At 41.4% G+C, this 143,282-nt stretch overlaps 1 protein-coding gene across 1 annotated transcript; it reads left to right on the top strand.

Moving 5' to 3' along the window:
- Window positions 1–35,289: 35,289 nt before the first annotated feature.
- Window positions 35,290–123,000, top strand: LIN28B (lin-28 homolog B). The gene is made up of 4 exons (XM_074820758.1): window positions 35,290–35,323; window positions 42,131–42,318; window positions 83,676–83,860; window positions 122,631–123,000. Exons 1-4 carry the CDS (start codon window positions 35,290–35,292, stop codon window positions 122,998–123,000), a joined length of 777 nt encoding a protein of 258 aa, XP_074676859.1.
- Window positions 123,001–143,282: the final 20,282 nt, after the last annotated feature.

The raw sequence follows: 143,282 nt of genomic DNA, 5'->3' as shown, positions 1-143,282 counted from the left end.
TTTGCCATTTAAATAGCTTGTTCATGTCACAAAATTGATTAGTATAGCTCCCCAGCTCTTACACCAGAAGCTCCTAGAGCTCTTGGTTTCATGGGTAACTTTACATTAGTCAGTACAACCCAAGCTCAAGTTTCATTGAAGACAGCTAATAGAGTTACTGTATTCCATTAAAAGAGCTTTCTTTCCTTGCCTGATGCTTAATCAGCTTCTTAAATGTTATTCACTTGTTCACTTGTTCTCAGTATGCAATTTTCTAGTTTTAACATTTTAAGACAAAGTTATAGATCGATGTTTCTTTCAACATCAGTTTTAACCATTGACAGTGATGGTGATAGATGATGTATACTTTCCCCCCATGGCAAGATACTAATTCACAATCCATTTCCTGCCCTGCATTCCTAAACTTACCCATCGCATTCCTTATCTTCCTATTCTGCCACTTTATTTTGGTTTTAAAAACTTGCCCACCCATGACCACTACCCTCATCCTTCTCTGCATCAGCTTCCTGTACCACTTTGGGCCTTCAAAACACACACTTATGGGCAGAAAACAAACCAGCCCAAGCCTAGTGAGACATGCAGGGTTACCAATCTTCTGTTGCAGTCTCGTTTTCCTTCTTACACTAGAGTGTTTCCCAGAGGGCAGGATGTGACTTAGTAGTGTGTCTAAAGAGCTAACCAGGCAAATGGGGATGTTGTATACGTTAAGGTAAGGTTTCTTTTTAATAGCTCATGGCAAGGGCAGGGAAGGATAGGATTCTTGGCATTGTCCTGGTTTCAGCTTCAAAAAAATCATAAAAAGCTGTTTTTCCTAAATTCTTTTTTGTGTTTTCCTGTACTGCATGAAACCCATATTTGGATTTTGAAATTTTTGGACCTCTCAACATCTTCATCACCCACTTTTTTCTCCCTGGATTTGGACACATGGCAAAGTTCCTGTGGCTCACTTCCTCCTTGAAGCACTGGATCATGCAACAAGGGACCTGCTGAGAGGCAAAACTGTAGCTGGTGAATCTGTTTTCCAGCACATACTGCTGGTTGCTCCTCAACCTTGTGATCTCCCTTGTTCTCCTTGCCATATGCAGCTGTTCGGTGGGCCTTTCAGCTGCACCTGGCCTATGGGATTCTGGACCCAGGAAACAGATGCAGGTTAGCGTGGGGATACATCCTGGAGGTAGCTGATTGTTTGGTACTATGGCTTGGAAACATGGGACAGGGGAAGGTTGAGTGAGTGTCTATTTTAAAGGATGATTTGACATATGTAGATTTGAGAGGAAAGTTCATTCCTTCTCTGTTACTCTCTAAACACCTGGCAAACCTTGAGCACTAGAGCACAAGTATAATGATAATTATTATTTTTTCTTATTATAGCATTTTTTCTTTCTTATAATATCTATTATTATTCAGAGAGATTTGTTGTTGGGTTGTGTCTGCTGCCAAAGAATGCAATCTTAAGAGTGAAAGCAACTTTGTAATTTAAGAGTTAATCATCTAAAACATATATATGGTTGGGAAAAATAACTGTATACAATATCCAGTCTTGTCACCCTTACTTATGTCATCATCTCAGTAACTTTGTCAGAGTAAGGAGGGGGTGTGGATCCTAGGAAGAGAGGAAGGGGTGTGCAGGACAAGAAGCAGAATGTTTTACATCACTCCAAGATATTATTTTATGCTGTTACTCATTTTCCTCTTTGTGCTCTTTGAGGCCACCTAAGAGAAATCAGTGAGATGAATGGCCTACTTCATACACTTTGGAAAAACCCTCCCTATTTATAGGTCAGTTCTTCTGAAGACAATGTATGTATAAAAAGATTAACCCAAGGAAAATGAAGCTATGATAAAAGCAACTATGGTGAAGTGCTGGAAGATTTAGTCATAGCCAAAAAGTGGCACACAGCCACAGATCATTTGGCAAAGTTTTCTCATACATTGGTTATTTGTAACCTGAGTTACAGAAGCAAGGAAAAGTGACACTGTCCAGCAAGCTACTGCCTGTAATATGCGTGAGATGCCAGAGAGAGCACCTGACAGCAAAGAGCAAGAGCATGGTACGCCCATGATATTAGTGGCCATGTAGGACAAGAAGACAGGAATGCACAGGAAACAGCAGCAGAAGAAGCCTACAGGGAGATAAGTACTACAGAGGAGCTTAATTTATTGCCTACCGCTATCTTCCAGGGACTGGAATGAGTTTCCCAGGAACAAAACGCTACCAGCAGAGCCCCGTGCTCAGGCCACGTGTCCTGGGTACATTGCAGGGTTGCATGGAGCACCAGGACCGTGCTCTGCAGAGCTCGCCCAGAGGGATGGAGCAGAAACCTCGAGTTTTGAAACATTCATGTGCATATGCAAGGAGGTTTAGGGCATGAGGTCAAGAGCCTTCTGAGCTGTCACATAAAAATTGCTAAGGCAGCCTAGCACCCGCAGATTGTGCTTGGCTCCTGCTTCTCTTGGCAAGTTTCACAGCTGACACAACTTAAATTAGGCTATGCTAGAATAAGACATGCCAGATCTCACATTAACAATATACAGTATTACCTACACATAAAAATATAGAATATGACAGACCTATGACAGACCACTGGGATGTTTTCAGTTCTTGCAATGACCTAGTTTCTGACTGTTCAAAAAAGCAGACAATAGCTATTTTAGTCTGAAACTTTGGGTTTTGTACCATACCTAAATAATTATTCAAGAAACAAAAATTATCACCTAAACATATTCATCTACAAAGGTACACGCAGCCATATATATACAAGAGAAATATGGTCTTTTTGTCTCTGTCCTTAAAAAAATCCCCTCAATAAAACTGGAACTGAATAATATTTTTTGTCAGCTTTCTATTTATAGCAAGGGCATTGGATAACGAGCAGAATATTCTTCCTTGAGTAAGGGAATCAGAATCCATCCATAAAGGAATTAATATCTATTTACATACAAATTATGCCCTTACGTAAATATTTAAATAGAGTGTTGAGAAGATAACCATATCCATGCAAGGCCAGATTTGTATATGAGCATGTATGTTAAAACTTCTTTAATGTGTTGTTCAGCAAAATCTGATTTCTGGATATGCTTTCTCTGCAGAACTGGTGTGCTCCAACGGTTTAATGTCTGTATACTAATCCTGATTATTTCTAATCTTAAATCAGAGAAAATCCTCCCCTCCCCTCTGCAATCACCTGATCTTGATTCCTGGATTACCTTATAAATACTTAATTGCTTATTAACATGAATCATCTCCTTCTTTAAATATATATTTTACATATATAGGGCCTGTCTTTCATTTTCTCAGTCCTAAACATTGCTCTCTTATTCTATTATGTCTCCTAGGTATTGTCAGTATACCGTAGAAGAAAACAGCTGGACTCATCTAATTGCTGAACATTTTTCTCCTGCTCCAAATACAGAGCAAATACACACGGAAGCAATGTCACAGATTTGAGAGGACCTGCACCCACTCAGCGTGCACACCGCAGTGGCAATCTTACCTGCCCCCAAGCTTCTCTCTGTACAAGTAAACCAGTGCCGAGGACTGTTGCTGGGCACTGGAACTGACGTGCCTGTATTGCTAAATCATTGAAGGAGTCCTTGGAAGAATTTTGCCCAGGCACACCTCTCCCAAGCAATTCCCCACTGTAACTCGGGAACTGGCCAAGACCAGGGACCAACAGGGCATGCATATGGTCACCCTCATTTAGAAACACAGGCCAACACCAGATGTTTTGTCAGCCCCAGAGAACTACTAGTTGGTTGACTAATTGACTAGTGAGCCCATTCCTTCATGGATGAAATGGAGTTCATTTTATTTTGAAGAGATGATGATGGCTCCTGACAAAAGTCCCATGCTAAGTCTGGTAGAAGGAATCCCAAGCTTCCTACAAGATGATCTCCACGCACCATCTCTTCCAAAGGCAGGCAGCAATGATGCCCCATAGTATTTCCGTGGGAGAACCATCTGTTTTCCTGGGTAAATCAACAGAGAAGAAAGAACAAATAGAAAATGTCATTGTACCACTGAATACTGTGGGCAGTTCTTGCCCCCTTACCCAGCTCAGAAAGAATATAAAAGCATGTCAGGGATGGTCAAAGTTATGAAACTGCGCCCATCTGAGGAGTTTCTAAATACTCAAAGACAAAGCTGGAGGTGAGGAGGAAGGTATAAGAGAGCTCTGTAAATTCAGAGATAGCACAGAAGAGGTGCGCACCAAGTGATTATGGAACATAAGTGAAATTTCCATGCAGCATTCTGAATAGAGAAAGAAGGATTTTTTCAGACAGCACATAGGAAACTGGAACTCATTAGCACAGGACATTGTGGTAGCCCAAGGTATAGATGGGTTCAAAAAGCATCTAGAGAAGTTCCTAGAAAACGTTCATCAAAGGCTGTTAAACACAAAGTCCTGGATACAATGCTGGCTCTAAAATGCCAGCGGACAAAACCAGGAGTATATATTAAGTATCACTTTATGCTTTACATGCTTTAGTGAATCGTGCTGACCATTGCTTGAGATTAGGATATTGGGCTTTACATTTAAATCAATAAAATAATTCTTATTTTCTTTTCTCCAACAGAGTTAATTACTTAGTTAATTACAGAGTTAATTGTTAATTACTGCCAGGCCATAATTTGCATTGCCCATTCTATAATGACTTTCCACTGGCTGTTTCATAAACTGTCAGTCTGTTTTAATGTTAATTAATGCAATTACAAATTATGGTGCAAACATTATTTACATATTTGTCCCATGACTCAAACTTTTGCTCCTTAAACATGATTAATCAAAAATTTATGTGTCCAGTCTATAGTATAATCATCTTAATTAATTTTCATTAACTAGAGCTTAAGCAGTAATGAAAATTCAAGTTGGCCTTATCCAAAAAAATCTTTGGTTTGGATCTTTGCCTTATTTAAAGGCAAATAACTTTGAGGAAGAATGGTAGCACCTCATCAGATAGTGGCCTGACAGATATCCAAGATGTGCAACTGAATATGAGCTATGGACAATTTTAAAAGAACAGAGTAAAGATTCTATGCCTGTTGCTAAAGGCATATATCATCATTACTGTAGCTCAGAGCTGGATTAACTTTGGATATACAAAAATAACTCCAGCAACTGTGTAAGGTGAGTTTTGACTTTGGAGATTAGTGTTTCACAGGAAGAAAAGATACTCTAACGAAGTCTCTACTAGCAAACACATCTCAGGAATTAATGAAGTCAGGACGACTAAGCTGATGATTCATTTCAATAACAACACTGAGAAAGCTTGACTTTATGTAGCTCTGGTCCCTATTTCTGCTAAATTAGATGCTTAGTAAGTGAGTTACAGAAGAATGGGCATCAATGTAGCAAGTTCTGGGCACACAAAGTCACATGAAGTTTACTTATTTAATATCCTGATAGATCTTTAAGCTGAGTAGTGAGAACAAGTTTGCCCTATTTCTTTCCATCTGTTCATAATACTTTTTTATATATATATTTTTCCTTCCTTCCTTCAAACCCTGGCAGAGCATATATGTTTCTGAGTCTGACAAGAAAAACAGTACACTATGTAAAACTACAAGGCGAAGGAGGTTTTTTTTCTCCTTAACCACCTGAAAGCTTGGCCAATGAGCTTGTGCAAATCTGTACTTTTTAAGTATTTTCCCTTTTGTAGGATATACTTTTAAAGTAATATTGCTGTCAGCACAACCTTAGACTTAGTTAAAGGTCTACAGCAGCTCTCAGTCAGCTAGGCTTTATTGCCTCAACTTTCTTTTGATCAAACCTCTGCAATCCTCAGCCCACAATGGCATAGCCTGGGATGTATGCATAGAGTTGTTACAATGTGTATTAGTGGAAGACACCTTGATGGAAAAAGTAATCTCCTGGTTAAAGGGAAAAAGAGCATCTTAAATGTAGTCCTATGAAATTTTGATTTCCAAATATGGCACTAAAACAGTCCCTAGAAATGCTAGAAATGCATCCTGCAGTTTATTCCATTCTTGAGCTCATTTATATACTAATATCTTAAATAATCATTTTAGAAAAATATGAATGTGCCAAATTATGTGCCCAGAGGTGCTGAGAGCAATGCAATTTACCATCAGTGAGGTGGAAATGCTGGCTGATTCAGAGATGGGGGGGAAAACAGGGCAACTGGTAAAATTGCCCGAGAGGACAACTAGCATGCAGTTATAAGAGGGCAGCAAGACAAGAGCTGTGTCTTGTAAACGTGTAGAACTCCAATCACACTGTCTTGACATCCTAAAGGCACTAAGCTTTCAACTGCCTTGCATCTCTCTCGAGCACGTGCTTTTTTCTCCTCCCTTCAGGTTCCATGATGCATAAATCAGCAGCTGTCCATAAGTGCTTGTGTGTACCAGTGGAGGTGGTGAGCTCAACAGCATAACTGAATCTTCTCAAACATGCAGTCAGGAAAGAGCTGTCTGTGAATAATATTTCATATCCTTTTTGTATGTCAAAGACAAAAGTGCCTTCCAGGTGGCATCTTGTAGACATATGAGTTTCTTCAAGGGGACTGAGATGAGACACAGTTCAGCTGAGGAAGAAAACTCATCCTATACTTGGTATTTAAGTTATATGTTTTTCAACACTTTCCCACATAAGCCCAGATAATTGACAAGCTTAAGTGCAGACATAATACAGGTTAAAATATTTTTTGCTTTTCTAGCTGACTTTACAGGTTTACCTTTCAGCCAGGTCCATTAATGAATGTTTCACTGGGTAACTGAACAAACATAGACACAGGTGTAATGCAGAAGATGTAAGTAGGAAACTTAAGAGTTTTGCTAATGTGAATTTGAAAGTGACTTTCCACATAAAATTTAAAAAAAAAAAAAAAAAAGAATAATTATCAGTAAGTTTCTCCAGACTTCCAACCTCCTCTTGTAAGTTCAAAAAAATTTTGAGGAGGGGTTTTCTGTTTGCTTTTTATGAAGGAGAGCTGGTGACCAGCTTCAAGACTACAAAAATCTGACACTATAGAAAAGGCAAGAAAGCAGTTTCACAGTTATGAAACATATTAGTACTCACCAGTTCCTTTCCTGTTGAAATTAACAATTTGGTAGTTGGAAAACCTAATTCCTGTAGTATTTTATTGATATGTGAAACAGATATCAGACAACAGCAGAACAAAAAATTCTTTAACATTCTCTTTGAAGACAAAAATAATTGAAGTTAGCATTGATCAGTGTCACAAATGATGGAAAGATGTCTTTAAAAGAGACGGGTTCGCAATATTTCCTACTCCAGATCATCCTCTTCTCCAGAAGTTTACTCTATCTCTGTGTCTCTTTGACAGGGAAAGTTTTGTCTCCAGCCCTTCCTTACTTCAACCAGAGCTTTGAATTGTCCAAGAGGAGCACAGCTGTGGTGATACTTCAAAGGTCAGGACATAATCTGTAATGTAGGTCACATTTGATAGATGAATGGGTTCAGAAGTCGGCAGAACAATGGTACTTCACTCCATGAAAGTTTGCCTCTAACTACTTTGATGTCTTTCATACACATAGCAAATGGTTGTCTCAAGTTTCATGCTCTGTTGTGGTTTTGTTTGAGGTTCCAAGAGGACAGGAGAGTTAGTCTGATGCTAGACCCCTCTGGTTAGGTAGAGTTTTTTGGACAAAAGTGGATTAGCAACCTTTATGTAGTCTGCACATCAATTGCACGATGGCCTGGTGGTTTTTTGAAGAACAGACTTATTTGGTGAGTACCAGTGAAAGTCAGTAGAAAGAGTGTCCTACTTCATTTAACACAAAATGTAAGTGGGAAAGGCATAATAGATTTCCCCCACCCCACCCCCCCCCCCAAAGTGTATTGAAAAAAGGCTCTTCACTTGCCTTGCCCAAGTCCTGGGGCAGATATTGGAAGGCTGAGACAATAGCAGCATTGTCTGATGGAGTCTCTGGAGATAACGGACAATTAGCTTTACACAAAATTTTGAGGATGTCAGGAGTGCCTTGGGGTGGGGGAAGGAAGGGGGAATGAGAGAGCAGCTTCATTTCAAAGAGTTTGATTTGTTCCCAGTCTACTTTCTTCTGTGTCAACAGGGATTCAGTGGGGAGCATTCATGCAGGAGAGAGCAGGTGACATGACTGCTGGCTCTGGGAGGGGGCAGTGCTGTCACATCTCTGACTGCCATTCCACTTACCTCTCCCAACTGAACTCCGTTTGTGGTGATGAAGTCATTTGTTAGTAAGAAAGATGTCAGTTCCTGTCTCAGGTCAGGCTCTACATTACCTATTTGTTAAAATTAACTCTTTTTTTAAAAAAAAGCAAAACTTTGTGATTCTTCCCATGCTATTCCTCGCACTTAGTAGGAGCTCTCTACTGCAAGGTCATTTCATTATCCTTTTTCAGACAGTCCCTTACACTTCTTCCATAATACCTGCAGAAAATATGACAACAGCTATATTACTGTTGTGCTGTGATCACTGTTATCTCATTGTCTCCTGATACCTTCTTATCGAACTTCATTCTCATTTTGAATTGTAAACTCTTTAATGAAGATACTGTCTTTTTTTTTTCTTTATTTGCATGAACCCTTACACAAATAGACTTGACACTTAAATGTCAGGTAGGTAAAAAACAAGCAAGAAAAATAATTCACCCCACATAATCTAATTCACCTATTTTCTGCCTCCTCCACTTAATTTTTAAGCTCTAGGTCCCCTTGAATAAATGAAAGTTGTAGAAGGCTTGCATGGCTACAGTTCAGTTTTCATAAGCAGAGCCTGAAGGATGAATCAGTGCAAGAGGATGCAGTTGAAAATCTCTTCTGTTTTAAACAGACTTTTTTTTCTGACCATAGAGATAATGAAGGTATAAAGCCTGCGTCTCCTCCTTTCCTTATTTTTGCTATTTCCCCCCTCATAGTTGCTGACTGGTTAGTTAAGCAAAAAAGAAAAAAAGGAATCCTTTTTTCTTCAGACTTCCAGCTGTGTTAGCATATCTGTTATTTAGATGTTCCCAGGTCTGGCGCAGCACAATAGGATAGCTCTGCAGAGCTGTATGAGACTTGTCTCCCCTTATTAAGTGTCAGTTTATGGTTGAATGGCAGAGGAATTTATAAGCACAGTTAGATATCCAGACCTGGGAAGGGCTATAATTAAGGGTAGGAAGTGTTCTCTATCTCTATCTATCAAGGAGTTACAGAAGACTCCTCATTGTGGTTTGGTTTCCATTTAATTTTCCTCTGAGGGTTCCACTATTAGCTGTTAAATAGCATACACAGCATGTCATCAAGCTGAAGTCTGTGAATCCCAGTAGTTGTCACCTATACTAAGAAAATGGCATGCTGAGGGAGACAGTTCTCTAGGTTTTCTTGACTCTTCCTCAGATTGGCAATTATTTTTTTAGAGAGGCGGTGAGAGTTGTCATTAACAAACTTTGTGAAAAATTCTTTTCTCTAAAGTCTTTCATTAAGGGATGTTTTTATTCTTGTGCTATAAATAGGAGACAGTGAGGGAATCTGATTCCCATGAGAGAGAGAATTTTTAACAGGCAGAATGGATTCCCCAAATTCCATTTGGTTCTACATTTAATATTGTCACCGATTCACTGAGTGATCTGTACAATTTATTCTTTTATGTGTCAGTTTCTGTATCACTAGAGTGAGGCTAATATTTTTATAAGTATCAAAAGTTACTCACTAGAAGGATGCTAATTGACAAGTAGCCCTGCTACATAGTGTAGCACGTACAATTAGGAGAACACTGATCTTATCTGATTATCATCTTAGAGCAGTAGCCAATAAATAAAAAAGAACTTAAGCCATCAAAAAATTATTCAGTCATTCAAGGGCTCTTGAATTACTCTCATGAAGCACTCCAAATGAACACTTAATTGTGATGAACTTAGGGTAGTGAATTTACTTATTTTTAGCAGCAAAAGTGTATCTATTATGTTGCACCTAATCTATAACTTTGGAATAATTTCCTTTTTAAAAATTGACATTTTTCTTCAAAACTGGTCAAATATTCACCCCAATTTTCTTGATGTAGGGTATTCATTTCATGTAATTACAGTGGTGTTCACTCCTATTCACTTAAGACATCTTGTGTTTGATATGTTTGTCTTTAGTGTGCTGAAAATTTTACAATTATTTTAAATTTACATCACACTGCTGGGGGTTTTAGCTCAAATCAGATCATAATCTGATGTTACAATATCCCTATAGAGAACCCAAAGAACTAGCATATGATGATTTGGTAAATCAGTGGTGTAGAGGTTATAACAAATGTGTAAACATATGTAAACATATCTTTTTTTCTAATTGAAAGGTGATGAAAACTGCAGAAACTTGTGCTTATTTTATCAGGTCAGATCTGCAATTCCCTTTGGCTTAATGCAAAGCTGAACACTTTCTTAAATGCAAAATTCTACACATGATGTGCTCAGATGTTCGCTCGGAGCAGCATTCAAAGCTGATGTTTTATTTATTCAGATCGCTGTGACCAATGGTAAATCTTTAAATGTTCAGTTGTTTCAGCTTTGCTAATGACCTAGTTAACCTCTAAACTGATATAATCAAATTTAATTTGCTTAACTTTTTAAGGTTTTACTTTATAAGAAAAAATAGTCTAATGAATAGGCTACTAGGCTAAAGTGATAGTAGTTCACTTTCCAACTCAGGCATATAGCCATCAGCAACAACAAGAAAATACATTTTTTTAGTCTGTATCTCCTATCTGTAAAATTAAAAGAAAACTTCTTTATCTTTCATGGCTGTCATAAGAAATAAAATTCATTAATGGCTATGAGGCATTCAGATACTGGGATGAGAAACATATGGATACACATACAGTAGTAAACTAAACAGTTCCAGAAGATGGGTCTGAACACAGGAACTTACTCATCTACACAAACACTGAACCAATTATCTCTTTTCTCAGCAATTTCAGGGCACAGCTCAGAAGTTAGCAAAGGAGAGGACACCATTTCCAATTATGAGGTTGTATCTGGCCACTATTTGAAATCTAGAGAGTTTAATAATACAGACCTTGGCTTTGCTGCCCCAAGCCAACTGGCCAAGAGGTAGAGAAAGTCATGGAGCCTGTTAGTACTGAGATGCACTGTTTTCTCTGTTCCAGTAGGGCTTATCTGATGAATATCCTTCCTGATGACAAAATTAGATCTACATACCACAATATATGGTATATCACTATTTTATGTGAGCAGATTTGAGGAAGGAAACAGTTTCCCATTTCATGACCATCAATTTTTGGAAAGCTCTCTGCTCCGCACTGTGCAGAAAACAAAGGACTTTCCAATTTTCCTTTATTTTTTTAATTGAAAGGCAGAGAACAAGGCTGGTTGCCTCTGCTCCCAAAAATATGTTTGAGACACCAGTTTAAAACCATGGTCTGAATTCAGCAGACAACTTCTTACTTACTTGATCAGCTTCAATTTGCACAATGCGCTTTAATTGCAGTAACTCTATGTCATATTCCACCATTACAAATTTTACTTGGACAGCATGGAGTTACCCAAATGACTTGGCCAGATGAGTTCTTAATCTAAATTCAGAAGCAGTTGAGTTTTTCTCACTTTTCTTAATTTTGACATAGCCTTACCTGAGCACTGATCTTGCAAGCTGTTCCACCCAGATGAGCCCATGCAGCTAAGTACAGCTCCAGCTGAGCTGCAGATATCTGCCCTCAGGGCAGACTTTGGGTTTACATTTCATTTTTAATGCTGAATGCTTTATACCATTTATGCTGGTTTGTGCTTAGCTCCATTTTTTATGTTGTGTTTCACTTTTTGCTTATGTATTATCTCCAGGGGTAAAACCAGTCTGTAATAGAGCTTCCTTTAGCATCAAGCCTCTTCCCTCCCAGCTGTGTGTTTATACTTGAGTTTTGTTTCTGTGAAAGTGCTTGGAGACCTGTGGAAGACAGGCACCATCTGAGTTAAGTACTTCCGTTACTATTTCATTATTATTAAACTCTTACCTTGTGTTGATGATCATGTATTTCTGGTTTTGTAACATACATTCTTCTGCTGTCCATCCTCTGCAGGACCCCTTTATTTAGTGTTTATTACACCCCAGGTTTATTACAGAACAGTCTCGTTCCTACTATGTTGTCTTGCTAGATGTTTCCACCTTGATACATTTTCCTCTTTGCCTTTATTTGCTAACATTTCCCTTTCCTTTCTCTTTAATGTTAAATTAATCCATGAATCTTTTCAGAGTCAAACATTTCTTTCAATATCCTGTCTTTCACTCAGATTAGCATTTTTTTACCCTAACTACTGTGATATCTTGTACACAGCTTATCCCATTTCATAGATCACAGAATCACAGAGTCACTGAGGTGGTAAGGGACCTCTGGAGATCATCTAGTCCAAGTCCTCTGCTCAAAACAAGGTCACTTACAGCAGGGTGTTCAGGGCTGGGTCCAGGCAGAGTTTGATGATCTCTAAGGATGGAGACTCCACAACCTCTCTGGGTAACCTGTGCTGGCATCTGATCATCTTCAAAGTGTATTTAAATGGAATTTCTAGGATTTCTGCTTGTGCCCAATGCCTCCTGTCCTTTCATCAAACACCACTGAGAAGAGCCTGGCTCTGTCTCCTCTCCTTCTCCCCATCAGGTATTTATACCCATTGATCAGATCTCCTTGAGCCTTCTCTTCTCCAGGCTGAACAGTCCCAGCTCTCTCAGCCTCTCCTCATATGGCAGATGCTCCAATCCCTTAATCGTCTATGTGGCCTGTTGCTGGATCCACCAGGTCCCCCATCTCATTTACCGCCAACCTGCTTTCTGGCTAGTTGGGCCCCAGGATGTGCTAGTGCATGGGGTTGTTCCCTCACAGGTGCAGGACTTGTCACTTCTCTTTGTGGAACTTAGAGGATGCCTCTCAGCCCATTTCTCCAGCCCATCCACATCCCCCTGAATGGCAGTGTAACTATTTGCTCTATCAACCACTCCTCCCCGTTTTGTACTAAGAGCAAAGAAAAAGCTCCTATAATGCTATCATATTTGAAATTAATTTTTATGAAGCCTCTCATTTCTCTAAGACAGCTTTTAGCCTTTGTGCAGGCTCTTTCTGGAGTTTGTCTCATAGAATAGACCAACTATTTTCTTCCCATGCTATTCCTCGCAGACAGAATAGACCAACTATTTTTCCTGTCTATTTTCTCTCCCTGTGAAAACCCATATCAAAGCTAGCACAACTTTCAAGGAGAAAAGGGATAGATATTTTTGTTGCTTTTCCTTTATGCCTATCCCCTTTTACAGAAGGCATCTCAAGTTTACAACTCCCATGAATCCTGAGATACAATCCTAGAATAACCTGTTCTTCAAACAAGATTGTTGCAAGCGATAAATCCGCCTTATATGCTCTTTCGTTGCACAGGGGAGCTAACTGATGCCAGGAAATAAAGTCTTTTCTCTTAGTAACTCCCGTTTCAAAAGTAAAACTGAATCTTTGATGAAATTCTGCAAGTTCAAAGGAACTTGGTAGAGACCAAGATCTTTGAAGAAATATTTGCAGTGTTTTTTAGGTTTTCCTAGAAACAATCAGTGTTTGAAGAAAAGCTGGAAAAGGTAATACCGTAGTTAACTTCTATATATGTCAGGTTCTGAAGCCATGAAAGTTATCAGTGCAATTGAAAGGGTAAGAAGGGCACTGCAAGCTGCTAAACAATGTCTTTAAAGTCTGCAGTTAGACCAGGTGATTCTCACCTGGGAAGGGCATATGTTTCTAAAAAGTACTTGTCAGCTGTGACTATTCACTCTGATGTTATAGTCCTGTATATCTATATCATAAGTTGAGCAGGCCCAGCAAAAGGTCACTAAGATGATTAAGGGATTGCAGCACCTTTCATACAGGGAGAGGCTGAGAGCTGGGGTTGTTTATCTTGGAGAAGGCTCTTCCAGTTGTATCCAGTGACAGGACAAGAAACAATGAGAACAGACTGAAATATAGCAAATCACATTTAAACATAAAAAACTTTTTTACTGTGAGGGTGGTTGAATGCTGGCTCATGTTGCCTGGTGAGGTTGCAGAGTTTCCGTTCTTGGAGATATCAAAACCTGATCGACATGGCCTTGAGCACCCTGCTGTAGTTGACCCTGCTTTAGGAGGAGCTGAATTAGGTGATCTCCAGAGGTCCCTTCCAAACTCAACCATTCTGTGATCCCGTTTGGGGACTGTTTTGTTCAATGAGCACTGAAGAACAGTTTTAAGGTATCCTGAAGACCTCTTTTCTTTACGCTACTGAGCTACACTGCCTTATTTGAAAGGGAAACTGAGTAGCAGCTGCATCATGACAGAATGAAGTAAGAGATCTGTGTCGCTCTCTCACCCGAGTCTTTGTCTCCTCATGCTGTTGTCACAGCTCAGAGCCTGCTGTGCCCACAGCAGCCTTCGATAGCTCTGTTCCTGTCTTATGAACACAAGTCAGGGACTAAATCAGGAACGACAGGTGGGGTTGCTTTCCCCCTCTTCCCACCCAACTCACTCTTGTTCACTTGCACAGTGAACCACAACCATGGAACTTATTTAGCTGAAATAAATCACCTCTCTGTAAAAAGTATCTAGCTGAAAAAAAATGTACTTCAGCCATGCCCATTCCCCAGACCAGTTCCCAGTGAGGGAAGGCACCATTTGTGCCAGAATCAGCTTGAGGTAGAATACTTTTTTTCAATGGCCTTTCCACCTTAGCAAATGGCTAGAATTTTGATGTATGAGAAACTGTCCCTATGAAAAGAGACCAGACCTGGGAAAAGAACAAAGACCTACCTCTGAGACAGGTATCGTGCCATCTAGACCACACCGTCTTCCAAATTGTACTCTTATTTGTGAAAACTGATCCTCTAGGTCAGGACCAAATTGCAAGAACTCAGCTACTTCTGATGTTGCGATTACTGTATATCTGATTATCTTTCAGAGGATTGTCAGTTTGTAATCTTTCATTGGTGTTACACTTGATTATGCAAGGAAAAAACCAAAGCAAGTACAAATCCTGTGTATATCAGCAAGTATCTTCTGCTTTTTCCAAGAATGTCTTACTCACTACCTGCTTTGTATCTCTTCATTGTTCCAGGCTGAAAAGAGTTCAGTTTTCATCTCTCTCATGAACGCTTTATCTCTTTAATTCTTTCCAGGCTTGTTTGTTAGCTTTTCCCTTTTCTTCAGAAGAAAGCAAGCTTGATAGGATTTCAATAATGAACAAATCATCTCCTCTACACTAACTGTAATGCACATATAATTAACAATGGAAGCTAAAGGTTGAGTAAACCAAAGGTCATGGCAATTGAGGCTGATTTCATTAGACAGTGTTGGTATGTTATTGTTCCCAATGCAGAAGTCTAGGTTTAAAGGAAGATAATGCATTCATGAAACTGGGACACAGGAAATGATCATTCTTCCGTTACTTTTGGGTCACTTGCAACTATTACTTTAATTAGGGTCACAAGCAGCCACTGCTAATAAATAATCTGAAAATGATATATGAATGTGCTTTCATCAAAATAATTCACAAACAATTAGATTCTTCCACAGTTGCTTATTGGGTAAAATTTCCCAGTATGAATCAATCATATGTGTAAGGGTGGAAAAGTCTTCTGATTTGTGTCACTTTTGTTTTCATCTCTTGGTAATAAGAGAGGAATGGGAAACTCAGGTCCATGTGTTCTGATAAATTAAAATAGAGCTAGGATTAGGAAGGGATACTTTATCATATGAAAACTGAAGCAGGGTACTTAAACACACCAAAAGAGCAGCTTTCAGCTCCTTAGATGAAGGATGTGTCGCTGAAGTACAGATAAGCTTCTTGGGAAAAAAGACAGGTTTTACAGCTAGAAGTTACACACTTGGCTACTTAAACCCACATCAGTCTATATCAATTGCAGTACTGGTGCTCCAGAATAATTTCTTTGATACTTCCATTGCCTGCAGTGGAGTTTTTCTAGCAATGGATTTAGCTCTGCACTTTAGTAGCCTATATTACTAAGCCTAATAACATCAGAGTATCAATCAGATTATGTCAATTCCTGAGAGAGAATAATGCAAGACACCTGGATGTTTTTTTATATATTCACAGATCATCACCCAGCTTTTCAGCTGCTGAGTGTCAGCCCTGCCTCCCTTCTTCCCCCATGTCCACCTCGCTCTGGCATGAAGTCTTCTCTTCAGTGGCTTCATTAACCAGACAAATATTGCCAGTACTCACACTGTTCGGTCCTTCAGTGATTGTCAGATTTTTGATGCTCCAATTTCTCTGCCCTCCTTTTCATCATCAGTAATTCTTCCCTGATTGAACAGAGAATTTTTGCCTCCATTGGCATTCTGTAGCTAACTGATTTGTTCGCTTTATTTTGAGCCTCAGACATGCCTTTGTTATTTATACTCCAGAATCTGTTGGATAAAGTCCCAAGATCTTTCTGTTCCCACACCAAGCTGATCCTCCGCTTCCTAGCTCAGCTTTCACTTTGGCCAAGGAGCACTTCTTTTTCTCTTTTCATTCTGTGTTTTTTATCTCTGGCTGTTATCTGTCACTTTTTTTGCATATCTAAAAGTAGGATTGTAATAATATCTAATAAATAGGATTGGCTAAGATCTCCCTTCCATGCTTCCTTCCCCACTCACATTTTAACTTGGCCTCTATCTACCTAATTGTTTTCCAAAATAGTTCTGATAACAAGTACAATGGGACTTAAACTATACTGATGTTTCAAGAAAGTCAGAAAATAACTCAAAATTTATTAAAACATGATGCTTCTATTTCCATTGTCTTTTAAAAATTTATTTATTTAAAAGGGTATAGAAAATGTGAAGGGATACTCTCCTGTATGAAAGCAGTCTCCATTTGAATCAGCATGGCTTTCAATCAGTTCACCCTTTAGCAGTATGGTTTACTTCTGCAATTAATCTACGAGTAAATTCTGATTGACTCAACCTGAAGTGGCAGAGGTAAGTCGGGAGTAAAACAAAATCTTTTGACACAATATTTTTGAGCACTTTAAGCCTTTCGTATTAATTAAGCTTTCACTCTGAAAATTCATGATTAACAATAAAAGTGACACTGAAAATGAAGGCTTAGAAATTATTGTTCTAGTTTCATATTGTTCTAGTCCAGTGGAGATGCAGCGAAGCTCCTTCTAAATCATGTTAACTTCTCTACCTGTTTTTTCAATATTCAATAGAATAGAGAAATAGTGACCTAAATGACTGTAATTAGTTCTTGTGATTGGAGTAATGGTAGATGAAGAAACAAAGTAAATGTATAAACCAACTGTGGCTTACCACCCACAGATGCATGAGGCAGGCACTTTCTCACTCTACGCCCCCAACTCCAAGTAATCATTTCCTTTCTTCACCACTGTATACTTTGAAAAATGTTCTGTAATTTTTTCCTACCAGCTAACAATTCAATTTTTTGAGCCTGCAGTTCCCTGAGGAAACTAGTTCAAACTCCTTAAATCAAGCTGCTATAAGGAGCCAGACAGTTTGAGCTGATGAAAACTGCATACAGTGTAATGCAATAAAACCCACAGACCAGTCTCAGTCATAACAAGATAAAATTTATTCCTAATGTTAAGCTAACATTTTCTTATGGTTGTTATTCTTAAAGACTATACATATTTATTTAAAAAGCATTAAAATGTTAATGGTTAACCAAGTATATGTCACTGAATTCCTAAAAAAGTATTTGAACATGACTGCAGTCCTTTTGAAATGATTGTTTAAGTTTTAAGATCTTGTGCACTAATTCAGCTTTACCATAAATCCCTCATCCTGCACCAGACGCTTTGCTGTTGCTTTTGATGAGCATTAGATGAAAAGCTACATGTTATTTTTCCTTTTTAGAAAGTGCCATAACCACCACTCTGATAATTATTCTGTAGAGAAGCATGCTCAAACCTTTCTGTTTGAACTGGATTGAACAGGAGTCAGAATCCTGGGATTAGAAGTAGAATAAACATTTAAAAACTTGGCCACAAACTGCCACTTTGGGTAGTTAGCTGGACACAAGGAGACCTACTATCTTTTTTTTCTTCAGTGACAGTGTAATGTGAAATATAGAAGCAATTCAGACCAGCAACCACTCAATTATTGCTCTCTTTTTAGAGCTGGCTCTTACAAAAGGGGTCATCATAGTAGAGAACCCCCTTCCCCTCCTCCCACCAACCTCATTGTGGGGTCAAGACCCAAACACCATGTCTATACCAGTAAATAAAACAGTACAGGGCTCATTTTCTGACCCTGTAGCTAACTAGCTTGGCACATCTCACAACCATATAAGGGTTTAAACCAGTTATCCCTGCAAACAGGCCGAAAGCAATCTGCATATTAGGGGGTGGCTTTGGCCCATGCTAGTTCCCCAACCACAGCCTGGCACCGATTGTTTCAGCGAGGCCTGGTTGGCACAGAACCACTTCACGGACTGTGCACTACCAGCGCTCTGGCATTTGCCCTGGCGCTGTTCATTTTGCTAATTCAGATGTGGCCAAAGAGTCTTCGTATCCCTGAACAGGCAAATCAGCAGTGAAGACCCAGGCACTGGATTTTCCATCCATGAAACAAAACATGATGGGGAGAAGAGGCAGATTGAGAGCAGTAGTCCAGTATACTCTGTTTTGTCAGGAGAAAAATATTTGTCTTTTTTCTTTATATAAGACCAATACCTGTGTGACACACATGTGGCATGCTCATTCACGTTAATAGGAAAGCCCAAGACAACACCACTTTTTCTGGAGTTGCACATGCGGCCTTGGTCTAGAAAGCAGAAAGCAGGATTGGGCTGATTGAGGGGGATTTGGAGTTAAATGTAGTCTTGTAAAGGTGGTAAATATTAGTTTAGAAAAGGCATGGAGAAGTCAACAGTTGAGGCTTGGCAGAGTGCTCTTAGTGCGTCTGTAATAAAGGCTTGACTGAAATGCAGTTGACTTGGCTGCAATTAAATAAATGTCTAAAAAGGCATTTGTGATAAAATACTTTTCTCTGATTACCATACTGAATGTTCATGTGTTTAGATATCTGTCTAGGTTTGCAAATGGAACGTTCTTGAGAGTCTTACATTAAAATTTAAAGCTTCATAAAATGCTGCATGATTTTCACAAGGCCACAAAATAAAGCAGAACAGCATATTTTGGCACAGTTTTTCCACACTAACTTAAAAAAAAAATCACTTCCTTTCTTTGGCCCCACTGGCAAAAGCAAATAAAATATGAGGAAGACAGAAGAAAATAGGAAATTTCTCTGTTACTAACATTTTCACTGGGTCATTAAAAAATTAGAACAATCCCAAAGGGCAAAGAAGGAGACTAATGGCTAGAAGGAGAAAGTTCTGCAACTGCACAGCGCCATTGCAGGCTAAGAAACAGAGCACAGTTTGGACCTTCATGAGGCATGAGCAGTTCTGGGGGAAAGAAAACAGGGAACAGAAAACAAGACCCTCACCAGGGTACTTCTATAGCACATTTTTATATCAGTTTTGCTGCCAGCATGCAGCGAACACTTAGCTTTGCAACTGCAATAATTTTCCTTTGATTGAGTGTTACAGTAGACTCAATGTGTTTTTAAAAAATAAATGTAAAGGGGGTTAAATGGAGTGTATGGTAGTCATATGATTTATCACCAGGCTTGAGACCGTTAGGGTATATATACATGGTATACACATTCCAAACCTGAAGGAGCAATCTTACTGCAATCTTACTACATTTCTGCTCGTGAGACCAGTGGTGGAACGTGAAACTGTGGAAAAGGTCCACGGTGAGTCTGCAGTGCCAGGGGCAGCAAAGGGAGGCTGCGCCGCTGGGGAAGGGGAGCTGGGAGCCACAGGTGACGAGGGCTCAGAGCAGGTCTGTTGGTGGCAACCAAGGCCAGCCAAGAGTCCAGATGGCCAGACAAGCCCATGGGGATGAGGCAGGTCCAAGTTCAGGTCTGTCACCTGTCAGGGTCCATATCAACGGGCATGGCCATGGCTGTAGCGCAGCTGCAATGGAGCTTAAACCGGGAACAAGGTGAGCACCTCAGCTTAAAAACAGCTCCTGGGAGAAGGAGCAGCAGGCCCTCACTGAGGTTTCTTCTAGCATTTTCTTTCAAGGCTACCAGCTGTACTGTCTCTTAAACTGGCCCTGAGCCCGGGCAGCCACACACAACCAAAAGGGGGGATGCACACAGGACCCCCCCACACCAGCTGTGTATAGTTTCCACTCTCAAGTTTTTTCCATGTTTCTGTCCCACCTTCGTCTACCACAGTTCCTTATCAAATCTGTTTCAATAGTCTTGTAATCCCCATTTTGCAGACAAGCCTCTAATCATTTTTTTCCTTCTCCACTGCATTCACAGACCTTTTTTTCTTCCTTCTTTTAGTGTATCCTATTCGCCTACTAACTTTCCACGCTTCCCTCATGGTTTTGTAGTCAGTCTCCCCCACGCATACTCCTGGTCCCTGCCCTCACAACTAATAGGAGAGATGCTGCTACTTCCCACAGACACATATGACAGCTCTTCCAGCCAACAGTAACCCTGGTCTTCATTAACTCATACTTCACATATTGTGGATTATGCTATGCTGGCAAATAAACACGCTTATACAAGATCAAATGCTCTTGGGCAGTGAGTCTCTGCCTCCACTCTCCAGTTCCTAGACTTAGCTTTTTGCCCCTTGAACAGTCCTGATCTCAGGAGACTCTTCCTCTTAATCTATTTTTTTATCTCATCCTGGTCTGGCATTTGTCTTTTTTTCCATTTGACTCAGACAGCTTCTTCCTTCATGCTTCCAGGGTGTTAGCAGCAGGGTCGCTGAAAGGATAAGAGAGAGAAATTCCTTGTTCTTAGTTCCCAAACAAGAGCCAGTTTGGGAAAGGGAGCAGCTAAAAGCATCCACAGAAAGTTTTCCCTGAGATTCCATAGCCCGGACAAGAAGGGGGAGTATGTATGTGAACCACCCATTCACTGCAGAAAAGCCAGTGCACACAGGCTGCTTGGCGTTCAGTGTTCGAAGTGACTTGGGTATTCATTGGACCCAAGGCTCTGTAGCTTTCAGCTGTTAAGAAAGTCTCTCAGTGTGTGCAAACTGCAGTTTGGCAAGGGGTTACAGCTCAGCCAGATCTGGACAGCGTACCTGTACAAACAACAACTGGCATTTTCCTGCCATTACACCAGATTTGAAGTACCTGCTCTAAATGTTGGGACCTCTAGGTCATTTTGAAGAAAATAGTATCTTAACATGGACCAAATATGTATTTTTTAACCTTCTTCCTGGAAATGACTGGGAAAAAATGTAAACAGCCTATAACAGGAGGCATGAAAAAATTCATACCAAAGATACAAGCAACTGAAAAACTGTCTTATAATTGGAAATTTTTAGACAATTTTAGTAATAGCTGACACAAACACACCCACTTAAAACAAGTAACAGTTCGTAGAAATATTGCAGATAAACCTATACACAATCTCCAGAAGTGCCTACTCAGACCCTGATTAAGCTGGCATAAAGCAAGACTAATGAAGGGGCTGGCAACTGGGAGATGATACCATCAGGAAAGGAAACAGCATGATCGAAACAGAACGCCAAGAGGATAAATGTGGAAGGATGGGAAACCTGAGGCAGCACAAAGCTGTGGGAGCAGAAGACTCTCTCTGCAGGATAAAATGAGTAAACGTACTCTCTGGTCTGAGTAGCAGTGGGGGTGGAATAGGAGCAACCACTTTCAGTCTAAAACCTGTGGCTTTGGACTGGTTTCCGAAACCCAGGAATGTGCTGGAGAAGGTGTTACCTGGAACCTCAGAAATACCCTCCCCACGATCAATGTCTCAGCTCCTTCTTTTCAAACATTCAGTGAGTATTTCCCACAGCTGGGGACACCATTATGGAATGGAAAACAGAAAACAGTGCTATTTACTGGAAGTTTTTCTTTTTTTATTTTTTTACTAAAGTGAAAAAGCTTTAGTAGACCTCACTAGAAAAATATTATATATAATGATTTTATTACATATTTTCATGAACTATTCCAGAAATTATTTTTGATAGCTACACAACACAAATAAACTAAATGTTTTGTTTTGCTTTGGGTGGAACATATAGCATGAAAAATTAAAAGTGCTTTTCCAGGCACTCATTTTTTTTTGCAAAATACCTTCAGTGCTTTTTCTTTTTCACCGGGGATGGCAGGTCACTTTAACGGGTCACCTTAGGAAAAAAATCTCATACCTCACGAAAGTGCCTAAAACTGTTAAATCTGCATAGGAAGAAACAAATTTTTCACCAAGTTCTCAGGGGAAATTCTGTGAACAAGCCCAGTGAAAGAAAGAATGAGAAATGGAAAAGAATGGGCAGTGTTTTCACAGCCTTTCGAACTGTTTGCAGTTCACTTATTTATTGAAAGAGTTCAATTCTGCTTATGTTGCATATATAACTTGGTTTATACAAACTTGCTATAAAATTAGATCATGTCATATGCTGAGGGTACAAAAAACAAAGCAGGTGGGCAGGTTTCTGTTTTCTGCGAAAATATCTCAGCACAAACATCAGGGACCAGGAAGGAACTCTTCCTCATCTATTAGAAATAAAAAATTGAGAAATCAAGTCTGACTGCGGTTTGGGGTTTTTTTGTTTGTTTGTTTGTTTTTCAGAAATGATCATGCATTCTCAAACCATTAGCAAAATATAGCTAGAGCTGTGCTAGGGTAATATAGCTACATATTGGGCTAGATTTATATATGTACAGACACACACACAGAGTTCACACTAAATTTTAGGTAATGAAGTCAAATATTAGGAGTACTAGCAAAATGCAGCTACTTAAATCTCATCTGGAAAACATGAATGAAGTAACTTTCTAGGGCTGCACCTAGATAAGTCTAAAGCGGAACGGTGTCATTTGGTACTTCCTACACAAGACTCTCCCCTGAGCCTTGAAAATATTTGTCCAATGCAAAACCTTTCTCAGCTAAGCAGGACACAGTATTTGAAGGCTCAAGAGGCTCCATAGCTTCTTTAATCACAGGCTAAGATCACATAGCAAAACTCTGTCTAAAGCTTTTTTCTGTGAAAAATAAGTTGAAAAGCTATGCACAGTAAGTATTTTAGCACCGACTGGGGCCTTAACTGCACTCAAAAAGTGCCGATAAATTCCTGAAAGTCTTACTGGAGCCTCAAAAATTAAATCCACAAAGGAAAGCCCAAGAATGGGAAGCTGTGATCAAGACAGGCATACTAATGCCTAATGATAGAAACCTATGTGAACTGGGCTCACTACCGAGTAGGAAAGGAGTGCTTCAAAAAGCCATCCTTTCCACATGCCACATGTTTATCTTGGTCTCTTAAGAAAATGCAATTGCATTCACTATCCACCTCTTTGCTCCCAAATAACTTTTGGATCCTTTTTTACAATTTCAGCCAAATTCAACATTAAGGACCCAAAAATTCTAAGTGCCATGAAAACCAGTGGTTTCAGATAAAAGAGTCTGCTAATCAGCATCCCCACCTGAGGAAGGACGGTGTCACTTCACCAGTTACCTACTGCTTGACTTACCAGTTGGCTAATCCTCAGCACAGGCGCCCAGTGAGCCTGCTAGCGTACACACCGCTGGGAACCATCTCCATTCTGCTGGTGTGTGTGAGAAGTGGGGACTGCTGGAGCCTGTGTATAGAGGGGATGGGTAGAAAAAGGATGCAGAACGTTAATCCATAGGGAACCAAGCTTTGTTAACCCTGCTGTTCCTAGAACAACATACTTGGTGAAGTGTGTTCGTGGTGGTACGTAAACTACCATTGGGGTATTCTGTTAAATCAGAAGGAGCTAGAAAAATGAAAGTTTGGCATTAATAAAGTCTCATGTGCTGGGAAAGGAACCCAGTCACGGTGCGAGACCACTGGGAACCGACAAGCTCCAGACAAGCCAGCTGTGCAGCTGGGAGCTGGCCTGCTCTGGGGACATGGAGACCCCCCATCGTGTGAGACCCACCCCCGGCAGGTGACGGCTGCGGCTGGGTAAGGAGGGGTGTTAAGGCGGGCGAGGTCCTCGCCAACGCCAGCGCAGCCCCACTGCCCCGCGGCAGACCTGGGGGTGGGCAGCAGCGCGAGCGGACCGGGCGCGCCGCAGGGGGGAGCCCAGTCCTCGGGGCGGCGGAGCCAGATGCAGCCACGGGAGCCGAAGGGCCTCCGCGACACGCCGCCCCGAGACGGGGAGGAGGCGGTCGGTTGGATGCGGCGAGCGGGGCCCCGCAGGCCGGCTCCCGGAGGAAGAGGCCCTCGACCTCTGCGAGCGGGAGACCGCGGGGCTCCGAGGTGCCCCGGGCCCCGGCTGCACCGCACGGCGGGCGGGGAAGCGGCCTGCGGGAGGCAGAGCCCGGACAGCGTCGCCCGGGGGGCGGCACCGGCGGGGCGGCGCGCGAGGGCAGCGCGCGAGCGGCGGGGCGCGGCGGGCGGCTCCCGGGGGGGCGCGGGCGGTGCCGCCCCGCCCCGCCCCGCCCGCCGCCTCGCGCTGCCCTCGAGCGCCCCCGCGCGCAGCCGCCGGGCGTCCGCCCGCCCGCCCGCCCGCCCGCGGGGAGGGCGGCGGGCAGGTGCGCGGCGGCTGCGGCGTGAGCCGGCGTTGGGGCCGCGTCTGCCCGCCACCGCCGTCCCTCCTCGCTGGCTGCTGCTGCCGCTGCCTTCCCGGCGTGAGCACCGGCTCCCTCCTGCCGCTGCGGCTCGCTTTCTCCTCCTCCGCCGGTCCGTCCTCCCAGCGGCTCGGGAAGGCAAAGCCCCCCCCCGCCCCCCTCCCCGGGGGTGTCCGTCGGTGGGTGCGTGCTCCCAGCCCCTGCGCTCGCCTCCCCACCGCGGCAGCCGCAGGCGCAGCCCCGCTTCGCCCGGCCACCATGGCGCGCGGGAGGTAAGCGAGCTCCCTTCACCTCTGCTTCGCGGCGGGGCCGCCGCCGGGTCTCGCCCTCCCGCCGGCGCCGCACCTGCCGTGCCGGGGCGAGCGCGGGGCCGCCTCCCACTGGTCCCGGGCGGCGCCGCGGGCGGCTGCGGGGAGGGGGCGGCGGGCGGGTTTTGTCCGATGCCGGAGGAGAAAGTTGCGCTCGGCGGAGGCGGAGCGGCTCCGCATTGTTGTGCTCGGGCGCGGGTGTTTCCCTGCGGGTCGGCGGCGGGGCGGGTGTACTTCCGGGTTCGCACCTTTTTTTCCTTCGCTGCCGCGCGCCCCCTCCTCTGCCGGCTGCCGCTGTCCTCGAGCGGGGCCGGCGCCGCCGCCCCCGGCGCGGTTGCCGGCACTTGAGCCGCGGTTCCCCCTCCAGGACGGGGGGGAAGGGGGTGCCGGGCCGCTCCGCACGTCAAACGCGAACGACGACGGCGGTGGTGGAGGAAGGGTGCAGGGACGGAGCCTGCCCCCGCCGCCGAGTGGGGCGCGGGGCGCAACGCCCCGCCGAGAGCCGCCAGCGCCGCGGCGGCGGCCGGGGCCGAGGTAACGGCCGGGCAGCGGCCGCGGGGACGGTGCGGCAGCCCGACGCCAGGGGGCGGCCCGCGCGCCGCCGCCGGATGGCGGGGAGTGCCCGGCGCACCGCCGCGGCCGGGGGGGGGCGGGCGGGGAGCGGCGCGGGGCGCCCGCGGCCCGCCGGCCGGCGCGGAAGGGAAGGCCGGGGAGGAGAGCGGACGGCCGGCAGCGCGGGACCCGCCGGGCGGCGCGTCCGCCGTGAGGCGGCCGGGGAGCGGTGGATGGGGCCGCGGCGGCGCGCCCCGAAGGGCGCGGGGTTTGGCCGCCCTGTGGTAACTACCGCGGGCGCGGGCGAGGGGCCCGGGGCGGGCACCGCCGGCGGGTGTCACGCGCAGCGCCGTGTGCGCGGTGCGGGGGGTTTAAACGTGAGTGGCGGCGGGGCCGCCATTTTGAATGGTTCCCTGCCGCGCCGCCGGGAGCGCGGGGTCGCAGCCGGCCGCTGCCCGCCCTTGGCGGCGGCCGCCCTGCGGGGCGAGGGCCGGGGCGGTGTGGAGGTGCCAGGGTGCGTCCCCGCCGGCGGGCGGGCGGGCTTTGCCGGTAACGGTCACATGTAGCCTCACGGTTGGCTCCGAGGCGGAGTTGGCGGTGCCGATGGAACGCGGTGCGAGGGAGAACAAATAAAGTGCAGAAGTGCCTCCAAAACGCCTCGTTTCTCCTTGTCTGACTCCACGCCCGGGGGGAGAGGCGGCGGAGTCGGTTGAGCCGGCGGGGCGGAGGCTGGGCGGACCGGCTGCCGCCGCGCTGGGCGGTACAACGGCAGCTCCCCCCGCGCCGGGGCTCCGCCCGCGCCGCGCCTCTGGCGGCGGCAGCTCAGTGGCGGTTGTAGCCGGGCGCCGGCAACTTCCTTCGGCCGCAGCGATCGGGCTGTCGTAAATCACCCGGCGAAACAGATAAACGGCTAGGGAATTAATTTAAAAACGAGCGAACAGCAACACTGCACGTGAATATTTTGCCCAGGCTATTAGAAAATGTGAAATTGGCGTATCTAAATAAATCTGAGGACTCTGGGTTAATTTTAAATCTTTTTGCTTTAACACGAGGGAATTACCCATTTTAATCTGATAAACGTATTGCCTAAAGAGATTCGAGTCATTTACTCGTTTCTCTCTTAGCAGTTGTTAGCTGGTTAGTGCTTGTGAGTAAATTATGTATGATGTTCTTACAGGGCTGGGACGAAATAGTAGTACACTCTACCAATTTTTTACAGACTTTATGCTTTTTCCTTATATAACTGATCTTGCTGTTCTCATTAAATAGGCCATACATACGGATGGGGATTTTTTTTCCCCCATCTAATAGCCTGTTTGGGAATTTCACATCTTGCACGGAAACAATAATTGCAAGTACAGAGAAATGTCCTGTCATGAACAAGTCATCAAATAATAAGAAAATAATTCTAGTTAAATTTGGTTGTGGTTCATTTAAATATAGTTGTGTGTAGTTTTAGTGGTATCTGGATATGCAATAGAGCATGTTTACTCTTAAGAGTCATACCTGTATGCTTTGCTTTACAAAACTACCAGTCTTTTTTTTTTTACTAAAAAAACCTTAATGCTTCAGAGGAGACAACACTGACAAGCTTGTTTGGAGAACTATTTGTAAGATATGCAACTAAGCCATAGTTCTTTAAAGAATGATGATGGGTTTTTTTCCCCTTGGTATGGAGTAGTAAGAATCAATATTGAATTAAATTATGACCTTAATTATTAATATACCAGGAAGCCAAGTTTCCTTTGCTGTAGTGAAACGACTCATGTATGTAATGGCAAAACTAGTGATTACAGCTGATGTTTGCCCCATGTAGTAGTTACAAAAGTGCAGCTGTGCTGAAAACTCTGCCCGTGTGTGTATGACAGAAGTAGCTGTCTTCTACTGAGTTTTCAAAATACATTCTGTAAAGGGCATGTTCTGCCATCTCGGTTTTATCAAAACTTTTTTTTTTTAATCTAAAAATGTATTAGCTGGCATGTATTAAATATTTCAGAAGAGGAAAAATGGTGATAAATGAAGAAAGAAACCCCAAGCCCTTGCCCTCCTAGGCCTGGACGGCTGCCGCCTCAGCCATTGCGATGAAGCAGTAGTAGCAGGTCACCAGCAGTGCTTCAGCTTGCATCCCCAAGCACAGAAATGAATTTTAAAGCCCAAGCGGTTAAAATACTTGTCCCTCCTCTTTTTTTTTTTTTTTTTTTTGGTATCTCCGTGGTAGCGCTTTGTGCACGCAGCTCGAGGCGGTGACACGGGGCGCGATCGTGGTGGGAACAGGCCAGGCTGGGAGCGGCGTTCCGAGCAGGGCGGCGGGGGGTCCCCGGAGGAACCGTTTTCCCCTCGGTGAAGAGCCGGCGGACCCTCAGGAGCCGCCGGGCACCGAAGGCGACGAGCCGCCGGGGCTGCCGGGGAGCGGCGGCGGGGCGGTGCGGGCGGCGGCCCCTCCCCCGGGCTCGGCGGCGCTGGCCGGGGTGCTGAACGGCGCCAGCCATGTTGGTCCCGGCCGGGGCCCGCCCGCCGGCCCGGGGGGGCGTGGGGGGGGTCAGGTGTCACGGGCACGGCTGCAGGTCGCGCTGTCCTCTTGTGTTCCTCTCGTGTATTTTTGCGGCGTTCACAAGGGGTCACGGTAGGGAAATGCTCTCGCCAAAAGCCTTTATGCAATGCGCTGTATCGCTTCGGTACCGACTGCTGGTAGTTAAATCAGTGACAGAAATACTATAGCGCTTTCTTCTTTAGAAAAGGAGCCCTTCCAGCAAGAAAGATCTTTTTGTAGACGACTTGCGAAGCACAGTGTTACCTATATAAAATGGAAATGCAGCTGAAACCAGCAACTAGACAGGAACTTGCTATTTGCTATTTTTAACCACAGGTTCAGTTTATGAAAGGACGTTCTGAAAGCTAATATCAAAACAGTGTGTCATCAGTGAGAACGAAATAACCACTGGTAGTATGGGGAAGGTTCAAGAAAAAACAGGTATCCATTAGCAGCAATACAAACACAGACATGAGCTTTTTTCCTTTCTTCCTCTCTTCAAGAAAAGGCAGTTAAATTTCTAAAGGCGTGCAATACCAAAGATTTTTTTTTCTAAATTCACTTTAATGTGCTACAGCATCTCTAGTACACTAGAAAAATAAAAAAGCTTTTTTTCGCCACAGAGACAAGTGTTCATTTTCTGTAATTGCACACTGGCTGTTTCAAATGTGGTTGCATAATAAAGAGCAAATATGCTACTCTGGTTTGATGTGTAGAGGCTAAAAAAAGACAAAACCGACCTGATGTGTTTCATATGGGAGGATAACAATTTTAAAAATATACAGACTTTTTAACATTCTGCTTCTAAAAATAGAATGAATTGATATGCAGGGTCTTCAAACCAAAGGTCAAAGGTGACAAACTGGGACAAAGGTCATGCAGCTCATTTTCAAGCAATCAGTTGCTAGTTTTTTCATGGTTGAACAAAAGTTTAATTATACAGAAAAGCAAGGACTGTAATATTTAACTAGTCAATTTTAACAGAGAAACAGAGATAGTTTTACACAATTCCCTCTTTTGAATGTGGCTGTAATAGGGAATTATTTGTGCTACTGTTACTGATAGAAAAATAGGTCTGTCTAAATTTAAACATTTAAATACATTCCTTAATTTAACATTTATTAATCTACAATCTGTATTTAGTATTTGTACTTGAGAATGAAGAGTGTGTAGCCATTTTCTGCTTTTTCAGTGATCTTAGCAAAAAGAGAGGTCTATCCTGATGATACGTACCATGATTTCAATAAAGTTAAACTGCAGATCCATGCATTTTGGCATTCATGCACATACTTACTATTTCTAGCAAATCACTTTCCTTCCCAAAAATCCTACTTCCAGTCTGCAGTGTTCGCTGTGTCACCATGCAGTAATTACACGGACCTAAAAAATGACTGTTTAGCTAGTATTGTGTATGTGGTTATCATTTTATTATATGCAGTGTAATATTCTTTCACTAATTAAGATTCGGGGTTCTTAACAATTTTAAGGGATCGTTTCAATGTTTATGTTAATAATATCACATTTACACTAAACCATGTTTTCATAAATATCACAAAGGTATTTAATTAACATTCTATAGGTAACATTTGATATATATTTAGACCACATTCAGTATTGTAACACCTAAGGATAAGGCCCACAAATTATACTGTTAAAATTTGTACGTTTTTGTATTGTGTAGTAGGTTTTCGCTTTTGTTTCAGATGCTGTGTCTCCTGTACCTACTTCAAATACTGATGTGTGCACTGATTTTAAAGATTTTCATATTTGATTTTAGAGATTGTGAATTTTTAGTTATATATCACTGATGTTCCTGTGTACTTTTTTCTGGTTTGAATTAATGACCTATCTGCACTGAAGTTTATAAAAAATTACCATTGCATTACTTTATTTGTTCAGTTGTTCTAAACAGTGACTCGGTCAGAAGGTATGACATACAGTGCTGCTGTCCACTCCAGTTTAATGAGAAAAATGTCATACACCCTGTACTATACATACTTCTAGGAAAATAAATACTGGTGTTTAAAATACAGACACTCATCTTATTGTTTTACATCCTTTGGTTTGCTTGTTTTAATCCACAATATCCATAGCAGTATTTGTTGAGCATGTTATGAAATACAAATGATAAAAAAAAGCCATCGTCATTAATGCTCTTAAATAATAATTCAGTGATTTAAAAAAAAAAAAAAAGAAGAATAAAGAGGATTCTGTGTTTTGTCGGTAAATGGCATGTACAAATAAAACAAAAATTCTGTGCAAAGGAAAGGATATGTGAAAGATGTGTAAATTCCATGGAAACAACTATTAATGTAAAACATCTCAGAAAGGAGATGTCTGAACAAACCATACTAAAATCATTATAAAAGCAAATAAAAATCTATAGAATATATTTCTAAAAATAAAACTTGTAGTGCCATCACTTTTGAGGGGATGATGTTAAAGTCTTAATTGGTTAGACTATTTTTATAACCAAAACAAAAGTTGTAAATTAAACCATTTGTTTCCAGAACAGATTTAATCTGGGTTTGAAAATGGTTTTGCATTGAGGAAAAAGTACGTACAACTCTGGATTAAAAATATAAGATCTCTACATTAAATGTGAACAGTACACATTCAATTTAGTGTAATCAGGGAGAATGGAAAAAAACGCATAATTAAAACCTTAAATATTGAATTCACCTTGTTGCGATAATGGCGCTCTCTTAATTTGGCATTTAACAGGTATCTTTTTAGGGCTTCATTTGGCATTGTTTTGTTGGCAAATAGTTTTCAAGTGGGGAAATAAAATCTTACAATACATATTTGTAGTTTCTCATAGAAATAACTAACTACAAAATAAGTCGTGATCAAGCTCTGGAAAATTTGTTGATCTATCTATGATTGGAGAATTGTGACCTCTAAAGGGTTTTTTCCTTACAAAGTAGTGCTACTAATTTAAAAAACACAAAGAAAAATCCATCTGAAAATAAATGTAATAACATCATAAGGTAGTTTTCTCATCGTTTCATTTGCTGAATAGCAAATCAATGTGTGGCAATTTTAATATGTCCATGCTAACAATAAACTGGGAACAAAATCCTTTAAATATGAAGGAAGTGGAAAAACAATAGTAGTAGAGTGTGATGTGTTTTATTTTTAAATTGTGTGTTTAAAAAATGTCAACTTTGAATCTTATAAAATATTGTTTGAAACTTACTTTACATTGCTTTTTATTAAATATCATAGTTGCTTAATATATGTACATGCAAATGTAGACTATATGAAATTGAAGATTATACTAAATTAAATATACTAAACATGAGAATTGTGTATACCTAATTTCAGTCCTTAAAACAAAAATAATCTTGTTTAGCATGTTCCTTTGGTACATATTATTAAAGATTGAACCTAAATAAATACTAGTTTTTAATGTTAAAATAACTGTTAACCTTAATGTAATAATAGTATTACATCTTGAAGAGAAACTTTGATCCTATTTAAATAGTTGGCAGGCTTCCATTGGCTCCAATTCTGATATGGTGGGCTTTATTTCTCCTTTTTATTGCCAAAAAAAATCGGATTCATAACAACGGTGGAAGCACATTTACCTTTCTCTGTTCCTGTTCTCACTGTAGTCAAATGACGTTCTTACAAGTAGTTAAAAGGTGCATAAGTGGGTGTTTGATCTTCAAAATGTGTACTTCATTTCTTAAAACCAAGGTATGCTTAGCCTCTCTTTATATCTGAGAAAAGCATACCTGGACTGTTGCCAAGCTGTTTTATTTACTTCAAACTGTAATTACCGTCCTTCAGATCAGTGACAAAATTGTGTGAAATTAATAAAGACAGACTAACTTTTCATTTGCTAGTTGTTCAATTAATTTTCTTGAATCAGCACTTTTAAAATGCGCTTGCTTTTATCTTTACTTGCTAGAAAAATATTGTAATGGTGTAAGAAGAAAAGTATGGAAGAAAAGCAAAGAAAGTTATGGCTAGGCTAAGAATAAAATTGTGAGAGCTTTCAACTTTTTTTTTCCCCTGTAATTACATAAGGACCTTAACACCTGTGTGTACATTTTCAGGGAATTTTCATTTTTCTTATTTATACATTTCAAACTAGCTATATTTTACTGAATGAAACAAAAAGAGAGTGAAAACAATGAAAACATCTCAGGAGGAAATCCATTATTTTGAATTGTACATTAAGGAATCCATGTACATACTTAAAACAAGTTAATTCAGAGTGTAAGACAGCACTCATTTGTGATGTGTGAAATCAAAATACTTTGTGCATAGTGCTTCTACCAGCAGTCAAGAACTGTAAATGAGAATAAAGTGTTAGTTAATTTTTACTGACTCTACTGCAAAAGACAGACAACAAACTTCTTTAATTACAAAATGCTTTTTCTAAGTTAATATATCTGACATCGTGTGTGTATGTGTATATATATTTAAAATGATGATGTTTTATGCTCTTCTTATGCTTGGGTTCTGTACAGAGTTTTAAAATTTTGTATATACTTTGCAGCATTCATCCATTTAAGTCTTCACTCCTGATGAGTTAACTAAAAGAGCTCCTTTAACATTGAATGTTTTCCCCTGTTCCTTTGCATCACTATCATAGTTGTTTGTTATAAAATAAAGTATTGGTGGGGTTTGTTTTCTAGTTCTTTTGCATTCTGCTCATACTTACAGTATCCAGTATTCTTTCAAAAAAATACTGCTGGCTTTATTCTGTGAAAGAAATTAGTCCCCTGGCTACCACTGACTGTGAAAGAAACAGGTTTAACATCTGAATTTTGCTTTTCAACTTACTTTTGAAGGAAAGCATATAACTTATTTAAATGGAATAACTATATCTGCTTTACTTTCAACCAAACAAATATATTTCTGAATCTTTTGGCAGCAAACTTGCTAAGCTAATGAATTCAAAACAATGCTTATCAAAGAGAATTATTTCTAAATAGATATAAATTTACTGTTATTTTCCACGGACCAACAAATTGTCAAAAATAAACTATATAAGGTGTTAAGTAAGTTGAATTACAGAATGTGCTACCTGTAAGGAAAGGTGGATTACCTTTGTTGGTTTTCTGTCAGTATGTCTTTAACTGCTAATACTCTTTTCATTGTATTTCCTATCCTGCAATAATTCCATATGGTGTTCTGTTGCATTATTTTTGTGCCTACTGTTACAGTATCTTTCCACATGCTGTGAGCGCATAGTTAAAACAAGGATTGTTTTCAAAGCAGGTAACTTTTTCTCTAAAAACATCTTGCTGTCTAGTACCTAATTCCCAAACAGCATTTATTTGGTTATTTGCAGTTACAAAGTTAATTTAAATGCCAAGATAGTTTCAGAACTAAAATGCCAAAATATTTTCCTGTTTTGTACAGCATAAGGAGGCATAGGAGAGTTCACCATGAGCCATTTCAGAGCCCAAACCTGCTTGTCAGGGACTGTTTTCTTCTGGCTTTCAGTAGCATGCGGTAAAATACCTGCCAATTAGTTTCTCATTTAAACTATCTGGTTTGGAATTGGAATGCCCAGGCTTTTCTACACTAAGTTTTGTGTATCCTATTGGGAAGCTTTTAATAATAACTACTTTATTAAGAAAAGACATCTCCTTTATTTCGAGTTAATAATCTGATGTGTTTATGTGACACTAAAATAAGTGTTGCTTACAAATGTGTATGAAATGGTGGTACTGGAAATAAGAATAATTTGAGTTTATGCTGTTTTCTGCTACGGTTTTTAAGAACTGTACTTTTCGCCTTTGAGCCCTGACACCACTCCCCCAAATATTTATTTTTAATCCCTTCATAAACTGAAGCAGACTACGTGCCAAAGCCAGGAACAAACCGGATCCTTTACTCTGTGCTTGCATATTTCATTATGTTGCATAAATAATGCAAGTAAATCCGAAAGCCACAAAAGCCACATAGCCACAGGTTGGCAGAACAAAGAAGCAGCCACAAGAGATTGGGCTTCAGTGCTTGAAGGTGTAAAAGCAGAGCTAGCTTTAATACAAGGCAAAAGTCCACACAATTCCAGTGGAAAACTTAGTTACTACAAAAGAAGAGGAACTCAGTCAGCTTGCCAGTGGTGTTACACTGAAAAGGAAGATTTTGCCATCCCCTTTTCTTGATTCCTGGTGTTGGAAAGCACTCGGGATAACTGACTGTAGGGGAAAAGAAGTTAGAGAAATTTGATTCTCATTTGTCTTTGGTTGTCATTCTGGCTTTGCCCACTCCTAGTGGAATATCCCATTTTTTAGTAAGAAAGCAGGATAACTGTCAGAATGTGCTTTTAAATTGGAAAAAGACAAATCTCAGATTTCTCTAAAAGAGAAGAGAATTTGGCTTGTATCTAAACAAGAGGATAATGCAACTCCTTGTTTGGTTTGGACGGGTTTTAGTTAAAGTAGATTATTCAAAAGACAGTAGAGGGTGACAAGAGGACAGGCTTGTAGCAGGTGAGTTTGTGCATGCTCCTACCTATTCATCTTTCATTTGTTAAACAGGCTGGACAGCCTAAGTTACAAGTTTACTCCAAAATCAAGGTCTTTTCCTTCATGCTTCCTGCCATCTGCAGTATTCATTTTCTGTGTGATGTTTTTATCGGCATTATACAAAACTAGCCAGGCCTTCCTCAAGTAGATAAAAGTACACCTTCCATGTAGTCTTGGTGAAGTCACACATCTGTATTTTTATGACTAATTGGTTTTGTTCAGATTGAGACCTAGAGTTTAGCATTACTACATATTCTGCTCTGCAGTTTTAAAACTGACATAATTTAAAGCATTTTTCTGCTGGTACTCATAAATTGGCATCGAGTTACAATTTTGAGCATGACAGAATCCCAGAGAATCATTTTCATTGTTTTTTTGTAAATCATATACAAGGTATGACTGATTGTTTAATTGGTACAATTTAAGCGTAGTAAAGACAACTCACTAGTTCTTGGGTTACCTATTGCAATTAAATATTGATAAAGGAAACAAACACCTTCCAATATCCTGCAAATCTGTGTCTTTTCCCTCTGTTGTCATCCACTGCATAGCTTTCATAAGAGACCAATGAGAGGGGCAATGCATTTATGGACGCTTGAAAAAAAAAAAAAAAAAAGCGGCTGACTTTTATGCCTTGGTTATCTCATTGTGGTTCTGATGAGCTAGGTAAGTCTCAAACAGTTAATAAGTTTACAGGTCACTTAACAGAGTCAATGCCCTGGCATTTTATGGCCTTCTAATGAGCCGTTAAACTGGAGAAGAGGTAATTAAATATGGTACTCTGGTACAATGTACACAGTACTGACTCCAGCTCTCTGATTTTAGGTTCCTCAGAAGACGATGAGGTCATTCAAGAAGGTCTCCTCAGGCTCAGGTCAGTCTTCTCTATAGCGTCTTACATGGCTGACTGTGTATCTGTGAAACTGAGGTGCTGCACCACTTGCGTCCCAGTGACCCTGATGAACTTAATTCCTGGGGAGGGGAAGATCATTAATCCTGTGCACAAGTTTCGGAGGTCTTGCTTGATGCAGTTTGAGCGTTCCGCCTCTGTAAGACAAATAAACAATTACATCAGGAAAGTTTATTTACAGTAACGCATCGTCAGATGCCTGTTGTAAACAGCAGGAGCCCACGCGTCTGTGAGCGCGCTGTCGGGCTGCCCACCCGCGCACGCACCGGCGGCCACGCACCCCTCGGTCGCTCGCTGACTCCCATTAGGACCCCTCGGGTTATTTCCACGCCGCTTCTCCCAAGCGCAGCCTCACCGGGTCCGGTGCTCGCCCGCCCCGCGGCCTGGCGCGGCCCTTCCCGCGTGGGTGCCCGCCCGCGGCGGCGCATGCGCGGAGGGGGCGCGGAGCTCCCCGGGGAGCGGCGCTGCGTGCGCGAAGGAGGGCGGCTGGATCCGCGCCCGCCCCGGATAACGCGGGTAACCCGGCCGTGCCCCGGCTCACTGCGGCGGTGGGTAGCCCGGGGCTGCCGCTGGCAGGGCCAGGCTTTACCTCCGTGGTGGGGATGGGGGTGCTCCCGGTGTCGCCGCCCGGCCGGCGCAGGCCGCTGTGCGGCGGGCGAGAGCGCCTGGGCAGTTGGTTGCCCGACGGGGAGGATGCCCGGCCCGCCGGGGCGGACGCGCAGGCCGGGTCCCGGTGCGGCTGCCCCGGGGGAAGGGATGGGCTGGAGCGACAGCGCCTGGGGCGCCGGCCCGCCCGCCCCTCCTGCGCCTGCACCGCGGGAGGGAAGCGGCGACACCGGGCCGCCGGCGCGGTTCCTCCGGGCGGGCAGCCGGTCCCTCGGCAAGGGCCGGTCTTGCCGGCGGAGTTTTCGCCGTGTTGGACTGTCTCCCGCGACGACCGGCTGGAGCCTCCTTAAATCCGCCGGGGAAGCCGTCTCTATCAGTTGCGAATCCACAGCTGAGAGACGGTTGATGTGCGTGAGGCCACATCCCGCGGCCGGGCTCTCCCGAGTGGGTGCCTCCCGCGTCCTCCTGCCCTCGGATCACGCGCGGGGTTGGAGCAATTTCCCGTATTTTAAAAGCCCCCTCGCAAGCCGCCGGCACTGCCGGCAGTAATGCACGGGAAGCAGGATGGACCGCGCCGGAGGGCTGTGCGGCGCCGACAGCCGCCGCGTCTCATTTCCACGGAAAATGTCACTAGCGCGCGGTGGAAACCACGCTCCAGCCGTCAACTAAAATAGCGGCGCCGGTAAACCGCGGCGTGAGCCTCTGGCGAGGGCCGCCCCGTCTCCGTAACGAAGGCAGAGGCGGGCTCCGTGCAGCCCTGGGCACCCGCGGGGGTGACGGCGCCTGGCGCCCACCTCAGGTGTAACGGCTGAGGAGCGCCGGAGCAGCCGTCGGGGGCTCCCGAAACCGTGCTCCGGTTGCAGTCGGCGGGCGGGGGTGAGGGGGGAGAGGCGTCCGCTGCGCCTTAAATCGGCATTTTCCGCAAAGAGCCGCCGTTCGGAACGGGCGTGGTGCGAAGGCACCGTTATAAAACCGGTAACTTCACATACCCCGCGGATGCACGTCGAGCAAATCCCGTCCCTCATCGTCCCTAGCCATGGGAAGCGCACAGCTGGGTCGGAGCTGTGTTTTGTTAAAAACCATTTTAAAATAATAATCCTGCGGGAATAATACGGAGGATAATAAAACCGAAGCAAGAAAAAAGGGGGAGCTGGGCGGTGGCTAGGCACAACCGACCCTGCAATCCGAAATGCGCGGTAAGGCATGTCGCCGCATTTCCCGCTGGAAAGAAACCGCGTTTTTCTGGAAGCGTTAAACAAAAGACCAAAGGCAAAAAGCCCCGCGCCGGGGGAGGGATGCGGGGACAGACCTGCCACCCTCGACCCGGGCGCTTGACGGCGGCGGAAAGGAAAGGTGGTTTTGGCGCCCAGACTGTAGGTGAGAGGGTTTTGGCGGGAAGAGCTTAGCACCAGCAGAGACCCCTCCGGCCTGGGGATCTCTGCTCTGCGGAAGCTCCGGAAAGTCCCCCCCCCGTCCTCCCCCCGCCCTCCGCCTTAGGAAGAGCCGGTTTCGATAGGAACCGCATAGGAAACACGACGGGCGTCTTACTCGGTCAAACACCATCGGGAGCGGCGCGCGGGGGCCGGCGCTGTCGTGCGTGGGGCGGCCGCGGCGCAAAGCAAACCAACCCCAACATGTGAAGAAAAGGGGGGGCTGGGGCTCTCCGGCGCCTTTCCTGCTTTTCCTGCCTGCCCGTCGGCGAGAAATGTTGACTGTTCTTTGCAATGGGAAGTCGTGGCAGTACCCCGAGCTCCGCTTTCAAGTGTAAAACACGCGTTTTGTTTCACAGGCACGCGGGTCGATCGTTTGTTTGGCTTTTTTTTTTTTTTTTCTTGTTTTGTTTTCTCTTTTGGAGGTGCGGTCTGGGTTTTTTTGTTTTGGCGAATAAAAGAAACCAGAGTTAGGACTTTAAAAGTTTTAGGAAGGTGACAAATCGGAAACCCAACACCACTGGTTTTGGTTACATAGTTTCAAGCGAGCTCTGTGTATTTAGAAAGATGATTCCAGCTTCCTATAATTGTATTTACCAAAATTAGCATCTATTTACCGAAATGTAAGGATATCTTTTTCTAATATGTGACCTATTACCATTAAACTAATTTTTCCACGAACCGGCTTGTTCTCCAGGGTTTTTTCCCCCTTTATCCTCTTGGCTCCCCCTCCTCCCCCCGATTCTTTGGGAATTAAATTTGGAAGGGTGTTAGTGGGTTGGGTTCTTTTTTTTTTTTTTCTTTTTTTTTTTTCTTTTTTTTCCCGGAGAGTTCCCAGCTGGCAACAACTCTTTACCTTCCACAAAACTTGAAAGGCTGATGTCCCTTGCAGGAAATGAATGAGTCGATAACATCTGACACCAGTGACCAGTCCAGTGACCCCAACCTTAATTCCACTAATACTGGAGGCCTGAAAATCTCAGTAAAGACCCTTTGCAAATCCCCCCCTCCATTTTACAAAGCCTGGGTTTATTTTGCAATGGAAGAAATACTTTGCAACAAATATCTTTACATTGATTTATTTACGTGGTTCTGTAGTCTTTATTCATGGAAGAACATATTATACTGAATTTTCTTTCAACTGAAATTTGCTAACAAGACATTTTGTCCATTTAATGAACTCAATCAACTCGTTTGTGTCTGTTTAACCGATATTCTAGCCTCTAAGGAATTTTTATACCAAATGTCGGTAAATTAAATCAATATGAAAAAAAATAAAGACTTTTAAAACTGTATTAAACAGAGTACTTATTGTCTTTTTGAAGGGAGGAGCAGAGAGAGCTCGTATCTTATAAATGTGCCGTTCTGGTACAAGAAATGTAGTCTTGGGCACTTCAAGTAAGTGGTGTAAGCATTTTTTTCTTCCGGTAACCTTAATTTCTTGTTCATAGCTGGGGTTTCCCGTGTGTTAAAATCTCGTACATTCATTATATATTGGATATCGCGCCGGTCATAAGATGAAAGCATATAAAATTACTGGTGATTTAATATTGTAAAATAACCGCTATTGTAAAGGGGGAAGGGATGGTACGAGCAAAGAGAAGTGGTATGTTGCACGAATGCGTAAGGCAGGTCAGTGTAGGAAGTCGACCTCCACTGTTGAAATAACCTATAGGAAATTTACGGTTGAAGACTGCAAAGGAATTTCAGGATTTAAAGCTTCTGCTCCACTTGCCTGGCTGCTCGTATTTTGTACACTTTTGCCCACCCTCGCTTCTTTCTAGCAAACGATCAAACCGAGCACCTTGGTATTTCACACAGAAACGAGGCGCTAGCAGGGGAATTTACGCTTTCCTGAAAGGCAACAAAAGGAGTAAACAGGCCCATCGGGGCTAAGGCGTCCCCCTTAATTGGGCAGACTGATCGACGCCACTTCCCAAACAACAGCAAGTGCTTTGCAAATGCATAACCCCCTAGTATTCAGGTTCTGCACTGATCGGTTTGTTGCTTTGGCTTTTGTTTGTGTGTGTCCTTGGGATAAGAGAGGATGCCCGGGGGGGGGGGGGGGGGGGGGGGGGGGGCGGGGCGGAGGAAGGGGTTTTAATAAGAAAGTAATTGAGCCCATGTTTTAACAAGGTATAGGAAACGTTTAAAGGTTATACAATACTGGATGATGTAAAGTGAGGTTATATGTGAGTAGGTGGTGGTGACGACAGAAGAGGCAAAATGATGTTTTCATACCTTCATCTGTACCTTTACACTGAAGGAGGCAGGACAGATGGAAAATAAAACGGAATCTCACCTAACTGGCGGGGGTGAGTGGGTGTTACGTTTCTAAAAATATTTTTTAAATAAGCGTTTGGCCGTAAGTGCAGCAATAGCAGGGGCTTGCGAGCACGTTGCTATCTGTGTACCTGTGAGAGCCAGAGGGGAGTGCCTTTGTAGAGGGGTGCTCTTGCCAAGCCCGTTACATACGACACATTTATTTTCCGAGTTGGATCCCCCTCCCTTCCCACTGGCAATGAAGACTTAAAACAGCAGTCCCCGGTCAGCGTTATTCCTTCCCTCTTTGTCTCCTTCCTCCGGCTCTTTTTTTTTTTTTTTTTTCCGCCTTCCTCTTCTCTAGCAAATCCTTTTCTCTGTTAGTCCCCCTCCTCCTCCTCTCCCTCTCCCCCGCGCTCCTGGGGAACAATCGCTGCTGATTGAGGTTCACTCCAATACTAGGCTTGAAAACTGGGCTCTTATTTAGGAAGTCATTAATCACATCCCCTCCCCCGGAAAGAGATGGCGGAGAAACCTGTGAAGTACAATTCCTCGCCCCATCCCCCTCCAGAAATGTTTTGAAACGCTAAACCTCTGCACATTCTGGGCCGTATTAAGGTGATCTCGCGTTTCCGGCGCGCTTTTAGTTTGAATGCGAAATTAGTAACGTGCAGCAAAGGCATGAGCGGCGGCACACGCGTGCACACACGCTCACGCGTGCAGGCACACACACACACGTAGGGAGCGGCAGACACCCCCCCCCCACCCCCACCCCTCCGCGGGACGCCGCTGCGCTGCGGGGGCTTTGGGCGGCTTTTCTGGAGGTGGAGACGGCGACCCGGGTATACGTCCGCCCGTGTTTTGCGCAGACGGTAACACAGATGCCTCCCAACATACCTAGTGCATGTCTATACGCGTGTGTGTATCTCATTTGTAAGCATCTCGCATTCGCGTGCGTACGCGTACCCCACCCAGGGCGCGCACGGACACCCCGATAACCTCATCTGCACGCCCGCATCTGCATAAACGGGGTGTTCTCCGGACCGTGGCTAGAAACACGCGGATCTTCCTACGTATTTGTGCGTGCACGGGAGTGCAGAAACCCCAGAATAATACGTCATCTCGGTTTCCCGTAAAGAAGCGTGCAGATTAGCTGTCGAAAAAGAGACGTGTTGGAAATTTCTTGTTCATTCATAAATTATTTTGGTGTGTCAGCCTAGTTGAAATGGCGATTGGCTGCTCCTGCCTCCTGCCAACCCCTTAAGGATCCGATGTGAAATTAGTAGCAAGAAAGCATGTAATTGACCAAGTCACGTGTGCGCAGGGGGCCAGAAACGGAGCGAGAGAGAAGGGGAAAAATCAAAAGAGGGAAAGCACATTAGACCATGCGAGCTAAATTTGCGATCGTTCAAAATCAGGATGTTAGATTAATGCAGAAGACCACTTCGATCCACAGGGAAAGTTTTCATCTCACGAGTTTGGAGCAGAGGGCCCGTGGGGCAACATGGCCGAAGGTTAATTTTCTTTTTCTATTGTTTTACTATGATTTTCGCTCGCTCGCTCTCTTCCTCTCTCCCCCCCCCCCTTCCCCCACCCCCCCTTTTAACCCAACTATGCATTACCCTTTTTTAGCAGCTCGCGCAAGGGGGCTTTCTCCAAACCCATTGTTACCAAGCTCAGAAACTGTTCCGTACCGCCCACACCGATTCACAACTTGAAAAGCTTTCAGGGGGCTATTGTTTGAATTGTTCCTGTTTGATTAAGCACAGTTGCAGTGGTGGGATGAGAAAACGGCCGTACACCTGTCCCAACTTTAATCGAAAGTTTATTCCAAGGAGGGATGGATACACGTTGGAAAATAGTGGTTTCGGCGCTGCATGTGCAATAACCAGTTGTGCAATCTACCCAATTTTGCTTAGTCTCTCTCCTCCACCCCTCCTCGGCCGGCCTCCCCCCTCGCCTCCCGGTCCTGCGCCTTGCGAGGAGAGACTAATTGGGCTGAGAATTTCTGTTGAGAAATGGGATCGGTCTTAAACCAGCAATATTCAAGTAAAGTATCGCGTTCCGTGCTGTAATGTGGCTGAAAGATGGAGTTAAATGGAAAAATACACGTATGTACAGAAATGTGAGCTGCCCTGGGCAAAGAGAGAGGGAGAGCCTCCGTACGCAGTGTTTCCTCTCTGTAACCTCCGGTGATTTTATTTTTTTACGTATTTTGGGGAGAAGGTTGTTTATTTCAGGATTTAGGAAAAAAATAAGCTCTTTTCGCCGTTTGCTTTCTGATTTTGTTTTGTTTGCTTTTTTTTCCTGTTTCTTCTGCAGTAACTCCTTTATACAGTGGCAAAAGGATGTTACCAGAATTTAACTCTTTGCTTTGGACCTTGTTCCCCCCTCTTCCTTCTTTTTCTCCCCCCCACCCCCCCCCTTCCCCCACCCCCCCCCACCCCCCCCCCCGCCTTTCCCTCTTCCTCAGCAGGGGCGAGTAAAGGTGGAGACGAGCCCGGGAAGTTGCCGGAGCAGGAAGAAGAGGAGGAATCCCAGGTTTTGCACGGAACCGGCCATTGCAAATGGTTCAATGTGAGAATGGGATTCGGGTTCATCTCCATGAGCAACCGAGAGGGAAGCCCCTTGGAGTCTCCAGTTGATGTCTTTGTACACCAAGTAAGACCCATTTTTGTCTTCCATCTCAGCCTGCCACATTTGGTTAAGCTCAGTGGGACTCCGCTTTGATGCGAAGAGAAGTAAACTATTTTTCCTAGGTATTTAGGTACATCTGTAATTAAAAACTTGCCCTAGGTAGTGGTTTTGTTGGCAGCGTACTATTTGAGTAAAGAAAGTCGTTAGATTGTGCTTAGTCTCCGTGTCTGGAGATTTATGCAGAGGGATAATACTGTTTCTTCCTCCCTGGTTAGAAACTCCTCCTGTGCTTTTTATTTATTTTAAAATGCCGCACTTTTCTTTTTAACAAGGTTTATAATTTGTCACCAGACTGATCAGGAGCAGATATGCCTTTCCTTGGAAACTGATTAAAATTAAGCTCGGAAAAGGATAAATAAAATGTTGGGTTTCATTCAGTTAACATTTGAATACGGTTTTAAACGCTTTTCTTGTAGATCTCGAATTGCTTTTTAAAAGCTCATCTGAGATTAGTTAATGAAATTAAGACATAATTATAGTGTTTTTTTGCAGTAATTCAGACCTGAGAGCGTCCCTGTGGTGCTACGCTGAAGCGTGCATGTGGTTTGGTTGGTTGATTTTTAAATATTCCTGCCTAGGAAAAAAAAAAAAAAAAGTAACGATTAAGGAATTAGGCTGTCGGGGAAAGAAGGGCGTGTGGCCATTGCTTTTATTTTTAAGTCCAGCAGCGTGAACGGTGTTCGTAGTTTGAGCGTGGAAGCCGGCATGAATGCCTTCACGCACAGGAATTTCCGATGCAAGATACATACAAAATGATAAGGGAACTTTTCCCAAGGTCTGTAGCGTGGGTTGTGGAGAAGCAGCATGTGCACACCTTCCCTGCTCCTGTTAGTCTCCAGTTGCAGCAACGCTATTTTGAATTTCACCCGTCTGCTCTGTGATCAGAGAACCGAAGAGCGGTGTCAGGTAAAGAGACCATTTTGGGTTTGGCTAGGGCCATGTTAGGAAGGCAAAAAGGCATCTTAACTTTTTACGTGGTTGTCCATTTTCTATGACGTTTGCAATGACGGGGCAGGGGGGGTGTTCCATGATTATATTGTGATTCCCTTTTAATGTTCCATTTGATGTCCCGGCCTTATTGTGTGGTTACTTTCATCAGGCTTTTTTAAAGAATACACCTTTCATTAGGTTAATAAAAAGGTGACTGAAAATTAGAAAGAATGCTGCTGCTGTGTCATGTTGCCTTGCTCCTTGTGGTGGAGAGGATTTCTTACATGTACCCTATACCTAAGGGCCTGCACATCAATATTGGCTGCGCTTGCATTTGGAATTAGGTACAAAGTGTAGAATCCAATTGTGAACTTACTAAATTCTTACACTTCCTGCTTTGTATTGGTATACGAGGTGCCCCCCTCTTTGGTGCTTTTTCTTTTTAGGACTGAATGAATGAAATACCAAAGAAGGAGCAGTCTTCCTCCTGTTTTTCCCCCTTTCTTCCCTTCTTTGTACCTTTTTTACGTCATGAAATTGCTCTTTACAGTTCTATAAATTAATAGATAAACATTTTTCTTAATCTAATTTTGTGTTAATGTCTCATACCTTTTTGCTTCTCAAATAATAGAAAACAAAACATTTGACCCATAGCAGTGTTGTTGTTAAAAAAAAAACGCATTTGAAAACAAACATATTAGATCTGTGAAAATAGAGAAGTGTTGAATTGCATGATAACGTGGTACATGTAAGTAATACTAGACAAGGTGTGCTGTTCCATAACAGAAAGTAGTCATAGAAAAGAATAAAAAAGTATGTGGTAAATTTGGAAGTTGCTATTCGGTTGTGTCCCCTAAAGGAGAGGCCAAGAAGGAAATGTTAGACATGTTTCTTTACACTTTCATAATCTACAGTTTATCGATATCCTTCAGTTTCTAAGACATATCACAGTGTAAAATGCAGTGTAAAATAGCATGTTTCATTGCACATAAACTGTGCACCTCAGCCATTTTGAGTATTACTTAAAGATATGTCTTACTGAGTGAAATTATTAGTGCTCTGCAATGGATTGCTCTTACAACAAAGAAAATACGTTTCTCACCTTTTTCTTTCTGATGAAACCTAGGGTATACATACACTTCATGGTGACATGAGTCTTCTTTCCATCAGTCAAAAGCAGAATTTTTCTGGTTAATGTAATAGGGAGAAGCAGTATCTATTTCATTTCAGAGTACGTTTTAGATAATTTATATTGCTATATAGAATGCTTTGTGTTAGCTGACTAGCTGAACAGTGGTAACAGTAGCAGCCAGAGCATAAAAATGTCTTTAAATCAGCAATTTTATTTAACAGTGCTGCTTGTACAACAGTCTGTTGCCTGAACAGTGATTGGACCCTTTTCCTACTAGTTTCATTAATTCGAAAAATTTAGTTGTGTGAAAAGGCCTTTTCAAGGCAAAGATGATAGCTTATTAATCTGTTGAAACAAAATATTACTGTTCAAAACTGCTTTGAAAACACTTCATCATTTATTTAAGTGTATGCCACATAGCGTTCCATGCATTCACTTGTTCTGCAATGTTTGTAGCTACTATTATCATTTTATAGAATCAGGCAGTTTAAGCAGAGCAAAGAAGCTTCTATTTTATTCACTCCAAGTCCTGTCAAAGCTAGCTTGAATGCTGCAACAATATTTTTACTTCCTTATCTTACCTTTTCTTGATGTGGTTATGCCCAGTGTATGAGATCTTGCTATGAGCAGAAACTTACTGGATGTCAAGTCAAAATTCCTATAATAGTTTAAGTTCGTTATACCTAGACTTTTGAGCCTGCAATAAATAATTTTGCTTTCTTCTTGGAGTTGCCCCTTGGTTGTGTGCAGATTATAGCCGTATTTTTCTAAAGTCAGTGCTTCACTAATTGTATGTATTGGTGTCATTTTAGAGGACGATGCTTTTGTTTGGACTTTTCTTCCCCTTTACCCAATGAAAGTTCTGTTCCTGAAACAGCTGCAGTATTGAGTTTTTAACTCTACCTTTTAAGTCCTTCCTTCAGCACTAATCAGTTTGATCTTCTCTGAACTACCTTCAGGTTGTTATTACCCTTCCGGTAATGAGGTACCTAGAGCTAGATGCATTATTTAAGGTAGAAACATGTCAGCCATTATATATGTGCATCTCTGTGTGGGTGCACAGTGTAAACAAGCATCTACACTCTTGTCCTTTTTTAGCTTTATTCTGATACAGCTTATACCTTCAAGTCATGTGTTTGAGTCATTCAGTGTCTCATAAAAATTACAAGTCCTAAAAACTATTTGATTTTTTTCAAAGACAAGCCATGCCCAAGGCAGTAATGTGCCTAGTCAACTGTGTTTCTTTTACAAAAAAATGAAGAGTAGCAATGTTAGTCCTTTGTAACTGTTAAATCCAAGGAATGTGCACCTTACTGAATTTGGCTCAGTATTGTCATTTGGACTTTTAATAGGTTAGCATGGAATGAATAATATAGCTTCCTTCTTTTTTATTATGTGAATTCTACACATAGTCATGTGTAAGCAGCTCATGTTAAATTTTAGAAAAAGATTTATTTGTCAAAGGGTAAAACAGACTGGAGAGGTGAAGTGACTGGAAGCTTTTGTCATGCACATGAAAAAAGGTCTTCATTGCTAAGAACTAAGAAGAGCTCAAGCCTTCATAAAATCAGAGAAAAGGATGATCTTTGTTAAAACTTTTTTGCATGTTCAAATTGTACACACAGCTTGAATGCGTACAACTTCTTTGGACGCTGGCAGTAAGGCAAAAATGCTGCGGATTCTTTTTTGCACACATTTTGTGTGGACTATGTTAGAAACGTGTCTATTTTCCTTTGCTTAGCATGAAGCCCAGATGTTAAAGATGATAATGAAGGGGGTAGGGTGGAATAGATGCAATTAAATACATGTTTGTGAATATCAGGGGTTACGATTTTGTGTTCTGTTTCTGAGTAATGTGGTCTTTGGGGATGAGATAGATTGTTCATTTTGAAGATGTTTGTTGGGATCTGGCTCTGTAGTCCAAAACTCTTACAGCATTAAGGGATTGACACAGGATTTCTGAACTGGGACCTTAAACATGATCCTTCTTTGGGATCCTCTTTTATGAGATGGGGAGAGGAAGGAAGGGAGGAGTAGCATGCAGGAGTTGGTGTATTTTGTTTCCTCATTAAAAGGAACATGGTTGGTTTGAAATTTTTCACTTTCATCTGAACTTTCTTACTGTTGCTGCAAGTTACTGTTACTACAAGATTTGATAAAAATGGATGAGCTCCTTTTTTCTTTCACTGAGTTTTTCTGCACTGCGCTATTGTATATTACAAATTTTGCTCTTATTGTTGCAAGTACCTATAACAAAAGGAGTGAAAATTACAGAGACTATTCAATTATGATTGTAAACAGAAGAGTAAAGGGAAAATTAGACATGTAAACAGCATCTAAAAAGTCTTTTCCCTTAATTTGACTGACCATCCTTTTTGCTGATGAATCAGATGCCTATTCTTTAAATTCCTAGTATTTTAGCCACAGTTGAACTACTTTTTCTATGATAAAGTTGGGCATGGCATGATACCTGAATGATGACTGTTTTATATTGTGACACATGCGATCCTGTACTTTTGCAAGGATGCTTTCACTCATCTAACACATCTTTTCCATTTCTATATTGTTAGGAGCCAGTAAAAAACTGCTCAGGATAACTGGAAGTTCTGAGTAAGCAAGTAGGATCAATATTACATTGCTCTTTATTGTTAAACATGACATAGCAATGCCTGTTTGAAGTACAGAAGTCTCCATGCAGTTTATGCTATTACAACTTGTCATCTTTGGCTTCTGCTGGGGACCAGGCAAGCCCAGTCGTAATCAAAACAGAAGTGGCTAGCAGGATTTAGAGAGGGAAGCTGGGAAGGAAACGAATGGGGAGTAAGCGTGTGTCTGCGTGAGCACGTGTATCAGAGATCTGGCAGAGATCAGACCTGCACTAAAGATGTGGGTGTCAACGTCTGCTCAGCAGCCTCAACGCACGTAGGATCTGTAATGGGTAACTGTTGGAGATCCGGAGCCAAGCTTTGGCACTCACCAGTTGTGTTGGAGCATACAGCGAAAATTGAGTTTAAATTATAGGGACCATGGATTTGTTGTATGGAGCGGTACAGCCTTGTTTAGGACTTTTTTTTTTTTTTTTGGCTACTAATTAATCCCAGTGCTACATTTCAAGTCCTAGACAGATGGCAAAATACTTCACTGAGAGCTTGATGGTTTAAGATGGTTTTCTGAAGAAACTTGCCATTTGGTATTTAAGTTATGGAGCCACCATCTATGGAAATACCTTCCAGATTTCATCTATTTACATATAAACCCAACATTACAGTGCATTTTTGTTGATAGACATATGTAGTATTTAAGTGAACGGCAATTCCTATTAAACCTAAATGGTGTTGGTCAGATCAGATTTTGCTGAAGAAATTTAAACATGAAATGTTGACAAGCAAAAATCACAAGTGGTGCAAAGATTGAGGCCTGCAATGGGACTATTTTGTCTTTGGCAAAGCAGTAAGTACATCCTTTCCAGAGCATGCTATCCTCCTTTTCTCAGGACTGAGGAAGTTGTGTGCAGGGGTTGGGATACTGAAAGGAAGAGGATATTTTGTCTGGTGCACAAACATAAGATATCAAAGCAGATATATGAACCGAAGCTAAAAGGAAATGAATTGTCAAATTGGGAAAAATGTTGTTATTGTTGCTTGTCCTGGTTTGCAACTACATTACTGAGGTAGTAAGTATATCTAGAGCCGTCCGGAGTTTTGTTTTAGATTCTTTAAAAAGTATACAGAAGAGTAGTATACGGAGAGAAGTATACTACTCTTCCGAAGGAAGAATTCCTATTTCTTCTGTAGCCAATTTCAGTAAAGGCCTTTCATCTTTCTCCACGATTATCAACAGAAGCAAAATTAGGCCTATCAGTTTTTGACAAAGGTGCATAAAAGTGACTGTAAAGGTGTAATTCAAGTAAGATCCTAGAAACTGGAGGGTAAAGACTGTTTATGATGTTTCTTAAACGAACACAAAGAAATAAGGACATAACCATTTATATTTTGTATTCCCTGTATTTAAGGGTGCTTTTTTTTTTTCCCCTTTTGTTAAATCAGCTGAAAGTTATCATGACTGATAGAAAGGTATTTTGTGATACATAGCTCTTTCTAAGGGACAGTTACTTGGGGCAGGTCTGGACTAGCTTTTGCTTGCTCTGGATGTAACTGGTGAAAGCAGTGAATCCTTAAATAGCTTTTACATCAGCAGAGTATTGGTAAACACCTCTGCATGGAAGGTGGGGAAGTGCTTCTGATCGCTTGAGCATATTAGTTGGAGAAACTGGTGTTCAGGCTTTTCCTTAGATGATTCTGGCTGGTCCTGATTTAAAATGGGGGGTTAACTCCCTGAGAGATGGCTAGAGGGAATTCCAGATCCCCACTCCAGAGATGGCTCGGCTGCTTGCAGAGCAGCTGTGGAAACTGCCACAAGTTTTACAGTCCCCTGTATTAAGGAGAACTGGCACTGATTTTGATTTTTTTCCTAACATGCAAAGCTGTAGCATGCAGCAGGTCAGCAGCTGCTCTGCAAGCAGCTGAGTTGGCTTTGCAGTAGCAGCGTGGTGAACAGGTGGAGGTTGAAACTCCTACAGCCACCCTTCTTGGTGGGAGTCCCACAGCCATGATTTTACATTTGGCAGCAGTGCTGCTGCTTAAGTAAGCTTCAAGAGCTTTTATAGCACTCTGCCTGTTGGGCTAGCATAAGTGCTTGTGAAGCTGCATGGCAAACCCAGATGGGGAAATTTTGGTTTTCGCATCTGATTTTTATTATTTTTATATCAGAGAAACCCCACGATCACCACAAATAAAGGTGGGCAATGTTGGCACTGTGGAAGGGTGGCCAAGGATGCAAACAAGCAGCTGCCAGGGTGAGGTGAAGGTGTAGGAGGAAAGAGCTGGAAGCTACTGTCGCAGATGAAACTCCAGTCTTCTCTGGTGCAAAATAGCAGAATACTGGTGCTACCTTCAGCTGGGGGGTAGAGAGACGATGAAAGTATTAGTGACTTTTCAAGAAAAGGGGCATTTGTGGGTATTGGATCCACCTGAGCTCTCCTCAGAAGTGGAACGTTTCAGGAATCTTTTTTGAGTGGCACTTCTGTTCAATCTTACACATTTCTCTTTCTCTTGTTTTATTGATTACAATTAAGCTGTGGCATTGAAATATATTGAATTGCAGTTTTAGAACAGCACTATTTGTAGAGCAAAACAAAAAAAAATCAGAATTTTTGATTCATGACTGTGTGTTTCTTCTACAGAACAGAAGATATTTATGGGACATGTTCATAATAATTTTTAGCAGATAAGTGAGAGCTTAGTGAAATTAGTTGATAATGTGAAAAGTGTAGCTCCTTAATTATTTGAAAATCAAATACACCAGTACATTTGAAAAGTTATTTGTCTGAGAGTATATAGAATATCGTTGTCCTATTATCAGTACAGGAGCCAAGAAAATCACACAGATACTTTCTATTCCAGAATTCTAATCTAGTGCTAGAATTACATTTTTTTTGAAGGAGGGAGGCTGGAAGGTTTGGTTTGGTTAGCATTGTAGGTTAGTATTTTCACCTCTAAAAATTGTTCAACAGGTAAAATCTGAGTGAATACATATATAATCAATATTTGGAGTGTATGAATTTGTCTACAAAATCAAATATTTCATGAGTACTACAGAATTTATGATGCTCTGTTAGAAAACATTAATGTTATTACATTCATAACTGTGTATTTCTCATGAACATAGCTGATAGTGGCTTTTCCATCAAAGATAATCTGTTCCCAGAGAGGCCCTCTTCTAATTAGTCATGTTAATATAGGCATGCAGTGTTGAGGGATTTTCTTTTATCCTAGGTTGCTTTTATTATAGTGACACTTGAGGCTACTTTTAACATTTGTGTTATAACTTTCTTTGTTTATGGTCATATAAATACATGCACCAAAATAATCCCTGGACTGAAACTGAGAGTAAAAGTGATAGCCCTTGTGTACTTTAAGTAGACTAGAATAAGCATGAACTTATATTTTTTCAAAGTACAGGTGTCTTTAAAATCTCTTAATAGTGCACATGTGCTATAATTTTAAAAATGTTTTACTTCATTTTACAACTGTGTTTTGCAAGCTAGTAATCAAAATCTTGGTTGGTTTTATGGGCTATTTGTAATAATACAATTTTAGTGGAAATACAGGGGTTTAAAAGCCTCTGTGGACCATGTGTAGTAATTTCTGAATATTTTTAGACTTGTTATATTGGAAATAATAGAAATATATAAAAGCTTTAATATAGAATGTACCTAATAGACCCAAGCTGACTTCTGTAGACTTTGGATTAGACTCCCAACTACTCCCTGTATTTAACAGATATATATTGCTATCTTACCCTGTTTAATTACCTGACCTAAAACATGTAGATTGCGTATCTTGAGAATTAGCCATTGTCAACACTAAAGCGGAATAAGATCAAAGAATTATTCACAAGCCTCTTTGCTACCCTCTCCCCCAGATATTAAAAACAGTAGTACATCAGGTGAATGGAAATTTGAGAATTGTTTCAACAGTAAACAGAAGCTCCTCCTTAATGGAATGAAACTGTGACATCCCTCCTTTTCTTGTGGATATTACAGACCTCATGGGCCAAATTCTGCTCAAGTGTCTCATGTGAAGTGTCCCAGTGACCTGTGAAACTTGTTCAATAAACTGGACAGCATTAGGAATGGATTTTAAGTCTCTTACATGAATGCTCTTACTGGAAGTATGTAGTTTACATCCTTTTGGTTTTTAAGTGTCGTTTTTGTTCTTAGAAACTTGAGGGCCATATTGTGATCTGATGTGTTCCCTATACAGTGTCTAAAATGTAGAGTAGTAAACTAGGGTTTTGGTCAGTGCTGCTTAATTAAAATTTAACTTCAAACGATACACCTTAACATAATTTTTGGTCAGTGCTGCTTAATTAAAATTTAACTTCAAACGATACACCTTAACATAATGTGTGTGCATGAACTTGACATTTATGTAACTTGTATATACTTTTCACAGTATGCTACTTTTTTGTACTGTGAATGTATAATATATAATGTCTTAGCTAAATTCACCTGACCACTAATCTGCCAGCCTGATTTGATGCAAGGCTCTTGGGCTGATAATGTGGTTTTTTTTAATCTTCCTGTTGAAAAATGCTTAGTCCCAAATCATTCACTCACAGGAGGAAAGAGTGGTAGAAATACTCAGTACTTCTGGGAGTACTACTGAGTGCTCCAAGTGTGAAAAAGACCCCTCACCATGGGTGCAGGCAGGTTCTCTTGAAGGGAAATGAAGTTCACCCTTGCAGTGAAAGTGCCTTGAGATCTTGAACAGCTGTTCGGTAATCTGGAGACAGTTGGGGCCACCTGTACAGGTCCTTTGATTTCTGGCAGGGGTAATGGGATGTGGTAGGTATTGGGAAAACTTCTGAAGAACTTTCTAACTGCAGTGTTGTGTCTCTGTGTTCACAAGGGGAAGGATGGGAATCCTCCAGGCAGAGTCTGTCATGATCTGCCTTTTTCCCTGGCCCCTGTGTTGGGGATGTAGAGATCCCACCCAGGGACAAGGGAGAGCACTGACTTGTAGGGAGGGGGAAGTAGTTCTGTCCAGGCAGGAGCGGGTGGGCCGTTTACAGATTTGGAGGCATAATATGGTCCTTAAACATTTATAAATGCAGTTAGGCAAAATGTTTCCATTTTGCCACAGTGCTTAATAGCTCTCCACTACAGTGATTAAATTCTCATTTGGCTTTGCCAGACCTCCTTTGTTTGTCTGCTTCATTGTTTGGTTTTGGGGGGTTTTGCGCATGTGTGTTAATTAAAGAAAGCATGTTACATTTGTAGTAGCTGCTTTATATGACTCAGAATCACAGTTGTTTAATGTTTTCATGTAACATGTTTTGCAAAAACTGTTTAATGGATGGGAAATGTAGGGTGGAAGTTAACCCTGTGAGGAATGCATGGTTTCTTGTATAGAGGTCTGTGTGGCTGTAGCATGCACGCTGATTTTAACTAACAGGACATTCAGCAGGGCATCCTGTTCATTGTGTGTGATTCTGGTTTAGAAACTATTGCGACCTAGAAACAAAGATAAAAGTAAAATATTTTTTTTGAGTGTTTTTAATTGGCTTCAGGAATTAGTGATGATTGTTGAAGATAGACATTACTTGTAAGGTGATTGATCTGGATGTGAAGCAGATGCATAAATAGACTATCAGAAATGAAGAGTTACTTTATAGAGAACTTTTCATGTCACCATTGACTTTAAAGGACTAGTCACAAAGAGAGGACTGTGGGATTGAACTGTAGATGATAAGAGAACAAAAGATTTTAAAGGTGCATTGTCAAGATGTAAATCATACTCAATATTTTCAGGCAGGAATATAGTACATCTGAAGATAAAATCTTTGCTTAGACTAATTGGAATAGGATTTTGTTAGTATTAATTCATGCTTTTGCAAACATTTAATGCAGCAGTAAATACCACATCTTTCACTAAGGAGTGCTTAGTTCTCTTGGACTACAGTCTGTTACGAAAGGCTTTCTGTTTCTCCTCTTAGCAATGTCTTCTCTTCCTCAGGAATTAAAAATAAAATCTACTAAACATTCCAAAATCTGATCTATCAGATTTGAAAATGTTTACAATTATTTAAATTCAAAACACTCTGGTTGGTAAGGTTCCTTTAAATTTGATCTGTGCCTACATTGTCTTCAGTAGAAATTAGCAAGGACTTCTGTAAAAAATAAAAATGCATTTTCTATTTTATATGATGTCTTTGCATTTAATGACTACATAACATTTTTGCAAGACAGCAGATACTTTTGGAAACTAACCTGCAGTCTGCTTTGAGCAACAAAATGTCTTTGTGTTTAATAATAATATAATTGCTGGATTCAGTTTCCCCAAATAATTTTTACATTAATCTTCGTTATTTTGTTTTCATGAAGCAGTTATGTATTTCTCAAATGGCAGATTCTTTTATTTTTGTAATGTATTTTTTACTGACAATTATTGATAGTTTATTGGAAAGTGATAGCCCATCCCATGCTTAATGTGGGTTTATTGTTAATCTTCTTCACATAGAGAGTACTTCTTCCTTGGATGCTCATTTCTTTAACTGGTGGCAACTGTAGATGGACCAAGATTAGACTGTTAAAATGGCTACAGTTGAAGCACTGTCATTTTGCCAAAGATGAATTGGTTTTAGTGTTCATTAGTTGATAGTATAATCGATGTTTAACATTTTCTGTTATCCCCTACATATATTAATATAGTTTTTCATATGGGAATCTATTTTTTTTAAATTATACATAAAGCAATTCTATGCTTTTATAGTTATAATTCGTTTTCCTTTTATCCATATGTAATTTAGTATTTATTCTTGATTAATAGTATGTCCATTACAAGGGAGCTAAACCAGCACTGACCACAATAGGTGTCATGAAATGCACCTACAGTATATGGTATCTTGAGAAGTATTGAGGTAATCGGCATAAAATGATTTGGTTTGTTGTAGTATTTCTGGTTTCAGGATGATGAATATAATCTATTTGTTAAATTCTTAAAAACTGGTTAAACCTTAGCTTGGTTTCGGTTTTCTCCCTCCATTTGACTTGCTTTTTAAAGGTACTGTATATCTTAGCTACACTTCAAGGACCAAATGTTACTAAGAGATGAAATGTTGAGCCAGGTGAAATCAGTGAAATAGCCATCAAGAAGTTTCAATAGGTATGCACAATTTCTCTCAAGGATTTTTTTTATGATAGTTTCGTTTGGAAGTTTAGATACTTAAAACAGAAGTTGGATTAAATAAATATAAGGGTGTATAAATGTATATATAAATAAATATAAGGTGTGTATAAACTATCATTCAGTGTACTTGTTTTTACTATGTTTGTGCTTCGCAACTTTTAAAATGCCCCCAAAACTAATTGTATAACAGTATTATTTGTATGAATTTATCATATATGAATATTCATCTAAATTTCTTGCAACACATTCATCTGTACCTTGTACATCAAGAGAAATGTGACTCCTCTTTATTTACATCTTACTTGGCAGAAAATACTCTGTTGGCTTCCTTTGTTCATTTTCACCAGGGTCTTCATTCCTTTAAGTGTAGCTTGGCCATTATGTGGACAAGTTTGAAATTCCTGGCATCTCAGGTCTAAAAGAGGACTAACTTGGCAGATAATTATTTACTGATAATATGTAAGAGAATAAAAATAGGTACTAATCTATGGCTTTCTCCATTTAAGTTAGCACATAGAAAGTTTAGTATGGGGGGGGTTTGTTGTTCCTGAATTCCAACTGTTTAACAAAGTTAATCTGAATTTGTATGTCTTGCTAGCACATTGTTCTGGGCACACTCACATCTCATTGCCAAATTTTTAAAGATGATAGACAAAAAAAGCAAATCATTTTATTAAATCTGTGGAAGTAAATTAGCAAACAATAAGTGTACATGCTGTAAATATATATGAAAGACAGCAATTCTTGCTTCCTTTAAAAATTGTTTGTTGAAAAATACTGTTTATGTTATTTTAAAATAGTTTTGATGCGTTTACTAGACAATATTTTCGTGTCAAAAGAAGATGTTCAGATTTTTAAATGTCCGGTTTCCGTGAATTTTACTAACTTTCTGGTAACAATGTTGCTATTAAAATGTTACCATTAAAAAGCTACATTCAAGCAATAAGAAATGAAATCAGCAAAATTATTTTTGATATGCAAAAAAACCCACAGTGAAATATTCATTATTAATTAATACAAGATCTCATAAATATTTGTATACAAGCCTTGTTTCCGCCTTCTACAGTGTTCATGTCTATTTCAGGAAATACGTTTAACAGTGTAGGTCAGTTTGGATTCTGCTGTATGAAGGAACGGCAGAGACCAGTGCTAATTGTAACAGTGTTTTTTGTATTTGTCAGTCCGCTTCTGGATTGGTGCATTGCAAATCTGTATAATTAGTATCTAGACGGGGCAAAAAGTAAAGATTCTGGGTCTTAATTTTTCTGCTTGCTGAGATTTGCCAGTTGGCTGTTGACTTCTCTGCTTTGCTGTTGACCTCTGGTCTTTCAAAGTATGAGCTATGATTTTTTTCTTCTGTAGGTGTTGTATTTATTGTATGTTCAGTTGGTAATATTCGTGTGGGGCAGGTTGCTTTTCATATAAAAGTTCTCTTGGACTGCTCTGGTAATGAAGGGACTGCAGGATAAAGGTTAAGTGCTGGTAGTACCTCTCCATTTAAAACATGCATGAGTGGAATCACTGCAGAACTTTTTGTTGTTGTTGTTCTTATGCCTATTTCTATCGCAGATCATCACTGTGAACATAAACAACAGCAAAACATTACCATTACAGTGAACAAAACATCTGAAATCCTGTTCTCCGTTACAAAATTATAAAATGCAGATTAAGTGGTTGGCAGATGTAAAGACAGATGATTCAGTTCTGCTCTTTTCCATGCCAGTGGCAAAACAGGCACGAAGACGGTGGGGGCTGATATTTTTAATGTCGCGGTATAAACCCATAACCGGTGTTAACGCTTAGCTAAAGAATTGAGGTAGGTGAATCGAGGTATTGGAAAGCGAGGTGTGTTACCGTTTGGGGGGGGAGGCGCGGTTGTTCGACAGGCCGCGTACCTGGGAGCGCGGCGGGCCCGGCCCGGCCCGACCCTGACGGCCGCCCCGAGGAGCCGCCGCGCCGGCGGGAGCCTCCTTAAGGGCGGCCTCCGCCGCGGCCGGGGCCGGGGCAGTCCGCGCCCTCCCGGCTCGGGTTGCAGGCCCTCCGACCAAACCGGGGAGGGCAGGGTCAGGCCTATTCATCGCCTATCGCTTCCTTGGGCCGTTTGTAACCCGGGCCGCCCCTGGCAGTTAACTGTGGCCCAAGGAAGTGACTGATGTGAAAGATTCAAAGATTTTCTTTTTATTACTCTCTTAATATGGTGTGAATTGTTTTTTAAAAAGAAAAGCTAATTTAGCACGCAGGGCAGAACTGGAAATGCTGGTATCTTTGCGAATTGAAATAACGATAGCTATTTTTGATCCATCTGAGGGTCTGACCTGTTCGAGGGGGCAGGACTTCTGAAGTTAACGGAGGTAATGCTGCGCCCCCGTCTTTTCAGCAGTAGAACCGCTGGAGCGCTGGCACGGCGCAGTGGGGATGATCACTGTTTCCCATGCCGGAGGACCAATTTACCATCAGCCACAGACCAAATTAATATACAGCAGATGTGGATGTAAAAAATAGCAAATAAACACTTTTCCCTGGAGGTTTGCTACTCTTTATGCCGGCGCTTAGCGCCATGGTAGCACGTGTCTATGCGGAGGGCTATCGAAGACGTAAGCACCTTCAAAGGGAGCCGGGGCTGACGCGAGCGCCCAGCGCTTTGTTCTGATCTCGGCGTCCCTCGCCGGAGGGAGCCCGGCCGGGCCCGCGGCACCAGCGCTGGCCGCACCAGGCCCGCGGGAGGCGGCGGGGCTGCCCACCAAGATGGCGGCGGGGCGGGCGGCCCGGCCTGACCGACCGACCCAGCGCGGCCCGGCCCGCCTCAGGCGCAGCCACGGGCTCCCGTGACGATCAGCCGCGGCTCAGGGCCGCTTCTCGGCCCGCAGATCGGCCCCACCCGGGGAGGGCGGCGGGCGGCCAGTGCCACCCTTTGTTCTGCGGCCGCGGGGTCCTGCCCCTCCCTCCGCCCCACAGGAGGGAAGCGCGGCCGCGGGCGGGCCGCTGGTGCGGTGTCTGCCACAGGTGGGCGGCGCGGGCGGCGTCCTGGCAGCAGCGGCCGCGCCGCTCGAAGCGCGGTGCCTCGCCGACGCCTCTCGATCTAACGGGGGTGAAGACACCCCAGAGGCGGGCTCCCTCCCCACCGCTGCGGCGCGGGGCGGAGGGGAACCGCCGCCTCTCCCACCGCGCCGTCGGTCGCCTCCGGGGCTCCCGAGGAGGCCCGGGCGGGGTGAGCCCCTTCCCCCGCCGGCAACAACCGTACGCGCCTTACAGCGGAGGGGTTGCAGAGCTTGCGGATGGGGGTGTCGTGTCCTCCCCCGCTTCACATTAAAAACGGCTTTAAAAACAAATGCAGCCTCCTTTTAAGGAGCATATGAAACCTGAGCTAAGTGTTGCATGTGTTGTTTGCTTCGTTGGTGCTTAGAGGAGAAAGAATACTGGATGGAGAATTAAACGTGGGTGTGATAGAAGGTTAGACATTTAGTAATTTCGATAGACCTGTCCGCAAATAGCTAGACTTCCCCTCTTAATGATCAAGCAAAACATGCTACTAAATAACAAGCTGTATTGAAGCAGTCGTATTTACGGAAATATTTGAGATTTTAAAGTGAATACGTTTCTACCAACAACCAATAATTTTTTCTTAAACTTGTTAGAACTTTTCAGCGCCATTTTACCTTGCAGCTTGCAATTTCTCTTTTAATGCAATGTGACAACACAAAGGCTTTGCAAAATATTCAGCAGAATTACCTGCTTTTGTTAGTTTGGAAGGTGAACATAGCCCTTCAATGCTAAAAAGTCATTCAAAAAGATTAATGACTGTAGGATTCCAATCTTGCAAACACTTGTTCTTTTAAAGTAAGAACTATTCATGTAAATAAAGGTTTCAAGATTAGGACCTTAGATATGCGACTTTTGTAACTATTCACCCCTTAAAAATGGTCTTCTGCTGTAGCCTGACTCGATGGGATTTTATTTTTTTTCTTGTGTCAGAACTATAGTTTCACTACTTAAAAGACTTCTTTGAGGAAACGATCAATAGTCTATTAGGTTTTTTTTCTTTTTAAAAACAAAAAAACCTGTGTGTGTATATATGTATATATACTTTATATAGTATATATGAAATATATTTCTTCCACAACGGTTCTGCTGCAAAGGAAATAAAATCAAGCAATCTTTAATAGCGTGGGTCTCAATATGTTGTTTTTTCCATCTATGTGGGTGAGTTGTGTAAAACTATTTTACAATCTCTTTGACTGTGGTTTATAATAGTATAATTAAACCCCAGTATTTTTTACATTTGAAAATACACATGCACTTCTAAGAGGCTGTGAATGGTGTGTAATGATTCACCCCCCGGGACAGTCTCTCCTATGGGATGAGTTTGGTGTGGTGCCATAGACTGCGATACATTTGCGTCAGTTGCTCCTTCCTCCCCTATCAGCATCCAGCTCACTGGAATCTCATGGGTTTTTCTGATAACATTTTTACTTGCAAACGATTGTTTTAGATGTATATGTTGTGAAGGGAATTTGTACTGACAGAACCCTACAGTAGCTTTGGTTGTTTCAAAATAGTGCAGGGATTAAAGGCTGCTTTACTTGTATTGTTAGCTTCAAATAGGTGACACATGCTTTTTGAAAGTGTCAGGTGGAAGTATTTCACATTTCAAGTACAGATAACTTTGTCTCAGGTTTTCTATAGTTTTAATTAATTCATGTGTGCTGTCTGGCTGCAGATTTGCAATTAAACATAGGGTTGTTTTACAAAATGCACAGGTTTTTTACTGTACGTGTCAGATAATTGGAATATTTAGATAATGTTTCCTTCGGGGTTGGCAACTTACTTTAACCTTTCTATGTAAAATCCTTTATCTCTTTTTAAGGTTAATTTTAAAAGTTGCTTTTACAATCCCAAGTGGTAGAAATGCTTTTCAAAAACCTTGGAGAGCCCAATAATTGTCACTCCATACACCAGTGCTTTAATGACATTTTGGTTGATACACATCAAACTTTTCATTGCTGTTTTTGTGAGCCCCTGAATTATGCTGCATGGTTATTTTTAAATTAAGTAAGTATCTCTAGTAATCTTGAAAAAAAAAATTGTTTGCTGAAGATGTGATACCATGTTAGGCTTTTGTTTTGTTTTTTTTCTTGGACAAAATCCTTGCTTGTTACAACCTTGCGGTTTCATTATTGCCCTAAGCCACCTAACTGTAGACTTTTGCTAGAAGAGGCAATCCCACCCACCCCTTCCTCCACCCTGGCCTCATGTTCCCACCTGGAGTCCGCTGCCTTGTAAGCTGCAGAAGAAATTACAATCCTTTGCTATTTGAGCTGAAAATAGTAATTTATTTTGCATGTTTGAATTTCATTGGTATCAGCAAACTCATAGGACTTTGGTTTTCCTACATGAAAACTGGCAGTAACTTGAGGAAAGCAGTGGAAGCATGCAGCCTGAGAAAATGCAGAATACGACCACTCCGTTTGGTGTCAGGACAGCAGTACAGTTTAATTTTCGAGGAACTGAGCCAAAATAAAATGGAAGGTCTTGTTCCCTGAACTTTTCTTTGGTCTCATTGGTTTAACTTCCTAGCTAGGAAAAAATGGCAGAGCGAGATTTTGCACGACTGCATCTCGCAGAACCTCCATCTTTGCTGGCATACGCTCGTTGTGACTGCACCTTGTATCAGTGCTGTGCTTGGTCTGGCACTCGTTTCCTTAGAAAGAGATGTTAACAGTCCAGTCCTGCAAATAGTGGATGTGTCTATTTCTGTAACTTTTTCAAAAATATAAGTATTTGAGAGTGAGTTTCCTATTGCCATTTTTGACATGTAATTTGTGACTGCCCTGCTGGTGTGTAACTAGCAGGTATAATTGAGCTGTCTCCTTTACCAGGCACACCTTTTACTCGATATTCTAGGAGGATCAAGTTAAGCTCCGTTGAAGTGTCTCCGTGATTTAAACTTCCTTAGCAGACCCTATGTAATGTATATTAGCTGAGCTCAGTGGCTATACTTTGACAAAGGCTCAGGGCCAACCAGTGCTATATCAAACAAGCCATAAACAGCTTCTTTTCTGGTGCTCAAGCTCTGCATTGAAGCAGGCTGTAGCAGTAGTTTTTCAAGGACACTCCCAAAATATTTTTACAAAAATAAACCACTGCAATGTCCTGAATGAACTGAGAAGTGTTTTTAAAGAAACACTTTTCATGCACATGCATGTGTTTGTCATTCATGGTATTAGTTCAGTGCTGCAAAGCACTGGTTAACTGTGCCATACCTACAGAATTAAGAAGTCACTTGGACTTCATTGGACATGGCTGATGATGATGGAGGTCCTGAATTGAACTCAGTGCAGGACTCCCTTGCACAGCAAGTTGCAGGATGGGCTCTCAATTTGTCTGAGAGCAGGTGGGACTGAATTCTGTCTGTGCAGGGTCAATGAAATTATGCTGAGTTCTGCATACGCATAACCTGGACAGATTTAGTAGATACACTGAAAATGTTGAGGTCTGGTTGCTGCTAATTTAACACAAAGTCAGAAGAATGTTGTAGTTAATAAAAAGCAAGAGTGATTATCTTCAGATTGTTTATTGACACAATTTGTGCTGTGGCTGTCTAAGGTGCACCATACAGTATGTTGCTACTGTACATTAGAGTCCACCCCTCTCCCTGAGGGCTGTTTGTTGAGGAGGTAATACAGATGTACATAAATTGTAGTAGCCTTTATTTATATACAAATATTCTATATATATTATATATAGAATTTCTGTCAGGGGTGAGTGGCCTCAGGCAGCTAGGATGGGTAGGGTAGGAGTGTAAGAGATCTGGCAGCTCTTCAGGGCACTATGCTGGGCAGGGTCAGTGTGGTTTGGGAGAAACTGCTGCATGTGGCTGATTTTAATTGAGAAAAAATATGTCCTGAAATTTTGGGAAATATTTCTCTTATACAGATAGATTGCCACTGATGAATGGAGCCTATCCAGTAGCAAAGCTCTGTGTTTAATAGCATTTGATCAGGATCCTCATAATTTTATATATGAAAGACAACTTTATTGTATGTGGTTTGAATTTGTAGCTGCATTTCTTGTAAATGCATCTAGATACTTTAGAAAGAAAAATTGCCAAATGCTGCCAAAAAAAATTATGTTCAACTGCAGCATGTGACTGTGAAAAAATTATTACACTTTTTAATAACCTCCATTTATTGCATAGATTAATGGTTGATTAAAGTAATTTGTCACTTTCTCTTGCAAACAATAATTTGTGTGCCTTGTGCACTGATATTAGTACGCGGTCTAAGTGAATCACAACCGTACACAGTTGCCTTCATGTAAGACTGACCAAAGCAGGTATGGCTGTCTCTGGCACACAGATAAGAACAAGGACGATATCAATATTGGGTATATTGTAACAAATTGAATTATTTAGCACATTATTCTAGCAAAGACTGAGTTAAGTGAACAAAATACCATTTATCTTTATTTGTAGGTTTTTCTTTGTGTCATTATTGATTTCCAAATTTCAGGTAGTTATTATAAGTTACCACGGTGACATTAACAGTAAGCAATTTATCTTTTTTTGCAGTGACTGGGGGAGGGTATTTTGAAAACAAATGGAAATTCAATGTAAGAAAGAATAAGCTGCCTATGAGAAAATATTTTTAAAGGGAGTATTAGCTGTGAAAATAATGTTTTAAAAACTTACAACTGTAAAATGTAAATTCAGTTTCCATTGAAAGGTATTTGCATAGCACACAATTTTGTTTTACAAACTGAAACAATACCTACCTTTTCTGAGAAAAAATATATAAATCTCTAATTTCATGAAGAGGAAACTTGATAAACTTATTTTCTCTCCCATCCGCTTAGCATTTGTGGGATCATTCTTTTACTCATAAACTCTTGATTTCTTTATGAATAGGATATAACCTATAGTAAATAAATAATACCAGAATTGCCCCTGAAAATTTGGGGAGGTTGACCAAGAAAGAGTTTTTCTTTAGCACCTTTTTTTTTTTAAATTCTGAAGTAGTGATAAGGAAATGCTACTTCTGGAGAGCTGAGCGAAATGCAGTGTACACTGTAGGCATTTCTGCTGGCTTTCCTTCATCTTCTGTGGGTGCCCCTCCTCCATTTTGTTTTCCTTTTTCACAAGTTTTCTGGTTGTGCTCTCTCTTGACCCCACTGTGTGAGCTTGTGGCCACACAGGACACTGGTAAGATCAGAGAGTACTACTGTAGGATTAAAACAGGAATGCACAAGTCAGGAAAAAGACTGCAAAGGCAGCAAAAGGAAAGTCTGAAGGTCTACTGTTTTGTCTGTAAAATAACGCAGTAGTCTTAAGCAGAGCTTCAGGTTTTGTACAGATTGTTCGACATTTAATATTGAAAGATAGAACAGGTATTTGTAAAAAATCCCTAAATAGATTTCATTAAGATCTGTTTTTCTACTGTGATTTGTTATCACAATTAATAAAAAATAAGAATAGTTAAAAGCACTCTCAGTCTAAAAAGGTAAGCAAGCGCCAAATAGAATGATTATTCCCTTTCCAGTTTTCTGCGTTTCAAACAAGTTTCCCTAAGATAAATTCTTGAAAACCATGTGGCACAATTTAAATATTAATACAAATAAATGCCTTTTATTTATTCCTAAGAAATGACATCTCTGATCTATGCATAGATACACTTTTTCATTCAGAAGTTGACCTTAACTTAGTGATTTGTAATAATGATATTCTAAAACCTTATATTAACATACTTAACCTATTTCTTGGCATTAGTATTCTACGTTCAGTGTTCTGTAAAACTGTGTATTAATTTACAGAATATAAGCAGAAAATACTTGTACTTTTGTGATAAAGTATGCTTATATCTGGCTAGTTGAGCAGATTATGAAACTACTTAGAAGTGTTTTAGAAAGTGTTTCTTTAGACAAACATAAGAAACCTACATTCCTCTTGTCCTTATGTCTCCGAAGTCATATCAATCTTTAGTTTGATTTTAGTTTGATTTTTCATCCTTCCTTTGATAGGATTTGAGCACCACCATTTGTTAACCATGTCATACACCTGAACACCAGGGAACATATCCTGCAGTCAGTATTACATTTCCATGTTTATCAGTCATGATTCTCCACATACAATGAGGGGGAAGCATTCACGAGTTTTGTGAAATAGGTATGGTATCTGATTATAGGATTTCCTGAATGTTGTGTTCAGTAACTTTAAAAAAGTCTTTTAAGAGAAAATGTGTTGCATTAGTTTGCTATTTTTCTGTACCTGTGGGTCTGCTTTTTATGTCTTGACTATGGATTCAGTTTCTTGGCAACTGTTTGTTGATTATGTTAAAAAGTTGTGCAGAGATTCCTGTCAGGATCCAGACATGAGAGAGGACTACTGCTGAGCTGTGCTAACGTATCAGGGTACAGATCCTTGCTTAAATTAAGGCATGGGCCAGCTAAACATAATTGCTGCAAACACCTGCCTGATCAGTAGCAGAAAGTCTCCCTTATTAACCGAACCAGTATTACTCACTTTGTGGGCTTTAAGGCTGCATCTAGTGATAAAGCAGGGTCAGGAGCAGGCTGAGGCAGTGGAGTATGATCCTTCATGCTGTGTGAGAGGTACCATGTCGTTCCCAATTGTTTTTTGCTCCCCACGGCAACTGCTACTACATCTGGCACATCTGGCAGAAGGGTGCATGCCCAGTGGCCTTGCTCCGATCAGCATTCTGAGCACAGCTACCTTGTCTTTTGGGAACGGGACAGAGATGGGGCGGGGAAGGAAAGAATTTTGCCAGATGGATGTTAAATTATGCTGTGCCACCTTGCTCCAGAGCCAGGGAATGATGCTCGAGCTGTTCAGTTAGTGACATGTATGTAGCCTGAGACACAGAGGGAGGGAGGGATGGAGAGGCAGGAGAAGCTTTGAAATTGGTACATATATGACTGCCAGCAGATGTAGTCAGGAGCCCATGAATCACAATGTTTGTGGTAACGGTAAAATTTTTGTAGCCCACACAGTTTTGTTGAATATTTTTTTATTTATTACTCATTTTCGCCTCACCTTTCTGTTTAATAATAACGGATTGCAAAGATGGGTATTTTTGTTGCTGTTCCGAAAGGGACATAGTAAATTTTAAAAGATGAGAGACTCTACAGTGGGTAGGTAAACCCACACAGAGGTTAGTTTCTACCTGGTTCAGGACAGCTTTGCAATAGATCTACCCTATGCAAGTGGAATAGAGGCATTTGGCAGCAGTATGGTTTTGTGTTGGCTTGAACCACAGGTGGAAGTGTCCTAAGTTGCGTACTGTTTAATGTGATTGAGTGAAGTACTTGTGCCATGTGGGAGGTAACAGCAATTCACTAAGCACACGTGCAAATGCCATGTGTGGATGCACTGACTCATGTTAATGTAATTACCTCATTGTAATTGAGTTAAGTACAATTGATTTAACAGTAGTGAAGATGAGCCCACAGTTACAGTCTAAAATGTGAGTTCATATTTGATTGTCAGGGTTACTGATTCTTGCAGGAGACTGAAAATTTTCTTCACAATACAGTGAATGAAGAATGTGCTTAACTTTAGCTACATCCACAGTTGTAGTGGAACTTACCCAGGATGGTACTTTTCATTTCCTTGCATATATTTTTGAAATACTGTGTGAGCTATTGATAATACACCTTTTGAAGAGTGGGAGGGAGCACGTTGTGCACAGCACCCTTTTATTTGATTAGCTGTTCTGTAGGCTGAGTTCTGATACTGAGGCAGAAATATCTTTTCTTGACACTTAATTGCTTTTGGGGGGATCTCATGGCAGTATTTTTTAAAGCCGTGTGGTTCACTGCTCTGCAAGCTTGATCTTTTCTCAGAAATGTTTTTCATTCCTGCTTTATATTAGTTCCCAGTTACTAAGAAGCTCATCTATTTACCCAGACTTACTCCAGCAGTAGTTGCCATCTCTAATTCAGTATGCTAGCATTTACTAATCGATGATTTTGGAGGCAATGAGTGTGTGAAGATAATGTGAGAAAGGGGATGAAAAAAATTGGGATCTTGATTGGCGCATCAGCTAATGAGTTTACCATATATGAATTGCATAGATTTGTATATTATGTAAATGCAAACAGATTTTACTTCCCAGTGTTTTTTTCATTTTGAAAAAATTTTCTGTTTTGTGTAGATGTCTGTACTGGTCTTTGTAGTTATTGATAGAAAGATTTTGTCACAAATTCCAAATTTTCCATGAAGAGTTCCTCTGTGTCCCTCTAAGTTCTGACCATAGTGTGTGACTAATGAAACGTCCCCCAAAGAAAAATATTTTGAAATTATTATTATTTACTAAACTTCATTTATCTTCTAAGGTTTGGGTGACTGGTACTCTCAGGGTCTGATCTGACATCACAGTTTAGCCCATTTAGGTTAGATGCATCAGAAGGAGCAGTCTTACCCGCTTTGCTCGTTCTGTGCTGGCCCAGGCTTCAGCATGAATCAGTTCAGCAAGCTAAACCTGTTTTAAAAACAAAACAAAAAAAAGCCCTGAAAAACCCACCCATTTTTTGTAGAATTCATTTTGTGCTGGCATTGCTACCTCAGCTAGTGATGACTCAGGTGAATGCCAAACCTGGTACCACGGGGTGGAGGAAGGAATCCTGCATCTGCAGCTGGGAAAAGCAGAAGGGAGCTGCTCCCTTTTCCCAAAAAGGCCATCATTTAAATTAAAAATTACGTTAATGAGTTTATATGAGTAATTCTAACATTTTAGTTTGTTGTCATTGTAGAAGTACTTGGTCTCAGAAAATAGGATACTCTGTATGTATCTACATAGAGATACCCATATCCCTGTCTTTGTCCACACATATTCTTAGTGATTTAGTAAGATACTGTAGATTCAAGCTGCTGCTGAAAGAGCCAGGTATTTTTATTTTATGAACAGTTCATTTGTAACGTTGGTTTGGTTGGTTTGGTTTTAAGAACCAAAATGTTATATTTGGCAAAAAAAATTGGCCTGGATATCTTATATTAAGTGAAATGGAGCAGAAAAAAAAGAGGGACAAAACCAACATATTACATGCAATTGTGAGTACAGGTTGTTGCAGCATAAAACGCAATTAGTGTATGTTATAAATCTAAGCACATTATTAAGCATATTACCATTTCTTTATTAGAAATTCCAGTTAAGCCCTGAAGTTGAAACATGTTAAGGAAGCTAAAAAATATTCCTGATATTTAGATAGCGTATGATTGAGTCAGAGGTTTTCAAGACTTGGGGGCCCGCTGTATCAGAAATGTTGCAGTGTTACTGTTTGTAAAAGGAACACAAAAACAAATGCAACAAATGTCTCTATATGTAACAGGACATTAATAATGCATCGCAGTAGGTGAGAGTTTTTCAAATTTTGGGAAAACACCACTGATGGCCATCTATCTAGCAATGATAGTTTAAACTCTGAGATTTGGTGAGTGAAGCTCCTGTTGGCTCAGCTCAGTTTTACCCTGGCTTGAAGCAGAAGGCATTTTGACCAGCGAAAAAAATAGCTATTCCTGTGAAGTCAAGGGCTCAGACACCTATGGTTTTTCAAACATCAGCAACTGTAATTGAGACCAAGCCTCATCTGAATCTTTGTATGGACAAAACCAATATTTCTGCCTTTATGTATTAATCTCGGGGGTCAGGGAGGAGTCAGAAAACCAAAGGGACCAGTGCAAGGACCGTTGAAATAAACTAATGATATTTGCAGTGCAAGCAATCCCCACCTCCGGCAGGCAAGCTCTGGGCTCTGTATATACAGAAACTTTTAACAATACTCAAAACCCTGTCCTCCTAGCAAATTTTTTGCTCCCAAAACAGGGAAGCATCATGTGTTACAAGCACTGAGACAGGCTGCCTGCCTTGCTAGCCCGGGCCAGCCTCTCCAGGCTGAAACTCCAACCTAGCTGCCTCCTGGCCCCGAGTCATCCTGTCTCTTGAAAAAGGATCCTGTGATGCTCCTACTTGGCATCAATCCCAGCAAGTGCAACTGGGCTCATAAGCTGCCATTTTATTCCCTTAAGAGCAGTGATGTGGTAATCAGTGACCAGAAATGACCTTCAAACAGTATATAGTTTTTATAGAACAAAAAGCAACAGAGAGAAAAGGATTTTAAAAGCCATAAGCCAGAGAGCATGTGAATGAAGTGCTATGCTACATAATTTCCTGGGTTAAGTAGTGCCCAGTTTCTCTAGATGGCTGTGGTGGAGTCCCTTTGGGCCAGTCTGTCTTTCTAGATCTGAACAGTGACCCTGCCCTTTCCATTGAGAAGGGTCATTCTAACTCTACTCAGTGTTTGTTTTTAATTTCCAAGTGGAATATGTATGTTACTTCATCCTGGATCCCAGTTACTGTGTAGCACCTTTCTGTCACTGCCCTGGCAATGTGCTTACTTGGCTGATCATATGTAGCTGGTTCTGTGTCCCTTTCACCAGACAACAAATGACTTTGCTACTGTTTTTGATTTTCTATGTGATAGGCCTTCATTCTGAATCGTATCAGGCAATGAAAAATGGATTGTATAAGTATGTTATTTCCCAGGAGAGATACCTTTGGCTTAGGGGTCTGTGAGTACATTTTTTTTCTCATTGAAGAACACATATATTGTAAAGTTTTTAGATGCTCGTTTTCCATCTGCGCCCTTTAGAAGACAGGGCAGAGGGACTGTTAGTTTTTAAAAAATGCATCCATGGGACAGCAGTCAATCCCCATTTTTACTCTCAAGAAAGCTTTACATTCACTCTAGGTTATGTCAGTTGAGGAAAAAACAGGTCTTAAGCTGTGCTGCTGTTGTATCTGTTTGGTGGTTTATACTTCTTTAATTCTCTTCTAAATCAACAGCTGAACTGAAAATACAAACATTTCACTGATACAAGACTAATTCTTGCATCTTCAGCTGTTCCTAGTTTTAGTTGCTTACAAGAGTGAAGCCTGAGGTCTTGAGTCTCTGGAGAATCATGCATCTCCCAGCTCTGCATCTGGTTTTTTGGCGTCTCTTTTCTATGCGTTTAAATGTCCTAACTCTGCCAGGAGCTGTCCCCTCCCTCTCTTTTAAATTTCTCATGCTTGTTGTTAGCTGCAGGGGCTTAATTCTCTGGAAACTCAGAGAGTGATTAATCAAGCTAATTTGTGTTAACTTAAAAAAAAAAAAAAAGTTTGACTTTAATTTTGTGCAGTCTTGACTTTCTGTTTTCTTGTTAACATTTCTTTCTGTTTTCTTGTTAACATTTTTCTTAAGTTCTTATCTCAAAAAATCTTGCCTGTCTACATAACTGACATTTATGCACCTGATTACTCTGAAGGATATTCCTGTGTCCACAGAACAAAGCCAGCTGTAAGAAATCCCACATGGTGTATGAACTGCAGAAACTTGACAGATCACTAATCATGAACATAATCTTATGCTTTCCTTGCCCATTCTTAAAATAACTATTCACATGATATAGTGGTCATGTCTAAGTGGTCTGGGAGGTGCAGAAGTGCTGTGTTGCTATAAAGAAAAAAGCTGTTTTACTAATTTGTCCTTAAGATCCATTGAATTGAAGGGGTATGTGTTTAAGAAAGTGAGATAGATTATGTGGGATTGGCCTCAAAATTATTCACATCTGTAGGAAAGTCTCCTAAGTTTTGTGTTGGCGTTTGTTTTTGTTTTTTTTTTTCCTATGTCTCTGTCCACAAGCCCATTTTGCTCATGAGCAAAATGTTTACCAAGCCTGCATGGTCCTGTAGACCGCATTACTTAACTCTATCTTGGAAGAGGTGGTTGTGCATCTGTTGTAACTGTCCTGTGCAAGTTTTTCCCTGCGGTGTGCAAGTATGCTCTGAGCACACTTCAAACTCATGGTGTCCAGTCTCCTGACCAGCTGTGATCGTGTCACAGTGTGTGCTGGGTGCGTTGCTGCACAGCCTGCCAAGTCTTCATGCAGTACTTTATGCAGCCTCTTATCCAGACTTGGATAATCATTGTGTTCTCTGACATTGAAAAGGTGGTGCAAAAGCTTTGTCATCTTCTCCCTGCTGCATAAGGCGGTGATCTGCTTCTGGAATTAGTGCACTATTTCTTTTTGGATACAGCCATTAGTAGTCTATTTTTTGAATCTTTAGAATATCAAACAAGATTTATCAGGTTATCTTTGTCAGCATAGTGAACAGAAATGCAAGAGCTCTACCACAGAACATTTTCTTAGACTGTGCCTGTTTAATTAGAGACATATTTATTGCGTTATCCAAAATAGCTGGGACTTTTTTTCCAGAGGAGGTCTTAGCCTCATATGAGTATCAATACCTTCATTGTCCTTCAGTCAATGAAATTCTTATCCACTCATCTGTTTATGCCTTTAATCCTACATGTGTTTTGTAAGAGAAAATGAGACTCTCCATTGCTCACGTTCCTATCCGGCTCAGGTAGGCAGGTCTGCTCCCCAGCTTATCCCTGTGCACCCCCTGTACAACACCAGAGATCTTGTGCCTCCTCTCTCATGGCAGGAGGGGGATGTGCAATCCAAATCTGTATTTTCTCCCTATCATTGTATGGAGCCTGGATGACTCCTGACAACCGGTAGATCCTGCTCGTCCCCTTTCTTATCTGTAGCAGTTTTGAGTCTCCACCTTCAGGTGGAGATAGTTTTTGACTGAGTGAGCGAAATCTTGCTCAGCTTAAAAAGTGAACATCTTCTCCAGCCTGGTGGAAATAGAGCACAGCGTCTACTCTGTGTTCTCACCACTGGTACTTACATCTTCTCTAATTCTATGTTACAGTAATTTCAGGGGGCTAATTAAGGTGGAACTTTGAGTGGCCTTGCAGGTGGGACTGCCACTTGTGTTGATGACAGCGTGCTTGCTACTACTACATTTTTGGGAAGTGGTGTGGTATTTTTGGGATTGCAGAGGACGGTAGTAACAAATCTATCCTGAGGATTCACCATGTTCCTACTCACGGTTTTCAAGCTATTTCACATAACAGTTTCATCTACTGTCTTCCAAAGCCACATTTACCAAAAGCTGAGTCATTCTCACACATAGACAGTTTTTCAGTTTTTCCTGGTGAGTTTACTTCACTGCATTTCCACAGCTATTTGTAGCTATAACTGTGTTGAAGACAGCACAAATAGATGTTGACCCATGCTCAGTTGAATCTACGAGTAATCGTTAGAGTTCATTTAACCAGAGCTTGAGCAATTGCTCAGTAGCGTTCCCTGTCCTGTGCCTCTTCTCCCGATTTTGCTCACTTGCCCTCCCAACAGGTGATTTCTGTGGAAGCTGCTAGTGCAAGAACTGCTGGGCACATGGATGCAATGTAGGTACTGCCTGGGTTAAACAAAGCCTTTGTAGTTAAATATTGCAACATACCTATTCCTGTGTAGCATAATATGTACAAGAGGTGTTTGCAGAACTCAAATTACTGGCAAGTAATTTTTTCTGTCAGCAAGAACTTTCTAGCTAACGTTTTATTATACTTTGTAATGGGCACCTTGTGGGGCCTAGTGTTTCATTTGGCCACTGATTTATCTATTTGATCAAGCTAGGTTATGGAATTGGCTTTAAATTACACGTGTGTTTGCACGTGCACATATACACGTATATAAACAGTGATGAGGAAAACTGAGTTTGTACAGTCAAGGAGGAAAAAACTTAGAAAATACTGAAGTTGCACATACAGCTGTGAGTCTAACCCCTTTTTATTTCTCTAATTTGTACTTACTTGATTTTTATGATCACCTACTACCCCCCCAACATAATGTGTTGTGCTTTCAGCTACCAAATGGCTGCATCTTACAATAGTAGCCAGAAAATAAATGTTGGTGTGAATATGGTCATTAAGATATGTCACTGAAAGGAGTCTAAATAAAGAAATAATACATAGAATTTATTGTTTCCCACAGCTCAGCTGTGTTTCTTGCATCATAGTTACTATGCAACGTACCTCTGATTTTAGCCTTTCAAGCTTTCTCTTTCAAACAGTCCAATAAAACCGGAGCCTAGAATTTGTTTACTTCTGGTATTAAAAGCAAACAGCTCAGGGAGCTGGCAACTTTTATTGGACCTGTAAAGGAGTAATATAGATGGTAGAGATTTCAGGCTGTATTTTGTTTATCGTGGGTTTCAATTTTTGGGGGTACTGAGCTGTTGGTGTGGGGAGGGGAGGGTTGGCAGCTTTCACTGATGTTAGGCAGTCTGTGAGACCAGACCATTGCATTAATGCAGCAAAAAGACTGAGTGAAAACATAAATATGTTGTAGTGAAAAGACTTCAATTTTTATATGGTTATGGTGTTTCTCCCCTATGAAGTGTAATGTTACGAAGAGGAAAAGTCTTTGGCCAGAACTGAGAGGCCATAGAAGACTGTTTTAATGTTATTACAGATGGGATACAATAGAAATAAACTTCTTGGAAGTTAAGAAAACATAACTACTGCAAAAGCCAGTGTCCCTGGTCTTGCAGTACCTTGACCTGGAAAGGGTATTTGGAAGCCAAGATAGTCGCTCATTTGTGCTCCCTTTGTGAAGCAACGTGCTTCTATTGAAAGAAGGATAGGGGAGAGTCTACAACTCAAATCATGATATTGAAAATATATTACTAGGCGATGCAGCTAAACCATAAATGTGTGTTTGGAAGGATTTCTGCTCTGGAATGTTTGCCTTACAACTGCATCAGAACTGGTCACCTGCTTGCGTTTCAAAATGAGATGTGTCTGGCGTGTCTGAGGTGTAACCAACCCACAAAAGCAAACAAATTCAGAATTAACAGGCTGATACTTCTGGGTCTGCTCTCCCCCATGAGTGTTGATGGGAGCTGTGTCAGCAGATTGTAAGAGGAAGAACTTGTCCTTAAGGAACCTCTTTGTGTCTTCCTGCTGCAGCTGGTCTGACCCTCTTTTAGGAGGCTTGGGAAAACATTTACATTCTTTGGCAGAGCATGCTAAAATTAGGGCATAAAAATGACAGATTCAATATTGGAGTCTTAAATAATATTTAAGTAGTCTTGCGTTGTGTAATCTGAGCAGAAGCAAACGTTACTGTCATTTGATTAATGGAGTGCATGCATGATATTCCAGTTTCACAATTACTTCCTCAATAAATATAATCATGACTAGAGTAATAAGATACTATTTTAAAATTAAAGTTTTTCAAGCATTTCTGAGTACTTCCCCAATACCTACGCTAATAAATAGTTTCTCTTTTATAGTTAAAATCCTTTGTCCTCCTCCATAAAAATCACTTTAATCTGCCTTCCATTTACTTTAGAAGGGTTTTGCTGTTTTCTCATTTGTATCATTGTAAATTCAGAGGCATTTCATTGAAACACAGAACACGTCCTTTGTAACAGAATATAGCTTATGCTTTGATAACAAAAGTGGCTCTGAACCAACCATTTCTGTCAGCTTTTAAAATGCAGCTGTGTAGAGAACTAGTTTACAGTAAAGTTACAAATTAGTCTCCTAAATAATAAAGGTGCTGCTGAATTTAAGTTACTTTTTTAATCAAGAACACCATCTGTTTCTACTGCTGTGTATTTCTAAAAAATAATTTAATTTGAAGTCACCCACTCATTTCCTGTTATGTCCAGACCGTGTTAGATATTTATTACTAGTTTCCTTGCTCTCTAGTACCTCAACTGTCATGTATTTAGATGATCTGCCACTCCCTTTCCTCGAAAAGAGTGATAAAGGTTGAAGTCTAAAATAACCTCGTCCTTATTCTTCTTCCAACACAAAAGTGTTCTTTTATTCAAATACCTGAATATTTAATCAATATTTGTAATTCTGATAGAATTGTAACTAATTAAGATATAGCTGACTATAACTTTAGTTTGGTAGAACTGATGAGATACTAGATTATCCAGTACTAGATTTAAAAAATTGAAAGATGAGTAAATGTATAATAATGTAAAAAATGAATAGCTAAGGAAGATTAACCAGAATAAAAAAGCATAGAAATACTAGAGAACTTGAATCATAAGTCAGGAATTGTTAATACAGTGTAAATGTTGCTGTTTAATTTTGCTTTTATAGTAAAGGAAAAAGTGTTTTGGTTTTACAGTATAGATAATGTTGTGAAAATAACTACAACTTAAAAAATAAACCAGTCCCAATAAAAATTTCAGCCTATTTATCACTTCTTTGCTTTATGAGCAATGACATTTGAACACTACCAATTTTGTCTTATTTTTGAGTGCATGGTGACTTTGATTTTAGTAAACAAATATTCTAACCAGTATTTAATTTTTGTGTTTCACTTATATATTGGCATTGTAAATAAATGGAATTAATGAAATAGTAAATGTAGGTTCTGACCTCCAAATGATGTAGCAGCATTGGTGTATTGCCTGGTGATAAATCATGCCTTCTTGTATCATTTGTGCAGGACCTTGCACAGTGCAACGTGGGTCCTCAGAGGGAACTAAGGACACCTGTACCATAAAAGTAAAAACAATATTTGCCCAAAACCTTGAGAACAGTTAGAGAGAGGTTCCTGTTTACAAGATAATGGCTTTTTATCTTGGGATTACTTAGGGCATAGTTACTCCCAGTTGGCTAAAATATCATCCATGCTGACTTACTCCGTCGCTCCCCAGCTCGCAGTAGCTTTCAAGCAGACAGCTTTCTTCTCTCTGAAGAATTAGAAGAGGTCGTTGAAGCATGGAGGGGCTTTGCACTAATGCAGCTGATGGTAGTTTTTAGAAAGCATCCTCCACAGCAGGGATCTTGGGTTTCTGAGGCGAGGATCCACGACGTTGCAGTCGTGGCACTGTGCTGGGTTGGCCGGCTCCATTTCTCAGCCCAGGGCCTGGGAGCGGTGGTGGTGGTGGTATGAGGACCAGTTCTTCGGGCTCCAGCCTATATAGGTAGCTGGGACCAACCAGAGGATAAGGAGAAAGTAAAGGAGGTAGCGGCAGGGGTGGACTGCCAGCACAGTCCAAGTCAGGATTGGACTGCAAATCCTTGTTTTTCTTCTGGGACTTGAGCCATTCCTGTGCCTTTGCAGCCTGGGAAGATAGGAGTTGGCTCTCCTGTGGCTTTGAGAACCTGTAGCCACTGCAGCTGTCAGCCAGCTCTTCTCCACAGATCAGTTTTAGCCCGAATCATCAGCCAGGCCATTTCCCCAACCTATTCATTGTAGGTTATCACCTTCTGGCATGGCCCAGCCCTTCCACCACCCTGTCCCCTGCCCCTTGAGAAAGTCAATTTGTTGAGTTCCAGCATGATCCAACCATCATCCTCTCTCTTACCTCCATTCTTCCTCCCCACAGTCCTACTTCAACTTACCGATCACAAGTAAGATCCTTTTTGTTCTGGGTATGTATTAACCTGTATCTACCAACACAATCCAGCTACCCTCTCCGCAACCTGCTGTTCATTCCTCTGTTGGTCTGCAGAGTTGTTGGTAGCCACCTGTTACACCACGCTTCCAGGAAGAAAGAGGCAGGTCAGTATAATCGGGATATATTTTGCTATGAGAATAGGGTGATCTGAACTGTCTCAGTAGGTTCAGGACTCCCTCTGTACTGCTGACTTGCTGAATCGTTTGTATGAAATGCCTTTTTTCAGTGTCAACCTGTGGCTTCTGGTAGTTGCCCACAGTGTTAGCCGTTCTTCTGTTTAACGGTGAGATGTGAACCACTCAGTTTTCTTACGTAAAGATGGGATGCCAAAGGGTGGATGAACCACTTTCTCAATATTTTCCTGGTACTATTTTTCACTACTGGTATCCAATTTAAAGGTTAAGGTCAGCTTCCCAGAGACAGATGTTAAGGGTCTGCAGTAAGAAAACATGACTCTCTTTCAGGCCACATTCATGCAAGGGAAGGGAAAGATGCATGTGCAGAGAGAGATCCTGCTACACCTGAATTAGCAGAGCACAATCTGGGCCTAATTTCTTTTTAGTTATATGCAGTTCCTTGGGATGGTAGGAGGTGGTGAGGGAGGTGGGTAGGAAACCTTTATATAGCTAAAACATCCTGGCATAGGGGATTGTCATTCCCTTCTATGGGGGTGTATAGAGGAGCGCAGAAACAAAGCTTATAGACATCATAGGGCAGGCATGGAAAATAGAGGTGCTGCAGTTGTTTCTGAAAATGTGGTTAAAGACACCAGAAAGGTACAGTAAATCTGGAGGAAACTGTGGTTTAGTTTTAGGTGAAATAACTTCTACCATTGAGTCTGTGCTTTCTACCAGAGTACGTTTTCAGTACTTTAAAAATGCAGCAAACTGTGGGGGTTGTACATTGCGTCTTCCTGTGCTTTTGCACTTTCACCTGTGTTTATGGGACGATCTACATTGAAATCGACTGATTTTTAGATCTGTTAGAGAAGAACTATGTTCCACTATATTCAGTGTGCTTTTTAAAATGAGTGAATCATAGCCATACTGTGTTCTGTCCTCACCACTAAACTCATAGGAGAGGTGCTAGACAGGAGACAGCTCAGCCACATCCATCATGCAGGTTTCAGTGTATTTGTATCCCATGTGGAAGAAATGAGAGAACTGGATTTGGTGGCATTCACGGATTTTCTGGTGGCCACCACTTTTTTTTCTCCCCTTGTTTTTTTTTTTTCCCTCCAGAAGAGGGGAAAAAAAAGGTCTATGACTGTGTGTGGCATCTCCTTTCTTCAGATAATAGAAGACAAGCTGCAAGAATAGCTTGGGACCTCTGCCTTGAAGGTTTGGGTTTTTAACAGAAAGGAGGCTTGAAAAATTCTCTGTTTAGGTGGACACTACGAAAGTACACAGCTCACCGTTGTCATGTATTTTTCAGTGTACAGCATGTTGTTAGGGGAAGAGGTACATCGTGCTCACAGTCATGCTAGTTTTCTCCCCCATCGGGAAGTTTTGCACTTGAGACGCTTCACTGAAATGAACTGAATATCAGGATGTGTTGGAGAGCCTGTTCATCTGGACCTCCGGCCCTTGTCTCATGAAAGAATAAAAAACGGGGAAAAATGTGCCTCCTCCCAATGAAAATAGAGGATAATCTGCCCTATTTATTGAATGCATAAAACATATCATGTTCATTTGTTCCTAATTTTTGTGGAAAGAGCCTTTGGGCTTCTGCAAAACTGCCTTACAGCAGATGAATATTTGGAACAGAAGATGAGGTGGTTTCAGTTGCATGAAGTGTCTGTGCTTGCTTGAGGGTGGAATAGCTCAGTGGTGAGTGAAGGAAGGGAAGGGGAAGGGCCTCCATCCTGGGGGGATTTGTGGGGCTCCCGAGGGCAGTGTGGTCAGCCAGTAGTGAGGGAGCACTAGTGAGGAGGGAGCTTGGAGGTGTTTGACCATTGGGAGACTGTCAAGAGAAAAACATGTTTCTCAATAGGTGGACTTTAGAGAGGGTATTATAAACTCTCTGAGATTAACATGTGGTTTCAGGAGATCACTGAGGCAATGTAAGTGGTAAATGGGCAAGGTGCTGCACAGGACAGCTTTACCTGCCATGGCTGCACACTCATGTGTCTTCTGTTGAGGTGTGCTGGTAGGTTTTTTGAGTCGACATAGAACTGATTCAAGGAGCAGAAACAGCAGAAAACCTGACATTAACAAGAAGAGGTAAACGGTTTTCTTCCTGAGTCAATGTGAGACTAAGGTGGGGGAAGAAGAACTGTTTCTTTGAATTGACTGAACTGAGTCCTAAGACTCATATCTTGTGTCTAGCATGACTGATGAGAAAATACTTAAACTAAGAAATGGGAGAAGAGGCTGGCTTGATTTTCACACCTGGTGTTAAAGCACAGAAGAAGGAAAATTGGGTAAAAGAGAATTGCACATGCAGTAACTCAAATGGTCTGAGCAAAGGAAGGGGGGAAACTAGTAGTAGAAGACTAGATGTGTAGGTGCTATACTAACAAAAAAATATACTTACTATAGCAAGAAAACGAGGATGAGGTCAGGGAGGAAAAGCAAATAAGATGTTTATTATCCAGGCTCTTTTCATTAGTATACAAAACTAGAACAGCTGGTGCTAAATGTGTAACCAGATATAGAAGCAGCGGAAACACGGTCAAATAGCAGTCACGGCCTGAACACAAATACTGAAAATAATGCAGAAAATTAGTAAGGTGTTGTGAATGAAGTGGCACCATGTAAAGAAACAAACAGTAGCATGGACGCAGCAGAATCTGTTTGATCAAATTCAATTTGGGAAGTAATTTTGAAAGGCCTGTTATAGGCATGACCACTAGTTTAGGATTTATGTACAGACAATGTAATATTATTATGAGAGAGGAATACTAGTAGGAATAGTAACATTAGGTAGGCCATGTAGTAGGTCAGATCCTTATTTAAGCACAAATGATATTATAATTATGTGGTATTTCTGTAGATGGCAGACATTAGTCTTCTTACCAAAAGAGTAATTCAGAATAGAAGTTGTGTTATTTCAGATTTGGAAGGAATTGCTGACCTTATAGAAAAACTGATTATTTAAAAAATGAAGACAAAACATGAACTGGGTTAACTTGGTTTAAGTTAAATGGGATGATAAAAAGCCAGTAACAATTTTTTTAAGGCAATTAAATTAGGAGAACTGGTTAGTGAACGTAGGTGAGCTGAAATACCGGAGGTTTAAATGGAGGAAAGGTTCAGCTTGAATCCCAAGTAAAGGAAAAGGATAGTTGTGGAAAATTACCTAATTCTTCTAGCAAAGAACCTTCTCCTGGGAGGGATATTGGTAGACAAAAGAGAAAAGGTAATGCGAAAGGAAGGAGGAGTAGATTATCAAAGGAAGTTACTTCTTGCAAGTTGTGGTGGAACAAGAACTGAAAATATTAACCTGAGTTAGAATTTACTTAAAATTCTTTAGATTAGTAAAAGTTTCTTTAGACATATAAATAAATTGAGAAAGATCAAATCCTTCTGTTGTATAGGGAGGGTGGTTTTGAATTCTCTAATTAGAGAAAGCCTTTTGTTTGAAAGCTAAATATACCTTTTCACACTTCTCCGTAAGAAGGGTAACAGTGTGGGGACAGTGACAGAATGATGAATGGAAACAAGGTTATGAAAATGACTACGGTAGAGGTGGAAATTCAAGACAGAAACAAATTCCAAGAAATTAAGGATGTGAAATTGCAGTGTACCAGCTGCATTGCAGTTATTGCCTACGTACCAGTTCTTTCCCTACTGTAAAGTGACTAGCAATAGCTCACCCTATCTATTAAACATTGTATACATGTGGTGTACATGGCTCTTCACTGCCTAGGAGCTGAAGTGCAAATCTTTGTGAAGTAAAGTGGTTTATAGCTTTATTTTTAAAGTAAAGCTAATTTGTATTATGTTGTGCTTTTAAAAAAAAGTAACACTAGATTTTTCTTTTTTACATAAAATATTAAGGAACACATTCTTATCTCAAAAGTTGCCATTTCTACTGTGTATGCCCTGGAGCTCATTGAACCTTTCTCTGAACAGATTTAGCTCACTGGAAAAACAAAAGTCTATCCCTGTTTCCTCTTCCTCTTGTCCTTCCCCCTCTTTTTAAACTGAGTTTGTTTCCTGTCAGATTAGTGAGTTAAATTGGCTTATGGGGAGGACCAAGAAATGCCAGATTTGGTGCAGGATAAGCCTCTAGGAGCAGAAAAAAGTCCTTGAGGTCAGTGGGAGCAAGGGCGAGTTGTCTTGTGCGTGCCTGGCCTTCAAATTCTGTGTCAGTGCAGCAGAGCTACGCGTTGCTCTCAGAGGGGCTGTTGTTCAGTGTAGTGGATTTTTTGTCTGGTTTAGCATTCTGCCTGCAAAAATACATGATCTTCACAAACCTCCTAAAATGAACTTCTGGTGGACAGCAAAGGTCTGTGCAGTGGGACTTGTATCATGCAACTGATGGTATTTTGCAGTGCTTCCCTTAACATTTGCAATGTACAACAGTTGCATTCTGATTTTGACCTAATGCAGGTAAGAGCACTAGTATAGATCCAGTGTAAATTGTTTTACTTCTGTGTCCTCTTGTTCTGTACTCTTGCTTTACTCAAAGGTTGCTGATTCTTGACGCACTGTACAAGGTTGTTTTGGAGAGTTTCTTACGATCTTCAGTGCACTTGGGCTTCAGAATATGCTTTCCTTCATGTCTGGATTTAATTGTAGATAATTTTGGAGGGAAAACTGATTTCTTACTTTGGGAAACCTGTCATACTGGTGGCATCTGGTCATTGTACTGAGCAATCAATCAATCACTAGATAAAAAGGGGCAGAAATGAGAGATATAGGAAAAAAAAGATCTAAGCAGAATGCCACCAAATAACTCCCCTCCCCGCCACCCCCCCACCAAGAATTTAATGTCTGCGACAGCAGTTGTTCACAGCCCTGACTAGAAATGGCAGAGTTGTGAGGCAGTGCATGTGGGAACCCTGTTCTCCCTTCCCTCCCCACACATTAATAAAAGTAATGCATAAATATCGGAGGTGATTGGGCCCCTGTAATGAGGCTTAATTCCAAACTTCCTTTCTTTTGTAGGGGCGACTGAGAGTTGTATGCACTCCCTGACACTGCCCAGGAAATAGTACTTTTCTTTGGGACCATCTTGCTGATACAGTTTATATGTTTTACGTTTTGATTTTTGTTTCATAGTAGGAAATGCTTTCCAAGAACTTGTGATCATGGATTTTTTCACTCTTTATTTTTTGTTGTTGCTAATGCTCTTCTGAAACTGCCAGTATTTTGGACCAAGCCACTGGTTGTGGCAGAGATGTGTGAGACCTCATGTTATAGGGTAAAATACCAAGAAATAATAGGATACCTATGAAAAAAAATAGAAACGGCCCTGTCAAGTTAAAAAAGAAAAAGGAAAAAAGCTTTAGTCTGAAATCACTGTATTGACTGCTGGTAAAAATAACAGCAAAGTCTCTGACAGCTGAAAGAGAGAAAGGAGGAAAAGCATGTTGCTTTTAAGTTTTTCCCTTTGTTCATTGGCGGTGTGCCCATAAACCCCATTCAGGGCTCTAGAAATTGTTCGCTGACTTGAAACTCTGGCTGCTTTTAATTGTGTGTGTTTTATTTGTTTAAGTAATGTGAGGAAAATACAGAGCTAGGTCTCTCAACATTAAATTATTAACTTTAGAGACATTTTTTGTCCAGCTCTTCAGACAAGTTAAGAGGGATTCAGGTTTTAGATTTGTTTTGCTGGTTTCCAAATGCCGTTTTTTCACTATGGCTTTGAATTGTTATTGCACCCTCAGAGAATCTCACCATGAGCTGGCTGACAGCATAGTAGTATACATTTACACAGTAAGTCAGACAACATCAAGTCCATCTATAACATTGAAAAGCTGTTGAGATGTGTTCAAGGAGAGTACAGTGCAGTGGAGTGGGTTTTTTCCAACGTTTTCTGTTGTTAAAAGTGCTTGAAAAAACCAAACATGCAAAAAAATGTACACTCACATAATATGTGATTTATGAAAGCGTAATTGTTCCATTACTTTGGCTTTTAAATATATTTAAAAATCTCACTTGTAAAAGTAGTGCTTTGTTTGAAAATAAAAGTTGTTGCTAAAAGTTAAATTAAAAAAAAAATAAAAAACACTTTAGTGTACTAATAATGCCCTGGTTTAGGTTGCATTTTAAATAAGTACTTCTTTCTTTTGAAGTAAAGTAGAAGACATAATGTTACGTGCAATATCAAATGTCAGTCTTTTGGTGTTTGTTTTATAACAGTGAAACTCAGGAAAAATGCGTAAGTCTTGCTGAGACTTAACTATATCTTCATTAAGTTGTAATTAAACAAAAAGACAAAAGCATTCATGCCGTGTTCAGTATTACTGAGAAGTAAGGGCTTATGCTTATCTGCTTGAGGTTCCTCTTGTGATTAGCACCCACCCATGTTGTCACGATTGTCTAGTTTTGGAACAGTAGACTATGTTTTAGTTTGGGACAAAATACATGTTGTTCACTTCTTTCCTTTTCAGCAGCCACCAGGAGAAATCTTATTAAGACTGAAGAGGTGTGAGTGGACCTGGGTATGGATTCATGCCACAGGCAGAATCTGTTGTTTCAGTTGATGAGTGGTGGTATCTTCTTTGGGCATATTCTGAACTTTGATGTTTCTTCATTGTAACAAAGATCACCTTATTGCTATACGGACATTTCAAAGTGGAGGGCCTGCTTGAATTAATACTGCTTTCCTGGATGGTTTGTTTCATTGGTTTATGTAGAATTACTGTCTTCCAGTTGTATAAGTGAGAAAACTTGCATTCTTCCTTTTCCATACCTTGTATTTTCGTTTCAAAAAACAGTCAAGTTTATGATTTATGGAACCTAAATGTTATAGATTCTTTTCTTTCATGTGTATCCCCCCACCCCATACCATCCCCCCCTTTTTAAATAGTGCTCAACCTCTCACCTAGAAAGTCAACTATTTGTCTCATGCTTGACAATGTTACAACACTTGGTGGAAGAGCCATGTGTACTAGAGCTGCAAAAACAGCCTTCATCCTAACCAGTGGAGCTGTGTTCTTGCTTACTTTTGGCTGCTGGAAAAATTATAAGCAACTGAGTCTCTCAGTCAGACTGGCATTGGTAGTGCCTTGTTGCTTTATGAATGGTTGCTGCTGAGTAGATTGAGAACTCAGCTGGTCCAGTACTTGGGGTTTTTGGAAGCAAAATGCGTAAGCTTTCACATGGTTTTATTAAAATAAACATAACCAATTATTTTTTAATTTTTAAATTAATCTATTAGTGCTGTGGAAAATGGGCTTTTGCAGTGGTGTCCCTTTTTAGAAAGACAAAGAAAAGTTAAGTGACACAGGTCCCCCCCTTCTGCTGCAGAGCCAGGACCTGGAATCCTGTTTTCCAGTCTCACTGGGTGTGATTCAGCTCCAGATTAAGATATCTGAGTCACTGAAAAGTCTAGGTTGGAAGGGACCTCTTGAGATCATCTGGTCTAACCATTTGTTGAAAGCAGGGCCTTGGATTAGGTTATTCAGTGCCTTGTTAAGCTGAGTTTTAGCTATTTCCAGCAAAGGGAACTATACTACTTCTCTGGGCTTCTCTGTTTCAAATTCTTCTCATAGTGAGCAACTTCTCCTCATGTCTGGATGGAGTTTCCCCTGAAGCAGCTCAGGTCTGTTACCTCCTGTCCCGTTCTCCGCGCATCCTTGTGAAGAGACCAGCTCCCTCTCTGCATGTGAATTATGAACTCTGTACGTGTCAGTTCTTGTGATCTGCTAAAACAGTGTCTTGGTGCTGCAGACCTCCCATACCCATAACATGATTACAGGGAGCCCATGTCAGGGATTGCCATCTGATTTGAACGCACTTCCTAGATGTTATCAGGTAGTAGATGTGACTGAAGAGTCAAGTATTGCTCGGCTCTTTTTGACATGTGACAGAGTGGGATGGCACCTGCAGTGAAGATTCCCTTCTTGACACCATGGTTCAGCCAACTGAATGCCAGAGAACAGAGTAAGAAGCAGTCAAGATTCTTCAGAAATGTTTGGAAATTCAGAATCAATCAGAAACATTTTTCTCTTTGCTATGAAAAGTTCATGAGCAAAGGAAGAAAGCATGTTTCATAACTCTCCTGCAAAAACTTCAAATGTTTGGGAATTGATGGATTTTGTAATATTCTCTGTGAGTCCAACTGATCTCGTTCATGTAATGTGTAACTTCTTAAATAAACATTTAGTGCAACCAGTGTCTTATCATTTTATCTACCCTTCCTGAATTGTCTCACTTAACTTGATGATCATTTTATTTACGAGTTTGATTCATCAGATTTGTCCTGGGATGTAGACTTACCATGGTACAGATTTTATTAGGAATTGAGATAAGAATTGTCATTGCATCAGTATCATTGGTGAGCTCCTGTTGACTTCAGCTTGTCCAAGATCTTGCTGCTAGAGTGTAATATCAAAATATTTATCAGTATGTGTTTCGCTTGCCCCGATGATAATATTTTCCTTTTCTGTGAATGAAAATACAAATCCATACCTAAAGCATGCTAACTAGATAAGATTTTTGGGGTAGTGAACAGAAATTTAGCAGCTCACTAGGGATATTTGAATTGGCCGTTTCAGTGGACTTTGTTCAGAGTGCCTCCTGTTTCTCATGCTTGTTGTATCTTTGATTCATTTTCAGAGCAGCAGAGCTATGTCCCAGATATAAAGAATACAAATTATGATAATTTTGATCAAAACCAAATTAGCTCTGAAGTGAACATTTGCTCTTTCCATTTTGTTAAAAAAGCCTTTTCAGTTCCTGATGCCTGTTAGGAGTTTTAAGAATGCAGCATTTTCTCTGCTTCTTGTATCTATAGCATTAATCACAGAAAAGGAAAATGTTATTTCAGTTTTGCTGATACTGAAAATAGGGTCTTGTTACTTGTTTAGTGTTGAATAGTGTTTTCAGTGTACCTAGGACTATAATCTGTAGTATCGTCTGCTATAGCTTACACAGAGGAAACTGTTATTCAACCTGTATGTGTTCTAGGATAGTAGACAGGATAGTTTGTCCTGTTGATTATGAATGTAAATATTGTGTTTAAGGCAATGATAACCAAGAGTATTTTTCCTATTTGCAGAGCAAGCTTTACATGGAAGGATTTAGAAGCCTAAAAGAAGGAGAACCAGTGGAATTTACTTTTAAGAAATCTTCAAAAGGCCTTGAATCAATACGGGTAACAGGCCCTGGTGGGAGCCCCTGTTTAGGAAGTGAAAGACGACCCAAAGGGAAGACAGTACAAAAAAGAAAACCAAAGGGAGATAGGTAATTACCTTACTTTGCTATTCCCCTGCTTTTTTTTTCTTTGCAAGTTTTTCTTGAAATTATGTTTTCAGCATTTATTCATTTGTGAAAGGAAACCCTTCTATGTAAATTTGGCTTTTACATGTAGCCTAGTAATTTGATTAAACTTATGAAGCTGTATCTGTACAACTACATAAATCACCCACTTGATTGGTTTTACTTGAGAAGGTTTTATTGAATTAGATGGAGCCTGCAAAGGAATGTAATATTATTTTGAAAATAATGCTGTTAGACTGAGAAGAGAGGTCAGTCTGAATACAGATGAAATAACGTCACGTTTAGGTGAGAATTGTGTATGGTAAAGAGACTGTTGTGTGCAGTGAGGTTTTAAACTGTGCGTCAGTAGTTTTATACAGAAGAAAGTGTTTTAAGTGGTGCAGTCAGGATTGAGATGTACATAATTTGATTATATTTTTACTTAGTGAACAGAGAGAGTATCAGGTGTTTCCAAAGGTTTTAATGCCTGGCGGTCTGAAGATCCGTTGTAATAATATTTTACAAATTTCAAGTTAGTTTTGAGAGCGACACTCCTTTACACACAAGTGCAGCAGTCTGGCTTGCAATGTTTTACTTTACTTTCTGCCTCTGATGGCTTGAAGTTCTGTAATCCTCTTCACTTCGAAGCCACCTGCACCTGGTTCCCCAAGGACAGCCTTCCTGCCAAAACCTCTTATATTTAGGTGAATCTCCCTTTTTTTCCTCATGGTATTGCTCAGCCCAGTAGCTGTAATGACTGAAATCAAGGGGAATATATAGTTTGTGAGAGATCCTAGTAAGAACATCCAAACAGCCAAGTTTTGCCTGCACTATTTCATGTATGGCATGACTGAGGGGTGGCTCTCTTCCATTGCAAATTCTGAAGCAAAGAGTAGCTTGGAAAAGAGGGGATCACATGAAAAGGCAGTGTAGCCCAGCCTCGAGGAAACGGGCGATCAGAAGCCTTTGCTGGCTACAGATGAACCCCACTTGTCCCCACCTCTGTTAAAAGGCTGCGCTTTTTTTCTTCTCTTTTTTTAATTAAGGACTGGAGACAACATGATAGTTGTGCCTCTTTCACCTTCTTTGTAAAAGCTAAAGGCCATGAACAAAATTTATTGCTGCTGTAACAGATTAGAGTCCATAACCACAACAAGGAGAGACTTTGTAAGCCGGACAAAGCCTTCTTTTTGATTGCTCACCATATCTGGCCTTTCAAGAGTTGTGTTGCATCCAACGGCTGTGAAAAATCTTTTCTTCTTTTTTTTTTTTTTTTTTTTTTTTTTGAGCTAGGCTTCCAATATAGTTTTTCTTTAAACCATTGGTTTTCCATGGACTATAGTTACTAATCTGTTCAGGGTATTAGCATTACCATTGTTATTGATACTCCATACTGTGGCAGCAAATAAAGGCCATGGTCATGTAGTCATGATACTGTTGTCCTGTTTGTTGCACATATATATGAAGGAAGACAGTTCATGCTTCAAAAACCTTGACGTTTAAATGGACAGGTTGTAAGTAGACAGGAAAAACTACGTATTGAAGGAGACAGGGGTTTGAACAAATGTAGGTATCTATAGAGCACAGTGCACTCAATGGAAGCAGTACTTCCAGAGTGCAATTCATCTCATTCTAGGCAAGCATCTAATATACTGGGGATGAATGTTGCCTTATGGCTGTTTCTCTTCAGGGACTGCAAAGGGAGCCTAGCTCCAATGCTGTGGATACTTCCCTTACAAGTCTCTAACGTTAGGTGAGATGAATCCTACATTCAGTGATGTTTCTTCTTAGCTAAAGCATAGAAAAAATTGAACAGATATATCCTGAAGAACAGTGCAGAGGGGTGATCTATGAGACAGTGTACACTTTAATGTTCACTTGCCTTTAAAGAAGGAAAAATTCAAAAATAAATTGATTTGAATATGAAAATGTGGGCAAAAACATCTACCCACTTCTGTCTCAAAATTCTTACGCTTAAGTCATAAGACACCAAAAAAGTCTGACATTTGAAATGTTTGAAGTAGCACTGACATTATCACTCAGTGAGGAGCAGTGTCTTTGCTTGAAGGAAAATGAGTTTTGATTGAACCAATAAAAAAAGTGCATCTCTAACGTGTAGTGGAAAATTTCTTGAAGATTGCTGTTGTACTGTGATAACTGCCTCCATTTATGAAAGCTAATTCCAACTTCTCGTGTTCGTTTCTTTTCTATGTTATCAATGTAATAGTGTAAGGACCAGCCTCAGTGCATCTTTTTGTATGGATCCTATTTGAATGGATCCCTTGACTCTATTAATGGTGTATTAAGGCAGAAGGGAAGACTGACAGAAGGAGTTAGAGATAGCAAAGGTGGGAAAAAGAAAGGGAAAAGAAGCAGTATAAGCAGAGAGGGAGAAAAAGTCATGACACTGAGGTTACCAATATTGATGCTTGTTTGTAGATTTTGTGGGGCTTCCACAGTAGACTCAGTCTCTGTGATTTGCAGAGTATTGTTGCTGTGGGGACCTTGCTATGATAATATTTCCCCTTCAGCGTTACTGTGGGCCACATTAATTTTGTAACATAGGTGTGAAGGCTTCGTAGCTGCTGTCAGTGATATCGGCCACTTCAGCATCTTTCTCAGCCAGCGTGCTAGCACATGCCAGTATGAGGAAGGGAGTCTTTTGTTGTCCACGTGAAATGAAGTTGTGGCTGTAAGCAGCCTGCAGGCTCTAGGTTCCCAGACCCTACTTTAAGCTATTGTAATATCCATGTATCTTATATATATTTTTTTTCACTGTGTCTAGAGTAATCTGGGCTAGAGGGGAGGTTTCTAAATGAGACTCAGCTGGGATTTGCATCTGACAGGTGCTGGGTTCAGAAGTGGCAGGGCTGGCCTCTACCTAAGTCAGCCAGGGGATGAATTTGCAACGCGTTACACTGCAGCAGGTTGCAACTCCCTTTGTGGGATCTCTTAACACATGCCGAACAGTGTGTTTTGCTCAACTTTGACAGTGAGCTGACACAAAAGCACGCTATGCTGCTTTCTAGGAATGACCATGGGGAGCTGATGCAGAAAAGATAAAATACTCTGAATTTACACCTTAATCACCTGCTCATGAACTTGTAGACAAGTCTGTGAAATCTTGATTTAGAATAGAATAAATGAAATCAGAACCTAGCCCACCATCTCAGAATAAACTTTGGAGGAAGGAAAAAGAATTGTGCTCCTATTTTCTTTGCTGTTTTAAACAAACACTCCCAGTGTTTGTATGTGACCTAAAATGAAACTGGTAAAGGACCATTTTATCAGTTGTAGTTTTTTATTTAAGATGATTTTTATAAATTCATATAGCTGGGAAAATATTCTTTAGCGCAGTGTATATTTAAATAAATTTGACCCAGAGACCTTTTGGCACAATATTGAAAAAGAGAATGCATGATGCTCACAGAAGGCAGAGTTGTCTTTGGAACTTAGATGTATTATCCAGTATCTCTAACTATTCCTAGTAGGAGCTCAAAGTTGGATACTTTTTCAGCGGTGTCTGTATTGCTGTATCTGCTCAACTTGGTACTTACTTCATGTGGAATGTTTGGGGCGGGGGGGGGGGGGGGCGGGGAGGATGACAACTTCTTTTTCTTTTTTGGTTTTGAAGTATTTACACCAAAATGTAAGCAAGAAAATAATGCAAGAAGGAAGGGACAAGAAAGAAATAATGAAGCTTATAGCTACATCTTCCAGTTCTCATTTATGACATTTCAGTCCTATGCTACCCTCTGCTAACATCACACTTGTGTCAGGGAAGCTTTCTAGCATGGGTGACCTCTATCAGTAAGTGGTTTGGATTTAAACATGTAATAAATAAGCAGTATGTTGTGAGATTTTGGGTTTGACATGAAACATTTCACTGACTTGGTTTATAGCACAGCCCTCCAAGTAAACTGTGAGGGTGGGAGTGGGAGCTGCTGGAAATGAGGGAACTTAACAAAGCATTGCCATTGGATAAACGGTGATGCTGAATTATGTTCTGGGAGTATGGCTAGTGAAATAGCTGTGTATTTCTAGCTCAGTTGGCTAAACAGTAATGAGCACTGCAACATCAATGAACACTTCAAAAACCTTTTTCCAGTGTAGACCTCTACAAAGGAGGGACAACTAGAAAAGAAGTGGTTTTGTGTTAAGATGTAATAAAGTGTATTTGCCAGTAACTCTTGGACATGACCAAAAGCATAATTTTCAATTGAAGAAAAACATATTTCTGAACAACCAATTGGGTGGAAATACAGTCACTTAGGGAAGGGGGGCTGTAATTAAATAATATAATACGTTCCTGATGAACTGACACTTAAAATTAGTTTGTGTCTGAGTCAGACAGAAAATGGATTTAATATCTGAAGACATTCTGTGGATGATCTGAAGTCAGACTATAATAAGAAAATCTTAAAAATCTTCTGTAAAAGCTCATGATCTGCACAAACAGCCACTAAACTGGTGTGATGGAAGCAGAGATGACACTGGTGGAGTACTGTGGAGGACATTTGGATCGAAATTAACAGGACTAGGAGAGCTAGTTTAGAACAGCAAAGTTACGTGATACAAAGTCACTTCAAATTTGAGATTATATCAATTCCATGTCTAGTGACTGAATCACGCTCAGGTGTATAATTTAATTTTCATAGAAGAACCTCCTACAGCTCAAGCTGAGCAGATTTTTGTGAAGGAGATGTGAATAATGGGAGTGGTACAGGCTGGGAAGGAGAGCCCTGAACTAGTACCGAAATGGGATAAGCTCATAAAAAAACATGCTTAACGGATAGATGGGGCTGAGTTGATGGGAAAAGCTTGTCAGAGTCCCTTCACCCAAGAGCTGGGAGGCAGGACCAGGCTGGTGGTCACGGCACACATCTACAATGCAGGGGGCACATCCACTCCTGCCCTCCACCAGACCTGGGGACCCACTTTGGGCAGGTCCTGAACAGCACTGGGGTGAAATGAGGGGCAGACAAAGTGAGAGTGCCCAGCCGACCACAGAGATGGATGAAAAGTTCAGGGAGTTGTAGGCTTCGGCACAAAATGGTGTCAGCATGTCACTCTCAAAGGGTTGAATTTTCCTGCTTCTGTCCAAGGTCGATCGTGTTCACAGTTCTGCCATTTTCTAAAGAGGAAGCTGGCACAGAAGTAATGCAGAAGTTGCATGGCTTTTACACAGATTTCTTAAAAATAAAGCCTTGTAAAAGGACCTTACTTGAGGGCAGTGTTTCATAAATTAAAATGTGAACACTTCCTCCACCTCCCTGACTCTTTCGCATAGTTTTAGACGGTAAGAATTTATTTTATTCTTGTTTTTTCCATTTTTCAGCCGTAGGGCACTTTCTTGGCTGTTTGCTTTTTCAGTGCTTCACAGTGATTCTGTTGGGTGTTTAGTTCCCCTTTCCAGTGATGTCTGAGACCCTCTTAAGCTTATGGACTGCAAAGACCACTGTAGTTTTATTCTCTTGAAAACTGCCATGTGAAGTGAGGTCCCTCTGGCCTACTATCCTCTTTCCAACAGGAGGATGTATTTAAGGAGAGACTCTAAGAAATAGGGAGGTATAGCTTTCCATCTCTGGTAATTAGTGGTTTATGCATTTCTTCAGCATCAACACCTAATCTGCAAAAGACAATTAGATGATGTGTTAAGTACCTGAGTTGCTGGATGCAACTTCCTCTTGGATCCTCGAGCAAAATTTGAGACTATTTGTGCACAGTTTGATATAGTTAATAATTTGCACACTTAGACAATAGGCTAGAAAGGGGGATAACACCAGTCTGAGTGTGCTTTCTTAGATGATCTTATTATTGATGTTTGCTGACTGTGCCATAATAAGCCACTGAACTAGCATAAACTGCTCGTAACAGCAGCAGCAGAATGCTGCTAGATTTAGATAAAACAAAAAAGAAGGCAGCAAAAAAACCCAAAGAGCCCAAGAGCTTTGCACTACTCCAGTATCTTTGCTGGACTGCAGTCATTAGGGACAAAGCTTTCCATATTTTCTCTTTTTTTCAGGCTGACAACGTTCTGGATGGTTTAGCAACAGTTCAGGTTTTTCCAAGAGTGATGTAAAAACAGAGGGCTTTATTAATAGGGTTACAACATAGGTAAGTTTTTAAAATAGCTGCCACTTGGTGCTGTGGATCAGAGACTTGAAAGCTGGCTTGGAGATGGATCTCTAGGGCAGGGGTTTAATCTTGCCTGGTTTTGTGCAGACCCATCCAAGTCTAAGTTAGAAGCCTCTGAAAAGTGTTACTGCATATATTCATTAGACAGCCCTTGGTAGAGTCTGCATTATTCATCTGTGTTTAAGGGAGCTCAGCAGCCACAGCCTTCCTGCATACCAAACACACAGTGTGCTTCCAGGACTTGGTCCATCCAGCCTGATGAGAACAGAATCAGATCTCCAAGACCAAGTATGTTCTTCACAAAAAGATGAAAGAAAGGTGGCTTAAGAGAGGAAAGACTAAACAACTGCCACTATCTATGGACCATACCCTATTTGGCATGATTTCATCTCCAGCCTAGGTTGTAGCTAAACTTCAGACTTCTGGAAATGCCACATGTAGAGCTATGGTAGAGTAAGTACCCCAGAGTGAGAGCACAAGCAGGAAAGCTGCGCCTCTCAGAAGACAGCAAGCTGTGGCTAGCAGAGCCACATAAATGTGGCTATGCAGAGCTGAAGGATAAGTACTTGAATGTTGGAGCTAGGTGTAGAAATGGTTACAGTTGTGCATAGCAGTATGTGTACGTAATACACGAATAAACGGTTTTGTCTTTCAGAAGACATGGAGGAAACCCCATTCCAAATTTTAAATGTAGAGAACATTGTTTAATTTGCAAAGCCAAGTGTCCATAGTTAGTTACAGGCTACAAAGCTTAATTTGATCCCTAGCCAGCTGCGTGGCTTCTGAGACCAAGGTCAATTAGAGCTATCTGGGGGTACCCCGGGCACACTGTAGTGTGCTGGGTGGTAATACAGGCAAATCCTCATTCATTTGAAAGGCCATTTTCTGGTTTCACATAATGTAATACCAAATTCATCATGAAGCAACTTGAAAGTAAGGGCTCTTTTCAGATCCCGTATTGCTGGTGAATTTGCATGACCATGTGGTGTTTCAGCCTGCTCGCTTGGGTGCAGGTGGGAATGGGGCTTTGCACTTAGGTGTACAAATCAACAAAGCACACAAAAATATGTGCTTCCTTTCCATCAGATGTGCCTTCTGATTGGGCTGTTCACGTTCTTCAAGTGAATGCAAATTTCTGTGTTAAAGCAAGAGCTGGGAACCTGGTGGCAGTGATACCACTGATATCCAAGCCTTTTCTTCATTGCAAGCTTTTATTAAGAACAGAGTAGAGCCTGAATAAAGTTGTCTTTGGTGTCTGTTTGTATGCATGTACAGTTAAGAAGAGATAGGTCCCAAATTTTTCATAGTGTTTATAATAAGAAATCCAAATTTGATGCTAAAGTAAGTAGATACAATTCTGAAAATATACAAGGAACAGCTGAAGCGAGTAGGAAGGTGTCATTTTTATGCAGCCTCATGCAGAGTAAAGCTGTCCCTGCACAGCAGATGGGTTTCTTAAGTACATACACTGTTTCGGAATGCAGAATATTTTTCTTTAATTGGATGTCTTCTCAGGCCTCATGTTTTCTGAGTATTTCACCCTCTTTCATCAAGGGATGAGCTCTCATTTACAGTAAAGTACCAGGTCTTTGGTATGGTGTACCTATACGCCTAGTGATCACGCTGGAGTTGTACCTGTATTAATAATTGCCCATATCTGAAGGAATTTAGGAGCAAGAAAGAATTGAGAACTTTCCTCAATTTAACAGAGATTATGCGTAACTTCAGTAGCATGTACAAAACATAATTTCTGTTTCTAAAATTCTTCCTAATATAACTGTTATCTTCTTCCTTAATTCAAATTTCTCTCTCGCTGTTAAATTTCTTACAACTATACTAATATACTACTTTCAAGTAGACAAGAATAAACAAAAAAGTGCATAAATTTTCAGGGCCCAACTCAGTAAATAGATAAGCCTGTGCTTTGAAAGTAGTAGGGAAGAGGGCATTATTTGAAAAGATTTCCTCGATTGTGGAAATTTCTTTTTAAGTTGATGTTGACCTTGACTGCAGACTGTGCTGCTTTTTGCTCATGAGCTATCAATGAACTGGGAGCAGAAATGCTCGGAGAACAAACTCTTTTAAAAAGATGCATATAGTCTGTGCTATATTTTACTAAAAAAATATTCAGTGTAAATAATTAAACCCCAAATCCATTTTATTTTAGGAAAACAGTTGCATTTCCTTGCTTTTCTTGATGTGTTGCACTCCAACATGACCTAGGAAACGTACTCAAAGTATGTAATAAATATATAACACTAAGGAAAGATTTTGATGATGATTCCAGATGATGGGAAAATTTGCTCTATATCTTGGCCTGTTGAAAAAGATACCAAGAACTTGAAAGTTGGAGAAAACTGAATTATAGCATAGCTGCTAAATCAGATACTCCCAAAATGTTGCCTTTGATTTACTGCTGTTGATGAATCTGAAGCTCTTCAGAAGGAATAAAAGTTCTGGAGCCCTTTAACTTCAAATTAATAAAGTCTGTGCAGTAATATAATTCCAAATCACTACAGCTGTTTCTTTTATTAGCTGTGGCTTCATGTTTCTGTCCTTGACACTTAAAGATCAAACCTACTTAAATATGAATCATTTACAAATGTGAACTTACTTCAATATCTTATTTTGTCAAGAAGCTCAACAGCTCATTATATAAGAGGAATGTGTCACAGAGGTAGTCATCTCCATGATGGTGGTGCAGGCACACTACTGCTATTCCCACTGTGCACACCCCCCATGCCCCCAAGTGTACCTGCAGTGTGCTAGAGCACTTCTCAAGCAGGTAGTAAGACATAGGCTAAGTCCTGAAAGAAATTGTGGGTTTAAGGGCATATCTACACAAGGAAAGGTAAGTTTATTTTGGAAAAAAAGTAGTGGTTTAAGCCACCCCTGCACAGTGATGTGGCATCCTCCATCCAGAAGTAGCAGGACTGAGTGGGACTTTGCAGTTGCTTCTTCTGGTTATGGGAAGCTGTTCACAGAACAGACAGTGGAGCTCAAATAGAAATGCCCCTGTGATGTCCATGATCCCTCAGGCAGGGTGACAGGAAGATATTTCAAAGACAATGGATAGGAAGAAGATTAGGAAGGAGCAGGAATATGAAAGCACAAACACAGGGAAGGTCAGGAAGGAGAGGGAAGAGAGGGGCTTGAAGTGAGGACAAACCATTGAACATGGTGTCAATATGAGAAGCACAGAGTTTTCTCAGTGTCCAAATGATCACCTCAGAGCTGGTAGTTCAGGCACTCTTCAGGGAGTGCAGGGAAGCCTGAATCCCCTCAGGCACAAAGAGAGATTGAATCAGAGCTTCCTCCATTTTGAAAGATTGCTGCAAGAGCTAATGCACAAGGAGCTGAAGTGTAGGTGGGATGTAAGCTCCAGTTTTGCAGCCCTGTGAAGAATGAGGTGATTCCAGCAGATCTGGGAGGGTTGATCTGAAATGGGACTTTTTGCAGTAGTCTGCTTATTGTGTGTTCCTTGTTTACTGGGTGACAAACATGACACATCTGGAGTTTGTTTTGCAGAACCACCAAATGCTCCCAGCTGTAACAGTTGCTAAGTTTGAGCTTTGCCCTAAATGTATTGGGTGCTATAAAATAGTAAGTGCTCTATGGGGGTCTAGTATTTCAAATTGGGCACCTAGAATAAGGCAACTCTGGAAAATCATTTTGTGTTTTTTTTCTTGTGCTCCAGAATCCTGTGCGTTTCATTGACACTAATTAAAGCACACAATTTCATAGAGCCATTGCAAAGTAATTGGTATTTGTAATGCATGAAGAGATCTTAGTGAGAGCATCAAAGTCAGTACTTCTGTATTGTGTTCAATACTTAGCTGGATTCAGTGGTGAGCCCAAGCATTGAATTGAGTAGGCTAAAGAAGTATACAATAACATATTTTATGCAGCAAATGAGAGAAGGCCATGTAGAACTGACATGTTTGTTCACCGGCTGTTACTACATCATAAATTGTTTCCTTCTCTTTAGGATGCTGAATTTGTAAGTAATGGGTAGAAATTAGCCTGAATGTTCCTCTGACTAGCAGCTAGGCTTGGGGAATTGGGCTGTTTTTTCTTTGAAACTGTACTGTGACACCGTGGGACGAGGATGAAGAGACTGGCTTCACAGTAGAAATTGCATGTACATGTGCAAGAGAGAACAAAGATGGCCGTGGCCGAGCTGGAGGAATAGCGAGCTGAGGCCAGTGTTATTGATGGAGTAGAGGGAGCTGGGTTTGCTCAGTAACAGACGTGTGGAACAGCTAAGGAGGAAAGAGTTGTGAAGGGTCACTATGAAATATGGGAGTGAGCTAAACAATTTCCTTTCTTTGATCTCCATTCATTTATAATCTTATTGGTGTTGAGTCTCCTGGCACTAGAGCTTTTACAGTGAATAGTTGAAAGTACAAAAATTGATTTCAATTGCGCTGGTCTTATGCTGAATGGCTTTCTTTAGCCTAGAAGTTACTTGGAGTTTTACTCCTTTAGCTGTTGGACAGTTTAAATGCTAAGCATTTAATTCACTTCAGACAGCTCTGAAAACAATAGCAAACTACAGACTGCTCTTATTTCATTGTCTGCAATTAATGTTGCAACAGCCTTTGCACCAAAGTTTAACCAGAACGCTTTGATTTCCTCAATGATAAATGGATATCTTTTGACCAATATAAAAAACTGAAATAGTTAAATGTTTCAAATTCAGCTTTAGATTTGCTAGTGTTTAAAATTAGTACCTCTGCATTTTTGTTGTGCTAAACTAATAATATAAAAGAGTGTGTGTGTCTGTCTGCATAATGAAGACGAGTTGTTCTATAAAATTATGCAGTGTTACTTCTTCCATTAATGGGAGGAAATAATCAGTAGTTGGCAATAGGATTAGAAATTGTATATAGCTCAGATGTAAGCCTATTTTTTTACCTTTTTAAAGGTTTCATTTTATTTACGTCCTTTTTCCTGAGTTGTTGTGAATCACTTCTTTCTAGTAAGTATATGAAAAATCTTTAATTTCCTGTTGATCAGGCTCATTTTTCCATGTTTTTGTGCTTTGATATATTTTTGGAGAATCATGGTTAGCTGCTCACATAATAATTGCTAGGAATATGTGCCTACGTCTCCTATTAATAATTACTTAAAATGTGCTAAGCACTTTAGTTTTCTAAGTCAAAAAAGAATCCACAGTATTTTAATTCATGTTTTGTTAAATAGTTCAATGGGGTTTTATGTTACCAAATGTGAGAGTATCATTACGCACTTCACTTTCAGAATTTTTGTCCTTATGTACATTGTGTAACATACAAATTTTACGTGGAGCTCTGAAATAATTTTATCAAAAGATTCATTCTTGTTAGCCCTGTATTTCTAACTCACTGGAGCCTCATGAAGCTATCTTTCTCCTTTACAATCTATACATTTCATTTATGCCTAGAAAAGAAACATCTGGCATTTTTTTAATGAGAGCTGTACACTCATTGACCAAACAAGCAGCAAGGAATCTGTTGTATGGCTGATTATGGCAAGAAAATGAGGTAGTAGTCTCACTAATAATCAGTAAAATTTGTATGAACTGGTGCTGTTTCATTTTCTGAGTCAACTAATCTCATAACTTTCACTCTTATAATAAAACAAATCATGTTTAAAAATGGGTGATGTGGAAAAATGCTACTTTCAAATGTAGAGATTAGAAACATTTAAAACGTACATAACTGTGGCTAAAGATGCCGACTCTTAATTCTCTCCTGTCTAGAGCTTTCCTCTTTTATCTTTGAAGTTCAGTCATTATTCCATGTCGATGCCATCGGTTTTATTTATTTTTGTATCCTACAGAAATTAATGCATCCTGTTTAGAGCCAACCTTTTTAGAATATTTATGAATGTAACATATCAACAAGTTTATATTTTATCAGCCTGTGGAGCTGGATTTTGGAATTTGCTTTTTTAGTGGTTCTTTTGTGGAAGAGAAATCTTTCAGGCATGAATTGATAGTCCAGATCTTTTGAGGTCTGTCTGTGCTAACCTATGACCTCTGTTCTTAGGAGGTCAACATCTGAGGGCAAGAGATTAAGGCAGTTAAAAGATTGGAATGGGAACTGGAATGGAAAAATTAGCCAGCACATTTTGGGTGGAAAACATCAAAGTCATCAAACAATTTGCTTATTTTAAACTCAGTTTAAGGGTAACAAGCTAATTGTACTGTGTTTGTTGACGCAAGCAATTTATATTATTTGAGAACATTAACACTGAAGAATTTTTTTTTATTGGAGAAACATAATGCCTGTTCAGTATAAATGCACTATGTATTCTGTATACTAAATGCTTTTGTGCAGCATTTTTTAGGGTAGTAATTCAGGATCTGATCATACAGTCTGTATGCACTTGGCTAGCCCTATTTCTTACAAACAGCAATAGTAAGTGTTGTGGAACCTGAATCTTGCTTATGGTCTGCTGAAGTGTCCTTGCTCTCATTGGAGAATACAGGTGCTCTCAGTACGTGGGAAAAATTATTCCCATATTAAAATTTCCTGACTGTGATTCTTAAAAACGTGTGTAATCATGTCTTTTTGTTACAGCTTTTCAAATGTGAATTCCTTTCCAATGCAAACTCGTCACCAAGGAATATGCTTTAATAGATTATAAACTGATTTACAAGAAAACACAGCACTGTCAGTTTGTTCTTGTCTGTCATAGTTCAAAAATTCATTAGTATGTGTTTTTAGAAGAAAAACATCTGTACAACTGATTTCAAAGATGATATTATTTAGAAAAAGATAACTTTCGACATCTGAAAATGATGCAAGTTCAAGGATTTGTGTAAGCAATCACGTTTTTGTGTTGCTTGTTTAAAGTGCAAATAAAAGTGGTTTCAGTATCACATGCAAAAGGCAGACTAGTGTTTCAGTGTGCAAACCCACCTAGCAGGAAAGAAAACAAAGAGTTATGGATATCTCACTAACAGTGCATGGATTATGGTACTTCTCCTATCAGTATGACTACTAATTAAATTAAAGTACTGTAAAATACAGCTAAACTCAAGCGGACAGCCTCTGTAAGCCTTAGTCTAACCTCTATGCATTATTATTGTTCCTTTGATAGTGAAGGATATGAGGTTTAAACCCCTTTGCAAGCTTATAACTTTCCAAACTATTCCTCTAAAGTCCAAAATGTTTTTGCAGCTTTTAGCCCTGACTTGCACCAGAGGGGAAATTGAGCAAAATTGTCACATTTCTTCCTCCTTCATGGAAGGAAGAGAAGGGAAAGCAGGAGGAGCTGTAGTGGACTGCAGCAGCCCATGGACTGTTCCTACGGATGCAGCCACCACTTTGTTTCCTTCCTGCCACTTCACTAGGGTGGCTGGAGAAGCTCTACCAGCTGCAAGGGCTGCCGGGTGTGCCCCACATCCCCAGTGGTACTGCCACAACCTGCTGTGGCCCGCATCCCCCAGAGTTCCACAGGCGTAGGGGAAACAGGGAGCATTTGAAGGGGCAGGACCAACCCTGAAGGCTGTTGTATCTTGGAGATCTGTTCCCCATTTTAATTCTTGGGATAAAATGGCGTAGCTTCTGATCAGCCATTTTGTGATTCTTGCTTGTCAGCTTGTCTGTGATTAAATAAATCGATAGGATCAATGGTTGGAGAGCTAATTCCGTTTTACAGAATGGCTTTGGTTACCCACTTGTGAGAACATGTGAATCATCATGAAGGAACAGAGGACTTGTTAATTAATAAAGGGAAAAAGTTAAGCAACCCCGAAGATAGTGTGCTTGATGTGACTTAAAATAACTTTCTTGTTTGCCTAAGCCCTTTCTATACCTTTCCTCTGTTCTGTCTGTTTAGATGGTAAATTCTTCAACGCATAATTCGTTTCCTTCTTAGTCCATACAATATGCAAAATCACTGCTGTTTTTAATTACAATAGTAATTGTGATTTGTGGCTATTTGAATTGTTAGACAGCAGTGATACACATTTTTTTAATCTGAAAGATCTGCTCCCTGGGATTTTTGTTGGATGTGCATATCCTCCTGTTTCATGACGTTTGAGGATCAAACAAGCCTGCTTTCCTTCACTATCTTTTGCCCACCCTTTAAAAGTAGCCTACAGATACCCGAGATCTACAGATCGAAAACCGCTCTGGTGCAGAATACAGTGCTGGAGGTTTTTTCATCCCTTAATGACTGTTGCATTAGTTCTGAATGTACTAAGAACTGCCTCCAAGTTTTGTGTGCAGTAGCTTGCAGGGCAGAGTGGACTGCTTGCTGAGTTTGTGGAAGGGGTAATTCAAAACTCAAAGAAGTTATAATACAATTTTTGAATGACTTAGAAGTTATATTTGACTTTTAATTATGAAATCCTGCTTTATTTTAGTTTGATCTGTGTGAGAAACAGGTAGAGAATATATCCTCTGTTCCCTCACATGTTCTTTTCACAACAAAAAATTGCTGTAGAGCTAGACAAAACTGATTAGAATTACCGCAAATAGTATTTTCAGGCTTATGTGCATGTGAAGGTTGAAATTTCTAACAGTGCAGCTGTGCCAGATCTCTGACAGCAGCCCTCATTGCTCTTGGAATCAGTGTCTCCAAATGGGCTCTGTAATTTGCCTCAGCTGAGTCACTTCCTTACCACGAACTCCCATAAAGAGATGATTTCTTTTGCTTTGCTTTACACGGTTTAGCCTACACTGCCCCCCTCCTTTTCAAAATAAGAACTCATCAGAAAATACTTTTTGTAGTAATGCAGTTGAGTTCAGAGGATTTCAGAAATCTAGATTATTGGCGGCCTATTTTGTTGAAGGGACTATTGGTTTTCATGTTCCTCGTCTGTTTCTAGCTGCTACTTTGAAGGAGAAACCAGCAAAGCAGCATGTTGATTTTCTTTGTAAGTAGTTGTTCCCAACTGCCAGGTAAGTGTGAATGTCTATGAGATACTTCAGGTGATAGTTATACATAAAATCTTTAGAAGTATATTGTAATATATCTAAGCTGTTATATCTCATTTTTTAATTTAATTGTGAAGAGCCAAAAAAAGATTCTAAATTTGTTATATACATGTGTTGTATACACATATATAGTATATGCATAAAAGTATGAACAATAGATTTATGAAAGGTTGCCTCAGCTGCATTGAAGCAAGTGGGTATCAAAAGGAAGATGACTTAATAGGAGAGAAGTTCAGAATGAGATATACATGTTGATGACCTCATCAATTAAAAAAAAAACACTCAACAAAAAAAACCCCAAACATCATTTTTATAGTTGCAAGGTGAAACTGACAGGAACTGATTAGTGCGTCTTTCTTACGCTGACAGTGATACTCCCTTTCTATTCCAAACTTCCACCAGGTGAGCTTGACACAAGTAGTCATGTAACAAAGCGACGCTATGGAACATGGCGAGTCCTGGCTGTGTAACTCAGTTTAGTTTTTTGCAGTCACTGGTAGCTAAGACGCTGTGTGACTGGCTGCTTCTAGAAGATGTTGCATGTGTTGCATTAGTAGGTCACCTTACTCTAACCAACCAACAGTCCCCAGTCTATGTCTGTGTAGTCAGCATGGTCACAACAACATGTGCTCCTTTCTCACAGTTCTCTCTGCTAGCACATCCTAGAGCATGTTGTTTTACGTTATTCCCCTTTTGCAGTATGAGGTATTAGACAAAATGAAGCTATACCAGTACAGCTGTGTTAAGTTTGCTCTCATTAGGCCAGGTAACAACAGAAGTAACGATGTCATGACATGCTCTTTTTGCATCTAGTCTTCCTGTGTAAGAAGGTCAGTTGAGAGTTTTCACAAACCTGCAGAAAATTTTTGAATTACAGATTATGGTTGAGACTGTAAGTGAAAAAGTATATGAACTGTAAGGTGGTATTAATAACCGGAAATTAATTGTGACACTGTATGCACACTAATCGCTGTGGTGGAAACATCCGGCTGCTATAATGAGATGCTGTGTTGGGAACAGGATACCACCATGTTCCCTTTCTGTGGTAGCAGGTGGTAAATTTGCTTAAGCTTGCATATTTTGTTATACTGTAGAGGACTACAGTTTGTGTGTGGCATATAAATCCATTTTCATTTAACTTGGAATTGTTAAAGCAGGTTCCCATTTAGTTAAAGAAAAAACAAAGGATTCCACAGGGATGGGTCTATGTGTAAAGACTTAAAACAAATCTGTTTTGTTTTTTTTTTTTAAAAAAAAAAAGGCACTGCTTTATTAAATGATAGTTCAAGTTTGTCAGAATAAAAAAATCCGTATTCCTTGAAGTAGCCAGCTGTGACCTCTGAAATGGTTCATGCATATCAATATGTAAATGCTAAATGTGACAGTTAGGAGCAGAAATGGGATAGAAGTAAAGGTGGGGGTGTGAAGAACTGGAGATGGGGAGGAAATTGGTAAAATTGGATCGCTGGGTATGAACTAGGTAGTTTGTGGGACTGGGGCTGACTGGGCTATAGCTGTGTGCTTTGCGCTCATGGTCCAGGGTGCATGACCAGCCAGGGCTCTGCTCGCTGGGATACAGCACTCTGCCAGGGCACTGGGTGCTCACCCTGCTGTGTCTGCCCAGGACCCCAGGCGCTCTGTGTGCGTGTGTGGGGGGTGTGCATTATCTGGGAAAGCCGGTGCAAATGAAGACGCGGCTGCAGCTGTGGTTGCCCTGAAGTCTGGTGGGGGAACGGCTTGGTGACAAGTGCCAGGCTCCCTTTAGGTGTGCTGTGGCTGGTGGGTAGCCCTGGAGAGCAGAAGGGCTGTTTTTCCTGACTTGTGCATGGACAATTTGAGAAGGGAGGCCAAGCACGTGGCCTAGAGGTAGGGTTCTGCTGCTGCCGTGTGGGATGTAGATGAGCAGGCTCAGGTGGCCCCTCCTGAGAGAGGATGGGCTGCACAGCGCTCGCTGTAAAAAGATAGGTGCTTGTAGAATTCCCCTCTTGGCATTTCAGACAGACAGTGCTCATGACACTGCCACATGCACCCACAGGCGGAGACTGCTGAGATGATCAAGCAAGGTGTTCAGGAGAGTTCTCTTGAGGATGCTGTAGTAGATGCAGCCCTAGAGACCTGTTTGACAGAGCATGCCAGTAACTTAATTCTGCCTATGCAGTCTCTTTCTACAGAGGAAAAGAATCTCTTTGGAAGAAAGACGAAGTCTGCAGTCTGGTCAGATCAGTGTTCCCCTGCCAAGTGCAACTGGATTGGTATGTACCCCTCAGCAGATGGGGAAGGTACAGAGGTGGCCTTGGCCCAACCCCAGACTATACCCTTTCTCAGGGGGGATCCAAGCCAGATTCCCTCAGATTTGAGGGTTAATTTAAAATTTCTTGCGTCAATAATGGTGTTCTTAAACGTGCCAGTAAACGTGAACATTTAGTTTATGATCAATGTAGCCATTGAACATCCTGAGACTCTTTTTTCCTTTGTATGTGCTTGTAAATCATATATGCCAAATATCAGGAGCATAAATTTCCAGTGGCTGGTTCTGTATCTCATGCCTGTGTCCATTAATACACAGCCGGGTCCTGGGACTCTTCCTCTTCACACACTGACATCCCCTAGGGACACACATCTAGTGTTCAACTGCATCTGGTCCAGGCTTGCGAAAACTCTCTCCAGTAATCGTCCCAAAACTCTTCAGCCAAAGACTCAAGACAGCTGCACTTCACAATCCAACTGAATTCTTTTTTTTGTGGCTGACAAATGATGCCTTTCAGGTTTTTCTTTGTTAGAGAGACTATTAAGTTGAAAGTACTGCAAATTTCAGAAGGCAATACTGCACTAGCTTTATATATATAGCGTACTAGGGCTTTTTTGTAGTTAATTTTTCTGTACTGTGCTGTACAAGCTGAAAAAAATGGAATCTCCCAGGTACTGGGCAGCATTAACAGACTGAATCCCCATTCATTATTTTTCCTGTAGGGGAACTGTGACTTTAAAAGAAATGGATGCTGCCCCTGTTTCTGTAGGCCAGGTCTCTGCCAGCATGCAGTTTCACATGACTGGAGTTTGGCTGGCTGCCGTGCCCCCCCCTGCACCCCCAGCCAGCGTTGTGGTCCTCTTCCCGCAGGGTCGCTGGTGCTGATCTAATCCTGCAGAGAGCCATTTCAGGGAGCGTAACTGAGAGAAACTAATCCTGAAAAAAAAAAAAAGGTACAGAGGAGCAAATGGATAGGCTGGTGTCAGCGGAGCGGGGGCTGCCTCTTGGTAACAGCTCTGCATTTTGGTGGGTTTATCTGGAGTACAAACCTCTACAGGCAGCTCAGCATGAAACACGTTGGGCTCTGCTCAGCATGCCAGAGATGTTCCCCGCAACGTGACAGTGGCTTTGTGGTCCCTGTAGTAGGAGTGATACAAGGTCTGTCCTCGTTGGTGGCAGGTGGTGATTTAAGAGTTGGCAGGGTTCACTGGAGGAAAGCATCAGGAGCACAAATCCCAGCAGGGAGTTGGGTCTGGCCTTCAAAACGCCAGAGGTGTCAATAGGCATCGGCAAGACCTCGCAGAGGGTTTAGGGAGTGTCCTAGTCAAGGCCTTTTCTATTTGAGCTTCCCCTGTTGGACTGCCACGCAGATCTGAAGCACCAGATCCCCCTGCATACTAGTTCCCCACAAGAACAATGGTCTGTGCTTTTAGCAGAGCTGCAGCTTGTGGTTTTTCTGGCCAGGAAAAGAAACAGGATGAGAAAAGCAAATCCTACCTATTCTAGATGCTTTGGTGGCACCACACCATTAACTTGTCTATTAAAATGTACAGTACCAGGAAGTTGGTGAATGACTGGGAAGGTAAGCAGTGTTCCTCAGCTCTGTGCCCAACATCCCTGTGGAACTGAAGAGCAACCTTTAAAAGCTGTCCTGATCAGGCTTAATTCACTGTTAACTTCTAGTTTGGAGTTTTAGTATGGCAGAGCAGCATGTATGCAGTGGTCATTTCTCAGTTCCCTTCCTGCCTTTCAGCAGCTGCTCCTCAAAACTTGCAAAATGTGAGCGGTAGGCTTGGAGGAGTGCAGCATGTGGTGTAATCACAGCTCTTCCTTCCCTGTCAGCTTCCTCTAAGCAATCTGTTTAAATTTTTTTCTGCTTCTGTTGCATTAGTTTAAACTGCTGTGAATGATGTGAAGACAATTGGAGATATGTACTAAAACTAGAATTTCCTATTGTAGTGTTCTGCTAGTTCACATTGATCATATTATCTTAAGTGTGTAACAGTTCCAGAGTTTTACTTTGGAACTTAAATCTACTAAAATGATAACCTGCCTTCTTCATGACAAGGAAAAAAATAACATAAATTTCATACACAGTAGCAGAAACCATATTCTTTCCATCTGATTTTACTACATGCATCAATTACAGAGTTTGTGTGCAAAGCACTTGTGTGCAAGAAGTTAATCTTCTTCAGAGGAAATTTTCTCACTGAATGGAAAGGGAGGATTTTATAAAATCAGCCCTTAAAGCTAATAGTACTGTAATACTGACAAGTATACATAAGTGTCAGTAACCTTATGAAACTCGGTATATAATCCATTCAGTGTTGTGTTTTCCAGGCTTCCAGAAAAGTAAAATGTATATTCCCTGATATTTCCAGTCATGCATGTTTTCCTAGTTTTTGCTAGTAATCAGTGAGTTTTCAAAGCATTCATAAATACTGATCAAGTGTAAAAGTATGCTATAAAATGTTATGTTGTGATACTGAGATAGCAAACTAGTTTTATTGCAAATCTTTCAATTATCCTTAGTTACCAGGAAAGTTAAACAAGTACCTTAAAACAAAACAAAAAAACAAAAAAACAAAAAAACAAAAAAAAAAAATCACACAGACCAAAAACCCAACCAGTTCATTTTTAAAAAATAGTTTATAATAAAGCTCTACAGTGATAATAATGTTATTCAGAATTCCTTTTCTACAAAGAATGTGATAGTGGCAACTAAAGTCCCGATTTATTGATGACTCCCCTTTCTATAACACAGCTTAAGGTTTTCTTGTTATCATCATCAGAGGAAAGTTACCATCTGAACTAATTAATTCTACAAGACTTTATAGGGAAAATAATTTTGCAGCTATTTTTTCTAACTGATACACATGTGATTTTAGCTCTGGTGGCAAGAGGCAGGGTAAAGTATGGAAATGCAGACAGCTGCCTCTGAAAGAAACAAAGCTTCAAGGAAGCTTAACATGCTGAAATCAAGGGGGGGGCATATAATCTCCATCCTAGGGTGCTAAAGTACCAAGTGTCACATCAGTCCAGGGTTATTAAGAGTTTTTGCTTTGGGATATGGACTTTGGGCTAAAGAGTGCTCATGAAAGAAGGACATAAAAACTGCAGGCAATGGCAATCAAGCCAGTCTGACCTCAAAAGATGTATGACAGCCTTGCATCCCACTAGTAGAGAAGACCTGGAAAAATTAGAAAAAGCGGGTAAAGTACAATGTTAGGTTATCAGTTGCAAATCGTGCCTTACCTTTATTGTAGTACCTTACCTAGCATTGTATTTTAACTAGGTTATTTTCTTAGACAATTAAAATGTACTAAAGGCAATCTGGCCTTCAAAAAGGATCTGTTACAGTGTCCAAGGGAAAATTATCAGTTAAAATAAGGTTTACCACGTGAACTCTGAAATGGGTAAAAAATAGTTTACTGAGCCCAAGACCTTCACTTGTTTTTGAACCTCCTGTGCTTCCCTGTGATTTATGATTAGAAATTAGAAATGTTTTAACAACATAGTGAGTATAAAACTGCTGTGCCTTGTGCAATGTATCCCACTGAGTCACCTCATAGCATCTAGGCAGCCTTTAAGGACAACCATATTAAATAAATATTCAAGTTAAAAATAACTTTCCTAAGTTGCACCCTACTATTTATGTAAAAGATAAAGGGGTGAGGGACAGAATTTAAATGGACCTTTGTGCTGTGGGGAGAAAGTAGGGGTTATCATGTCTTGCCTTTCCTGACGGTGTGTCTTTCCTGTGGTTCCCCAGTTCATTGGTCTTCCCCTTTGGCAGCCAACCATGGTTGCCCCAGAGCTTTTATGCTAGGTTATAGAAACCTCAGGAAGGAGTTTGGCTGGCATTTTTCTGCTTTTGGGGAGCATGTAGTAAGGGGGAAGATGCTCTTTCCGATGGTGTCTAGAACAGCTTGGGGAAAGAAAAGAATAGAAGCAATCAGGTCCTTGATTCCCTACTCTGGTTCACAGTAGAGCAGCCTCAGTGCTGCTGAACTTCAGGTGCCTCCTGGCTCCTCTTCCTAAAGACACATAGGCCAGCTGGGAATGGCAGGAATATAATATATTTCAATGACTAGTGTGTCTCCTACACCAGATGAGCCACTGACCTGGGGATCTGGTAGTGGGATTTCCTTCCTTACTCTGCCAGTGTAGTGCAAAAGCAAGTCACTTTGAACAGGTCAGGGAATTTGCTCTTAAAGTATTGATTATGGTTTCTCAGCCCTTTTAATAACCTGATCAGTTCCAGTGTTGCAAAAGCCACTGTGTAGTTTCTGTAACAACAGATAATTGTTTGCAGCATCCCTCTAATACCATTCGCATGTTAACTGCATTGTCTTCAGAAGCCACAATGTCAAAGTCCTCTCGCAAGGAGGCAGACACATTATTTGGTGCTCAGTGGTGCAATTCAGTCATTTCTGGCTGCAGTCTCCTTTTCATAACGTGCAGTTTGCTTTTCTGATGGCAGGCCCATTGGGGAGGAAGGACTGGAGGGATGGCTTCATGCTTTTCTCATCCTGTTCAGAACAGCGTGCACCACAGCTGGAGTAAACAGGGAGAAGAGTACTGCCCTCTCCCAACCTTACAGTATCTCACACCACTGCTAGGCAGCCAGCCATAGTCTTGTGGGTTTTTGCTGCATCATGGCACAGGCATAGCAAGATGTTGTCTTCTACATCACAAGTACTGTACAGATGGGTCTTGGCATGTAACAATTTGCAAGCTTCCCCTTATTTCTCAGACTGAGGAGTCTGCTGTGAGCTATCTTTATCCAAAACTCCTCTTGCTTCCATTTTTATCTTAAAGGCACTAAATAGGTCAAGACAGGGAAATGCGACCAAATTTTCAGAAAGTGGTGATCAGTAACAAAAATTATGTAGGCACAGGTTACCTGGGTTTGGTTCGAAAGAAATTACGACATGACTGTTGATGAAGTTGGTGATGATTATTCATGTGGTTAAGAACCACTGGGGCAGGGTCTGAGGCTGCAAGGGAGGGAGAATCTGAGACTTTTTAATGAATATCTGGGGTAATGAACCTGAGGTAATGTATGATGTGCTACATAAGACAGAGTTGGGGTTTGGTTTCACTCAAGAACCAACAGATCAGGATTTTAAGAAGGGCAGACGAAGAATGGGTGAGTAGAATGGACCTGCTGCTGCTGCTAACAACCATTAAAAAAATACAAAGCCAGCTGCTCTCAGAGCAGAGCTTGATCCTTTCAGTGCCTTTAACGGCACAGTATATATTCAGAGAGGGGAATTCATGAGGCCCTATGGACCTACACCATGGCATTACAGAAAAATGCAAACCCGAACAATGGGTGGCCTCAGCAGTTCCATCTGGCTCGCCATTAACAAGGTTAAAGTAAAGTGGGTTTCCTTGGCTGTGTCACACACAATTTACACTTCAGATGCTTTAACTTTGGAGCCAGACCGGGGGAGCACCGCTCTAAACACACGTGGCAAGGGTCTCCTAACATGTGTGGCAAGTGCATTTGGTATTGATGCTCTTTGAAAGATACAGAGTGGTAGCATTTAGATAATTTGTAAGTACTATTTGGAAAGTGCAGATTTTTTGGCTAAATCATTAACCAAAAAAAAAAAATTCCTGTCAACAAATCAGAATTACAGTCAAATATAGTTTACTCAGAATATTTTAAGGACATTATAATGTTAGTCGCTGGATTCAGCTAACAGCAGAAGTTATTAAAGGCCTGAGAAATGTTACCACTACCATTTCTAGATTGGAGTTTTCTGGTTAAGTTTTTTAACTTTTAAGCTGAAAAGGATATTGATACATGGAAACGTAGTTTGTTGTAAAACATTCTGCTTTCAGAGCCACCAAAATACTTAGCTAATAGCATAGTTAACCATGGCAAATAATGACCTTTAAAAAATTTTAGCTGCAGAGAGCCATCAGTATATAAACAGGTACATTGACCTGTTAATTTCTATGCCGTTGAGTGTAATAAAGCATTGGAATTATCACAGCATTTTGCAGAACTCATGCTCTTTGTCTCGGCTTTGAGATGCTTCAAGGGAACTTGACTGTCCTATAGGCTGTCCCATCCTTGAATAAAAATTCAGTTGATAATTCAATTGTGAAGCTGTTTTATGATCTGTGAGACAAGCATTTGAGCAGTTAACTCTGTGGTAAAGATCTACGGTAATTTCCAGAGAGAGAATACATCTGTTGTTGCTGCAGAAGTGCTCAAGGCAATCCATAGAGCAGGGCAAGTGTTGCACTGAACAACAAACACGAGAAACCTAGCCATCTCGCCTGCCTTCAACCCCAAATCATGAGTTCAATAACAGAGCAGAACTTCATACTCCTCCTGAAGTTAAACAATTAAACTTGTGTACCATAAAACCAGCAGACATCACTGACGAGCAGTTATCCTAGTGATGGCAGTAGTCTAGCGTAGGAAGGCCCCAAGCAAGCAGCCTGCCACACTGAGCTTCCTCCTTGGTGAGCTGTGCAGTACTGCTGTGATGGGGCACTCTTCCTCTTGAGCGTGCTGCCAAAAGGTTGGCTTCGGCCTCGCCAGTGCTGAACAGCCCTGCAGTTGCTTCATGCCTTCCAGGTTTTGCCAGCTGGTGAGCCAGTGTCACTGATGATGAATGGTGTCCACCTCGGCAATGTGACATTGATAGAGGGCTTGGTGTGGATGGCCCTGTGCTTGTTTATCCCTCTCCCTCTTCTGTTGTCCAACTCTCTGACCCACTCTGATGGTCCCTCTGTGCTGTCCTTTCGTATCTCTTAGAAAGACAGGAATATCCTTAAATAATACACTTCAGTTTCTGACTGTATGCAGCAGTGCTGTAATCAGAACCATGATTATGGCGAGATGTCATTTGACAGGCATGTCAGAGTTGCCAGGGTCCTGCCCACTGCGCTTGAAGTAACAACAGGCAAAGTAAATGGAGCTGAGAAGTCATCTCATGACTAACTGGTCACAAACCATTGACAATCCCTTCTCTTCTCCCTTCTTAGCTACCAGACTGCTCTCTGTCCATGAGAAGCAACTTTTGACTCAAGCCCTATCTTCACAATAGCCTCAGAAAGAAAATAATCAGAGAGCTATTCTTGTTGAGTCTGGACAGGTGCAATGCTTCCACACCAAGCATTGCAGAGTGGAAGGGAAATGAAGAAAGCATAATGCAGCAAGGCAGAACCTGTGAAGGAGGTAGAAGGGAATCCAGCTGCAAGTAGCACTTGCATGAGCATAAGGTGGGAAATGCCCCAGCTGTGCTACGTGTGAGTAGCGGGAGAGTTCACAAAAAAAGGATTAGTTAACCTGAAATAGGGATGGTTGATTTTATGGGGAATATGTAAAAGAATGGTGTAAAAACATATTTACTTAGACAAGGGAAAATATACACGTCTGTCTGCTGTAGTGTGTATTTAACTCAAAGCACACTTCGCAGCGAACTCAGCTACTTTTTTGTCAGTTCTTCTCCAGTTCATTGTCGCTAACTGAAAGGGAATTCAGCCACAGCCACCCTGTTTAAAAAACTAAGTTCAATATCTGCATCTTGTACCTGGACTTCCAATGCATGATCCATCCTTCACATAGACACTCCTACTGGTGCAGATCAGATAAATGAAATATTATGATTGACATATTCGTAGGTAGAAATCCAGTATACATTTGTGTAAATGCCATGAGTGTTCTGTGACCAGGGGTAAATCCCAGATACAGGGTGCAGTTCCATGCTGCATGCAGTTCCTCTAGAAAGAGTGTTTGAGGACCATGGGAATCTCACTGCTTAATCTATTCCCTCCCACCTCCTGCCAGTGTTTATCACACCCACAGTTGTGCCAGTGCAATGGTTTATGATTTTGCCTCGAAACTGGAGGTGTGATGTGAACCAAGCTAAACAAACACTACAAACTGAAAAAAAGTAGATGAATTAACTGAAAACTTTTGCAGTTGACAACTGGCTACTAGTTTTAGTTGCTGCATGGATCATTCTCAGGAGTTTTTGAAAGCAGATTGTTTTGTCCTTGGAAGTATTCTTGAAAAGGGGGCTGTTTACTACATGATTATCTTCCATTTATTTTCACATTACCAAAGAAAAGCTATGAATAAAATGCAAAATAGTTGAGCTGGAGTCCTGGTCACTGCTTATGTTTCTGGATGGGTTGCAGCACTTGAGCAGGATCCCTGGCAGTTCCCTGCATCCTGCCTGGCAGAGCATACTGTTGCTGGCTTGTTTCACAGTATGGAGTGTGAAAACAGAAGGGCACCCCAGAAGCTGTCGCTGATGCTGCCAAGACAGCAAGCAGCGGTGGCACTCACTGTGCAAAGCTTTGTGGGAAACCAGGATGAAAGCTAAGCACAATAGTTTATTGAAGATATTCTGGTTCAGGCTTTTCAACCATGTAGAAAGTGTGTGTTTTCCACATCCAATTCTCATTTTTGTGCTTACTGCCAACAGGGAATGAAAAAGACCTGTGGAGGGTTTTTCTGCGTTTGTGCAAAGTCCAATTAAGTCTCATTTTTCATGTAATGCTTCAGTTGTAGACACAAGTGAAATGACTTTTCACAACTTGTCTATGACTTTTCATCCCACTAGTTGGACCGCAGTGAAATAGCCATAACAAAGATGACAATTTCAAAATCAGGTATTTCAGGCGTTGTTCAGAATGTGCTTGATTCCTGTTCTAGTTCAGTGAATGCCGGTTAACTTGTGGCCCCATAACCTATGGTTGTACTTTTGTACCATAACTTTTTTTCTTGCTTTTGTTAGATACAATTCATAGGGGCACAGGCTCAGATCCTCAAAGCTATGAGGATCTTGCTTGTCTCTGAAGTCAGTGGGACTTAGGTATTAAAATACCTGTAAACGTTTGATTATACACAACAGGGTCACACAGGCCTGCCGGTGACAGAGAAAGAAGGTGATGCCACACTCTCCATTACCAGCTTCTGAGCCTGGGAAGGATGAGACTTTCCATGAGGGAAATCTGTGGGCTGTGCTTGAGGTCCTGAGTCCTGGATGCAGGATACAGTCTCCCTCCACTCTGTGATTATTTGGAATTGTGTATTTCCAGGTATTTTTGATATTTAGAATTAGAAGGTTTGTAAGGAGGGGGGCCAAAGTGATTTTGATTTAGGAGCAAGGCTTTCTGGCCTTGCAGGTTTTCAAGAGTGAGGCTGATTTAATAAACAATTGGCTTATTCCTGGAAGTATTTAGGAATAGTGTGGGAAGTGTCAGACTTTTAAAGGTCTGGTCCCTTGTCTTCCAAGAGCCTCAAACAAAACCTTGAATTTACTTGCTGTGTCTTGTATCAGTTAGGGTTTCTATGGGACAGCCAGCAACTCAGTGCTCCAGCTTACAGCTGAGCCCTGCAAAATTATCAGGTTGGCTTCTGAGCCCTCCCCTTCACCTGTATGGCCCAAGCCAGTGAGCACATTTTAACCTACGCAAAAGGTCCCTGAGAGTTCACCACATACCTCACTCAGTGTGAAAGACATGTTTGGATGCAAGTCTTCCCTCTGTCAGAAGGTTGCTGTGATCTCCAGATGGTTGTTGTTCAGCCTTTTGAAGAAGGATTAGTAGATTGTAGGTAAGAGACAAGGGTTTCTCATCTTCACTCTCTGGGGAGCAGGGGTCACTGAGCATTTCCAGGAGGATTACACCCAGTGGTGGAAGCAGCAGCACGAGGTGTGGGGGGAGACTGTGCCTGAGGAGGGCAGGCAGTGATGGAGACTCTGGGCAGCACAGGGTGAAGAGTTCAGCTACAAAGCGTATGGCAGCTCCTGACTGGTGGTGTGGTTTTTACAATGGTGCAGTAATACAGACACCTAACACTGACACCCGATACAATTTATTATTGCACAAATTGAGGGTTGTGGCACCCGTTGCCACCCCTCAGGAGTAGCTGTGAGGATGGGTTCATGCAAATGGAGGATGTTGACTGGAGAGCAGGGGTCCTGCTCCAGCCTGGTGCCGAGCAGCCGGGCTCTCTTACTCTGCCCGCCAGCGAACTCCCTGTGGCCTCTACCCAGCAATGGGCATTTATGCAGAATGGAAAAAAAATAGATCCACTTCTCTGTCTAGCTGTGAGTTCAAATCCACTGCCCCAGCTGGTTCATGCGATAATTTTAAGGTCTTGTGGGAGAAGGATACTCTCAATTTTTCCTGTGGAAGATCTATCACTGGAATAACTAACTGTTCAATGAATAGTAAGAGTTATCTCCATAACCTCGTAGTGGTATGGCCAATAATCACTAAAAGGGGAAGACACTGGGTTTCAGTCAGGGATAATGAAATCCTATGGATTTCTATGGATTTCATGTGTTATTGTGTTAGATTCCCAGCCAACACAGTATGTCCCAGTCACCCTTCTGTCTTCTAACCGGTCTCCAGAGCCTGGAGTCGGAGGAGAACAGACAGGCTACCAGCATAACTGAGTATTCCATTATTTTTCCAGAAGCTGGGATTTGCACTCCAAAACAGAACTCGTAACCATTCCCCCTCAAGAAATTCAGTACTTCGCTGGCCTGTATATACTTTGCATATGTGGCTGCAGAGACATACATGCCTTCTTCCATCCCAACCAGAGGTCAGATTCACTGCTAGCAACTTCAGGGCTTGCATTAAAAATGTGTTGCCCTTTCTGCCTCCGTGCACTTCCCAGTCTTAAGGTACACTTTTTCTGCCTTGCACAGTGAATGCTACTGATAACTGGAAGGTGGTTTGGTTTAGAGTGCAGATGAATTGTTAAGGCACAGACATGATGCTGGCATTAATCGCTCTTCTGGTTTGTGACTGCTTTCAAAATTGTAAATTCAGGACTTCCATAATTGAAGTTGTGGCTTGGGTACGAATTTCTGATCAAAAGTACAGATAGCTGCTTGTGCTGTGCTCAGTAAGCATATCCATTGCAATTTTCTTTGGCCAGTGCACTCAGTGTCTGACCTGTAATCTGCTGTCCCTTTGCATTGATCACAACTGGGGTGCCCTTATCTGAATTGTTCTTTGCTTTCAAACATTTTATTTAAGTCTAAGGTTCCTTTTTATCTAAATCTCCTGATGCAGAGTTCATCAGTCATGCCAGGAAAATTGATCCTTGGCCTATAAACATCCTTACTTTTGAAATCGTTCATTGTTTCTTAACCTGAAAGGCTGAACATGAATGGGCAGAAGAATCAAACACATCACTCCTCTACCTTGGCTATAATTCTTTGGTTTTCTTTTTTCAACATTGTGATTTATGCTGCGTTATGCTCTCAAGTGTTACATCAACCAACAAACACAGATTTACAGGTGGAACTGAGGGGCTTCAGCCTGCATTGCTGCATTGCCTCTCAGCTTGTATCAGCCTGACCTCTGCAACCAGCCTTGGCTACTGCAGTGTGACTTTTCAGTATTCACACACAGTTGAAAATTATTTTCTTAGTTGCACTGTTAAAGTTAATGGAGAATAAGCTCAGGGAAGTCATCAGAATTGCTCTGGATTTACACCTATATGACTGAGAGCAGAATTAAGACCATTAAGTTGCTCTGTTTCTGGGAAGATGCAATCTTTTAAAAAAGTTTTATTAACCTCGTTATCATTTTACTGGAATGATATCACTTTATGTAATCACAACCAGGAGGGATAAAGTGATCTAGTTTACCACATAAAGTGAAATGCTTTCAGTTATGTTTCATTATTTTTAACTGTATGCAGAATTAACAGAATTCAGAGAAAGAAGTATTAAACTCAAACCTGTGCATGAGATTTCCCATCCTGAGCCCAAATTAAGAAAAAGGAAACATCAAATTTTGAATTAACAATGTTGGTTTTATGTGCACAAATGTGGTTTATTATTTCTATGTACACAATTATAGAGAGAATTAACAACAAAGATAAATCTGGTGGTGAGATAGGGCGGAATAGTAGAAAATGGCATTATTTCACTTCTAATTCTCAGGGATCAGGCAGTGTGGGACAACAGAAGTACCTGCCTCAGGTGGGAATTAAAAGCTTTAACATATGAGGCTTAATCCTGTTGCAGCTGAAATCTTCTTTTCATGCTTTACTGTTGCCTCTGCATTTTGATATGAAAGGTTTCAAAATTAATTTTTTCTTTAAGATGTTGAAAACCTCTAAAAAATGTCTTACAGAAAATGCTGAACACAACCATTTAGTAATAATGTCTATATATGGAGCTAGTCCATTTTAGACAGCTTAAGATGCAACTTCGGGAAAGTGAATTTGGAACTGACTGCTTTCTTTCTCAGTGCATCAGGATGATAGAGATTTCCCTTATCAGTAAATTGTGGCTATAGAGCATCTGAATGGCTTAATTGTTTTCGCAGGTATTGAGCATGTGAAGTTATAGGTGCCATTTCAAGGAAAACCAGCCACCATGTTTGATGTCCTTTTGTTACACAGTTGGGAAAGGAAGCCGTGCAGTATTTCATGTGACACAGCTTACTCTAGCAATTCCATGAGCTCTGGAAGGAACCCCTATAGAGATAGCTGGCCTCGCCTCCTCATAGTGAGTGTGTCAGACAGTAACCATCCCTTCAGTTCTGAAGAATGAAATGAAGATGTGAATTGCTGGTCAAATCCTGCAGTCCTTAACACTTGTGAAGTCCATATTCATGCAAGTCATCGAATTTGGTAAATGTAATAGTAAAAGTCGTTTTAAAGCTAGGATCTAAGTCACCAGATATATCTGAAACTTTGTGTATGATACCGATTTATAAGCGTTACCTAAAGTCATATGATGCTAAACTGGTATTTGGGGAAGAAGAATAGGTTATGAACTTCCAGAGCAGCCTTCCTCCTCCTCCTCTTCCTCTACCACTACTTGCTTCAGTGCTCCAATCTACTGCCAGGATGCTATTTGCTGTTTCCTGCTGTTGTGACGAGTTAGTGTTATTTTTATTTGCTGCTAACATTAGTGATAAAATAAGGAACCAAAGGGAAATAACAATTTTTAACAACTAATTCCCAGTTACCTACTACCCTTTTATCTCATCTGTGGATTAGCTGATCAGTGGATGTAGAAACCCTGGAACCAGCTCTGCTGAGCAGCAGATAAGGTCAGGCATGCCTCTTAGCTCATGAACAGCACCTCACTGACCCAGAAAGAGTTGAGCTGGTTTTATGCAGCGTGCACCCTTATCCACATGGCCAGGAGGCTCAAGCCACCTCTGTGAAGACTTCTGGTGTTAGTGAACTATGTTTCTGTAAACAGGGACACTAAGGAGTTGTTTCAAACTCAGCCTGCCAAGGTCTCCTTCGTTCTGGCCACCCCCATGCCCACCCAGCGCTGCACACCGGCGAACTCTGGCAGTAGGCTGTAAATGTGGGTACACACTGCAGTGACACCCAGAGCAAACCTGTACTGGCAGCCTTTCCACCACCGTGAACTGTGGAAAATACTAAGTACTGCATAGAGAACTGTTTTAATTTAAAATCCCTTTTATTTTATTATTCCCACAGAAGTTAAGGTTTACAAGGGAAATTTGTGGTTGAGAATATTTGTGTGTGTGGTTTCATAATGCAAAAAGTAGTAGACTTATTTAAAATCACAGTATAACATTTCATGTTTGAAATGCATGATATACGACTGTTTAAAACATAACTTACTTAAACCATCACTGATCTTGTATCTGCTTTAGCTGAATGGGTTAAAGCTCAACACATTCTTTCCATGATGTATTGATACTATTGGAGCAAAACCATCTTTCATGTTATTTAGAAAATTTGCTTTTGTTATTTCAGGAGTTCTTAACTCTCAATATATAAAGAAAATCCTTTTGTTGTAAGAAATGAAAGTACATCCAAAGCATTCCTCTGTGAGGATGCATTTCGTAAGGATTTTTATGCGATTATGTAAAAAATAATTTTCCTCCATGCCTGTAAGGAGGGGAGCGGATAGCAGAGATAAGATTTCATGGAAAGGAAGAAAGAATGGAAACGACATCATTGAGGTTATTTTTTAAGAGCTGCTGTCCGTGTAGTCCTTTCCATTTTTGTGGAGAAAAAGACTGCATTTTGTGCATTTTGAACCACCTTTTTGTTTCATTGTTGTTCTTGGTTTTCAAAAAAAATCCACCTTCCAATAAAATCATATTAGCAGATTTTAAACAAATTTATTTCCTCACGAACTTAAACTAAATGGTATCCTGACAGGCCTGATTTATCAGGCAAATGCCCCATGTTGTTTGTCAGCTTCTTTGTTGGGGGGGGAGGGGGAGGGGAAACCCAAGCAACAAAAGACCGTAACCTATTGATATTACTTCTGTGATACACCAGGGGAAACAGATTGATTTAGAACTAACCCCAGAAAACTAGCCGATCTGATGAGTTTACAATGGAGCGGTTTTATTTATTTATTTGTAACATGAGTAAACATCATCAGTACTCCACCCAGTGTTATTGGAAGCCTTGCAGACAGTGGGTTTGTGTCAGCATGCTGGGGCTATCTGTAAGATGAAAGAAGGCAAGCTTAAAAAAATTGAGAGACCTTGATTTTCTCACGAAATTGAAAGTCTCTGATCTCTGGTACATTATCATGTGTTGTAGAACGTGGAGGAGTAATAGATGAGCATTTTTCTTTTATTTCATCTTTATTTCTTTAGGAGTTTGTTTTGGTTTGGGTTTTTTTTTGTTTTTTAGAAAATGGTATTTCTGTTAATCTCAAAAAGCTAGTAAAACATCAGAAATTTTCAAACTGATTTTTACTGAAGAACAGCAGCCTGCAATTAACTTTCCCAGTTTGTCGCCTTTGCACAGGGTTTTCAGTGAACGAGGGGTTCAGGGTAGCAAATACAGGCTCAGCACAAATCTCAATGTGGCCCCGATGTGCTGCTTTCTGAATTGATAATACACCATTTTCCAACTTACTTCATTAAAAAGAATTACAGTTTTAAAATTAAACTGATTTTTTTTTTCATGGATTGATAAATGAGAGTGCTAGTGACATTTTCTGCCTTAGTATGAGCCTGCTTGCTTGGACACATCATAAATGCTGTGATGGAGATGCTAAATGTTCCATTCTGTAGTTTATTTAACAAGATAATGTCACTTGACCTTAAATTATTTTTTCAGTACTATTTCAGTATTCAGTATTTTGAATACTAATAGCTTATTAGAGTATTTTCAGAGTTACCTGTATTATCTCCTGCATTCAGCTACAGAATTAAAGGTTGATAAACAAAATGGCATAGAACACAGCAATGTACATGTGAGCAGAAACATTCCAGCAATTTCCCTCTCGGAAGGCGCGGGCAGAGTGTTGTACGTTCAGTGTGTCTTGAGTATGTCTCGTTGACTCACCAGTGGTTTTCATTATTTAAAAACAGAAAGCTGGGCCATGTTTCTGTGTGTTAATTCCCTCGTAGGGTGCAGGGAGCGGGGCACGGCTCGGCAGTGAGGGAGCGTAGCCATGCACCGTGGCGAGACTCCCTCCTGCGCCCCATGATTTTTTAAAAAACACGGGCTGGCTTTATTTCTCTTGGGATTTAATGCTGCTTAAAAGGTTTGGGGCAGGGGAGAAATCTCCCAAAACAATGCCTGCGAGGGAATCCCCCGTTAAATGTGGCAGAGGAAGGAGTGAAATGCCAGAAGACTGGTGCCCAGTGCAGGGCTGCTGGCGGGCGCTGGCAGTTGCTGGGGGTGTGCGGGGGTCCCCACTGCCTCCCGCTCCTCCCCTGCCACCCACTGCTGCTCCTGCAGCGTGTTGCCCTGGCAGCCGACCAAACTTTTTTATTTTCCATGGACAGTTACTGCCTGTTTTTAAGTTGCAGTAACTGCAGCCTCATTCTTAGTTTCAGCATTTCTGCTTCAAAAGGATGAGGTCTGCATGTACAATCTCTTTTAAGGCATAAGGGTAATGCCCTGTTTCAAAAAATACTCAAGCTTTTTTTTCACTGTTAAGTGTAGGCTTCTCAGCAAGAAGGATTTTTGTGTTATACCTGTATTAAGTAAAAGCGATTAGTCCTTTTATAATACAGTAACATACAAGAGGTGCCCCTTTAGCAGCAATCACCTGTGATCCTGTCAGTCTTTGGAGTGCTGCTGTGACAGATTTGATATCCAGGATGTGGTTACTGAAATATTTAAGTAATCCATTAAAATATACTTGTATTTGTCTCAAAGACAACTTGAAATTAGCAGATCCTCAGCAGTCCAGAAGACTCTTTCAGTCCTCCGGAGGTGTTGGAGGTGTTTCTTACTCCTCCCAGGTGGTGCCTGAGCAAGCACATGCCTCCTGGAGCTTTTCTAAATATTCACATCCACCAGCAAGAAGTGTCCCTTGCACTGCCCCATGATCTGATTTTCAAGACAAGTTGCTGAAGCCCTTGAAGAGTAAAACATCTTAGTTTTGTCTAAGATCCATACTTCTGTTAGATCATGGGTAGTTTAACCTCCCTTTACAGCAAAACAGGGTAGTTCAAGTGATCCATGTGTTCTGTCTGCAAGAGCTGGCCTTTCTTTAGGTATGTTGTGAAAGTAATTGCTAAAAAAGCACATTTAGGTAAAATTTTAAACATTTCCTTTATGCTTTAACTGCTTAGTTGGCATTCAGTATACTGTAAAAACATCTCACCTTGTACATGCTGTTAGGATACCACGCCATTTTTCAAAGCATTAACATTGCTAGATGGAGCATTGTTAGCCAAGATGAAGTTTTTTGTTGTCTGATAGCATTTGAAAAGGAAAAATAAAAGAGGAGTTGGTGTAGGGAATGTCTTGGTGAATTATTTTAATCTTACTCTGACTATACACTTTCTCTTTGCTATCCCTGTTAGATGTTAACCTCTCCCCTCCAAAAAAAGTCATCAGGGTAATTTTAAAGCTTTTTCTTTCAACAGATAATAGGGTGGAGCCACACAAATGATCCTCTACTTTTCATATATATTGGTTTATCATCTAAATCATATTATAAACCAGCATTGAAGAAGCAGGCAGTTGTGCTTACTAACCTCCTTACTACTTAGCTCAGCTGAGCTGTTATTGTGGTGAATGTATTTGCAAGGCAGGGGTATTGTAATTTTAAAAGGAGTAGGGCTAGGGTGTGCTTCCTAGCAGTTGACTGCTGGGACAAGGAAAAGAGCTGAAAACTAGAGTGTATTTCATTTTACATCTGCATTTAGTTGTGAAATCGAGTACTTCTAATGAATTTCAGCCATCAGCTTATTGCAATTAATACATCATAGTTTATGTTGGAATCTATACTTTTTGCTTATTCATGTTTCCTTTAATATCTACAGTTCTGTGCAATCACAAATCTGTAGTGAAAGAGAATTTCAAAGTTTTTTAACCTTGCTGTATGCTCTCTTTTTTCTTCATTAGTAGGTATTAATGTTACTGTTTTCTTGAGAATATTGAAATACTGTGCTAGACAAGTTCCTCAGGGTGTTCCTTTATTAAAATGTTCATCTTTTTTATGTCAGAAAGAATCACCCTGATTCACCCTGTGCTGTAGTGAAGAAAGGATTCCCTGTTAGGATAATTGCTATCATTTTTATTTACTCTGTTGCATTAGTTTTTGAGCCTGAAGCGACCTAGTAAATCATGGGAGCCTACTGTGAGAAAGACAGTACTATTTTAACAAATTGTTCTTGCTTTTGCTTTTTTGTAAGTGTTACTTCTACTATAACTGCACGTTTAAGGGCTTTTTGTGGTTTATTCATTTCATGATGTAATTTACATATAAACTTCTATGTTGTGTTTAAGCTAACATACATTATTTCCATAGTGCTTCTGAAGTGAAGAAACACTTGTTATGGTTGTACTAATCTAGAGTTTCTGAGAACATACTCAAATGAGAATTTGCCAATTTTCTTAGCAGGAGCAAGCTTGTATATTGTTCAATATATTTATGTATATAGAGACGTGGATGTATGAGCTTATGTGCGCATATCATATGCTATCAGGTTTCATTATGTTGTAACATAAGTATATACAGCAGAGAGGAGAAAAGAGTTGAAGAGTTTTGGACAAAAGGGTTAATACCATACCTTAATGCGTGTGGATGATGCCATGTGGTATCATTTGTGAGCTCTGAGGTGGCTGACCATTTCCATTTTGGTGTAAATCCCTTGAGAGGGAAGGCATTTCAGAGGGGGGAGTGTGATCTGTTCTGCTGGTAAGAATGATTGACAAGGAATGAATAAATAGTTAAAAAGAACTGAATAAATACCACCCTCCTGTTTAAGTCCAGGCACACCCCGGCTGGCACATATATTCTAGTGTGACACTTTAGCCAGATGCTTGATTTTGTTGGTAACAAAAAACATTCCTGAAAAGCCAAATCATAGCTTAATCACAACTGCTTCTGATAGAGTTTTCTTTTATGGTGACATTTTAGCAGTAATTAGAATACAGGCAGGGAATTACAATATTTTGCAAATAGGATATATTGATAAATATATACGCAAAAGGTGACAGAGGCCCCTTGAGTGGAAGCAGGGGCCCTGACAGCAGGTTCTTGGTCAATTGGTGAGGTGAAATGGTTCACTGAATTGGATAACACAGTGCATACCATAGTGACTGATTAAATTGATTTGTCCATGGCTACCACCTACCCTGCTACTGAGGCCCTTTAACCTATTTTCAAACATTTTCTTTTTTAACCGTTCTAAATATATGTGATATTAAGGGAAATAAACAAGTGCAAATGCATTCACAGCTATAAAATTCTGTATTCTGAATTAAGATAAAACGCATGGTTTGTGGAATGTCTGCACACTCCCATGTTATCCTGTATTGTACTTAGCCCAGAAACAAGTACACTACTAGAAACCAATGAAGAAGATAATAATAAACATCATTCTTTAATGTAACCTAAATTACAATGAATACCACATTTGTGAATTCTTAGATGTATTTATTGGAGGAGAAAGTAAAACACTTAAGGATTTTTGTTGCTGCTGTTCTTTGTTTCTCTAATTGCGAGTTTTACTTCCTTATTATTTTATCCAGAAGATGTTTAGAAAGCTCTTTGGGAAAACATAGCTGAACGCCAGTTAAGAAGACTGAATTCTACTGTTAAGTGGGGATCACTAATTTGAAAGTATCTGCAATGATTTGGGAAAAAGTAGTCAGATGGATATTGTTTAATAACTTACAACTTTTGTTTTAATTATAGGAGAAACAAGCTTGATGTTTTGGTCTTGATCAGGATGTCTGTATTTTACAACACATTTAGTGTGTCCTTTCCCTTCCTGTGCTAGGGAAATCAATACCAAATGACAATGGGGCTTGTACATGTTATTTTCTTCTTGATTCAAGGAAAGGTTTATATTCTGTGTCTCTTCATGGGTTATTCTGTAGTATATTCAGTAGTGTAAGCAGTCTTCAAATTCCACTGAAAAATCTCATAAAACTTCAGTGCAGTGGTGACATAAAAATTGAACCAGTTCACCTAAAATATGTTATTGCAGTTGTCATAGAAGTGCAGAGTTCAGTATAATGGCTTTGTTTTCTTGTTTCTTACCAATTTTTAGAGAAGAAATGACAATTTAATGACAATGTTTTCTGAAAGATAATGAAGTTCTGTTCATCATTTAACTTCTCTAAATTACAGGTCAGTCTTGTAGGACATGACAGCATGCCATGGGCAACTTACGCTGTTTTTTTTATTTGTCTGTTAAAATAAAGATATGGTTAGTATGGCTAATAGTGAAGAGGAGATATGAAAAGAGAGGTGCTGAGGGATTGTTTCTTGGAGTTGATTTGCAAATGTTAAGAGCCATTTTGCAATCTTCTTAAAAATGAGGCAGGTTTTATCAACAGCATTTCTTTGGAAGGTGAAGTAAATTCTGTAGGTGAGACTCCAGCTGTACATACAACTTTGCATGGACTAAACTTCTTGGGCTTGTATAGTCTAGTAGTGACCACTAAATACTAGCTGAAACAGTGCCTTGTTACTGTCCAGGAATATGAAATTTTAAAATAGCGTCATGTGGGCTCAAGCCACGACATTTTGTACTATTTTGTACATATAGTCAGTTATAGTTACAGTCTTTTTTAATCCTTCAGTTGACTCTACCAGGCCTAAGTATTTGTGCATTCGTTTTATATTAGTTGATGGTTAAGGGAAAGTAAAGAAAGTTACAGGTTAAGTTCTCTCCAGTAGCGTGTTAGATTATGATAAATTAAATGTCTGTGCATTCAGTGCAAGTTTTATGAAACAAAGAAACAGAAACCATAGAAAAATAGCCAAAAGAGAAAGCTGAGTGATGAACATAGCCAGCATAGGGTCACCATGCCAAAGGCGTACAATTATTTCTTTGTATCACGTGTTAAAATAATGTAATCCAAGGACTGGCATTCCTGGCACGTGTTACAAAGCGAGAGCATTCAGTAAGGAATTGCTGGAGATTTCTTCAGGACTCCCCTGGCTAACAAGGTTAATAGAAGAGTATTTGTGGATTTTAGCTGTTTTTGAGAACTGGGGAGGAAGAGGCCTTGCCGGTGGGGCATGGTGGAGACGCTCTGCGCCCCTCGGCTCCTGGGCAGCCGTGTGTCCTGTTGACGATGGCACCCCAGGCCGCCACCACTTGGGAAGCACGTGGCTTGGGAATGTAAAGAGAAAACAAACAAACCCTGTTTTATGAGTCTTGCAGGGGCTTTATTTATTTTCTTTTGAATCGAAACCATAAACGCTGTTACGAGCCCTCTGCAACACAAGCACTGTAAAAGTTTGGCCCAGACCCGTGCCTCGCCGTGCCTTGGCTGAGCCGGACGAGGCAAGGTGCGGCGCCCTGGGCGAGAGCCTGGCTAGTGACAGGGCACCGCGTCCCTCCTCCGAGTTTGGGTTCCCCTGGCTGGAAGCTGCGTGTCCGTTAGGGCACGGCTCCGGCGGAGGCTGAGTGTCGCCTCTCTGCAGGGTTCTTTACGGCACGGGTGCACGCAGAGTGAAGCGGCGCCGCCTCAGGGCGAAGCCGCCTCAGGGTGAGGAGGCCGGCGCTGGTGACTGCCTTGCCTCCTCTCTCTCCTCGCCCCACGGCGCGATGTTCTCCCTGCCAGGCACCGAACCACCCGCACTCGCGGGCGTTTCACGCCGTCGGTACCGGGGCGAGCAGAGGCGCCGGCGGCGGCGCGATCCTTGAACGTCTGGCGCCCTCTAGTGGGCCCGGGGCCGAGGCCCTGCCCTGGAGGCGGCGGCGGCCGCGCCCCGGCGGCGGCCCTGTGGGGCGGGGCGGGCCGGCGGGCCGGGACCCCCGGCAAAAGGTTCCCGGCCCCGAGCACTGGGTGTTTTTTGGCACCGGTGCGACAAAGCGGCACCTTCCGAGTGACTCAAATGTACCTCAGCCTGCGGCAGTAGGAGTATCGGCGCGGAAGCCCCCGCCGTTTCACCAGCAGACCTTGTGCGCGCTCACGCTGAGCTTACCTGACGTAGAAAATCTTACCGTCTGATAACATGTTTTATAACCAGCTGTCTCTCTTTGGTTTTAGATGCTACAACTGTGGTGGCCTTGACCACCACGCGAAAGAATGTAGTCTACCTCCACAGCCAAAGAAGTGCCATTACTGTCAGAGCATCATGCACATGGTGGCTAACTGCCCCCATAAAACTGTCTCGCAGCAGCCCGCTAGTTCTCAGGGAAGACACGAAGCTGAACCGCAGCCTTCCACTTCTGCTTTCCTGAGAGAAGGGGGAGGGACGCACGGCTACTCGTCTCCATCATACTCTCAGGAGGGGAGGTCGGAGATCTCGGAGCGCTCGGGCAGGTCACCACAGGAAGCTTCGTCGAGTAAGTTGTCTGCGTCGCCCGAAGAACCAAGCAGAAAGGGGCCTTCTGTTCAGAAAAGGAAAAAAACTTAAAGCATTTGTTATAACTTTCCCTTTTCTTTATCCTCTTGGGATGTCTACCTCATGCAAGTACAGGGGAAATAATTTCATTATCAGTAGCTGACCTGGAATTTTAACTACTGTTGAGGAACTGTGAATTTTTGTTCTTTAATAGACAAATCACTCCAAGCAAAATACATTTGAGCAGGGTGCATTACGTTTTACCTTCTGTATGTGTGTGTATGAGTGTGCACGCGCGTGTGTGTATGTGTACGTATCTATAAATATATATTTTTTCCATCAGACCACTCTCCAGCTCCCACAAGACATTACTGTGAAGCAATAGGCACAGTATCCACAAACGTTCCTGAACTCATTCCTAGTTCACAAACAAGAAAACCTGAGAAATCTCACTCAGAAACAAACCAAACCTGATAAACCACACACAGTACTGAGATCAAGACTGTTACTTCTCTTATGAACCAAAGGATACTTTCACATTTTAAGGCTGCCATATGGTACTAAAGATACTAAGACATCCCCCATACCATCAATTTGAGTTATTTTCTTTCTCATCTCCACAAAGTATCAAAACCCCTCCCCTCCCTGTGCCCGTGCAGGGCAGTGTCATGACTCAACACGGCTCTCATTGCCACCACCCTTTGTTAGTAAGGAGTTTAAAGCTCCAGAAAAAGACAATGAATGTGTAGTTTCTCTGCTGGTTTCTCAAAATGTTTTGTTAAATTAATATGGTTGTAACTGTAATTTAGATGACTGTTGCATAGGGGAGAATGTAAAAGTTGTTACCAAACAGACCCTTTTGAGACCCTTTGTATTCTGTGAACGTTCAGGGGACCTTGGTGGCAGTAGTAGCAGCAGCAGCAGCAACTTGTCTTGGTCCCAAGTAGTGCCCCTCAATTTGAAGAAACCACCCCCTTGTTTTCTATTGACATGCCGTGGAGAAGAACTCCCTAGGGATTTTTGTTGTTGTTGTCTGTTTTGGTTTTAAAGAAAATGAAATGCAAAGCTAATAAGATGCTGGGATAAATAGTTTCTTAAGAATAAAGGTGTATGGGTATTTGGGGTTGCTCAGCCAGCCTCCCTTGCTGATGATGCAGCATGTGTACGGTCAAGAAGGACCAGGTGTCTGCTGCAGACAAGCCTGAGTGAAGGGACCTGAAAATTTGCCAGAAGCCCTGGGCATCATCTGCTTCTTGTGAACTGGAGACTGATGCTGACCAGCCTTGGTCCGGAGTGCACTGGGACCACACACTTCTGCATTAAAGAGGAGAAAGATTGGTGGCCTCAGAGTGAGACTCCCTGGGCTGCAGCCCTTGCTCGGGGTTAATAGAGTTGGAGCCTATCAAAACTTCAAGTCTCTTTCCATTTGTAACTTCTGAATTACCAAGTCATACGTAAGATAACGTACTTTGACAAATCCCATTGCGGATGTAAGTTAATTAGAGAAACCTGTATGATCCTTAGCATTGGCAATAAACACAGGCTGTTAAAGCTTGAAAGAGTCGGGTAGGTTTAAGCTCGGATAATCAAACTAAAGGAACAGCCTGCCTGAAAGGCTACAGCAAGCCAAAGTCCTACCCATGGTAACTGTTTCGCAGCTGATAGTTGCAACAGGTATTCAGCTGGCTCATTACGTGGCCTTCCCCTTCCCACTTGCCTGCCAGATGAGACTTTTACTGTTGCTGCTGCTGCTGCTTCAGTAAACAGGTAGTAATCAAACACCTCAGTGAAGGGCACAATTTCAAGAAAACTATTTGTGTGAATTCCTTGCCAGTGTTTGCGAGAATCTCGATGGTTTATACTGAAGTTCTCAATATGCTAATGCAAAGCTTACCTTTGACGATATTGAATGTGATATATCTATAGAGAAGAACTTCCTTGCCTTACGTAAGGATAGTAAACTTATTTAAATTATGTAGACAAATCAAAGTGGCATTGCTTAACCTTCTAGCCGGTGTAAAAACCAGGTTAAACAGCAAAGATGCAAAACTTAGGTCACTTTGAAAATTTAAACCAAAGTTCCTTATAGAAATAGGCAATTGTGGATTTGAAAACTGGTCATTCCCTGTTTATATGTAAGAAGTTCAGAGCTGAGATAAGGAAATATTTTCAACATGCAGATTTTTTATTGGTGCTGTTTGAAATCACTGTGTGCACCAAAGTCAGACTGAACTGCTAAGAGCACATACCAAACCCTATCTTATTGTTGAAAGCTTAAGGTTTTATTTTTATATATTAGAATGTTATCACTATTACATAACATACTCAGGACAAAGAACTTTGCTCAGGGAATATACCATGTAATGTTTTTTCTTTACAGAATAGTCTACAGACCTGCTTATTCAGAACAAACCAAATAGTCTTAGACCTTTTTATCTCTATATAAGTATTATGTACTGATATTAGTAACTACCTCTGAGTTGACATAGACCTACATTTCTGATAATCAGATCTCAGCATTTTGTAATATAAGTTCCTGTGAAATGATAAAGTGGTATTCTGTACTGGTTGCTTATGTGAGCATTTGTGTCTTTACATTCACAGGGTCTGAGTTTTCAGAGATGCTGGGCAACTGCAGCTCCCACTGACTTTCAGTCGGAGTTACTGGTGCTTAGCTTTTCTGGGAGGGGAGGGATGGGGGACGGGGGGTGGAGGGGGAAGAACAAAAACCACAGAAGCATCAAGCCCACTTTGTTTACATAGGTGACAATAAAATTATTATTCTGTTTACAGCAAAAGGCTACCTCATATTTACTGCATAAACACACCTTTGTGCTGCTCTAGCCTTAAAGGTGGCTGTTGATCTATGGTACATACTTTTTATCTGTACTAAATGTCTAACTGATAGTTCACCACTGCATACATTATGGCAAATACTTGTTTAAGATGAAGCATCCATTTGAAATTATGAGACGTTTCCAAACATTTCTTTGAAAGTTTTTATTTTTCTGTCTAAAGGATTATGGGCACTGTTCATGAAAATAAATACATCTCCAGAAGTGACAAAAATATACACGCCTAAGTTAAACATATAGCAGCACAAGCTGTGGCAGGTAACTACTTAGCACTGGGCTGCAGTAGAAAAAAAAAAATCTAGTCATACTCCTTCAGTAGGCTGCTCCAAATAAGAAAAGAACCCTTTAAAGGAAGAGGCACAGACTGAGTTTGGGATTCTTCCTTCATGTATACGGACAAAATTAATATTCTGCAGCATTGGTTCGACCTAGATTTCTAGATTTCCCCTGTTCACCAGCCTATCCTTGCCAGAAAGCTTCACAATAAAACTCATTTGAGTAGAAGTATTTCAAATATCTGCTAAGAGAGATGTATTTTTCTCCTAACAATAGTGGAGATAAGGTTAAACCTGGAACAAGAATCTCTCTCCCTCCCATTCCCCCACCCCAAAACACTCAATTTGATTTAATCATTTTTTACTCTTCTGCCAAGGAGAGGTCATGGTATTTATTTACACGCTACAAAAATTAGGCCATGAGGAAGACTTGCATTTGGAGGAAGAGCCAAATAACTTTTTGCTGCAGCTGAGGGTAAATCTGGCTTTGTAATACCATTTGCAATATTTTGCTTTTAGCCAGCTTTCAGGGAGTGCCAAACACCACATTTGGATCTTACCTCTTCCCTTTGCAGGGCACCTTTTTCAGCCCAGTTTTACTCTGCACCAGTGTTATCCTGAAGTTCCTGCTTAGTCATACTTAGTTTTGTGAATAGAGCCCCATAAAAAGTGTTTATAGATCTTGTAACATTCTTTGTAAGAAGAATTATAAAAGAACATGGGAAATCTCATCGAGTCTTAAATTTAATTTAATTAATTTATCTGTAAGAAATGTTTATCATTAAAAATATATATGTATTCCCCTGTGCTAGATATAAAAGTAATTGGGAAGATATGTACATGTGCAGATGCACTGATTTTAATTTTCTAGAAGTCTTACTGAGATTTGAGTATTGTTTTAGAAACAAGCAGAGCCTTGTTAAATGCATTGATCTTATTTTGCTTAGTATATCAACAGCCTCTTCTTTAAGATCCGTTTGTTGTGTTACCTCTGTTAAAACTGTTGACTGATAAGAGGTTGATCTATGAACACATGCTTCTTTTTATGTATTAAACTGGAGCTGTGTATTAGCAGCTTCAGCAGTGTTTTTATGAGAATGTTGAAAAGTACCAAGGTATTTGCTACCATTGTCATTGAACCAAACGTAAGCGCAACCATCTTTACAAAGGATAATGGTTTTGACTACCTCTTGGATTACTAAGTGAAGCAACAACTGGCTGACAAACATCACCAGACTGGCTTAAACTAGTATGTGTTGCTTGTGGTAATAATAACAATAACCATACTAGAGACCAAAGTGAACACTGATTTCTATATGTCTTTAATACTGTGTCTTATCTAGTGTTTTTAAATTATCTTCTGTAGTATAGATTACCTCATTGTCCATTTTGACTTGTATGTTGTTTACAAGGTGAAATAAAAGAAAAATCACTTGAATTTTATGTTTTAAGAAAAAGACATTGAGTTGAAGCTTTCACCTGTTTACTGTCTTGAGGGACTAAAGCACTGATTGCCTTTCTACATATCATGTATTTTATATTCTCATTTCATGCCTAATGTCTTTTTTTCCTGTCAGTCATGGATATTGTGAGGTTTAAAAGAATTACTTGATTAAAAATAAAACATATAACGTTGGCATTTACAGCGAGTCTGTGAGATTTTATTTATTTGCATGATAAATGACTGTACAGTCACTGGGCAGACTTTTCATATGTCCCTATGTTCACTTAGTTTTAGGATATTATCTTCAGCAAAGATAATTTTAGTTATAGAAGCTGTTGTTGGGGGCAGGGAGAAATAAGTGATTAATGCATATCTGGATCATACTAGCAATGCTGCAGAAGTTGCACCCCAAACCCTATTCAGCTATTGAAATTAAACTGCAAGATTATAGCTTTTGGTACTTATTCTCTGTGAGAATGCACTGGTCATTAAAGTTATCAGACATTTGGGTTATTCTCTGGGATGAAAAGTTTTTGGTATTTAAGCCTCATCCCATCTTTTTACTTCTTCCATAATCTGCAAGCTTGTACGTATCTGTTACATGCTAATTTAAATTTGAAGAGTTGTTTCTTTTTTAGAAATTAAAGTACTAAATCTACCATTACCTGGAAATTCCATCTCTAAATTACATAAAGGGTATTAGTGAATTGGATAGCATTAGCTCATCGGTCTGTATTACAATATTTGAGGGTTTGTATATGCTATTTCCAGTGCTTCTGTTTCAGTACAAGGCTGTACATATAGGTGATTAATGGCAAAATTCATCAATGTCTACTAAATACAAGGCAGAAAAGTTTTTTTCTATTGGTACAAACTTCTGCATGAATGGTTACCATCTACTCAGTCCATCATCTACACTTCTAGTCACAGAAAACTTCATATACTTCTCCCCACACCCCTCTGATTCATGACCTCAAAAACGATTGAGCTACTACATACATGTGTCCCAAACACGTGTCCCGTAACATCTAGTCCTCTCCCCGCTCCACTCCTAGCGTGTAGCCAGATGGTTTCATTACTTTCCTGGAAAGGGGAGGAGTCAACTCTGAATCCCCTTGGCTAAGATCTTCCACCATGTCCCACTTCTTGGGTCAGTTGCAAGGAGCAAGACTTTCTTTAAAACATCTTAACGAGTGTGTTCTTTGAAGAAGACAGTTCACACCAGGTTGTTACACATGCTCCTGGCCTGCCTGGCCCCAGTGTTTTGGGGATTGGGAGGGGACATATTGGGCATGCCACCACCTAACTTCTGTAGCACCCCGCAAGATGACACAGGCAGGGGAAGCCACCTCAGGGAGCTGTGAGCAGCTCTGGACATGCACAGATGTAAGAAGCCCGTGGAACAAGTAAAATGGAGAAACCTCCCCTCCAGCAGTGCCTAATAGTGGCTGAAACCAAAGCGCCTGGAAGAGCAGCAACACCGAATTCTTCCCATCTAGTCTCTGATACATGCATGCCTCCCTTCCAGAGCATCTAGAAGTCAGTGGTCTTTATCCTTTCAGCAGCTCCCCCAGACAGTTAAGAACTATTATCTTCATATTAAAGATATTTTAATTTTTAAAATAAAAAAAATTTTTTTTAAAAATGTCCATGAGGCAAAGACAGATCATCAGGGAGCACCCAAATCCACTGCCGCAAGCTAAGCCCCCCCCTTCCTAACCTACCAGAGAAGAGGTAGCTGCCACATGGTATTAACAATGACATTAATTCATGCCAACAAGTTGTTCTTGGGTTGAAGCGTCTAAATTAGTCAACAGAGTAACATCAAAATCGCAGCAGCCCTTTGAAATAATTATAAAATCAGAATGTTCATTTGCTTCCCTGTTCTGTAGGTCTTAGGATGCATGCTTACAAGCTATTTCCAGCCTTTCTGTAACCCTAAGTGCTGAAACAAATTTAGTCTCTTTTGAAAGAATTGTGTTTTTCCTGCAATCTGATGGGACAAGGAGCTGTTTACACAAGTCAGTCATGTCAAAATTATTCTCAGTTCATGAAAGGCTCCATACCTATCTCCTTCCCTCCACACCAGTCATCTTTTCCCTGATAATAAAAATACCCCAGATGCAAATAATTTCATGGACTTTCAAGTTACTTACATATTTAAAACTCCTGTATATTTGCACAGGAAGAAACTCATGACAGAGAGGAGGGACTGCATTCTGTGGCTGTCCTGCTTCTGTTTATTAGCATCATTTAGTGACAGCCTGATTAATTAAAAACCTTTTCAGCAAAGCACTCTGATGTGCCCAGTGGCATCTGCTTCTTGTTGTTGACCTCGGGGACAACCAGTCCCCTTGAGAGCAGCTTACTCTGTACCCTTTATTTTTTGCAAGTGTTACCCACTCCATGATTGCAGAGTAGTTGCCATCAAGCTCCAGGCACATATTTTGGCTGCTGATGCTCAGTTAACACGCAGCTGGTCGATTTTTGTTTCCTGGCCATTCAATATTTGGCCCTGGGTGTTACTTGCTGCACAGCACTTAGCTTAGATATTCAGGGCTGGAGCAGTCAAACAGTTCATAAACCAACACAGATGAGCTGGTGTCATTACTCCCATTTTGCCAGCCAGGAGAAGGTGGACTAGGCAAAAAGAGTAACACATACTGAGATTAGGTATCCATCCAGCTTTAGATACCTACAATTTATTTTTTTCCAAATAATCCAAATTCAAGGCCAGAAAGTATCGGTTGTTTATCTAGTCTGACCTGCTGCATGACACAGGCTATTGAATTCAGGGCAGTTACTACTGTATTGAATTTTAGCACTCAGCTTTAACTGGAGCCTTATTTGCTTGGCTGCCTTAAGCATATTTTCCAGTTGGGCTTCAGATCAGACCTGAACGGTCTTGAAAAAAAAGAGATGCTCTGCTCTGTGACAGCTTGTTTTAATCAAACCTGCTGCTAACAAGTAGTGCCTGATTTCCAGTTCCTCTGGCCTCAACTTCCAGCTCTTTTGTCTTTGTCCACTAGAGTAAAAAGTCCCTTTGTGCACCAGTAAGAAAATGTAAAACCTTTTTTTTTTTTTTAATGATAGCCAAGACCCAATAGCTTTTGTTTGTTTGTTTGTTTTTAAATGAGGAGTTGCCTCCTCCTTTGCCATCATTTTGAGAAACTTGCTACTCTCCTCCTCCAGAGTTCTTCAACTTTGATGCGGGAATAGTGTATCCAGCTCTGGCTTTAAAACCAGCCTCCTGTCTTCAGCCAGGCAGGCTATGGTTCAAAGGCTGCATTACCCAAAACAAACACTAGCTGAACAATGTAGTCCTACTAGCCATGGCCATACAGCATTTACTGGACCACTGCTGGAACTTGAACACTGCCTTCCTCCCTGCAGGAGAAAAGCAAAAAGCCTGGGACAGAAGTACATGGACATTTCCAGTAGTGGAGATAATTAACCAGCAGAATTCCCCCCACCAGGGGCATGGGGCAGATCAAGTTGGAATGCTATTTCCTTCCTTTGATGTCTTCAAGAGTAAACATCTAGAGATGGTTTGTAGCTGGAAAAGAATTGATGGAGTCATTTTGGCCATTGTTAAGTAAATCTGTTACTGGCAGTACTACAAGAAAGTCAGGTTTTTCAGTCATTCTGGCTTACTACACAGGTTTAGGTGGCAGGTGGTTGCACTGCCACACTCTTGGTCTTCAGTATGCTAAAAAACTAGTTCTTTTGTCTTCTTTCCCTTTTAGAAGCATGCTGAATTATCATGCCCTAGGTCCTTTAAAGAAATTTGCTAAAAAAAACCCCCACCAAACACAAACCAAACAAAATAAAAAAAACTTAAGTTGAAGCATCTAAAATATTTGAGGCAATCGGACTAACTAGACATTTTGTGAAACACTGGCTGAAAGTTACTGGAGTAACTTAAAAAATTAAGTTAAATTTGGAAGTATTTTAGAAGCTGCCTATGAAAGAAAACAGAAATGCTCCTTCTCCCCCAAGGCAGCACAGCAAGGGTGAGGGCTTTGACGTCAGCTTGAAGCACACAAGTTCCTTTCCATCCAGCTCCCACTTCTTTCATTTCTCCTTGACCTACAAAAAGTCACAGTCGAGCCTGCTGAACCATAACTTCTGTGTAGTTTTAAGTCTGAGAGTTTCTGAAAAGCAGTTGTCTGGCACAAAGCTGCGCAGAGAGGAGCAGAGGGTCCCTGCAAGGGGACCCTCTGCTCAGCAACCGCAGCATGGGAGGGTAAAGGGGGCAGACGCAAGCACCACCACAGTGTTCCATGAGCTCTAGGATCCGTTTCTGTCTTAGTTAAGGCCAAGGGGAATGAAACCAAAGGAACTGCAGGAACAGACATATGGTTCCAGCACCAGGTGATTTTAAAAAGAATTAAACATAAAGAGGATAAGGTTTTCTAGCCCTTCTGACCAAAGAATCTGGAAAAAAAAGGATTACTGTCAGCTCCTGGAGATTAGGGCCAGCCTATGAGGGAGTTTCAAGGAGCAGCAACAGGCTCAGCTCCCCTTCCACCCGTTGCAGTAATGCTGCATTTCCAGACCAGGGATTAGGGTTGTTTCTCCCAATGACTCATGAAGAAGTGATGGCCCTGAATTGACCCCTATAGTAAAAGCTACAGCCTTGTTCCCCTGAAGTAATTTTAGATGAGCTCTTAGTCATTCTCAGCCCACACCAGAGAGTGCCATTAGCCGTATTAGCATATTTGGAAGTAACTTGACATACACATTCACACGATAAAGAGAGCGTAAGTGTCGGGAGGAGCATTTAGTCCATCTCCCTGAGGCTTTTCACCCTGGTCTCCTGAAACCCCTGGACAGGACAGTTAGACTGCAGGAACTTTGCTGTAGGCAGGTACAGCTTCCTGAGTGACACAAATGTTTTGGTTAATGCATTTGGGAAGGGGAACCCAAGATTCTCCCTTCCACCAGCTTGGCTGCTGCTCTTTTTTTCTTTTTTTGCTAGCATTTCTCAGCATTGCACTGTTGGATGAAACAGAAAAAACAAACAAACAAACAAACAAAAAAGAACAAACTGAAATGAGCAACAAACTTGAAGAAGAATTTGTCACACAATTAAGAAAATTGCATACAGATGTTAAAGCAAGCTATGAACTACATTAGACGCATCAGGTACATTGTTACGAGTCGAATCTCACTGTTATTATTGAACAAATCACTTCACTGCTCTGAGTGCTGACAAGACATAGGCACTTAGGGCTGAAAATGTTTTTCCCTGCTGGGGCCAGCTCTATGGATTCAGGCCAACCCCATGCCAGGCAGCAGTATGTATGAAGCAGAACACGTCCTGCTGTTCCTCTTATCAGCTCAGTTCAAGGAGGACCACTCCCATCAGCGGACATTTAGGTACCACACATTTGCCCACAGTGCAGTTTCCTTCCCCACTTCCCTATATTCTGTTTAATTGTTTCCTTGGGTGCTTGAATGCTTTTCACATCACACCTGCCTTGGAGCATGTGCTGTAGCTGTTCCCTAGAGCACTTCACGAGGCTAGGTTTTATTTTGCACCTTCGATGTCTATGCATGTTGGACCCATACCACAAGTACATGCACTGCTGCATGTGTCCCCTCTGTATGGTATTTGCAGACCATTAACGAGAGTGGCTCCCAACCCAGGGAACATCATTGCCCAGACTTCCCCCTACAGAGCTGTGCAATTACTACTTACAAGGACAGAAGAGGGCTGATAGCTGAACTTAGACCAGACTAACCCACCTTGGCACAAAGAACAGACATGATTATCTCCTCTGTGAAGCTCTGCTATGGTCATGAGAGCAAACAAGCCTGTGAAAGCCTCCCTCCCCTCCCAGTGCAGCCACCAGCATCTCTTCCTGACTTCCTCTAGGCTTTGGTAAGAGCATGGAAGACAAGAGCATCTGTAAGATGGAGCTTTGGTAAGTGCAACTGTGTCAGATTCCTGTTTGGGGCTATGAGACAGCTGAAGTGCAGTTTAAAACCTATGAGCTTTTATCACCAAAGCAGCAGGCAGGTTCTGTGCACCATCTGGTTTTGTTTCAAAAGTTTCTCCAGCATGGGTGAGCACAGCATCACATGCCAGCTGGTACCACGTGCTTTAGCACCAATAACTGATCCCTGCCTGTATCGGGTTTGGATGGCAAGGTTTTGGTAGCAGGGGGGCATATGGGGATGGTTTCTGTGAGAAGCTTCTAGAAGTTTCCCCCATGTCCAATAGAGCCAGTGGCAGCAGACTCCAAGATGGACCCACCACTGCCAAGGCTGAGCCCATCAGTGACAGTGGTAGCACCTCTGGGATAACTTATTTAAGATGGGGGGAGAAAAAACTGCACAACTGCAGCTGGAGAGATGAGTGAGAATATGTGAGAGAAACAGCTCTGTAGACACCAAGGTCAGTGAAGAAGGAGGGGGAGGAGGTGCTCCAGGCACTGGAGCAGAGATTCCCCTGCAGCCTATGGTGAAGCCCATGGTGAAGCAGGCTGTGCCCCTGCAGCCCATGGAGGTCCACGGTGGAGCAGAGATCTACCTGCAGCCTGGGGAGGACCCCACGGCAGAGCAGGTGGATGCCCAAAGGAAGCTGTGACCCTGTGGGAAGCCTGCGCTGGAGCAGGCTTCTGGCAGGACCTGTGGACCCATGAGGGACCCATGCTGGAGCAGTCTGTTCCTGAAGGACTGCACCCCATGGAAGGGACTCACGCTGGAGCAGTTTATGAAGAATGGTAGCCCATGGAAAGGACGCCCATTGGAGAAGTTCATGGAAGACTGTCGCCTGTGGGAGGGATCCCACGCTGGAGCAGGGGAAGAGTGTGAGGAGTCTCCCCCGGAGGAGGAAGGGCCAGCAGAGATATATGATGAGCTGACTGCAACCCCCATTCCCCGTATCGCTGCACCACTGCAGGGGAAGAGGTAGAGAAACTGGGAGTGAAGTTAGGCCTGGGAAGAAGGGAGGGGTGGGGGGGAAGGGATTTTTTAAGATTTGGGTTTATTTCTCAGTTCCATACTCTGATTTGATTGGTAATAAATTAAACTAATGTCCCCAAGTCGAGTCTGTTTTGCCCGTGATGGTAACTGCTGAGTGATCTCCCTGTCCTTATCTCGACCCATGAGCCTTTCATTATATTTTCTCTTCCCTGTCCAGCTGATAGAGCGGTTTTGGTGGGCACCTGGCATCTAGTCAGGGTCAACCCAGCACACTGCCCAAAGTCAAGAGAGGCTAAGAAAATTTCACCTTGAGCCAGTACTAACCGAGCAACGGCCACCTCTGCAGAAACCTCCACTGATCCACAGATCCTCCCACAGATCTCAGAAAGCAGCAAGGAAGAATTAAAATTCCAGTTCCTGCCTCCAGCTGTTAGACCAGACAGCAGCGTCTTTACAGATAATGACACAAAACCTCCTGTATGTTGTCTAGTCACACTTTCCTACTGTTCAACTTGATGAGGTGGCAAAGCTGGGCCTAGGGTTCTCCCCAGTTCAGCTGCAAGATAAACATTTTCTGAGCACTCTGGCAACTGGCAAGTTTTGGGGGCTGGGATTGACAATAGGCTGATCTATTTCTGAGGTATTTTCTCTGCAAGCATAAGAAGTTCTCAAATCAGCAGCCATGACAGTGTTTTCCACAGAGCAGGGATTAGGACTGATTTCCAGGTGAAATTTTCCAGAGAAAAAAGCCTACCTGCCTCTTTTTACGTGGGTATACAGATATGAGGAGCTACAGCTAGACAAAGACACAACAGGAACAGGGAAGGTAATAGAAGAAAATACACTGATAAGCACAGATCTTGAGCCCCTAAGTAATACAAGGTATTTATTAGCTTGCAGCTAAGAGCCACAAGCAGTTACCAGAAAAACCATGTCATCCTTATGACTCACACAGGGACATGCTATACTCACTCAAAATAAAAACAAAATCATCCATTTCCTGGAACACTACCACCACAAAGCATAAGACAGAAAGTAAAATGACAGGATACAAGAAGAAAAGGCTGGTGGAAGAATAAAGAAGGTCAAGAGTCTCTTTCAATTGGTTTCCTCTGGCTGCAGAGAGACACTAGCAGGTCCCGAGGGCCACAGGGCTCCTGGGGTCACCCAGAGCCCACACCAGAGCTCCCCAGGCCCATGCCAGCACTGCCAGGATCCACACGCACTCATCACACGGCACCTCTTAAGTGTCCGTCTAACCTATTCCAGAGGGGCTTCTGAGCCTGGTTTTGTCCCCACTGAGTCAAAGGGGGAAGGATTATGGTCACTGTGAGCTTTTGTCAGAAAAGTTCCCTAAATTAGCTCCTCTATTTGAGATAAAAGGAAGAAAGAGGTCCATCTTTATTTTCCCCATTCACCAGCTGTAATTACTCTGTCTCATCCCTGTCTGCTATTCACTGGCTCTCAGCAAGGCCTCGACAACCAGGTCACAGGTCAGTGCAGAGGACAAGCCTCTGTTTCCCTGAGAAAGATTGAAATGTCTTAAATGCAGCTTCAGCAGCCTCCAGAAAGCGCCCATCCCTTCTGAAAAAGCAGCTTTGGTGAACCGCACCGGCAGCGACACAGCGAAGAGACCAGGTCCTGGAAATCACTGCTGCTGCACTTCGTTCTCTGGACTTTACTTGGTTTGTTGAGAGCCTCAGGAGGAAAGTTAATGTATGCCAAATCTCTTTATAGTGCACTGCTTTATTCCCAGAGGTTATATAGCAAGGTATTTGCCTTGCAAGTTTTCAGATCTACTCATCTGCCTCCTCTGTATCTTTAACTGGTTTTAATTCAGTGCATAATTTTGCTATTGTTGTTATTAATGGTCGCAGGGCAATTGTACTTTTCCTCTAAGGCCTGGGAGAAGATTTTACCTGTACATTTTACATTACAGCTAGTGCTCAACGTGTGTACAGATGTCTAACAGCTCCTCTACCTTCTTATGATATGTGGTTTTCTATTTTAAAGTCTTTTACATGGAAGGGATTTCCTGAAACAACTAACTTTAACAATTCAAAAAATACTTGGTCTTGACTTCATATGTAGTAGTAGCTGCACCAGAAGCCAAATCCCCAGATGACACTCAGCCAGCCAACAGGAACATGTATTATTATTCCTGCATTGTTAGCACCTCCGCATTTGGATACCTGCTGTGAAGAACCAGGAAAACCAGACTATGCACAGGAATTATTTGTAACAAACTTCTGCTGGTAGCCAGCAAGTTTGGACAGCTCAAAACCAGGCTACCAAATGGTCCACAAATAACAGAGGTGACATGTGATTAAACAGCTGAGAGCTATTAACCCAGTTGTTCTTGGGACATGAGAAACTATGGGAAATGCGAGGTCATCCCAGTGCCCGAGACAGGGGCTCTGGCAGAGAGAGGTGCCAATGTCAGGGCGGCTCATCACCACCTCCAGGTAACAAGGTGGTGGGCCAGTGTCACCAGGAGTGCTTCTGCCAACAAAAAGCACAACGGGCTTGTCAAACTGTTAAGACACCTCAGCTCTTTATATCCACATTGTCCCTTCCTCAAGGCAAGAGCTGTCCTCTCAGGACACAGTGATGCAGGCAGGGCACACTCTGCCTTCCCTCTGCCAGCAGAAAGGGTGATCAACTCTCAGTTGGCAGCTGTAAAGCTTCACAGAGCTAGTCCAACTTCTGGCAGCAGCTAACTTTCCTTTGGCGTCCTCACCTCTGCTGCCACCACCCTCACTATTTCCAGTCATCAGCTTTCATGCCTGCTGATTTTGTTTTTGAAATTCAGGACCTGGTGTGCAGAGGTGCTGGGTGTTTAGAGCAGCACTTAAAGCTGCTGGGCATCCCTCCGACCACTGCCTGCAGGACAGGCACCACACAGCTTTGACGAGTTTACAGATGCTTACAGGTAATGGAGTTAGAAGGTCCCACTTGAAGTTATCTCACACAGATCATCAGAAAAACTGCCTCACATACACACAAATAGATATGGGGGGAATCTCAGCTAACCAAAAGAAAATGGCAGTGTGTTTCCAAGTATAACATACTGCCCTTTAGCTGTAAGGCTTGATCTAGAATCCGCTGAGGCAAAGAAAGCTCCTGGGGATATTACTGGACAGCACGAATAAGGCCATATAAGAAAAGCATGACTTCAAACTATACATGACTGAAGCACTCAGAAATACCTGGGTGTATTCATGTGCTGTTTTTTTCCCCCACTAAAAAAAAAAATAGGCAAGAAAGCAATGACATGATTCTTGCTCAGACAGGACAGGCTGCAGTCCTAACACAAGGCCATCTGCTTGAGGGATATATTTTTTATTCACAGTTTAAGCTCAAAGCAAGAGGGGAATGTCACACTATTCAACCCCTGGCACACACTTACCTCAGGATTTTGTGAGGCTCCGTTGAATTTATTCTACATAAAAGCTGTTTGCTTCCCTATGCAAAGATGCTTATTTCAGAGGTGTGTCTCTAGATACGCACTTAAATTCACCTCACAGGATCCCATGAATGCAGGATGCTCACATACCTTACGCAGCCCATTCAAAAGAAATCTGAGGACACACAACTGCAGGGTTGCTGTTGTGAGCGTTATCAATGCAGATCAGCAGCCCGTACAAGTACATGCTGCTTACATGAGGAACTGTCCCCCAAAAGAAGCATAACACCTCTGTATCCAATGGATGTTCCTGGGAAAGTATAGACTTGTAACTTTAGCTCAGGTAGAAGAGGTGGGACCATAGAGGTTATACATTGCAAAATAACATCCCATCGATGATTTTGAACAACCCCTCCCCAGTCTGTGAGCTGATCTTACGATTCCCAAGGGCCCAAGTCAATTTTTGTCTGCCAGCACCAGCAGGATTATTCCCCTCCTTCATGCACTCAGCTCACTCCTGCCAGACAGGGGGAACTTGCGTCTGACACCCTGAAACCTCTGCTGTTATTCTCGTTGCCAGCTGAGATGAGAGGAGACCAGCTGCCTCAAGGCACAGCTCTATGAAAAGGCTGGGGGGAGTGTGTGTAAGCAACTTCTCCGTCTACTCGTGGCTGACATTGCATTGCCCTGGTGCCACTGCTCTCAGCCCTGTGCTTGCCAAGGCACCACAGACTTGCTGCTAAGACCCCCGTAGGCTAAGCTCTTATTTTTCACGCTCACAGTTTACCTACATGCCAACACAAGCACTTTATTATTTTTCTCTTCTTTCTACAACACTGTCAGCCTTATCTCTGCTGGAAATCAGCAACAGATGAAAGAGGAAAATCAATGTTTTCCCTCAGGTTTTCATGTAATTACTAATACTACAAGTCCCATATATTTTTGTGTCACTCTTCCAGATAGCTCCTCTCTTGAAACATGTTCAGATAGATAGATCTTCTCCACTTCAGTTGAAGTTCAGGACAGGGTTTCTCTTCAACAGTGAAAATGCACTAGTGGTACTGTCTCACCTGCGGTAGTTACACCAGTGACCTTCTCCCTCTGAAAGGGAATCAAAAGCCCCAGTCATGGGTCCAGCCCTCTTCAATGCTCTCAGCACCAAGGAGGGGATGGAAAGTGCCTTCAGATGGCATGAAGCTGAAAGGGATGACTGCAGGCACTTTAGAGCTGATAGGGTTAGAGGAAGAACATACATATTTAATGTGGTGGATTTCAATAGTGCCAAGCAGGGTGCAATGCCTTTCCAGAGGACACAGTGTATCTGCAGATTATTTGGCAGCACCAGAAGATAAAAATAGGAAAATTGTGATGGGCTAGCTACTGAAACTGTATCAATATGTAATTGTTACTGAAAGAAGTTTGTTCAAGAAGGTACACATCAAAACGTCATACAAGCAAACATCTGTGGGAATTCACTCCTGGCATCAGTGCCGAGGACTCAGCTGGAGCAGCTTTTCTAGTTGAAGGTACCACACCATAAGGTGACAGCTTCTGGTACAAGCAATAAATGCAAAAACAGACAGCTATGAGAGTAAGTTGAAAGAAACAGGTGGTGTTGTCTCTTCTTTAGCAGCCTCTTTTTACAGGGAAGGCTGGCTCAGAAGGACTAACAAAAAAATTGTTCTCCAATTCCAAAGGAGAGGGGGAAAAAAAAACCACTAAACCCAATTTCCTTTTGTGGCAGTTTTAAACAGGTCAGCAGCAGGCAAGCACTGAACACCCACCTATCTGACCTTACAAAGAGGGAATTCCCAGGTCAGGCCAGACAAGCCCAGGAGAAGCGGGTTCATCTTTCCTTTCCCTGCTCCATTCCAAAGGGGTAGGGGCCATCAGGGAAGAGGCAGAGTAGGTAGCTGGGATCTTGGATGCCTTAGGACCGTCATAGCATTAGCTGCCAAAATGAATCTGCTGCTTCTGTCCTATGCTGCACAATGTATCAAAATCATAACAAGGCAGACTTTGATGAGAAATATCCCATTTACCCAGCCATGAGGGCTGCAGATGCCATACTGCAGATGTCAAAAATTCCTTTAATAACAGCTCAGTAGATGTTATTTTTTTCTCTTCTTAGTAGAAGCCAGAGCTGGGCTTGGATATTAGTGTATTAAGGTTAATATACATAGCATACAGTCAACACAGCTGGTAAGGAAAAAAAAAAAAAAAAAAAAAAAAAAAAAAGAGTACAAGAAAGCACATAAGAGAGTTTGATTTTCCAAACTGAAGTTTAGTTTAGTGCTGGAAAGTTCAACATGACAGTGGAAATTCTCCAGAAACATTTTCCTCTTTAGAAAAGAAAAATATTTTTTTTTTCCCCATTCCATAAGCCATTAAAATATTTCTTGTACTGTTTACATATATTGTCTCCCTTTTTCAGACTGCCTGTTGGGGATTTCCATTACTTTCAGCAGTCAGCACTTTTTAACACTTCTGAATGCACTGTATAGCATGATAAATATGATGCTGGACAAGAGCAGAAGCCAAATCAACTACTTCAAGACACAAATAGCTTAATGATCATTCTTCCCATGACATGACTAAGCTACTCACTGCACAATTGATTTCTCCCTTGTCTTTCTTCAGTAGGCTCTACTGCATCTAACTCAGAGAGGTGGAGAAAGCACCTCTAAGATGAAGACAGGAATTGGTAAGAGAGGTGGGAGATCTAAGTTGCAACATCGCTTGTGATACACTACGTGCTTCTACGTGCTTCTTCAATGGGAATAGCTATCTGGTGAAGCTGTGCAGGGGCAGCTTACAGATCTACCAGTTATCAAAACAATTCTGTTCATTTTAGTAGTTTCCCCAAAAAGTTTATGATAACTATACTTATTCATCCCAGCCTAGAGAAGTGTTACCTCCATCACTTTGGGCACCATGAGACATACTCTAAGCTCATTTGGTTCATCACCAAGCCTGAAGCTTGCATGTGTTTCCACAGTCTTCACCAAATCGATATTTTTCCAATTAACTGATCTTTTTTGGCTTCCCCACTGACATCAACAGCATTTGCAAAAAGCATGGGAGGTTTCTCCCCAGTAGAGGCTGCTGTTTGTCTGCATTTTTGTCTTCCAATGTGAGCAATTTTTAGATTTCTCTTGTGCTGAGCAAAACAGCACAAATTCCAAGGTGCACATAACTTGTTTCTGTTACAGCATCTGACAGTTGGTCAGAGCTCAGCTGTGGTCAGGGCATCGGGTTGTGCTGGCTGAGTGCAATCTAGAAGAGGTTTAGGAACAGTCTTGGCCATAATGCTGCCTCCCAGCTCCACCTTCCCTGACCCTGAACAGTGAATACCCTACCTGCAGTAGAGTTACCAATTCAATTCTCTTTTTTAAGGTAACATTCAGAAAGCAATCAGTCTTCTGAGATGCTTATGATGAGTGGAGATAAGATTTAAAATTGTCTCCATCTATTAAAGACAGTCAATGTAAAAATAAACTGGTTTGAGCTGAATGCAATATAAGCAACTTGTAGACAAACTGTAATTAGTTACAACTGACTCGTTTAAATGAATATAACTGAAAAATTCCATGGATTCCATGGTAATATCCCATGGATATATACCACCTATGTATTCATGTGCCATTTAGGACACAAACTAAATATTCTGAACCCAAACTGTTGTCTGTTCTGTGAAGAAAACCAGGGTTCTCAGCCCACTAAAAAAAACTGTAAAAATAAACCCCACTCATCTTGTTACAGATCTGCTTTAAGAGATTATTTAGGGGTTTTTATTTGTCTATTGGCTTTTCACCTGCAAAGGCTCAGACCCCCCGTTTCTAGGACAAGGCAGCAGAGAGCGTAAATGTTCACTGCAGAGTGTTGAGAAGAATCCCAGTTTCTCCAGGAATCACACACTAAAAATACACTTTCTTGGTCTTTTACTTCTCCTGCCCTCCTCAAAAAGAGCTCATAGTACTAGGTTTATGCAATTAAAGGATGTCCGAGACACACCAGAAGAGTTTTTTAATGGGGAAAAAAGCCCCCACTTTTTAACAAACTCCACTTTTTTCTGTTTAAGTCATCTGATTTATCCTTTGACATTTAAGTAAAGATACATATTTAAACATTCACATTCTGTAAGGTGTTTTACAATGTACCCTGTGCATGTAAAAAACATTTTCTATTCAATACACTCTAAGTCAAAAGAAGCAGTAATCTATTAGACAGTTATTTCTCCAAATACAATGCTAACTTAAGTAAATGCAAGGGGGGTTTCTTAGTGGTGAGCATATAAAGGTCTACAAATGAGCATAATAAAGTTTCCTTCAATAACTATCCCAACTGACAGATTTGGTTCAAAGAAGGAAAGAAGGAAGGGAGCAGGAAAGAGACAGGTAGCCAGACAAGCCCCACAATGTGAGCTTCATTTCTCTATACAGTTTCCAGAAGAGCAACTCAAATTTCCCATCCTCATCACCAAACATCCTCTAATTTTAGACACAATTATATCATTGCAATTCCTCCTTACACTTGCAAAGATGAAATACGAGTTGGAATGCAGGACTAAATCTAGCCTTATTTTTAAGAAGGACAAACCCCTGTGGAGGTATAAGCTGCAGAGACTATGCAGACTGTTTGCCCTGTGCTCAGGATCACTTACCTGTCCCCAGCCCACAGACAACAACCACCTCAGACATACACCACAGCAGCAGCAGCAGTTTAAGCACACCCCACAGACACATCTTCAATGGATTTTTGCAAGCCTAGAAGATGACCTAGCTCAAGTCCAAGAAGACAGAGATCACCTCTGCCACACCCATATGCTGATTTACTCCTGCTGGTTCAACTCCCTCCTCTCTCCTCACACCCAGCTGTATGAATCAACTGTCTCCACCTGGGTTTCCCTGTTGCTGCTAGTCCTAGTGCAATCCCCATGCTGAGATAAAAACCCTGTTTCCCCCAGCTCACAGCTCAGTCCTGTCTGTGTTTTAGCACAGGCTAATGGTTGTGTGCCTGAGGAAGGGGAAATGGTGATGGAGCTGTGATGGTAAAATATCAACACAACAATAATGCTGTGATTTTAACATTCAGCTAACATTTAAAAAGTTCTCTTCAAAGTCCTGCCTCTCAGCAGTACAAAAGGTTTCTGTTTTGCTCCCCTGGAAGTGACTGCATGCATCATGCATCTGTGCTCATCCCAAAGCCCTTAGAAATCAGAACAATACCAACTTCGTGTCCCATTTAGCCAGGAGCAGGTGTGCTACATGCCTTAAATCTAAGCCAGCCACCCAGTCAAAGAGCAGTGTCACCTGCTAACTGTCCTGTGTACCCCTGCATGGAGAAGTAGCCTAAAGGACCAGCTGTGGACTCAACTAGAAAATTAAATTTACAGCCTTTTGAAAGGGATTCCCTCCTCCCTTATCCCCTCTTCATAGTCC

This window comes from Strix aluco, chromosome 3 (assembly GCF_031877795.1).
Source record: "Strix aluco isolate bStrAlu1 chromosome 3, bStrAlu1.hap1, whole genome shotgun sequence".
In the NCBI taxonomy this organism is placed as follows: domain Eukaryota; kingdom Metazoa; phylum Chordata; class Aves; order Strigiformes; family Strigidae; genus Strix; species Strix aluco.
This window is presented reverse-complemented; position numbering and strand designations above follow the sequence as displayed.

What these genes read in the sequence shown, in the direction of transcription:
- LIN28B (XM_074820758.1), top strand. Translation starts at nt 35,290, where the DNA reads ATGAGGTCATTCAAGAAGGTCTCCTCAGGCTCAG. An exon ending in GAAGGTCTCCTCAGGCTCAG is followed by an intron (nt 35,324 to 42,130) that starts GTCAGTCTTCTC and finishes CCTCTTCCTCAG; the next exon opens with CAGGGGCGAGTAAAGGTGGA. An exon ending in AGAAAACCAAAGGGAGATAG is followed by an intron (nt 83,861 to 122,630) that starts GTAATTACCTTA and finishes CTTTGGTTTTAG; the next exon opens with ATGCTACAACTGTGGTGGCC.